Source organism: Mytilus trossulus, chromosome 2, assembly GCF_036588685.1.
Source record: "Mytilus trossulus isolate FHL-02 chromosome 2, PNRI_Mtr1.1.1.hap1, whole genome shotgun sequence".
Classification (NCBI taxonomy): Eukaryota; Metazoa; Mollusca; class Bivalvia; order Mytilida; family Mytilidae; genus Mytilus; species Mytilus trossulus.
This window is the reverse complement of record NC_086374.1, coordinates 25,745,933-25,865,947: the sequence shown is the minus strand read 5'-3', so window position 1 is coordinate 25,865,947 and position 120,015 is coordinate 25,745,933. Positions and strand designations below refer to the sequence as shown.

The 120,015-nt window shown below is 31.4% G+C and overlaps 4 protein-coding genes across 9 annotated transcripts; 1 reads left to right on the top strand and 3 right to left on the bottom strand.

Moving 5' to 3' along the window:
- Window positions 1-19,753: 19,753 nt before the first annotated feature.
- Window positions 19,754-39,894, bottom strand: LOC134706844 (transmembrane protein 98-like). Of its 3 annotated transcripts, none has more exons than XM_063566158.1 (6): window positions 39,797-39,894; window positions 25,524-25,722; window positions 23,111-23,239; window positions 21,704-21,913; window positions 20,807-20,927; window positions 19,754-20,293 (listed from the first exon to the last, which is right to left on the bottom strand). In XM_063566158.1, the coding sequence occupies exons 2-6, from the start codon at window positions 25,658-25,660 to the stop codon at window positions 20,171-20,173; spliced, it is 720 nt and encodes a 239-aa protein (XP_063422228.1). In that variant the 5' UTR covers window positions 25,661-25,722; window positions 39,797-39,894; the 3' UTR covers window positions 19,754-20,170. The 3 variants fall into 3 exon arrangements, with proteins under 3 accessions (XP_063422228.1, XP_063422229.1, XP_063422227.1); XM_063566159.1 differs by having other exon boundaries at window positions 39,810-39,845; XM_063566157.1 differs by having other exon boundaries at window positions 39,754-39,812.
- Window positions 38,193-80,525, top strand: LOC134706843 (uncharacterized). Of its 4 annotated transcripts, none has more exons than XM_063566154.1 (17): window positions 38,193-38,265; window positions 41,828-41,874; window positions 42,438-42,592; window positions 45,990-46,252; window positions 49,799-49,834; window positions 50,558-50,729; window positions 51,166-51,355; window positions 52,871-53,264; window positions 53,905-54,085; window positions 65,829-66,006; window positions 69,154-69,323; window positions 69,853-70,008; window positions 71,448-71,539; window positions 71,971-72,134; window positions 72,579-72,650; window positions 74,416-74,544; window positions 80,379-80,525. In XM_063566154.1, exons 2-17 carry the CDS (start codon window positions 41,832-41,834, stop codon window positions 80,495-80,497), a joined length of 2,514 nt encoding a protein of 837 aa, XP_063422224.1. In that variant the 5' UTR covers window positions 38,193-38,265; window positions 41,828-41,831; the 3' UTR covers window positions 80,498-80,525. The 4 variants fall into 4 exon arrangements, with proteins under 4 accessions (XP_063422224.1, XP_063422225.1, XP_063422223.1 ...); XM_063566155.1 differs by lacking the exon at window positions 38,193-38,265 and adding an exon at window positions 40,084-40,150; XM_063566153.1 differs by lacking the exon at window positions 38,193-38,265 and adding an exon at window positions 40,094-40,142.
- On the bottom strand, window positions 66,689-68,065 carry LOC134708611 (uncharacterized). Its single transcript, XM_063569258.1, has one exon. The coding sequence runs from the start codon at window positions 68,036-68,038 to the stop codon at window positions 66,689-66,691; it is 1,350 nt and encodes a 449-aa protein (XP_063425328.1). The 5' UTR covers window positions 68,039-68,065.
- A 7,687-nt stretch (window positions 80,526-88,212) lies between the features above and the next one.
- LOC134706842 (sterol regulatory element-binding protein cleavage-activating protein-like) lies at window positions 88,213-119,589 on the bottom strand. Its single transcript, XM_063566152.1, has 25 exons — window positions 119,430-119,589; window positions 114,519-114,687; window positions 113,734-113,869; window positions 110,070-110,230; window positions 109,139-109,279; window positions 108,305-108,381; window positions 107,970-108,084; window positions 107,200-107,381; window positions 106,470-106,596; window positions 106,076-106,188; window positions 105,674-105,768; window positions 104,311-104,409; window positions 103,621-103,884; window positions 102,720-102,991; window positions 100,987-101,419; window positions 100,610-100,725; window positions 99,958-100,385; window positions 98,596-98,732; window positions 96,859-96,944; window positions 95,829-95,935; window positions 95,267-95,445; window positions 94,389-94,469; window positions 93,684-93,896; window positions 91,970-92,032; window positions 88,213-91,761 (listed from the first exon to the last, which is right to left on the bottom strand). The coding sequence occupies exons 2-25, from the start codon at window positions 114,629-114,631 to the stop codon at window positions 91,576-91,578; spliced, it is 3,924 nt and encodes a 1,307-aa protein (XP_063422222.1). The 5' UTR covers window positions 114,632-114,687; window positions 119,430-119,589; the 3' UTR covers window positions 88,213-91,575.
- Window positions 119,590-120,015: the final 426 nt, after the last annotated feature.

The following is a 120,015-nucleotide window of genomic DNA, read 5'->3' as shown; positions in this document are numbered from 1 at the left end:
TAGAACCCGTAGTAATAAGAATCCATGATAGAACTTTTAAAATGACTAAAGCTCAGAGTAATGGTGCTACATGATAGGACGTAATAACTAGTGCCCAGAGTAATGATACTACAAGTTATGTGGTAATAAGTAGAGCTCAGAATAATGGTTCGGCATTATAAGACGTTATAGGTGAGAACCTAGAGTAATGATACTACATGCTAGGATGTAATGAATAGATCCTAGAGTAATGATACTACATGCTAGGATGTTGTGACTAGATCCTAGAGTAATGATACTACATAGGTTTTTATTACTAGATCCTAGAGTAATGATACAACATGATAGGTTTTTATGACTAGATCCTAGAGTAATGATACTACATGATAGGATGTTGTGACTAGATCCTAGAGTAATGATACTACATGATAGGATGTTATGACTAGATCCTAGAGTAATGATACTACATGATAGGATGTTGTGACTAGATCCTAGAGTAATGTCATTATGATACTACATGATAGGATGTTGTGACTAGATCCTAGAGTAATGATACTACATGATAGGATGTTGTGACTAGATCCTAGAGTAATGATACTACATGATAGGATGTTGTGACTAGATCCTAGAGTAATGATACTAAATGATAGGATGTTGTGACTAGATCCTAGAGTAATGATACTACATGATAGGATGTTATGACTAGATCCTAGAGTAATGATACTACATGATAAGATGTTATGACTAGATCCTAGAGTAATGATACTACATGGTAGGATGTATAAATGAATAGATCCAAGAGTAATGATACTACATGGTAGGATGTATAAATGAATAGATCCTAGAGTAATGATACTACATGATAGGATGTAATGAATAGATCCTAGAGTAATGATACTACATGCTAGGATGTAATGAATAGATCCTAGAGTAATGATACTACATGATAGGATGTTGTGACTAGATCCTAGAGTAATGATACTACATAGGTTTTTATGACTAGATCCTAGAGTAATGATACTACATAGGTTTTTATGACTAGATCCTAGAGTAATGATACTACATAGGTTTTTATGACTAGATCCTAGAGTAATGATACTACATGATAGGTTTTTATGACTAGATCCTAGATTTATGATTTAATTTTTGGTGTTTTAACGCCACTTTTAAGCACCGAATTTATGCTATTTTGTGGCGGTCATTTTTTATTGGTGGAGGAAGCCGGAGAAAACCACCGACCTTTGATAGGAAAACTGACAATTCTAGTCAATTAAGATTGGAGTCGAATGCACCCGCATGAGCTGGGTTTGAACTCGCAACCTCAGTGTTGATTGGCTAGTGATTACAGTAGTAACAACTTAGACTTACCCCGTCTAGATTATGATACTACATGCTAGGATGTTGTGACTAGATCCTAGAGTAATGATACTACATGATAGGATGCAATGACTAGTTACTGATGATTCATTTACATCAAGTTTAGTTAACTCATCAAATAGCTCATTTATTTTTATTGGTGGTATGGTAAATTTCTCATGTTTTTGTTGTTTTAATTGATTTTTAATGAATGTTCTAAGATTATTAAAGTCTGCCTTGTCAACAGATGTAATGTCCATTTGCTCTCTTAGTTCTTCAGCACAGAAAGTAAAAAAGTTATCAAAACTATCTGCTATAGTTTTTTTTATCATTTGTTGTTGTATTGTTCGCATCTGTAGCTAACTCATGTTGGGATTTTTTAAACTTAGAGTTCAGGCTATGAAGGCATTTCCATAAAGATTTTGAATCATTAGAGTCTTAAACCATGTTTTTATAATAGTTCTTTTTTGAATTCTCTATTATTAGATCTTTCCACTTTTTCGTGGCCTCGGGCCTTCCGATTTGAGTTCACTGTCCTGTGACCTTGAATTTGAGTTCAAGGTCAAAGGTCAAGGTCATGTTGTAAATTTTGAATTTTACTTGTTATCATTATTCCAAAGAAACTGTTACAGTTAATGATATAATGTGTTTGCCAAATTACTGTTTACAATAAGGCGCAATTTCAACGTATTTCAGTCGAAGTATTTCGGTTAACCCTTATAGGAGTTTTCTCCCCTTATGTATTTGAAATCATTATTTCTCCACAACCATACAATTGATTGACCTCGAGCCTTTTGAGTTCACTGACCTATGACCTTGAAGTTGAGGTCAAGGTTTAAGGTCAAGATCATATTCTAAACTTTGGATTTTGCTTGTTATCTATATTCAAAAGAAACTGTAACAGTTAATGATATGATGTGTTGTTTACGATAAGGCGCAACTTCAACCCATTTAAGTCGAAGTGTTTTGGTTAACCTTTATAGGAGTTTTCTCCCCTTTTGTATTTGAAATCGGTATTTCTCCACAACCTTACAAGTGATTGACCTGCGGTCTTTTGATTTGAGAGCACTGACCTATGACCTTGAAATTGAGGTCAAGGTCAAAGGTAAACTTGACGTTCTAGATTTTGACCTTTGTTAAAAATTCTTTCTTGTTTATTATAAAACAATTAAAAGTCTTCTGCATATACCTATTAATCTTATTTTTTTTCATATCAGTTTGTGGTACCAAATTACATCAACAAGGAGTGACCTTTTCTAACATCTTTTTTTAAATTTCATTCTTATTATTGAGATGGAAAGACCTTCAATTGTTCTCTGAAGAATTGGTTTTTATTTGGTTTAGTTTTCTTTCTCCAAAATCTATTTTCACTCCACAATCCAAATGCATTATATTTATCCCTTATGTCCCTAGCATATATAATTTCACTATTATACCAATCAGGTTGGCTATCCTTTTTAACTCTCTTTTCAACAACAGGAGCATGTTTATCTCAAACTTTGTTCGATTAACATATTATAAAATAATTGGTGACAAACAGAAGGATTGTCTTCATATTCAATTTTATAAAAGGTGTACTTTGTAGGTCTAATAGAAATTCGTTTTGATCAAATGTCTTGAAATTCCTGTATGTGATTGTACTGTGTGAATTCTTTCTGCCTTTATTAACTTCTTTCCTTGTTAAACAAATAGGATAATGGTCACTAATTGCAAATTTACAGACATGTGATTCCTGTACCTTATCTAGATTACTGACATAAATATGATCAATCAATGTACTAGTTTCCTTTGTGACCCTTGTAGCATCTACAATCAATTGTTGAAGATTGAATGATTCTAAAACATTCAACCATTTTTGAGGAGGTTTGCTTGGTGCTTTAAAATTCATATTAAAAATCCCCCAATAATATAATATCTGAATTAATGGTCACTGTCATTCCTAGTTCTTTTTCAAACTCATCAAACCATTATATTGTTAACTTTGGAGGTCTGTACACAAAACATAGTAAAAATGATTTTTTTTATAATCTGGTTTTACTTCAAACCACATTGTTTGAATACCTCCTATTTCAATGTTGTTTTGTCTTATATTTTTTTTTCTCAGAAAAATAAACAATTAAACCACCCCCATCCTGAAAATTATTATCTTTTTATTCAGATAAGTAACCAGGTATTTGTAATTCATTATCTGTAGTATATATTCATGAAATTAAATGGGGGTATATATGATTAACAGATTCTTAAATAAACAAGTCACATATCCTGCGCCCTATACATAGCAGCTTACAGTAAGTAGCTGGAACTATTTTCTATGTACTTTTTGGCATGATTCTTTTAATGCTATGATCTTATACAGTTATTGTGTTAACAAAAATGTGCTTTTAGTAATTTGACAAATTTCATGAAATGAATCAAGAAACCTACTAGTAGCAGAAAAATAACTATTCTTCGTTAGAAACTGCCCCATATATATTAATCAAATTGTATGTAAGGAAAGCAGAATCAATGATACCACAAATTGATTTTTCGAATCTTGCCGAACATAGATAACTGCTTTTTATGAAGAAAAAAATCATTCTGGATGTCAAAAAACAACATAATTATATTTGTACAAACAAACAAACAAAATATCTGGAGTCCATCGTTATGTATCTACTCACAACAATTATAAGAAAATGATTCCCGAATTCTCTGTTTTTATTATATATACAAAGGACAGCGATCTAATGATTAGATACAAAACCTTTCAATTAGAAGAAAGACATAAAATGGTCATTTATTAAAGTATCACATATAAATAAAATTCGGATTACTGACTTTCATTAATAATATCCTTTGAGTCCAGTGTTTTAGAAAGGAATATGATAAAGCTAAATTAGAAAATCTATTTCATTAAATCACGACTGTGAAATATAAAAGCATAAATATATGTGAGACAAAGCAAACTGTGTTCTTAAAATAACCAATAAAGTTGAATATACCAGGATTAGAACCGCCACCTAAACAAAACAAATACGTTCTTGGAATAGAGATAAAGAATAAAAACATTGTTCTCTAAATGTATAACAAGATCATGATGACAAAAGCTCAGAATTATAACACTACCTGGAAGACCATAGGAACAAGATCTCCAAAAAATAATCATATAATCTAATGGCCTTAATAAATAGGAAATTACACAATGACTATAAGCTGTTTGATAAATTTCAGCAACATTACATCAAATGATTAAGAAGACAAATCAAGATACGCCAAAAAAAAAGGAATATTACATAATGACTAAACTCAGAGTATAAAAAAACCGTATAGCATTTCATTAGTTCAGTGAGCCTTCAAAATTAAGGGTATATTTAACAAGAAAAACACGGATGAAGATAGACAATACTAGATAGTGTCGTATTAAAAAATGTTTGCAGTACTGAGTATGAATAAAGGCAATAGTAGTAAACCGCTATTTAATGATCAAAAATCGATTTAACTGAAACAAATCCGAGTCAAACCACTATTTAATGATCAAAAATCGATTTAACTGAAACAAATCTTAGTCACAAACCAAAACCGAAAGAAACAATATGAGATAAACAGGATTTTTTTTACAAGATTTTTTTTCTAGATACTGATCATCAACAAGCTTCTCCCAAGTATGATAGAAGTCCAGTATAGTTTAAGAAAGTAATTAAAATTTCAAAATCTTTAACCACATAGTGAATATTTGTGGACACCGCTAACGACGACGACGCCGACGACGGAATGTAGGATAGCTATGTCTCGCTTTTGCGTTTGGTATTTAAATCATGTTTTATGCCGAGGAAAATTTACAGATCAAGGATCCTTTTCCATTAAAAAAAAGAAAAAAAAGACTGGTTTGAAATTCATGTTTCAAACAGTAAATAAGAAAATAATTAATCAAATAAAATTGGATGCAAGAATTTAACATGCGTTTGGTGTGAAATAACAATTTCATTCCCAAAACGTGTAATTCATTTTTTTTCATTATCTTTGTAATTTGCTTCACCAAGGCTACGTCTATTTTTGGAAAGCAGCTAGAGATAATTTGCAACAGCAACACAAACACTTTGCTTTTTGGTTCATTGGTACTCTCATCTGAGCAAAATAGTCTTTTATTTAGTTTGGTGCAGAAATGCAAGCGGGGCATTAGCTTTGTCCCTGGACACATTCACGATTTATTTGTTATCATCTTTAATATAATTTTAGATAGAGATAAACTGTAATCAGAAATAGTGTTCAGCAGAGTAAGATGTACCAATAAATTAACATTACCAAAATAGTCCAAGAGTAAAAGTTTTAACCCTTGGTGTTTATGCTTCATCATTCAATAGGAACTCAAGCATTTCACTCTGTTTACATTACAATTGTTCATGTTCATGTTTATTTTTATTTTATTATTTTTTTCTTTTTTTTCCTTCTTTTTCCACCTTTTTTCATATCCATACATTTATTACAGAGCATGCCAGTATTTATATTTTTGTATTGTTCAATAAGTGTATTATTTTTGAAAAAGGAGGCAGATTTGTAAAAGCAAATTGATTGATCTGAATCCTTACTATTATTTCATTTGTATTATATCGTTTAATGTTGATTTATCTGAATAAATATTGTTTAAACTAACAGCAGATTTATCTTAGACTTGGAACATTAAATCAAACGCAAAAATTGGTTGGTTGCAATTGAAAGCGCGACACAGATTAATTTTGCGCTAATATGAGGCAGGCATAACCTGTAAATGGGGACGAAGTCTGTATGAATTATTTTTTAGTAACTTTGAAAAATATTTGTTAAAAAAAGAAACGGAAATACCGTAACGTTTCCGATGTTGGTTCTGTTGTTAGGGATTTTAGTTGTGACGTTATTTAAGTTATGACGTCATATGCAATGTAAACAAAGAAACGCTTTCATCAGGTAACGTTTTTTCATATCAAGAAATTATTAAAAATGAAATTGGTATTGCGTTCCTTCCTATTTATATATATTTTACTCAAAGATTCATACAAAAGAGACCGGGAAAAGGAAGTACATTGTAGATTTCTGCGCAGGTCCGGGATTTCAAAACATGACATAAAAAAAATTGAACGATTTTGAGTTCATTAGTACAATGAAAAATTCGGGAAATTTTCCCGAATTTTTTATTTTATTGAATTTTCTACTGTTATTGGGGACTTCGTCCCCATAATATGAGGCAGGCATAACCTGTGAATGGGGACGAAGTCTGTATGTATTATTTTCTTAATTCAATCATGTTGATAAAAGAAACCGAAATACCGTACGTAACGTTCCCGATTTTGGTTCTGTTGTTAGGGAATTAGCTGTGACGTTCTTTAAGTTATGACGTCATATTCGATGTAAACAAAAGAAACGCTTTCATCAGGTAACGTAACGTTTTTTTTTCATATCAAACAATTATTAAAATTGAATTTGTATTGAGATTCAATCTTATGTTTTACTAGACTGATAAATATAAAAAAAAATCAAAGTCTCATGCAAACAAGACAGATTTCTGCGCAAATGCGGGAAAACCGGAACAGGAACTAGATCTGAAAAAAAACGTTAACGATTTTGAGTTCATTAGTACAATGAAAAATTCGGGAAATTTTCCCAGATTTTTTTTTTTTTTTTTTTTCATTGATTTTTCTATTTTTTAGCTTGCAATTTCATGGTCATCGATTTTGTTCTCTTATTTCAGTTCTCACATACCAAAATAATATATACAAGTTACAAAAAGTCAATAAGAAGCAATTATCAATGCATGGCGCCGTTATAATGTATAAACATCTGGTGCGTATTTCAATCTTATCGCTTTTTAATCATCCATAATGATGGCCTCCGAAGAGTGCCGATGATAATTCGACACGGTATAAACATGGTTTTGTAGAAAAGAAACAAACGGTCAAGCACGTGAAGCCGTATAATTCCGATTGTTCTAGGTCTGATAAGAAACTCATCATAGATACCAGGATTAAAATTTACGCAAGACGCGCGTTTCGTCTACATAAGACTCATCAGTGACGCTCGAACAAAAAAATGTTTACAAGGCCAAATTAATTGATTTCAAATCCCGATAATGATGTTTTGTTCACTTGTGGTTGTGTTTAATCGTTGTTTATATAGTTCATGTGTTTCACTCAGTGTTTGTTTGTAACCCGGATTTGTGTTTGTCTCAATGGAAATATGAGTTTCCAAAAGTGGTATACTACTGTTGTCTTTATTTGGGTCGCTACGTCCAAAGTCAAGGTTTTGGCTACTAAAAATAGACCGAAATTAGTGCAGGAGAGTAATGTATAGATGCTACTTCAAATATCTTATATCTGATTGAAACCGACCATGAAGATATGGACATATAAGAGAACCACACTGATTTTGAGGTCACAATATCTAAGGTAAAGGTCATAGCTGAAAACGTAAAAGGAATTAAAGGGGCATCCAGATACTAAAACAACACTTGATATCTACTTACACCCTTACTAGAACGTGTAGTGAAACATAATGAGAGCAAGATTCCTATTTATCTCAAGGTCACTACATCTAAGGTCAAAGTCATGACCATTATCATAGAAACTGAATATACCAAAATTTGTACATTTGTACATATAAATTAACATTTGACGTCTGGATTCTAACCTTGGACAGATGGTCACAATAAAACAATAAACTAGAGGCTCTAAAGAGCCTGTGTCGCTCACCTTGGTCTATGTGAATATTAAACAAAGGAAGCAGATGGATTCATGACAAAATTGTGTTTTGGTGATGGTGATGTGTTTGTACATCTTACTTTACTGAACATTCTTGCTGCTTACAATTATCTCTATCTATAATGAACTTGGGCCAGTAGTTTCAGTGGAAAATGTTAGTAAAAATTTACAAATTTTATGAAAATTGTTAAAAATTGACTATCATGACAATAAAGGGCAATAACTCCTTAGGGGGTCAATTGACCATTTTGGTCACGTTGACTTATTTGTTAATCTTACTTTGCTGAACATTATTGCTGTTTACAGTTTATCTTTATCTATAATAATATTCAAGATGATAACGAAAAACAGTAAAATTTCCTTAAAATTACCAATTTAGGGGCAGCAACCCAACAATGGGTTGTCTGATTCATCTGAAAATTTCAGGGCAGATAGATCTTGACATGATTAACAATTTTATCCTGTCAGATTTGCTCTAAATGCTTTGATTTTGAGTTGTAAGCCAAAAACTGCATTTTACCCCTATGTTCTATTTTTAGCCATGGCGGCCATCTTAGTAAAATGGCCGGGTCACCAGACACATGTTTTAAACAAGATACCCAAAAGATGATTGTGGCCAAGTTTGGTTCAATTTGGCCCAGTAGTTTTTGAGGAGAAGATTTTTGTAAAAGATTACTAAGATTTACGAAAAATGGTAAAAAATTGGCTATAAAGGGCAATAACTCCTAAAGGGATCAACTGACTATTTCGGTCATGTTGACTTATTTGTAAATCTTAATTTGCTGAACATTATTGCTGTGTACAGTTTATCTCTATCTATAATAATATTCAAGATTAAAACCAAAAAAAGTAAAATTTTCTTAAATTTACCAATTTAGCGGCAGCAACCCAACAACCGGTTGACCGATTCATCTGAAAATTTCAGGGCAGATAGATCTTGACATGATTAACAATTTTATCCTGTCAGATTTGCTCTAAATGCTTTGATTTTGAGTTATAAGCCAAAAACTGCATTTTACCCCTATGTTCTATTTTTAGCCATGGCGGCCATCTTAGTAAAATGGCCGGGTCACCAGACACATGTTTTAAACAAGATACCCAAAAGATGATTGTGGCCAAGTTTGGTTCAATTTGGCCCAGTAGTTTTTGAGGAGAAGATTTTTGTAAAAGATTACTAAGATTTACGAAAAATGGTTAAAAATATTGGCTATAAAGGGCAATAACTCCTAAAGGGATCAACTGACTATTTCGGTCATGTTGACTTATTTGTAAATCTTAATTTGCTGAACATTATTGCTGTGTACAGTTTATCTCTATCTATAATAATATTCAAGATTAAAACCAAAAATAGTAAAATTTTCTTAAATTTACCAATTTAGCGGCAGCAACCCAACAACCGGTTGACCGATTCATCTGAAAATTTCAGGGCAGATAGATCTTGACATGATTAACAATTTTATCCTGTCAGATTTGCTCTAAATGCTTTGATTTTGAGTTGTAAGCCAAAAACTGCATTTTACCCCTATGTTCTATTTTTAGCCATGGCGGCCATCTTGGTTGGTTTACCAGGTCACCAAACACATTTTTTCAGAAGGTAAATATTTCATAAGAAAAAAGGTACCTTATATACGAAAATCCAAATGATAATGGAAACATGATTGCTCTAGATACCCCAATGATGATTGTGGCCAAGTTTGGTTTAATTTGCCCCAGTAGTTTCAGAGGAGAAGATTTTTGTCAAAGTTAACGACGCTGGACGACAACAGATGCCGACAGCACCGGACGCAAAGTGATGGGAAAAGCTCACTTGGCCCTTTGAGTCAGGTGAGCTAAAAAGAGGAATCAATAAAAAATGATGTCTGCAAATCACTGTGTAGATGTTCCTTTTTATGGGGAAGTGGGAATTGTGAGTTTGGTCCCTAATGGTTCTTACATTTAGTTATACACACATGCATCTTCTTCTTATCATATAAGGACATATTGCTAAGCAATGTTCCAAGCTGATATAAGGTTTTTGTGTAAGCTTCTGGAAACAAAAATAACTGACAGGATAAAATAGCATGGGGTTTAACTGAACCATTATTTGTTCAAAAGAAAATGTATTAAAGGATTTGATTGGAGCTGCCTTTCAAATATCACTGGTACTAAAGATGTGATTAGACATATAAATAAGGTAATATGCAAATCTTCAAGAAAATAAGAACTATTTTATAGGATTTGTATCTAGAAACTCAAAATGTAATAATATCCACTTCATGTCAAAATGAACATACCCTTTTTTTAACCGTTGCGGTCAACGTTTCTCGCCCTCAATCCTTGTTAACCCAGTTTGCAGTTTTTACTATTTTATTTTCCTTCAGAATATGCATTATGAGCCACTCCCTGTCAATCAAAATGAAAAATAAAACCAGGATAAATTAAAGAACCTTAGTGAGCACGCTCACATACCCCACGTCCCCACATTGTCATTGGAGAAATTAAATAAGTGTAAGGAAAAAAATTGTATAAGAAAAAATATTGAATAACAATTTCCTGTCAATATGCACATCTACATGCATAGTATGTCCTTATTATCTACAAAATTTCATGAAATTCTGTTGTGTGGTTTCAGAGGAGTTGAGATGACAATCTGTTGCAGAAGTACATTGCAGCAAATAAGTTCAAAGGAGCGTAACTCCTAGAAAAAAAATGAATCAAAATTTCTTGTCGAAATGCACATCTACGTAGTATGTCCTTATTATAAACAAAGTTTCATGAAATTCTGTTGTGTGGTTTGAGAGGAGTTGAGATGACAAACTGTTGAAGTAGTACCTTAAAGCAAATAAGTTCAAAGAGGTGTAACTCCTAGAAAAAAATTGAATCGCAATTTCCCGTCGATATGCACAACTACATAGTATGTCCTTATTAACTGAAAAGGTTTCGTGAAATTCTGTTGTGTGGCTTGAGAGGAGTTGCGATGACAAACTGTTACAGTAGTACACTAAAGTAAATAAGTTCAAAGGGGCGTAACTCCTAGAAAAAAAATTGAATCTCAATTTCCCGTCGATATGCACAACTACATAGTATGTCCTTATTATCTGAAAAGGTTTCGTGAAATTCTGTTGAGTGGTTTGAGAGGAGTTGCGATGACAAGAAACAGGACTGACGGACGGACTGACGGACGGACGGGTCAAAAACATTCTACCCTTCGTAACTCCTTGCTTGGGGTATAATTTATCATAAAGGAACTCATAGGAAACGCTCAAAATAGATGAACATAACAACATTGAGACTATTTTCGTATTTCGTTGCTAGGCCATACAAAACATTAAACAAATAAGACAATGCATGTTTTATTAACAGATTTGAAGCATAACCAATGCTTATATTGAGTATCATGGAAAATATAATAAAATGACTCAAGTTGTAAAACAGTAATACAACTTACATTTATCAGCAATTCAGACAATATTAGTATCGTTTTAAACCAATTAACATACATGTACATAGTAATTAGTAAAATTGAAAATTATTAAGTCCGATAATTCTAATTTCATTTGATGAGAATGCCATTTATATAGTATTAGTAGATTGTAGGTGGGATAGTAATTGACATATAGTGAGCGTCACATATATCAAGCATGATAGAACTAGTGCATGTGTAAACTACTATAAATCAATCACTTTTATTTTAAACTGTTCAAACTTATAATATGTATAGAAAAATAAATTGATCTCAATTATAAAAGAAAGCATTCATTTTTTAAAATAAATTTTGAAAGAGAGAACACTCCATGGTTTGATATTTAAATAACTTATTTAATGTCCAGTTTCAGGTGACGTCATTTTACTGAATCTTGAATTTCTATTTCCATGATGTTGTCTGTTCTTTGTTCACTAATAATTTTATTGCCACTTAAGTGTTTTCTTATTGTTAAAAATATAGTGGTGTATAATACATAAAAAGGTATAGGCACTTTGATGACTTATGGAATGTTATGATAAAAAAAATATAATAAAAAAATTCCTACAAATATTTTCACTTAGAGATAAACAATCTCATTCAAAATAACACAATAATAAAACATAAAATAAACATCTTTCAACTTGCTCAAAGCTATCCTTTTTTGTTTGTAAGCTAATCTTTGGCATTTATCAAGTGTAACTGTGTCCTTATTGCTATTTTTTGCATTTACAAAATTAAAAGTTAAAGCATTTTTTCTAATTTCAATTGCTCAAAAAGACAAAATGCATATTTTTGTTGTTGGAAATTCAAGGTTTTGACTTTGGTACACACATTTAAATGGTCAGTTCATATGTAGCTTTGACGTCTTGAAATATTACATTACAGTTGACAATATTCTACAGAAATACATCAATATCTTCATTAAACAAAACATGAATTAAAAAAACATTCATATTGCTATTGAAAATGGCAATGTGTAACTCTAGTTATGGAATGTAAAATTTAAGAAAGGCTTTACGTATTTTTTTCAGAATCAATATATACATATAAACCTAACAATTAGATGGTTTTATTTTGTAATTCAACAAATCTTATTCCCTCTTTATCATATTGTGAAATATTCTACCTGTCAATATAAGTCATGATATGAATATCAACAGTCTTTTATCTTTTTAATGCTTCCTAGAAAAAAAGTAAAGAAAATCAATATTGCCTTTAAAAAAAAAAGATGTGGTATGATTACCAAAGAGAAATTTATCTAATAGAATTCAAATGACACAAATTTAAGCACGATAGTTCACTTTGTTAACTACCTGTTGCATTAGTAATAACTAGGTACATTGTCATAGCTTAACATGTATAATTTTTATTTTAATGCACAATATAATTGCCTAGTACGTGTATATATGTTTAACTTTTATATTTTGTACACAATAACAAAACAAATATATATTGAACCTTTCTGAAATATTATCTCAGGATCAAAACTTAGATATACAAAAGCACAAGACTGTTTGAGAACGACTTGCTATTGCATAAAAATCTCATTAAAAAAACTCTGATAAGCTCTGCTTTTAAACACTATCATACATTCTTGTATCATATTACTATTGTTTCTTCCATTAGTTTAAATCTTAAATTAGATTTTTTAGAGAACTTTAAAATTTTACTTTTCACATTATCAAAGTTCTTTCAAATGATAAATAGATATTTTTGTTAATGTTATAAAAGATTTCCTTAAAACCATGCATATTAAAAAGATTAATTACAAGTTCATAATATTATATCAATCATCTACATTAACTTTAGTAATCATCAAATGCATCACAATTTCTACTGTTAAAAAATGTTTATAATGATAATTTCATACTTTTTATAAAACTTAATAAATACTTAATCTATACATAGAACTATCTGATTTGATCACAGTTATCTCAATGTTGTTCTCTCCATACATTATGCTAAAAATATATACATATATCTTTGTTAGTAACAAAAACTCAACATTGTATAACCAAGTCTATAAACTAACCAATAATTCTTCATTTCTTTGACATGATCAGATGTAATACTAGTTATAAAAAAATAAAAGCAAAACTTTGTCCTTTTCGGGACCAAACCAAACAATCTATATTCAAATAATTGTCACGCTAAATGAAAAATGAACACATTTAACCCTTTAGATTTTTTAATTCTATTTTCTTAACTCAAGTGGGATGAATGTTTTCTCATTAGAAATAAACAAATCATTATTGATTTATGAAACTCAATACAATTTACATATCCTCATTACATCTAAAGGAATGTTGCCTTTGATGAGATGAAGAAGAAGAAGATGTATTGAATTTAAACAAAATAACATACATAATCAAGACATATCATGGAAACAATATCCCTTCTATTTCTAGTTTCTCAGCACTCAATCAATAACTTCAAAACATATTACATTTAATGATCTTATTAAAGTTTCAGGAGTGGTATTTCAAGCAATTCAAACAAAAGTTCATTTTAGTCAAAAGAAAACATAAAAGGTTCAGTTCTATATAGAAGTTTGATAGAACTAGAATGTCAACCTCTGAAAGTGTCAAGTTCAATTCCTGACTGATCAAAATAGTCCCACCTTACTTCCCTTTAATTAGGTTGGCAATCTGGTTTAAAATGTCATCAGGTGAGTGTCCTTGGATAATAATTAATTGTTTTTTTATAAGCACAAGATTTGTTTTTATACAATCTTCTTGTAGAATTTCTAGGTTCACTGAAGCATGAATAAAGGGTATGGTTTGCATATTACTGGGGTTCATGAATGTTATAGAAAAATTCTTATAACCACTTACTATTCTAACTTCCTTATTAGTAATACACTAAAGCAGAGTACTTGATGCTGAAGCAAGTGTAAAATAACCCTTTTTGCTTTTTATTTCCACTCAATATTCTCAACTTTACATTAAATTTACAGGAACACTAAGGAAAAATTTAGGAAAAATTAGTACAATTATGGTTTATAAATATCAACATACATTTGACAATTTTAGATATATTTAAAGCTTATAACTTTGAGAAATCCCCCATCCTTATGTTCTATATTCCTGTTTCTAACTTCTGATTATAGCTGCCTGTGTGTGAAGTCTGGTTAGTTAGTTTCATGCGGTAGTTTGAATTTAAAATATAGATCTAGAAACGGAAAACACATGAGTGTAATGACTAAAGGCTACCTGTAATGAAGTCTTGCAAATGAATAAAAAAATGTTTTCAATCTTTAAAATACTTAATCTTTAATGGTTGCAAATGTAATGTTGCTAAGCATGATGTTCATGACTGAAATAATGAATCTAAAAATCTTTTTTTATAAACCAGCATACTATTTATCAAGTGTCTATTGATATTTATTTTTCCTTTATACATATACTTTATGAAAACTAAGCAATGAAAAGAATCAAAACTGAAATATATTGCAGCTAAAGCAAAGTTCATCAAATATTAATGATAAACAATAAATACCACTTTTTTAATCTTAACATGTTGATCAACAAGCTGAAGAGAAAACCCTATTTTTTACCTCTAAGGATACTTTAGTAATGCTGTTGGACAAACAACAATACAATGTAAAGTTATAGCGAACCCTATTGAACCTTTCTATAGATTCACCTGCAAGTTACCTGTCCATTTAAACTTTTGGCAGTTCTATTGTCCCATCTAACAAATACAACAGGTATTGTTCTCTGTATAGTTTATTCACCAGGACCTTTAAATTTCTTCTAAGAGAAATATATCACTCATTGATTAATTTACCTGAGTAAAAAATTTATCTGCTAAATTAGATGGAAATAACATGTGTACTATTTTTAAAAAACTGTATATGAGTTTGAATGTATTATATTTTCAATCTGTTGAATGTAAACACTGATTCAGACATTAATAAAAGTTGATTCCTAAAAATAATTAACATTATTCCTATTTCCCAAAAAAAATTGATAAAAAAACCCTAAAAATGTTGATGTTTACATATTAAGGCCTTCTTAAAAGTATTCTATAACTAAACAAAAACTAAAAAATGCAAATTTTCATACGAACAATACTTTTCATTTTAAAAACAAACTGTTTATGATTAAGTTATTATTTATTTTGAACATATTGAAAAAAGTATTATAAATGTTTAATAAACACGAAATCACAGGCATTTTTTTATATGTAAAACATGTAATTTCTATCAATTTAGGAGATAAATTTTCTACTGAGGTAGATTAATCAATGAGTGATATATTTCTCTTAGAAGAAATTTAAAGGTCTGAGTGAATAAACTATACAGAGAACAATACCTGTTGTATTTGTTAGATGGGACAATAGAACTGCCAAAAGTTTAAATGGACAGGTAACTTGCAGGTGAATCTATAGAAAGGTTCAATAGGGTTCGCTATAATACAAAGGAAAAATGTATGGCACACAAATTAAATTTTGCATACAGTTGGAGCTTCTCATGTGTCTGGTACTGTCTTTTGATTACTTGGTTTACAAATATAAACTAGAAATTTGAGTGAACAAATAAAAGAATACCTCCTGCAACATTATGATTATATTGAAGTTAATTAATTTGATTATCTCCCCTTTAACAAATTGAACTAGATTTATTTTTCTTTGTGCACATAAACAGGAAGTGTTATACATCTGTGAAAAGTCTAATAATATGTGTCCATCCTGTTAATGAGTAGTTGCCCTGACAAGTCACATGGACAAACCAATTGATGGACAGACCTACAGACACTGATTCCTTTAAACCCTACCAAAAACTCTGTTTTTGGGGGTATTAATATGTATATCATACAATGAAACAAAGACAAATATAAAATGAAATATAAAATAACATTGATTAAACATTTAACAAACAAAACATAAATATTAGGATGATCAATCATTAATACAAATATATACACACTTTTCTTAACATGAATTAAATGTAGTCTTTGTCTTCAGACTAAGCCAAAATGGCAAACTTTCCTTTCCAGGGCATGGACAAAGGCCATAAATAGTAATGCATTTTTATATATGATAAGCTTGGAGCTATACTTTCTGATTTGCAATGTGTAAATATCTTATTATAAAACATTTAAATTTAAACTTTCAGTTTGCATTCTAATTTTGTTCAGTACATATACCTAAGCAAGTTCTAAAACAAAATCAATATGTGGATGAAAACAAACTATCAGCTACTCATTAAAAATATACAATACAAACAATCCTTAATGCATATTTTTGTTTTTTTATTAATAAGGAATCTTGATGCATATAGAAGAGCCGATTAGATTAAGACCTTATAGTATTGCTTTATGTATGAATTTCTAGTCTGTATCTTATGGTAATATACATATCTATCAAAATATCATTAGAGCATATGATGCAAAGAGCATATCCCGGAAAACCCCAAACATTTCAATATATGAACTCTTTTGACTTATAATCAATTATAAAAAAGTTTGTTTTTTTGGAAATATATAACTGATAATAGTAAAAAAAATAACGTTTCCTTTGAGATAGACTTTTTTAAATGATTGGTATCTCAAATTCATTGACTATTTCATAGTCTGTATGGTATTTCTTCTACATTTATTTTGATTTATTATTTAGTTTGATTATTTTACAGAAACAATTTGATTTTTACTGTGAATAAATATTAAGAATCATAAGAACAATCGATTTTCTTCTGAGTAAATGCATATAAATTTAAATTCTAAAATATCAAATATAATTCAATAGGAATGAAATACTTCCTTATATTCTTCATTTTGATTGGTTTTACAAACTCAACAATATAAAGGTTACCCCCTGGTAGATTTTTTCACAAACATTATACAGAAAAATTGCATTAACTTCAGTATAATTGTTGTAATTTCAAATTAACACAACAACCCAAGGCAAATCCCAAAAGACAGACAAGGAGTTCCAAATTGTATTTGACAACTAAGGTAAAATTGAGTTGTTCACAAAAATCAAACATATTACATTTCAAAATAATAAATAACACACTTCAACTATGAGACAGTTTAACATTGTTTTTTTTTTTTTTTAATATGTTGGTATGTTATACAAGAATGTTTAAAAATTTCCAGAAACCAGAGTTCCAACTCAGCAGCAATTCAATCAAGTTTAATCCTTAAAATAATTGATTCCTTGGAATATTTTAAAACACTTTTATGATTTATCAGATGTTATTTATTGTGAATTAACTTAAGTTATGGTGTTTTGCAGCTTGAAATGACCTATGAGTATTTTTCTATCTGTACATTAACAAATTTTCAAACTATTTTGTTTTGAACATTTTGATTACAAAAAAAACACAAGTGTAATGTGACAATTTCTTAGTGTTTTCAATCTCTATTAGCTATCTGTGCAAGGGCTGCATACAGGGTTGGCAAAAACCCGGGTTTTATGAGTATTGCCCAGCCCAGTGGGAAATACTGGGAAAACCAGGGTTTTACTGGGTTTTAGTGGGTAATACTGGGCAATACTGGGTAATATGAAATACTTGTTTGAATTTTTAAGAGGATTCAGTGATAAATACAAATGTTAAACATAAATAAGATATTTATACCCTATTTTGTTTTCTAGCATTTGTCTAGATTGGCAAACTGTAAACATGGTAAATATAGAGCAAAAAAAATATTTTTTTCTCCAAATAAATATAACTCCTAATTTAACATTGTTTAAGAATTAACAATTGTACTTGTAAGAAAAATTACATTTAAATAATGTCACTAATTGATTAGTAATTATTTAGATTTGAACACATTTGTTTATGTAACAATAATCAGCCCTTATAATTCTATAAGTTTTATTGGCATGACCCCTTAGGGTGTTTATTTAGCAATATGAATGTATAACAAATAAAATTAACAAGTCACTTAAACACTGCAATAAAATGCATGTTTCAAAGTTTGGTTTATTAAAACAATGCTTGGTAATTAAAAAGGTATCTTTAAATGTACAAATCTTCTGTTCTGCCTACATATATAGAATTAATAGAAAATGCATGTTTCAAAGTTTGGTTTATTAAAACAATGCTTGGTAATTAAAAAGGTATCTTTAAATGTACAAATCTTCTGTTCTGCCTACATATATAGAATTAATAGAGAAGAGAATGAAATTTACATTTCAATCTTCTAGAAATGACTGTCAATGGTTACAAATGTATCTGTATAAATAGTATATATTTAGCTGTTATACTATGAAACTGTACCAAGTCTTTACTATTTAGTGTTAAAATAAGCATAGAAAATCATATTGCCCAGTATTGCCCACTATTACCAATTTCTGGGAGTATTGCCCAGCCCGGGAAAACCCGGGTTTTCCCACCCGGGAATTCCCGGGCGGGTAATACTTTGCCAACCCTGGCTGCATAGCCAATCAAGGTTGTTAAAATCTTCCATGGTCGAATCTTTATTTTTCTGTCTAGTGTTTTTGTTTGAATGTTGTTATAATGTGTCCTTATCCCATGTTGCTGTCCTTCTTTTATCAATTTGTTTTTTGTCTACTCCTTTTTAAAATATGATCTATCAAATCTGACCCATTTAATAAAAGAAACATAGTTGCTGTAAATCCTAATTCCTAGTTTCTCTGCCTATTAATAGAATTAATTTCATTTAAAAAGTTGAAAATCATTTTCAAAAAGTTTCAACAAAAGTTTTCAACAACATGCATACTATGAAGCTATTTACAACTCAACATTCTGATGTTATTGCTTATGAAATGAAATGCGGCCATTTCATTCTGCATAACTCTAATGCAATGGTTATGTTGAATTCTCATTAAAATATGTAACACCATAAAAAGCACCATATACAAAAACTTATTTTGTGTTATTAGCCAATGACAAATTCTGTATAGTCTAAAACATTTTAGAACTGACAGAAGAAACATAAAAAATGAAATTTAAACTCTCTACATATAAAGCACATTGATAAGCAACCTATTTTACCAATGGTATATATAATAGCAAAATAACAGTTTTATATGAACTAATTAGAAGTGTTGTACACACATTTAAACCTTGTTCTCTAATTCTCGATTTGAATTTCAATTCTATGACAATACATACAGAGATCTTGTCATTTTATACATAATGTCAAAAAAAAACCTGACATTATACAAAATGCCATAGCAAACAAAATTTGAATATGAGCTACTACTTACAAATTCAAATCATGTCAATGATTGTTATCATAATCCTATGACTTAAACATCAGGTTTATAGAAAGCAGGATAACATATATTTGGCTGTCTTAACTGAATATCTTTTTTTTATATTGTATTCAGTGGTATCTTATGACCTGCATAATATGTCATACAACAACCATGTATATTTTAATATGTCAATTATATTCAAATATGAGTGGAAAACCTCCTAAACAATTGCAATTATGATCTTCCCCAATTTCACAACCTGTATAGCTATAATAACATTAATGGTACCAATTTTCCTGCACCAGATGCGCATTTATAACCCATTATTAGAATTTGCTCAATTTGGTTTTAGAAAATCTGAAATTGTAATTAAACAACTTCTATCCTATATCATTAACAAATTTTCAACCTACACATTCTATAAGGTAATATTCATAACAAAAAAAAAAATAACCACTTGGGGAAAAGACTATTGTATGGAGTACAGGCTCTTCAAGTCTGTAGCACTGATTTAGACTTTTGATTGTTCACTGGGTGGTTGATTAGGCTCAATAACTTCAATATTACTGTCATCTGATGCTGATGATGAGGAAGTTCTAGTTAATTCTTCTTCTGAACTTGCCTCTCTTAGTACCTATGAATATAAAATATACACATTATACATAGCAATTTTTTTTTCTTTTTCAAAATAACAAGCTACTTTTTTTTTCTAAAAAAGATTCATCTTTGTAAAAATGCTTTTATGCCATAGTAAGTATAATGCTATTGTCTAAGATACCAATCATCATCTACTCTAGATCTTGACCTTGAATCAAATACATCATCCTAAAATGTATACTCACATATCAGATTGGCCTCAATATCATAATTTCTGGTTAAGTCAGTTTAAGGAACACTCCACTCTTGTTGCTTTCATTTAACTTAATTTATTGGATTGCTTAGAATATGCTATCACATTGTCAATATCATGTCAATACATTTTATTTTCAATAATCAAATAAGTTAAATTATGCATTAAACTGTTGAAATGTTGGTTGCTTTCCCTTATCTCCCAGTATTTGTGGGCTAACAAACAAAAAATACACATGTACATTTTTGATAGTTTGATGCTTTATCTAAAGACTAGATCAAACTGGTTTATATTTACCCTCAAATGCTCTTCAATATCAGCTAATGATTGGTCAATCCAATCCATACTACCAGAGAACTGACAAGCATGCTTTGTGACTAAAACAAGATGGCTGACAGACAGAACCAATGCTGTACACCTAAAATATATAAACAATGACATCACTAATTGATATTGATTGTCTAGCTGCTTGTCTGAAATATCTTTCCTTTTCCATGAGTATTTTTTTTCAACATTTGACAGTAAGAGAATGTTTGTAAATCTTCTAGTTAGTACTTCTAAATAAATTGACTGAAAAACAGTGAAACAAACATTTTCAGTAATTGATAGAGTTTCAGATTTTCTCTAAATAAGTGCATGGATCATTCCTTGAAACTATCAAAAGCTTTTATCAACATGATAAGGGAAAATTATGAATGTGTAATTAGAAAACCAGTGTTGCTTAGACGCAATTTGTGTAATGTCTAAGGATGATGAGAGCCATACTTTATACTATACAATTACAGCCTTCATCAAAAGTAATTATCCAAAATTATTAAATCAAGAAAAGGATTATTTTCCTTGAGGTATGGAAGACCTAGGGAAAATAATTTTATTAAAGATCTAATAATTTTGGATATTATATTTCATGAAGGCCATGACTGTATTATTTCACTGAACTGAACGTGAAGTTGTTATTTGAAAGATGTCATGCAAACTGCTGCCAAAGGAGTTTTTTTTCCTACACGCTCATTCTCACACAGTTATTTTGCTTACACACATTTGCCCGCAGAAAATATGTTTTTTTTCTTCAACATGCATATTCCCATACAATTATTGTCTACAAGCAGTCAGCCGCAGGAAAAAGGGGTTATTTGTGACGCTTATTTTATTAGTGGTTACTAAATTTAAGTATAATAATAGCACTCATCTTACCTGGCTTCTAGTAATCTTGGGTCAAGTGGTGGGTACATGGAATTGACAACTTCATCAACTCTAGGACTTATTCTTTTAGCCACAGCAATAATATCTGTCAGTAATTCTTGGGTACGTATCATCTGGGCATTTCCCATAGTCATACCAACTAGTCGTTCAGTCAAAATATGACAGGTTTTTAAAATGGCAATACAATGAGGAACTAAACCACTGAAATGTATCAAGCAAAAACAGTTTATGAATACATAATGCCAATGTTACTATCATTATCATTTAATTGAGTTTGAATTTTTAAAAACTTAAATATGCTATGGCAATACAGTCCCCTACCAATTAAAATTTATTTTATTGGAACAAATTTCGAACTTGATCACTAACTTGTCAAGGTGTGAACTACTGTAAATTCAGAAATTATTGCGTGCATTTATTATTGCGATTTTGTCATTTTACACATGAATGCGATTCTAATTTTTACGATTTTGAGAAAAGTCATGCTTAATTCAGTTAAAATATTACAAAATGCGAGTTTTAATTTTTGCGTTTACAACTCAGTCGCATTATTCGCAATAATAAAAACCTCGCAATAATTTCTGAATTTACAGTATATAACAAATATCATTTCAATTATCTTTAAGCATGACAAAATGAAGTGTTGAGAAAACTGATTATTTAGGTGAATTTTGTAAGTCCAAAGACCATAACTCTGCACAAAATCATTAGACCAGAACAAAATCCTAACTTGATCTGTAACTTGTCATGATAAAAGTACATGTATATACAATTTTCAAATCAACATCTTTAATCATAACAATTTTTTTTTTTTGCATCTAGTGATCATCGATATATTATCTATTCTCTAAGATCAAGGTAAATGAAGACACGAACAAGCACTTCAACTCCAAATGGTGAATTTGAATTCCAACGTATTTTGACTAGAAGTTGGGAAATCTGCCATGAAAAATTCCAATATGAATAAAGGTGGTACCAAACACCTTGACTTAAATTAATTTTGCTAGTTTAATTTTCATAAAAATTTGAGAAAATATTAACCTCAACCCTTTGACAAAAATATAAAAATTAAAAAAAAATTGAACCACACACTTTCTCGAAAATTTCATTAGATATATAACACTTTGACAAACACTTATTTTGATCATTGAGAAGCTTAATTTTTTCATAACAATACAGTGTAATAAAAACTTTAAGCTGATTCTACAGTGTATCTCCCTGTAGTTTTGGGAATCACGAAAAAAAAAAAGAAGAGCACATTCTTTCATCCTTTTACAAGAGGAACCAAAAAGAATGCATAAAAGTTGTACAGTAGTAAATAGCATTATTCAAAACTACTGTCTAAACCTATAAATTTATAATAATATTAAGATTGTTTTTATCAATTAGATTACTTACGTTGCATCATCAACCCAATGTTCATCTTGTAATAACTGATCTAGCCTGGGATTAGATATTCTAACCTCATCTAACTCAACATCAGCTGGGTTAGACTGTGCATCATCTTCTATTAACTGTACATCTGGCCTGAAATTAGAAATTAACAGATCTGAGCTAATTTTGTCTAGATTGTGTCCTCTTGTATCTGTTTGGCTGTAATCAAATTAATTATATATATCAATGATTAAATTTGAGGTTTATATATTTTATCCAACTTATTCATAGGTTAAAACGTTGTTTTTAATTAATACTTGTTTATATTTTTTTTTTGGCTTGTATTTTATTTTCACTTTGGTTGATATCATCCATTCATCCTATAAATTCGACTCTTTAAAATTCAAGAGTCTATCCTAAATTGACGTAAATTATATGTCTTCCTAAATACTGTTTCAATCTCTAATATCACTGATGAAGAGACATTAAGTTAATTGTCAAAATCCTGATGTGGTGTACAAATTTTAGCACCTCATGTTTGTGGTCAGGAATGGGGTAATCGTAATCAGCTGTAATCGGTTACATTTTGCAGTGTAATCCTATGTAATCAGTTATCATGCCATTTCTGATTACAACTAATCATAATGTAATCTATTACATTGCAAACCAGATGCTCTGCAGGGCGCAGCTTTATACGACCGCAGAGTTCGAACCCTGAACATTGGGGCAAGTATGGACACAACATTCAAGCTTGATACAGCACTGAATTTGGATTGTGATTAAATAATTGATACATTTCAGGTTTTTGACACATAATGAATGTTGTCTAAGAACTTAAACTTAAAAACTTTAAATTCTAAATTGGACATTACCTATTATGGTCCAAGATCCAAAATCTAAATGGTTAGATTCAGCATATCAAAGAACCCCAAGAATTTAATTTTGATGAAATTAAATAAAGTTCAATTTTGGACACTTTGGACACTTTAGATCTCAATGTGGACCAATTTAAAAACCAAGCCCAAACATCAAAAATCTAAATACAGGGTTAAATTAACCATATATCAAAGGATCCCATATATACAATTTTTGTTGAAATCAAACAAAGTTTAATTTGAACCCCAATTTGGACCAACTTGAAAACTGGGCCTATAATAAAAAATTTAAATACATGTTTAGATTTAGCATAGAACCTTAAGGATTCAATTTTTGTTGAAATCAAACAAAGTTTAATTTTGGACCCTTTGGACCTTGATGTAGACCATTTTGAAAAAGGGACCAAAATCAAGAATCTACATACACAGTTAGATTCCGCATAACAAAGAACCCCAAAATTATTCAATTTTTGATAAAATCAAACAAAGTTTAATTTTTGACCCTTTGGTCCCCTTATTCCTAAACTGTTGGGACCACAACTCCCCAAATCAATCCCAACCCTCCTTTTATGGTCATAAACCTTGTGTTAAAATTTCATACATTTCTATTTACTTATACACATATGTACTAAAGTTATTGTGCGAAAAAAAGAAAAATGCTTATTTGGGCCCCTTTTTGGCCCCTAATTCCTAAAACTGTTGGGACCTCAACTCCCAAAATCAATCCCAACCTTCCATTGTGGTCATAAACCTTGTGTCAAAATTTCATAGATTTCTATTTACTTATACTAAAGTTATAATTTTGAAAACTAAATGTCTTCGGACGACGATGACGACAATGAAAGACCACAATGCCAACGTGATACCAATATAAGACCAAACATTTTTCATTTTTTGCGTTTGTAAGATTAAATTAAGATTACATTCTTATGATTACTTGCTGATTACAAATCTTGTATATATGAAAATAGATTTTTATAACCACGTGTTTTATTTTGTTAACAGTTTACTAAAAAAAAATTGTCTCTACAATATTTCATTGTGAGATTGAGCTCTTATGATACAAGAATATGCCTTGAAAGCAAATTTATTGTTTTCTGTTTGGTATTAAATTAATATATATAATAAAGATTCATTTTGTAACATCTTGTGATCAATTTTTTGGACAATCATGATGTTATTGTAGCTAATCTCATCACAGGTTGGATATACCACCTCTTCTTTTTTAATTTATCCACGTCTTAATTATCTAATGTTTAATCTAGGACAAGAAATCATGTTACTAAAACATAAGCCAGTAGGAATATTCCCCTATTCAATCTTTCAGCAAACATATCAAAAAGTACTCACATAAACATACATATATTCATATTTAATATGGTTTGATATAATTTTATTTCATCCTAGTAGAATAAAATGAGAATGTCCAAGTTACATATATAGTTAATGAATGAATAATTCTGTTTTCTCAAGACCTTTGAAATACAGTTGATGGTGACTAAATGATTGTTTGTGCTCAAGTAACCATATCCATCCTATTTCCATTGATACTTAAAGCTTACCTTGTGTCCTTCAGTTGTGATGTTATGAGGTCTACTTTCTTACACTTCACCTTACAGACATACATCAGTCCAACAAGAGAGGCAATAAATATGGTAGCCAATACACCAATGGCTACGGCCACTACTGTTTCCATCATGGTCAGGCAATGACTAGGAATAATAATCCAACTTCACCAAACTTATCAAGGCCCTATTCATACTGAAAAAGACACATATTCATTTATATCTTCTTTCTTCAAAATCCTTTCACAAAAAATTATGATCATATCATGGATATAAAATCCAAATCATTACTATAAAACCAAAACATGTGATTGTGAAATTAACTGAACCTTATAATATGTAAGAAAAATATATTAAGTTTGCATTTTAAAAACTTTTTAAAGAATTAAATGTTCCATTTAAATGATAATTAATGCTCTTGTCTTGCACTTTGCCACAGTTTTTAATATGATACATGTACATGTATATCATTTTCATGTTTTACTTGAATTGATCATTTCTGAAGATGAATTTATCAAAGTATTCAAATCCCTAAAATCCAGTTCTCATTTTAAACTTTAGTCTTTAATGAAATAAATCGTATGAAGATTTTAAGAAATAATAACGATGAATATAATATAAAAAATAACTTAAACTTTATTAAATATGACCTTCTAGCTTGTAACGCCTATTAAACCTAAATATAGTGTACTCTGTAATATGAGCAACTGCACTTTTATGTCTGCAGTTAGTCATGCATGACTTCCATACAAAACAAACCAGTGATTTATTTATTAGTAAAATTGACATTTAAATCATTAACTTGCATGATAAAATCATATCTTGTTATAATAGTAAAGTGTTCTAGGTGCATACTAATAATATCTTTTTCAGAAATTTGTAAAAATCGATGGAAATTACATTATGTCCAAATGAATGCACAGAAACATTGAAAAGAGATTTATTTAGTTTAATAATAAGGACAATGAATGCATTGTAGAGTTTTTGTAAAACGCCCTTGATGTTTAAGTGGTTGGGTTTTTTTGGTATGAAAGAATTTTTTTATTTTGAACATGTTATCCTAACTCCCCACTATTATTTTCAATTGTTATTTATCAACAAATTAATTAATTGTTGTGTTTAGAATGAACTTGAAGACTTAGATGTAATTTTGTATTAAATAAGCTTTACAGTGAATTTCTTATTATTTTCTTAACTGAAAAATCTACTGCAATACTGAAAGATTATGTTACACTTTAACAGACATGAAAGTGTAACATTATCAGATTACATTTAATTTGTAATCAAAACATTTTGACAATAATTTTAATCAATTACAATACATAAAATCTCAATTAGCTTCAGTAGCTCAAATAAACACATAGGTTCAACAAGAATGTGTCCCCAGTACACGGATGCCCCAATAGCACTATCATTTTCTATGTTCAGTGGACTGTGAAATTTGGGTAAAAACTCTAATTTGGCATTAAAATTAGAAAGATCATATCATTGGAAACATGTGAAGGTAATAAGTTTGAAGTTGATTGGACTTAAACTTCATCAAAAACTATCTTGACTAAAAACCTGAAGCAGGACAGACGGATGGCTGAACAAACGAATGAAAGGACAAACAAATGGATGCACACACCAGAAATCATAATGCCCCTCTTCTATCGTAGGTGGGACATTAAAATGTGTAACAAGTTTTATTTAATCATTAAATAAAATTGAGAATGGAAATGGGGAATGTGTCAAAGAGACAACAACCCGACCAAAATAAAAAAACACAACAGCAGAAGGTCACCAACAGGTCTTCAATGTAGCGAGAAATTCCCGCAACCGGAGGCGTCCTTCAGCTTGCCCCTAAACAAATATATACTAGTTCAGTGATAATGAACGCCATACTAATTTCCAAATTGTACACAAGAAACTAAAATTTAAATAATACAAGACTAACAAAGGCCAGAGGCTCCTGACTTGGGACAGGCGCAAAAATGCGGCGGGGTTAAACATGTTTGTGAGATCTCAACCGTCCCCCTATACCTCTAACCAGTGTAGAAAAGTAAAAGCATAATAATACGCACATTAAAATTCAGTTCAAGAGAAGTCCGAGTCTGATGTCAGAAGATGTAACCAAAGAAAATAAACAAAATGACAATAATACATAAATAACAACAGACTACTAGCAGTTAACTGACATGCCAGCTCCCGACTTCAATTAAACTGACTGAAAGATTATGATTTCATCATATGAACATCAGGCACAATCCTTCCCGTAAGGGGTTTAGTATCATACCATCATAACATATATGAGAAGAACATAACCCGTGTCATGCCAACAACTGTTTTTAGAATAAATGTGTTTAGTTCCGACGCAAAGACCTTATCAGTGACTCAATATTAATGCCAAAATATGCAATCTTTAATGACTTGACAACAGTATCGTAATTATATCCCTTCTTAATAAGTCTATTCAAAGGTTTTGTAAGTTTATGAGGTGAATACTGACACCTTTGTGCTTTATAAAGAATATTTCCATAAAAAATTGGATGTGAAATACCTGAACGTATAAAAAGTCTGCATGTTGAGCTATATTTACGAATGATGTCTTTATACCGATGATAAAATTTAGTAAATGTTTTGACTAGTTTGTGATATCGAAAACCCTGGTGTAATAATTTTTCAGTAATACATAAATTTCTCTCGTTAAAATCTAGAACATTGTTACATACACGAGCGAATCGTACAAGTTGAGATATATAAACACCGTAAGATGGTGACAAGGGAACGTCACCATCTAAAAACGGATAATTAACGATAGGAAATGAAAAATCATCCCTTTTATCATAAATTTTAGTATTCAGCTTTCCGTTAGTGATATAGATATCAAGATCGAGGAAAGGGCAGTGGTCATTGTTAGTATTAGCTTTATTTAAAGTAAGTTCACCAGGATAAATTTCATTAATATACATACTGAAGTCGTCATTATTGAGAGCCAAAATATCATCCAAATATCTAAAAGTATTATTAAATTTGTTTATCAGATGTTGTTTTGATGGGTCTTTGCTTATTTTTGTCATAAATTGTAACTCGTAACAATACAAAAAGAGGTCCGCAATAAGTGGTGCACAGTTAGTCCCCATTGGAATTCCGATAATCTGACGATATACGGAATCCCCAAAGCGAACAAAAATGTTATCTAGTAAAAATTCCAGGGCATATATAGTATCAAAGCATGTCCAATTAACATAGTTTTTTTGTTTATTGCTACTAAAAAATGACCTAAAAGAGTTTGAACATATATATTCACATTCTGATTTTTTGAATGCCCATTTAATTAGGTGTGTGAATTTTTTCTTAATGAGAATGTGAGGCAATGTGGTATACAGGGTAGAAAAATCAAAACTTTGAACAGATTCAAAATCACCAATATATGCATGCAATTTATCAAGTACTTCCAACGAGTTCTTGACACTCCAAAAGTAATTTATTCCACTATTTTCGAAGGCCTTATTTGAACAATTTATTATAAGGTTTTTAATTGTACCAAGTGTGCTGGTGAGCATAATAGACAATTTAGTAGTTGAACAATGGCTTGAAGACGAAATAAATCTATATTTGTAAGGGGTTTTGTGTAGCTTCGGAAGCCAATACATAGTTGGGACTTTCATTGTATTTGGCTCTGCTTGTAAAGCGGTGGCTAAAAGTTTATGTTTGTTACAGATTTCGTTTTCTGAAAATGGAGTCAGTTGGAATGTTGGTGAATTGGTGATTTCCTTTTTCAGAACCTCAATGTAAAATTTACGTCAAACAATAATAATATTATTAGCAGCTTTATCGGCCGGGACAAAAACAAATTCCTTGGTTAGTTCTTTTAGTTTATGTTTAAAACGAGAAATAGGTTTATTGTGGTTATTGTTAATAGTAAAATGTTCTTTAAAATGTTGAATACGTATATCAACTATCTTCATTACTGAATTAAAAAAAGAGTCCAAAGATTTTTTGTCAGCTTTTTCCCGTTTTATCCATTTCATACAGTAAGTATGGAGTGAGTCGTGGATGATATTACGACACTCATTCCAATTAATAATTGACGGGGGACGATATTTAGGTCCTTTACTGAGAAATGATTTTAACTCTCGGTCTTGAACGATGTTAAGATCTCCTGTTATAACATGGGAAATGGGTCCATAAATATATTCGGAATTACTGCAATTACATGAAGTAGGTGTATTTTCACTGATATGAACATCTTTACACAATTGACTATAATTAAACACAAATTTCCGGGTAGATTTCTTGTAAATATAACAAATAAGAGGTAGTTCAGTATTGTCAAAATATCCAGGAATTTGTTCTTTAACAGAATGGTCGTTAACCAGGGATAGGAGAGAAAATAAAAAAGAAATTCCTCTGCCACATTGGCTTTGTCAGTGTGGAACATGGTCAGTGGTTGTCTTATTTCATTACTTAAATATGGTAATGGTAGAATTGTTTGTTAATGGCAAATCTTTGATAGTTTCTGTTTTATTTATACCCCACTATTTTACATTCATCTGATAATTCAGACCTTGTTTTAATGTAAAGACACCAGTCTATTTTGACTTTTAGATGTCATTTGGTTATTTCTGTTTTGTTGCAATCTTCTCATCATATTCCTTGTATCTCCTTTTAAGTGTGCAATAATTTGTTTAGATAATACAACATATGAGACATGGATTAATGGATAACAATTTAATTTTGTTTTATGACTAATTTCGTTGAACATTTAAATTTGTGGTTTCACAACTATACCCAAGAATTCATCAAAAATTGGTATACAACTAATAATAGCAAATGCTTATAATTGTGCAAACGAGTATAAGGAAAACAAAAAATTGAAATCCCACTTTTTCACAATTATTTTCACTCAAAAGAAGTACAACATCCTACTATATAGATCTATGAAATGAGTTCAAGGTCAGGTGAACTATGTCTGACAGAGTGTTATATGTATCATTGCCAGGTATACATATCTCCATGTATAGACTGTATACCTTGCAATGATACATATAACACATATAGGTGGCCTTTTACCTATATAATAAGGGAGAAATTCACACCATAAAAAATAAATAAATGGGGAATGTATTCATGGGACACAATGATATTCCTGCTTGCATATATATGTATATCATATAACGTTATAAAAGGACATAACTGAAGAAACAGTAAAGTTGATGCTACCCAAATTTGTACTGGAATTTAGTTTTGTTCCCCTTGAAATGACCTAATCACAAACTAATACATGTACATGATAACTAAGAAAAATTATCAAAGTCAATAGACCATGACTAAGGGGGGGGATTATCTCCATGGAAATAAGATATGCCAATGCTTATACAACTGCATACCAAATATCATTGACCTACCGCTTATGGTTCACCATAAACTAGACCTAATCAACTAATACATAGTTGACGCCGTTGACGCCGCCGGAAACAGCATACCTATGTCTCGCTTTTTGACTCCGTCAAGGCGAGATGAAAATGCTTGAAAACACAAATTTAATAGCAACTCTCAAACTGGTCCAAACAACAAAATTTGTCTCTATTGAAGGCTAAAATAAAAGTCAGATTCAGTCTACAATTCAAATTTAAAAAAATAATAATAAAATATCTTACCTGCTTTAAATATATATCTATTAACAATGAATACAGGTCAGTGAATCAATACTATAAGGAGATGTCAATCAATGGTTCACTACTTAGCAGCAACTTTACTTAACTCAAAACAATCCACTAATGCATTAACTTGTACATTAATCCAACATCCTTATATTAATGGTAAAAATATTGAATATAACACAAAACTGAGAAGAGCAAAAACCTTTTAAACCATATATTCCAGGTTAAATTAATAAACTGCTCCTTGGATTTAGGGGCAATTGTGATAGATGACAACTTTCCCATAATATGATATAACCACAATTTGTATAAACATTGTTATCTTTAAAATCATGATTTATACATGTACATGTACAAGGCAATACATGTACTTGTAAAGAACTTACATTTTTCTGGACAATATTTAAGCAACTATTGCATCCAATTGTGTTGACACCTAAATAAGTCATTTATAAATTTATGTCATTTATTATTCATCCTAGAAGATTGAACATATAAATGATAATATGGAAATAACTTAAGGGAATCCATTCATCTTTCATTTACATCATAGGGTGCATGTACTTGCAACATACCTTCATATATATATTTACAAAGGAGTAGGTTCTGTAAGAAAATTGACCCTCAAATTTCAGCTTCATCTAATTAACGAAAGATTTTGAACACTTTTTAAACTAAAGTTTCTACTTCAGTTGATTCCATTAGTTTATGTGAACATTTCTAACTGATTAAATCATAAAAAAAACGCTACGATTCAAGCTTAAATATGAAAAATTTAACAAATAAGCCCAAAAATGTCACTTTTAAGATGGTTTTGTCAAAAATGAAACCTTTAAACATGTATATGTTATGTGTTATCATTAAATAAAACTTACATTTCAATATTAAGAATGAACACGAATGCAGCCACTTTCATTTAAGACAGAAACCATCTAAAATTTAACTAAAATGCTAAAATTGTGAAGATTTCAGTAATTTAGCATGACTTCATGATGCTAGTACCCAATATACATGTATGTGCATTGTATTGTCAAAAACAGAACATATTTATGTGTTATTTACCCTTATCTGTTTACAGTCGTCGGGTAAACTATTTTTATAATATTTATAATTGGAAATTTCCTGTCGTTCTAAAAATAGATCCCTCCATCAAGTAGCTGAAATGGGTCCCTGTTTGAGTTTTCAGTTGCTTAATGGGTACACATGTTTTTGTAAACATTTCGATCTTCTCAGTGTTTATCCAATTAGCTTGTGTCATGAAGTCATATTTTTTTCGCATTGCTCGGGATTTTTCATAACATACATTGAATTAAAACGAAAGTGAATGTCCTGTAAAAATATTGAATAGAAGCATGTTTTCGGCTTCTTTTGGAAAACTGAGGGAAAGTTATGATTATAACAAGACTCAGCCAGTGTTTTTAGGAAGCGTCCATTGAACATGCACGGGCGTGTGTGCATACCATAACAAGAACATTGCTAATAAACAAGGGATTTCATCAAAAACGAATTCAGTTGGAAAAAGTGAAAGGCCAAATCAATTATGAAATGATTTATAAGCATCAGAAACCAAAAAGTTCTAGTCAGACACAACTAAACCCAGATTTATGTAAATTGAATAAAACAAAATCATTCAAGTATAATTAGAGTTTATATACTATTTTCTATTCACTTTACGGTTAATTTAAACGAATACACACACTATGCACACAGGCACTGATCAGGCACTGGTCTCAGAATTTATTATATAAAGGTATAAGACGAGTGCCTGTGAATACACATATCCGTTTTTGTGAGAAAATACAAAACTGACCAAAGGTTTGAAACAGTACACAAATTAAACCTACAATTGTTCCTCAGTGAATAAACCAAATAAAACAGCTAGCAAATAACCCTAACCATAACCCTTATCCAAATAAAACAGCTAAACAAAGAAAGAAACATATTCAAGATGGAAAAAAATTGGGGTTGATATTGCCTTAATATTCAATATTGTGTCGATGAAAAAACCCAATACATTAAGGAGCTTGGTGGTGAAAAACCCAATTTGATATTAACCTGAGGGGTGAATTGGAATTGATAATGCAATTAAAAAACTTTATCACCCAATTAAATAAGAAAATGGTGGGTAAAAACCCCAATTTGTGAATTCTTATCTGGAGCTCTGTTACATTGAACGAGTAACTAAAGTATTTTGACAGTAAACGTACATGTACTTCAAATAAAACCCAAAGAGGATACATAGAACACCTAAACAATTAACATCATGGGTTTTCCTACCAAATTTTTGTTAAATTCTGTTTAGTAGTTTCAAAGATGATCAAAGGTAATTAGTCTGACTCCAAACAATGGAAATACTAATCATGATAATGGTGAACATTGCCCAAATGGCCAAGTGAGTACTTGAGTAAAATATTTTACAGTATAGTATTTACATCTCAATTTTGGGCTCTCCCTTGACACCATTTTCAAGTATGGTCTTAAGGAAACAATGATAGTCCGCCAGAAGGGGATGATAAATGGCTGACCCGAGTTGAGAGAGAGCCATATATCTCTTGCACGTTAAAGACACCATTGTAGATTTCGAAAAAAAAAGTAGGTTAATGCCGCTACAAGGCAGCACTCGCACCCGCAAAGTGGAAAGGGATTAATATAAGTTGCAAAACTTGTTTCCCAATCCACTCTAAATAAATCTGTTTAAACTAACGCATTTGGATATGCATTAGGAAAACTTTTATTTTGTGATCAAAATAATTTCTGTGCATACAATTTTAAATAGCATGATAATTTGAAAAAGTACAGAACAGAGGATGCTTATTTAGTGAATTTTTTTATCGATAACTTTTATAAATGACTTATATGTAAAAGAAGAAGTCACAATACTAAAAGTAGAAAGCTATTTATTGAGGCTTTATTAATTGCAGGTACAAATGCAACTGTACAGTTATTTGATTTCCGTTATTCTGGAACAGATTTTGTTTGAAGATTTCATTCACTAAATGATGTGTTCATGCATATGCTGTTAAAGAATAATATGTAATATGCCGAGGCATTCATCTTCCCTAGACTTCCCAGATTATTTATTTCATTCTAATAAAACGCTTTTTGTCTTTTTTATTAAAACAACCATATGCATTCACAACAAAAATAACAACTTTGTATTTGTCTGATATTGAAAATATCATATGACAATGTTTGAGGGGATAAATTTCACTATAAATATATCAAACTAAATAGATATTGATTTTCCTTTTCAACACTTTTTATAATTCTTTTATGCAAGTTCTTAATGGAATTTACAAGAGCTTCACTTATACATGTAGATAAAAAATGAATAATGGTACATAACAGTTACCTCAAACCATATCTATTTAGGTATATCATGTATATATGTACAATGTATGATCATTTTAAAATGCTTTTAAAAAATATATATCAAATATAACAGAATGAAAGACTTTTTGTCGATAACTAAGATGTGTGAGCTACTGCTCACTAATCATTCATACTCCTTTACTTATTTTTGAGATAAAGGAAAAAGTTTCAGTTATAACAATTGTTTATATGATACAGGTTGTTTTTCTGTCAATTATCCCTGTTAATTGCATATTTTTGTAACTTGATAGTGATATTTATGTTTCAGTAGATAAAATGTGTTAACTTTGTGTCAATGTCAGAATGTCATTAATTTACATAAAAGTTACTTTCAAATCATGATCAGAGTTTTTAAGTTTAAGTTTACATTATATTTGTCTTATGCTTGTTGTAGTTCCTGTATAACACATGTATATAGATATATATATATATAAAAAAAATATCTTGTAACTTTTTTTTATATATATGTATATCCCGCTGCAAATGTTTGCACCTGTCCTAAGTCAGGAATCTGATGTACAGTAGTTGTCGTTTGTTTATGTAATATATACGTGTTTCTCGTTTCTCGTTTTGTTTATTGTCGAGCCTTCGACTTTAGTTGAAAAAGCGAGACTAAGCGATCCTACTTTCCGTCGGCGTCGGCGTCGGCAGCGTCCACAAATATTCACTCTGTGGTTAAAGTTTTTGAAATTTTAATAACTTTCTTAAACTGTACTGGATTTCTACCAAACTTGGACAGAAGCTTGTTTATGATTATAAGATAGTATCCAGAAGTAAATTTTGTGAAAATAAAATTCCATTTTTTCTGTATTTTACTTATAAATGGACTTAGTTTTTTCTGCGGGGAAACATTATATTCAGTCTGTGGTTTAAGTTTTTAAAATTTTAATAACTTTCTCAAACTATCCTGGGTTTGTACCAAACTTAGGCAGAAGCTTATTTATGATCATAAGATAGTATCCAGAAGTAAATTTTGTAAAAAAATAAATCCATTTTTTCCGTATTTTATTTTTAAATGGACTTAGTTTTTCTGCAGGGAAACATTACATTCACTCTGTGGTTAAAATTTTTAAAATTTTAATAACTTTCTTTAACTATCCTGGGTTTGTACCAAACTTGGACAGAAGCTTATTGATGATCATAAGATAGTATCCAGAAGTAAATTTTGTAAAAAAAATAATCCATTTTTTCCGTATTTTACTTTTAAATGGACTGTTTTTCTTCCAGTTAACATTACATACAGTCTGCAGTTAAAGTTTCCAAAACATTTATTAGATTCATTAACTATCCTAGATTTTTACCAAACATGGACAGAAGCTTCTTACAATCAAAAGATAGTATCAAGAGGAATATTTTTATTGATTTTTTTCCTCAAATTTTGTTGAGCCTGCGATTTACAGCAAAAGTAGGCGAGACACTGGGTTCCGCGGAACCCTTACAAATTTTATAGATTAGACCATTGGTTTTCCCGTTTTAATGGTTTTACACTAGTAATTTTGGGGCCCTTTATAGCTTGTTGTTCGGTGTGAGCCAAGGCTCCGTGTTGAAGGCCGTACTTTAACCTATAATGGTTTAATTTTTAAATTGTTATTTGGATGGAGAGTTGTCTCATTGGCACTCACACCACATCTTCCTATATCTATATATATACATGTATATATAATCTGTCACATAAAACATCAGCATCCAGGTCAGAGGCAGATTCAGGGGGGGTAGGGGGCCCAGGCTCTCCCTTTTTGGAAACAAATTTGGTTGCTTATATGGGGAATCACTGAAGCGTAACTGGAGCTGGCCCCTTCTTAGGCAGTCAGTGGGCCCCCACTTATGAAATTTCTAGATCTGCCAGTGCAGGTCATTAGGAACAATTAGCTCCTTCCCATTTTCCATGGACCAAATCAATTAAAATTATCTGCAATGTAAATGACTTCCTTCATTCCTTTTTGTCGAGCCTTTGACTTTAGTCGAAAAAGCGAGACAAAGCAATCCTAAATTCCGTCGGCGGCGGCGGCGTCCACAAATATTCACTCTGTGGTTAATGTTTTTGAAAATTTAATAACTTTCTTAAACTATACTGGATTTCTACCAAACTTGGACAGACGCTTGTTTATGATCATAAGATAGTATCCAGAAGTAAATTTTGTAAAAATAAAATTCCATTTTTTTCTGTATTTTATTTATAAATGGACTTAGTTTTTCTGCGTGGAAACATTACATTCACTCTGTGGTTATAGGTTTTAAAATTTGAATATCTTTCTTAAACTATACTGGATTTCTTCCAAACTTGGACAGAAGCTTGATTATGATCATAAGATAATATCCACAAGTAAAGTTTGCAAAAATAAAATTCCATTTCTTCGTTTTTTTACTTATAAATGGACTTAGTTTTTCTGTGGGGAAACATAACATTCCCTCTGTGGTTAAAGTTTTTAAAATTTTAATAACTTTCTTTAACTATCCTGGGTTTGTACCAAACTTGGACAGAAGCTTGTTTATGATCATAAGATAGTATCCAGAAGTAAATTTTGTAAAAAAATAAATTTATTTTTTCCGTATTATACTTTTAAATGGACTTAGGTTTTCTGCCAGGAAACTTCACATTCACTCTGGTTAAATTTTCTAAAATTTAATGTCTTTCTTATACTATTTTAAATTTGTACCTAACTTGAACAGAAGCTTGTTTATGATCAAAAGCTAGTATCTAGAAAGGAAATTTTGTAAATATTTGGTACCTGTGTATCTGTATTTTACTGATAAATGGACTTAGTTTTTCTTTCAGTTTACATTACATACATGTACATGTACTGTCTGCAGTTAAAGTTTATAAAACATTTATTCGATTCATAAACTATTCTGAAATTTTTACCATACTTGGACAGAAGCTTATTACAATCAAAAGATAGTATCAAGAGGAATATTTTTATTGATTGTTTTCCTCATTTTTGTTGAGCCTGGGAGTTACAGCAAAAGTACTCGAGACACTGGGTTCCGCGGAACCCTTACAATTTTTTTTAATTTAAGTGCATTATTTTTTAGTAAAATATTGCTAACAGTAAAACTATTGTATTTTGACACATGATGAAATTAAAAATTGCATTTTGCAACATTAAAGAAGCCCCGGAAGGATCCTTGATTTTAATGTAACAAGATCAGAGCTGTTTGTTTTTTTGTTTAAATGAGATTGGCATAATACAAATAAAAGTATCAAATTGAAACTTAACCTTTGCTTTGTCTTTAATAAAAGACTTTAAAATTAGTGCAATGTTACAATACTCTGTTAAAGTAAAAAATCATTTTCCATGACACCATTTGCACCAAGTGACCGAGCAGGGTTTTCAAATATGAATAATGAGTCACTTTTAAAAACATTCCTCCTTCAAGAATAGTACATGTAAGTACTACTGCTATCAATAACAATATAAAATCACAACAGGCAGATTTCCTGCTTATATAAAAAAGATGTGGTATGATTGCCAATGAGGCAATACATCATAAGAGACCAATGAAGCAGAAAAAAAAATTATAGGTCACTATACAGCCTTCAACAATGAGCAATGGCAGTTTGTCATTAGTCTGTGATAAGTGGATATTTGGGCTTGTGGTATCTTATACATTATACTTTTATATTTGAGTGTTATAAAGATATGGAAAGTTACAAACTTGTATTATTTGTAGCTTTACAAGGTTGTACTATATCGGATTTCACAAGCATTACAGCTTGTAGGGTAGCTACATTCAAAATTTTACCTTAAGGGCAGTTTGGTTCCTTAATTAGAACAAATTGTTAATTCTAAATAATTTGTACAAATGTACGATGAACAATGCTAAAAAAAAATTGAGAAAAATAATGAAATACTTACTTTTTACAATCAGACAATGTTTAAAAGTATAGCAGTTCAAAATAAAATAACTCAAGTTCTTTTGCTTCCTTAAAGTTTGTGTATAATTCATATAACGTGACGGTACCCAAATTGCACCTATTTAAACAGTTTTTTCACCTACGTTTTTTTATGATCAAGAAAAAAATGTCCATACTGTGTTTATTTTGTAGCCCTATCCTTCTTTATTGTATAGGTAAACCAATTTAATTTTTAATTCATATTGAGTCATAAAAAAATGGGTTTGAATCAACCTCCAAACTATCAATGAATCTGTACCCAAATTGCATCCATGCTTAAATTCACATCGTCAAAAGTCTAATAACCAAGCTTTTGTTTAATTTCTTCAAATATTTTGAACAATTGGATATTAGTCCATGCTTACTCTTCATATTTTACGAAATGGATACTCGTAATATATTGTATCTGCTAATTTTAAACTGTTAAAAAGATGACGTTTTGATGACGTCGCATGGTGACGTTTTCGTACATTTTGCTTTTTCAGTAAACAGTCCATCTGTTGATAAATACTGTGAACGTTTTGAGTAAATCTAAATATGTTTACCTATGTTGAAAGACGTGCAAAGTATCAAATCATAAAAAGACAAATTGTTTAGTCTCTAGGAAATCTTGTAAGATTATCTTTGCTATTTTTCTAAATAGGTGCAATTTGGGTAATCGGTGCAATTTGGGTACCCTTATGTTAGATATTGGATGCTTCAGCATGTTCAGTATGCAAATTTAGTGGCAAACCAGGCATTTAATCCAAGTGTTTGGAGTCATGTTTCTAATAAGAAAAGAATGTTTTAACAAGGATATATATTTAACAAAATACATGCAGTTACCTATACAAATCCTTGGTTTTAATCTTTCAAAACATTGGTATTAAAATAGCATTTTAAAAGGCAAATCATTGTAAGTAAACGCATTTATTAAGTAATGTGCTACTGATATTCAAGTGATTTACCCTTTAGTAAGTTGGTTTTAAAAGTTAAGACTTTCGAACAAGGTAAACAGATAAAGCTAATGCATTTTCATATGTCCAACGATAATGTGGTTTTGAAAGTCCAATTGCAATTATGGATGAGGCTCTTTGGTCATAAAGCAGGGTATTCATTATATTGAGGTCATTGAATTCTTATACCAGTTATAACCCAAACGGGAATATTAAATTACACTGTGATGGTTTACTGATAATGATTGTTAATTTGAATGATTTGATGTCTTGTCTTAGACTCATTCTGTCTGAACAACTGAATCAACAACGATACTGAAATGTTTTCGTAATGTTTTATACATTTTTCTTGATTGACTGATGTAAATTGAGTCTTATACCTGCCAACAGTGCATGACATTGACATCAATAAACTAGATTTACCTTAATTTTTTACCTGTTTTTTTTTGACAAAAACAATTGTTTTCTGAACTTTGGAAACTTGTTAAAAACTATAAATATCCGTTTCTTTAAACGTAAATAAGATATAGACTTTACATAAAATCTCTAATTACATTACAGTATGCAATAAAATATAAGCATCATTCAATATGTAAGAAATAAAAACGATTTAACATATATAACTATTATGATATTGATTATTATACAGTAAAAGATAATTTTATCTTATTATCTTATAATATGTATATTGATTTGTTTTGGTTTAGAGATTTTTAAAAGGTGGCTGGCGGTAAAATTCGTAAAATTTGTGCCCAGAAATATTGCAACAGTGTATTGGTTATTATTATAATTCAAACAAAACAACATTATTTTAGAAATGCAAATTCTATTCAAACTGATAAATGAAGCACCAATATAATTATATATTAACCTAGGACAGTAGCTAGGTTGCCCTTCTGACATGCCAAAAAAATATGCAATAAGATAAAGAGCGGTGAGAACCAATTTTAATGCACAAAGCTTGAGAACACACTAATTAGTCACTTTCACAACAAGTTAAATCGGCACCTGATCACATGAGAACCCGTAAAAGAAAAAATAAAGTCAATTCAGCACCTAGTCAAATTGGATCAGGCTATTTATCTATTTCATGTCAACGGGATCTATACACATTAATTATTACTAGTTATAAAACATGGGCTCCAACTAATAAAAGATGCACCTTATAGTTACTCAGTCCTTTTGGGGGGAAAAGCTGTCACTTTTATGACTTCATGTTTGGGTCAAGTGTCGCAAAAACAAAAGTCATCTGTAAATTATAATGAGGTGAAGTCACTGAAGATGGAAAACCTGTAGAAAGTGAACTTTGAATAGTTTAGAATCCATCTTGTTATTACTAATCTGATAACCAAAAACTAGTGCTTTTATGACAAGGAGGATAAAGCACAGAGGTGGATTTAGGGGAGGGGGGCCGGGCGAATCCCGGTCCGTTCGCACCCATTCATTTTCGCACCCACTCATGTTCGCCCCCTTTCACTTTGCACCCAAAGTCCATTCGCACCCTACATGTTCACGCCAAATTTAATTGGTTTTGGGTTTAATAACTTTGTAATCAAGTTTTGGCAAGTAGTATTCTTATAAGTATAATTGTTTTCGTTGTCTCAAAATAAAGTGAGACAGCATTTTTCATTGTGTTGAATAAATCTTTATTATGTTTTGGATAGTGTATTGCTTTCACTTTGGTTCATTGACTTGTTTCAAAATGGAGTGAGATTCTGACTATGTTTTTTTTTGTGTGTTGAATAAATTTTAGGCCTTGTAAAAATAATTGATGGTTTCCCCTAACACGACCGGGTCATTTTTTCAATTAATTTTCCATGGCCTTATCATGTTTGATCATGTTTTGGTTATAATAGTGTATTGCTATATTTTATTTGTATTGTTTCAGATCAAAGGGACCAAGCTGTTAAAAATAATTATCTTTTGTGTTTTTCATTTAAATCTTCAATCTTTTACTCATACCAAGCTATAAATACATTCAGTATTTACACGGAAGCAATTAAAAACAACAATCAGGATTTTCCATTTATTCAACTGGAATTTGAATTAAAATTGGGCGCGAACGTGTAGAGTGCGAACGGACCTTGGGTGCGAACGTGTAGGGTGCGAAAGTATATTGGGCGCGAACGGACCTGATACCGGCCCAGGCCCCCCCCTTTCTGGGAAAAAATTTGGTTGCTTATATAGGGAATCACTGAAGCCTGCCTGGAGCGGGCCCCCTCTTAGGTCAGTCAGTGGGCCCCCACAAATAAAAAAATTCTGGATCCGCCACTGAAGCCCACTGGGAAATACACAAAAGATACTTATCATTGATAGTGACAGTTATCTCTGTAAGACATACTACCATGGGACATTTATTTCAAGTTAGGCGATTTGCCTCAAAATTTTTAATCATTTTTGTAAACAAAATGACATCACATTATGGCCTGGTTTCTTATTACTTTTTTCTTTCAGAAGTATGGCATCAACAGGAAGACAAACAAGGTCAAGGAAGAGAAAAGGTAAGAATTCTAAGATAAAAAGAATTATTTTACTTTGATTAGGAACATATATTTTGATTTATACAGTCACAACTCGAACACAAACAAGTCATCAGACTCTTACAAGTCAAAAAAGATTTAGCACAAGAGTTACCTTTTATTAAATCAGTTGATAGCAGACAAACCTCAAACATGATTGTCAAAAAATGGGTCATTTTCGAAGACCATGAAAACCAATTTATAAGTCAAACCTCCAGATGGTAATGATATTTTTTTCCCTCATAAATACATATATTGGTAAAAAATTTAGAACGATTCAGCACTATGTAAGCCAAAAAGTGCCACATGAAATTGTGTATTCTTGAACTATATTTCACAGTTCATCCGTGACATTTCGTTCATGGGACAGAATATCACATTTGTAAACTATACACCAGATCTGATCCACAATGATAAGGTTATATATGAGCCTTATTAACAAACCTTATAATTAATCTTTTTTTATATACATTGTATATATGCTAATAAAAATTCAAAAATTGATGCTAAGCTTGAAAAGATATTTTCTATTTGAACATGTGTAGCCAGTAATAGTGCCAGTGATACATCTGAAGAAATCACTGATAAGTACATCAAAGACATTCTGAAGAATAAACAGATATTAGAAAATATTTGTGGACAGTCAAGCTGTACAGATGATTCCAGCAAAGGTTCACAGTATGAAAAACTTTCAAAGAAGGTTGGTAGAAAAATGCATTTGATAGTAGCAAGAGAAAATATACTATTTGCGAAAAACATCAAAATAAAAGTGAAAAAACATTTTTTTATAATAAATTTGTTTATACAATAGCAATGACACTTATATAGAAATATTCACTTGACTAGAAAAATGTCCAAGAAAAATATATAAGATATTCATGATATTGGTATTAATGGAATTTATTATCATGATTATATTTCTTATTCACAATGTCTTAGTTGAGGAAAAACATATTTGTTGAACAAAACACATAAACAAATTTTTTTTAGTTGAAAATAGTTTATCAAGTACGTCTTATGTGAAATCAAACTTTTGCACACCATACAATTGACCTTATAATCAATATAATTACATTTATACATACATGTTTATGTTTCATTATAATGCAATCTGTCTCAAACTGTTTAAGAGTTTGTCAAACCGAAAAAGAAATCTGACCTTTACTATGTGTACTACATTTTCAACTAAAAAATCTTGACACCTTTCAACATACTGCTTTAACCGACACCTTTTCATTGTCCTAAAACATGACTGTCTTTGCAGAAAAAAATGAGTATTTGGACACCCTGCTTAATCATTGTTGTGATTGTGAGTTTGTCTTCATGTCCGTAATGTCGCAAAACAGTGTTAACGTTGTTTCCCGTATTTTTGACGTTGGTGATAGTGACGTGAGAGAGAGAGATGTGTTGCCGGATGGACAAGATGGCTGAATGTTGGTACTGTCGGAGTGTATGCCGTGTATTTTGTATTTTATGTAACGTCTGTATAGAACATGTCATACATGTAATGTGAATAAATCATCAGGACTGATATTTTCTACAAATATGGTGTTTACTTATAAATTATGAACGCTCGGAATTTTACGTTTACAACATTGGTGGCAGCGAACAGAAACGGATCTACGCAAACAGATGATTTACAGTTTTATACAGACGGAATGCTTTTAAAGAGGGGAGGAAATATGAAATTAAACAATGAAGGTACTGTAAACAAGTTGATTCGACAATACGATTGTGACCAAATGTATCCATTACAACAGAAGGACGATACGGCACTGGAATAAGAAGATTCACCATTTAAAACTGATATTGGAATTAAAACAGATTCGACCACATAATTCACAGAGAAGTATTTAATCGGCAAAAGTGGACGGAAATTAATTAAACATTTGTGTTCGGTGCTAGCATCAAGGATAAAATGATAATCTAAGGTGCAAATTTGAAAGAAATCAACATTGTCACCCTTATCTATAAATAATTGTTGTTTTATGTATGTCTATAACTTATATTTGTCAGCATTTTGATATATATTAACCATGAGCTGGTGTGACTTACCAGAGTTTGACGGTACTGAACCTTTTGAAGGTTTCTGGATGAAATTTTCTATCTTTGCTGAACGTTTTAAATGGTCATCTAGTGATATGGCTTTTTATTTGGTTACTTCACTGAGAGGTAAAGCTTTAGAATATGTGTCGTATTTACCACACCGAGATCTTTATAATGTATCTGTTTTGTATTCTGCATTGAAAAGTCGATTTGGTGATATTGAGACTGCTCAGATTTGTAGAATGAAATTGAGAAATATAACTATGCTTACAAGTGAAAGCGTTCAAGAGTACGTATGTAGAACTGAGATAAATGTTCGGAAATCGTTCCCTGGTGTGAACGAAGATTTATTAGTGAAGCTGGTTACTGAGTATGCTATATATGGGTACCCTAATGGTGACATTGGATATAGAGTTCTGATTAAAGAACCGTCAACAGTTAGTGAACTTATCAAAGAAATATTGTGGCAGGAACATTGTAGACGATCTTTAAAGTCCGTAGAAAAATCGCGTTGCACTGAAGACAGTAACTTTGAGAAACATTTTGATATAGGTAATAAGCGTAATATGAATTTCACAGAGAATGATGTTCGGAGGAATAAAGTTTCTGAAAATACTGACGTTGATATGCAAAATGACATTAGTTTATATTCTAGTAACCAGAAATTGGAAAAAGACAATTATACTGTTGGTAAATTAAATGTACCTAATAATTTTGTTTATCCGAGTGAACAGTATGTTTATTACGTCGGTGAATCATATGAATTGAAAAATGAGGAACTTTGTGACGTTATTGAGGCAACTGAGGTTGAAGTTGCGAAAGTTTTGGACGGAGAGATAGCTATCTTGGAGCTTCCGTGCGTTGAAAAGCAGACAATGGTTACCGGTGGAACAGATGTTGTTAGTGTTAGAAAGGTAGAATTGAAATATGATGAACTTAATGAAATTGTTGAGGCAACTGAGGCTGCAGTTGCAAAAGTTTTTAAGTTTGGAAGTCCGAACGTTGAACAAAAGACCCTTGGTGAGGTAGAAGTAGTTAGCGTTCGAAAATGCAGGACACACTTTGAGCAAAGTGACGTACAGTTTGATACTTCTAAAAACAATGATGAAAACAATTATGACAAACCTAGAGTTTCAACCGATACTGGATTATCGAGACCAGTATACGGAAAGAACTTCACACATAAAGAACTCATACGCGGAAATGTGTTGACCCAATTCAGAAATAGTAACTTCTATGAGAACAGTTATGCACGTGATGTATGCATCTGTGGATCGTCAATGTTACCCGAGATGAAATGGAAAACAAGAAAACGCAATTCGTCTTGATTAACTTTTATTTCGAGGACGAAATATTCTTGAAAAGAGGGAGTAGTGTTGTGATTGTGAGTTTGTCTTCATGTCCGTAATGTCGCAAAACAGTGTTAACGTTGTTTCCCGTATTTTTGACGTTGGTGATAGTGACGTGAGAGAGAGAGATGTGTTGCCGGATGGACAAGATGGCTGAATGTTGGTACTGTCGGAGTGTATGCCGTGTATTTTGTATTTTATGTAACGTCTGTATAGTACATGTCATACATGTAATGTGAATAAATCATCAGGACTGATATTTTCTACAAATATGGTGTTTACTTATAAATTATGAACGCTCGGAATTTTACGTTTACAACATTCATACATTTTTTTCTGTTCCCCCAGTGTGTCAGTTGACACAGGTTGCACTGCAATTATATAATTATTGAATGTTTTTTTTGGTAATTTAGAGGGTTGTAAAAGCATTGACCATACTGCACACATTTAAAGAATTTCCCGCTTTATAAAAAATGTATTTTGGGCAATGCTGTGAGTGACCTCAAGAAATTTGCAAAAAACAGCATTCAATTCTTAATTGAAACATGACAGATGCAATCATGTAGTAATTACTAATCAGATATTGTACATTTCAATATTCAGTAAATCTTGCATATATATGTAATAAACTTGTATTATTGATGACCTTTAACACTCATGAAAAAGTTTTAAAAGCTGATACATTTTTCTTTGACCATGCAGATAGAGGATTACACTTGGGTTCAGTGTGATAATGTAGACTGTCAGAAATGGAGACAGATTGCTAACAGTGTAGCCCAGGAGTTAAGTGACGAGAGCCAGTGGTATTGTTACATGAACAGCGACACACCCTACAATAGCTGTAGTAAACCAGAGGAGGACTACACAGCATATGATAAACTTGCTAAGAAACTAGGCTTTAAATATGTCATGTCACAGCTTACTGAAGGAGTCCTGGTTTGGGCTAAAATGCATGGTTATTGCAGGTGAGAATATTTTATATGTACACATATAGTTTTCATATTAGGGTAACAAATATGTTCAGTTTTACATTGTTAGTTATACATATATGATTTGTGTTGATATTAGATTCTAGATATAGATAAATACATCTGTTGTTTGACAATGCTGACACACACTTGACAACATACTATGTGTTTTTTATTAAGATTTTAGAGGCAGTCCTTTCAAACACAACAAACCTTCATGATTGATGTAAATAAGCTAAAGCTTAAAATTGTAACTGATGTATCATCAGAGTCGGCTTAGAACTTATATAGGAATATAACAGGCATTCTCAAAAATAGTTTTTATGACTATTAATTTTGTTAAATATTTAACATTTTTCTCTTGCCTTTTAAAACTTCCATTAAAATTCACTCTGATGTTTAGTATGTTTTCTTCTATAAAAAAAAATTCAGAGGGTTATGATTTTAGATATTGTGTTGCCATGACATCATTATGATGTATATCATAATTTTTTGCACATTTTATATTTGAGAAAGCAGTTTTTTTTTATCAATGTGAATTTTCTCAGAAAATATTATTATATTTTATTCTTAACATTTCAGAAGCAAGACTACAGCATGAAACTAGACAATTTCCTATATTAGTCCAATCAATCTAGCATAAATTTTATCCTAACCTTAAAGTAATTGCAACAGAAGATTTTAAAGTTTTAATCTTTAGCATTATATCCCAAATATACACAGAAAAAAGTCCAACAATTTTAACTTGAGGAAAACTAAAAAATCGTGATTTTAAAATTTCTACAAAGATTTGCATTGAATTGGGAGATAACTCTGCAAAAAAGGCAGACATATTAATGAAAATTGATTAAAAATTATAACTTTACCACTTCTATTGAACAGAATGTATTAATTCTTGATATCTTTGCCGTCATCAGAGAATAACAAACAGCTCTAAGTGTTAACATATCTTTTTGTTCAAGCTACAACCTAGATTTTATAATTCATTAGCTGACCATATATTAGATTTTTCAGAATGTCCAGGTAAAGAATCTCAAATTTAATATAACTCATTAAACGTATATTCTTCTTTCTGTGGTTTAAAATTTCTTTAAACAAGGGAAATGCTGAACAAATATAATTTACAGATATAACCAATACCAAAGATTCACAATATAGTCAAATACAAACTTAACAACCCACCAATGTATAATACATAAATTTAAGAAAATCAATCAAAAACTGAACAAAAAAAAACTCAGTTTTGCACAATTATCTCCCTTTGCAATGTTAATTTCCATAAGAAATTTAAAAATGCTGATTTTGAGTTTTCCTCAAGTTAGATTTTATGAGACTATTTTCTGTGTATGTTTGGGGCTTAATGCTATTTATTTGAATTAAAAAAAATATGTTGCAATTAGTTTGAGGTTTGATTGGACTTATAATAAATTAGTAAAATAATTTGAAAATATGATGTTATGGTTACATGTTTATAAAAAGAAGAATATTATCATATAATAAGCCATGTACATTTTTGTCGAGCCTTCAACTTTAGTCGAAAAAGCGAGACTAAGCGATCCTACTTTCCGTCGTTGTTGTCGGCGGCGGCGGCGTCCACAAATATTCACTCTGTGGTTAAAGTTTTTGAAATTTCAATTACTTTCTTAAACTTTAATGGATTTCTACCAAACTTGGACAGAAGCTTGTTTATGATCATAAGATAGTATCCAGTAGTAAATTTTGTGAAAATAAAAATCCATTTTTTCCGTATTTTACTTATAAATGGACTCCCTTTTTTCTGTGGGGAAACATTATATTCAGTCTGTGGTTTAATTTTTTTTAGATTTTAGTAACTTTCTTAAATTATCCTGGGTTTGTACCAAACTTAGACAGAAGCTTATTTATGATCAGAAGATAGTATCCAGAAGTAAATTTTAAAAAAAAATAAATCTATTTTTTCCATATTTAATTTTTAAATGGACTTAGTTTTTCTGTGGGAAACATTACATTCACTCTGTGGTTAAAAAATTTAAAATTTTAGTAACTTTCTTAAATTATCCTGGGTTTGTACCAAACTTGGACAGAAGCTTATTTATGATCATAAGATAGTATCCAGATGTAAATTTTGTAAAAAAATAAATCCATTTGTTCCGTATTTTACTTTGAAATGCCTTTAATGGACTTAGTTTTTTCAAAAGTTAACATTACATACAGTCTGCAGTTAAAGTTTTCAAAACATTTATTAGAATCATCAACTATCCTAGATTTTTACCAAACATGGACAGAAGCTTCTTACAATCAAAAGATAGTATCAAGAGGAATATTTTTATTGATTTATTTCCTTAAATTTTGTTGAGCCTGCGATTTACACCAAAAGTAGGCGAGACTCTGGGTTCCGCGGAACCCTTACAAATTTTTTTTCAATATCTATTTGTATCTGGATCTTAAAATTGCATCCACAGCTTCTACAAAAAGCTTGAATATTATACATCTCATTCCAAATCATAATGCAATTCAAGGGAAGGTAATTAAATCTTCCTATACTTATAAAAAATATAATCAAAGAAAGAAAATATTGAAGTAATATTTATTAGATCCTCACATAGTAATGTCTTGAACTAAGTGATATGAAATTATGTATCTATTTTTATCCCTGCCTATAGGAGAATAGTCATTATGTTTTCTTTTATTTGGTTAAAAGTTTTGGTTTAAGGTAGATTCACATGAAGCTGTGGTCACATCAATATGTTACTTTGTACCTTTAAAAAATACACTTAATTGTGGCTTTGACCCAGATTTTATAGTTCATTGATCCGGTTAAAATTTGGTTTACCACGACACATCAACTGGAAACTTAGTACACATGCTTATTATGATGTGAACTTTTTTGGCATATTGAGGTTTTTGACAATATTTTCTCAGTTCCCTAAACTTAAACAGCATGTATACATCCTGATGGTCATAGTAATGAGAACAACTTTTTTTTTTATCAAAACAAGAGTAGCAACATGTCAAACTGACATCACAAACCAATGTTCTTATACCAAAAAGATGGATCTATGGACACCGAATAAACATACAATTTTAAAAAGTTTAAATAAAAAGCAAGTGACATTAATGGAATGTATGGTAATGCCATGAGGCTTCTTGTATTCTTTTTTTTTACTTCTCTATTACCTACTTGAGCCAGTGCCAATTTGATACACAATCTTCTGTGGATTTATTATTATTCGATTTCCTTAATTCACGTAAATTGGAAACCACTTAAATAAATGAATCCACAGCATCTTGTGGCCAGATAATTTTCCTACTCTACCATTTAAACAAAGGGACTCTTTTCCCCCTTTTTGACATTTAATCTGTCATTGTAGATCTAGTGTATGTACCCACAACTTTTGTAATTTAATATTACTGAAGACACGAAAGTCCCCTAAAACAATTAGTGGCAATAAAGCTATTTTACTGACTTATTTAAGATTGGGTCAGTAGGTAATTGCCTAACAAAGGAAGTTTTAAACTTTTGGCCATGAAGTGACAAGTTGATATTATTTATTTTAACAACAGACAATTTCCTGCAAGTTATTTTGAAAGACTGGTAATGTAAGTATCAGTTATGGGAACAACATAATATTAGTGGAACAGACATATAGGAACAAGTTAAGGTGAACTTTTTATTTTTTCTCCTATCATGGCATGTCTATAATATATAACTTGATGTTTTGTAACCTCTATAGTATGTTTTATAATCCTCATCTAACATATATGTCACAATTGCTAGTTTTAGATTATCTTTACTGAAGCATGTATGTTAACCTAATATGCTTTATCAGTCCTACTCATATTCACCTTCCCAACAGTCTGAAAAAAGACACATTTTTGTTGTTCCCATTCTTGCTTTTGCCATGCTTTGAAACTTAAAGCTAAATCAGCTATATAGTTGTAAATTAAAAAAAAGTATTTAGGTTGTAAACTATTACATGTATTAGTGTTTGTTCTAGGTCAGCACAGGGACCAGGTTTTTAAAATTTACATGTCTGGAAATGAACTTTTAAGAATACTTAGATTTACATATAATTATAATGCCAGATTTTCAGGACACACACTTCAGATGTATAACATATGTTTAGTACAAATCTCTTACAAGATAATTTTATAATATAATTTCAGATATATCTGATGTTAGCTCATACTTTTTGTTGTTTGATATATTCAATGATAATAAGTCATCTCTAGCTTAGTAAGCTGTTTAAAGAACCTTGCACTAATTTTTGAATCATCTTATGATATTACACTGCCATTAGATAACAGTAGACATTTTTTTAGGTGGCCAGGTATTGTAACGAAGGATCCCATCACAGAGTATTGTATGGATGTGGACTTTGAAGGCAATCCTACCCACTATCACATTGAGTACCTAGGTAAAAACCATAGTCATGCCTGGATAGCAGCTGCTAATATCACATTGTATGGTCACAAGGAGGAGAAAAGTCCTGAGGTATGATTAAAAAGTTCCTAGGCAGTTTCAATCACTTGCTTAAGAATAAGAAAAATTTAGTTTCCTTTTTACAGTGTTTTTAACAGCATGCAGACAAGGTGGTTTTTCAGAACTGGGCCTTTTTGATGCAATAATATGAGTTACCGTAAAATGAAAATAATGCAATGATAGAAGCAGTTTCTGTAAGATTTGGGGTTTCTTAAGTTTTTATCATTTTAAAATTCAACATTAATGTAAGTAAAAGTGTCCAGATGTTTATAAATTGGCATGAAGGTTGCTGCTGCTGCTGCTTCTAGCTTAAAGATAAAAAAAAAGAAAGCCGTTTAAAAATAATTTTATTAGAAAAATGGTGTTTTGAAGATATATATATATACTCTTTAACATGAGTAAAAGGTTACTGGCAGTTATTATATTTTTTTTTTACATATCTTTTAAGAAGTCAAAAATAAAAAAAAAGAAAAGAGGAAGGAAAAAGAAAACCTTGACAAGTCAAAGCAGTGGGTTGTATAAAAAGAAATACAAACAAACACTAGTTGATGATGCTATACAAGAGGCTGAAAGAATGATGGATCAAGGTGTTGACGATCGACTAAAACATATCACATTCTTACCAAAAAAGTCATTAGGTTTGTATAGTATATAAAAAAGAAGATGTGGTATGATTGCCAATGAGACAACTATCCACAAAAGACCAAAATGAGACAAACATTAACAACTATAGGTCACCCAAAAAAGTCATTAGGTTTGTATAGTATGTAAAGGATTGACTGAAACAAATCAAATTCATACCAAAAAGTCAACAGGTTTGTATAGAAATGTAAAGGATAGGCTTAAAAAAATCTAATTCATACCTAAAAAGTCATTATATTTGTACATGTTGTATAGTCAAGTTTAAGATTGACTGAAACATCAAATTCATACCAAATAGTCTATAGGTTTTGTATACTTTAAGTTATGTATAGGATTGGCCCAGCATAGAGTTCATTGTGATCATAACATGTCTTCAGGTTTATGTTGATTTATAAAAGATGGTGAAGAAGATGACTGACCTTCAATGTATAATTATCATTTATCTCTAGTTTAATCTGTCTTAATATGTTAAATTGTTTAAGCATGTCACTTATCTGGGTTTTTTTTGTCTTTTATGTCGATATTAATAGGATGAAGAACTTCAGAAACAGCAAAATTTGCCTTATGTTTTAGATCTCATCGATCCAAAAGTCCTATAAAAATAGAAATATTTTCAAATATTTTACCAAGAGACCCATTTCTTTACTATGTTTTGATTTCATTTGATGCCCTTTTAGACCTGTGCAAAATGTGGTATCAACATTGAATAGCAGTCTTAGTAAAGTAGGCCCAACATTCAGTTAATTTGTTATGTTTATTTATTATGCCCCACCTACAATAGTAAAGGGGCATTATGTTTTCTGGTCTGTGCGTCCGTTCGTCCGTCTATTTTCGTTGATCCGTTCGTTCGTCCGTCTGTCCGTCCCACTTCATGTTAAGGTTTTTGGTCAAGGAATTTTTTGATGAAGTTGAAGTCCAATCAACTTGAAACTTAGTACACATGTTCCTTATGATATGATCTTTCTAATTATACCCCCGCTTTAAAAAAGGGGGGGTATACTGTTTTACCTCTGTCTGTCCTTCCGTCAGTCCGTCAATCAGTCCGTCCGGCCCATGAATATTTTTTCTTCGCATTTTTCTCAGGAACTACAATACTACTTGACAACTTTCTGTTTACCGATCACTTGTATGATTTTACACATGATAGCCAAGTTGAAAATTTGCGTCACATTTTTCTCAGGAACTACAATACAAGGATTTCTGAAATTTGGTTTCAGGATTTATATAAGTCAGCTATACCGTGTGATGCGTTTTCAGATTCATCACTCGACAACTTCCTGTTTACCGAACACTTGCATATTTTTACACTATTAATATTATCCACTTGCGGCGGGGTATCATCAGTGAGCAGTAGCTCGCAGTTTCACTTGTTTTAATTCCTAATTAGAGTTTTTATCCAAATTTCATTGTCCACTGAACATAGAAAATGATAGTGCGAGTGGGGCATTCGTGTACTGGGGACACATTCTTATTTTTTAAACAATTTCTGCATAATACAGTTTTATTTTTAGGAGAATCAACTGTGGAAATAAAAACTGAACCACCAGATGAATTTAGTTTATTGGATGAAAATAAAAATAAATTGTATTTGACTAAAACTCCAGAGGCCGATAAAAAGAAGTCATCTGGAAGAAGAAAATCTACCAAGACACCATTACAGAAGGAATTGAAAACATCAAAGGTCAAGCAAAGAGTTCAAAAATCAGTACAGGTACAAGATTTTGCTAGCAGGTCAAATGTTCAGGTATCTTTTGAGTCATCTTGTATAACAAGCACTAACCTTCAACAGATCAAGGGCACTAACTCTCAGAAGAAATGTAGACAGAAGGTTGTTGTAAAAAAAGAAACAGATGATATATTATCAGAGGGCACACTTGTTCTGGCTAAACTGGATGGATATGACAAGTAAGTTGGCTTACATAGAAATGAACGGTAGTTGTTAAATATATAGAACGAATTAATTAAAAATGTATGATGGTAAAATATATAGTTATTGACTATAAACAATTTCTGGAAAAATATTTGGTAATTATCTTTTTTACTCCATTTACCAAAAATATGAATGGATAGTAGTAAACCAAACTACCACAAGAATTAAAAAGTCAAACAATAAGAAATTTCAAAGATAATTTTATTTGATAGAACCATATAAATGTTAACCATTGCAATATTATGGTATACTATTGTACCTCTAACCATCTGGTTGACCTAAGCATGTCATGCATTAACTCAAGTATGTGATGATAGATTGATAAATCAAAATTAATATAATTGGTGTTTTTAGGGTCTGTACTATATTAAACATTTTTTATATTTGTGGTTCCATTTTGATTCTACAAAAATGCACATTTTTCGTATGTGAGTAAAGATGAGTAATGTACTTTAAACTTGTATTGTCATCTGAGAATTAATCTACTTTTGACACATTTTGCTTCTGTAGATTTACTGAATTAAGGGACATTTAATCTATCGAAAAACACTAAATTTTAAGAGAGGAATTCCCTCTCAGAGTTCTAAATACTAGATTAAAGTGATATCTCAATAGATGGCCAGCAGTGATGACAAGAGATCCACATTCAGGACTACAGTTTGAATTGGATAGCAACAATCAGCTGTCTACATACCATGTTGAATTCCTAGGACTATCACATACTCATGCATGGATTAAAGCTGATAGAGTTCGTCTATATTCTAAAGATAACATGGATGATAGCCAGTCCCAGTCTGTAAGTTATATGTAAATGCCTAGAATAAAACAAAATGAAGGTATACACCTAAAAAAGCAATTAAACTTTTAAATGCCTGTTGATAAAGAACATATTTCCTATGGCTTCTTTGTGTGCCATTGTAATAATGTTCAGTTTTTATGCCCCACCTAGGATGGTAGAGGGGCATTATGTTTTCTGGTCTGTGCCTCCGTTCCTCCGTTCGCTTCAGGTTAAAGTTTTTGGTCAAGGTAGTTTTTAAAGAAGTTAAAGTCCAATCAACTTGAAACTTAGTACACATGTTTCCTATGATATGATCTTTCTAATTTTAAAGCCAAATTATAGTTTTGACCCCAATGTTATGGTCCACTGAACATAGAAAATGATAGTGCGAGTGGGGCATCTGTGTACTATGGACACATTCTTGTTTTGTGATCAATTCATTTTCCATAGTTTTAGTACGCACATTTAATACGTGATTTAATATTAAACTTTAGTGAATTGTTTATATCTATTGACACAAGCTCCCTTAAGATTTTTATAGATTTAAGATATTATGTTTCTGAGATATTGGATTTATTTCATCAAAAAGGGGGATTTTCTAGATTTCGGACAACTCAAAAATGCTTTGAGCAGTGTTGATGAACTTTAAAAGGGAATTGTTTATATCTGTTGACACACTTTTGATTTTTATAGATTTTAGATATTAAGTTTCTGAGTTTATATGGAGTTTTATTTATTAATAAAAGAATTTAGTGACTGGTTTGTATCTTTGAAAATAACATCCCTTATGCTTTTCTGATAAACTTCTGATATGACATTGAGGAGTTATGGAACCTTATTGTTTGAAAAAAGCAACAGGTGTATCATGCCCTGATGGTGCAGCTTTCTCATTAAATAAAAGGTAATGTTTGAATATACTGTTTCAAAATTTTAAACAAAGATTTTAGGCCAAAAATAAATAATTGTTTGTTTCCCCAAACCCGACCCTATCAAGTCAGGAGAGGGTAGGTAGGTAGGTAAATTATTTTATTTTTTTGGTAATTTTTTTTTTTTTTGTACTTTTAAATAGGAAATTACAAACCATCATTATAGGGCTGTATTTTAAATTCTAGGGTGTATTAAGCTATCAGTTTCCTCATGTCAGATTTATTAAATAAAACTCTATGTATAATTTGTAATAGTTTATTTAATTGGGTTTCTTTTGGGTGGTAATTTTCCATTAATGACACAGTCTTTGTTGCCCCCACAGCTGCACAGAAGGCACATATATCAGGCTGTGCCACAGTAGAGTCATAATACATGAATTCAACATGTGTTTGTCACAGTCTATCTGTAGGTGCACATTCAACACGCCTTCAACAGCATCACCTGAAATAAAGAACAACAGAGATCATTAATAAATAAAAAAAATAATATCCTAGAGTACTTTGTATATATGTTCCGGACCATATGAGTATTTTGACCATACGCGTATGGTCATGACCATATGGGTATATACTCATATGGTCTGACCATACGCGTATGGTCGGGGTAATTAACACTCTGTTATAGTTAACTTTTAATACTTCTAAACTCTTCATATGGTATGACCGTTCATTCAAAATACGCTATCATATAGGTAATTTTATCATTATATTATAATAAAAAGATAAGCTAAAGAAAAATAAGAAGTTTTACATAGTCAATTTTACTTAAAGGGATAATTCGCGATTTTTCACTTTTCATCTTATTATGTTCATAATACCATAAAAAACATATTCACCAAGTTTTATTTTGATATGAAATCTAATAAAGGAGAAAATTGGGAATTATTAATTTTATTTCTTGAAACTTCCTGACTTATGTGACGTAGTTTAAGTCTTTGATGCATGCCGGGAGTGAAAATATCTCATTTAAGTCTTGTTCGTTAACCACCTAATAACGCGATTTAAAGCACATCGACGACTTTTGGTATAGCTATAAATAAGTGATAGCCATGCAACTTTTAAAATTAGATCGTGTGGATATTTTAAAACGAATTTTAATAAAAAAATTAATTCATACAATAGAACATTTTTATGATTTTTTTCTACAAATACTTTAAACAAACATATGAAATTGACATGATCAAAAGTGCAATAAAAATACACGTTTGAATTCTGACCTTTTTGCTTCATTCCAGCAAACATTTTCACTTGCTTGTACGGTGGAAATAAAATGTGTATTGTTTTGTGACACCTAAAGAATGTTGAGTGCGTCGGTTAACTCAAGGTAATTTAAGGATTAGCATTATGTAATTCTAAATCCTTCGATCCTCATTCAGTGAAATCTAGATGTCACGGTTTACTAGCTTGAAGGTGTGAACAACATTTCGTATGAATTGAAAACGGGAGTCAGTCAAAGTTTTAGACACAGAAATCAAGGACTTATAGACGTCCCTGCAGAAATGTAAAAAATAAATAAATTAATTAACAGGAATAATAAGGTCGCACAACAACTGGATAGCTGTTGTATATTTTTATATTTTGCATAAGCATGATAAGATCACTTTTAAATGAATTATGACTTTTGATTAATTCAGTAACGATAAAATACTTAATTATTTTAATTGAAGTATAAATTCATAAATAAAAATAGCCTTCTAATCACGAGTGTATGAACTAAAAATTGTACTATCTTAGATTAGGATCGGCAGCCTTAAATATTTCAAACAGATCATTAACAATTGCAATTATATAATTTAGTCCATCCAAAGTTATCTTTAATTACCTATTTAGGAATTAATGTTTTCATCAAAATATTTCAAATCTCACAACGCACGAATACTTCAGATATTTGATAAAAAAAATTAAAAATTGACAGAAAATTTAAGAATCTTTTTGGAATGGAATCAAAATTTACGAACATAAGTGTGAAAAACATCAACAAAATTTATACATAATCGGGAATGTCCTTAACAAAATAGTCATCGTCTCACACCGTAACTATATCAGTCCCAACTATATATAATACTTAAGCTATTTGACCAACAATGTATAAAAAAACCAGAACGAATTTAATGTCATTTTTCCCTATTGTTTAATGTTATTATAAGTCTGTTTCAACTGGCAAGAATACCCATAAAGCGGACAAGCAGTTTGTTCTTTAAATTGCTGTCATTGAATATCAAGAAAGAAAATAAATCCCGAAATTGATTTAAAACTTTGATACTCTAAAGTTTTCCTGGAAAATATTCACATCCCTTAGGGATTATTAGTGTACGTCCAGTTGCGTACATATATAATAACATGTATGTCGGAACAATTGTGATGATGACGAATTTCTTCCTTTATTCGAGAACAATCTAATTGATATATAAATGTCCATAACTTCGATGAGCCAAAGAAAGTTATATATTGACCTGTATTATTCGGAGTTTAGTATGACGTTCATTATCACTGTACTATTATGCATATTTTTAGGGGCCAGCTGAAGGACAACTATGGGTGCGGGAATTCTCGCTACATTGAAGACCCATTGGTTGCCTTCGGCTGTTGTCTGCTCTATGGTCGGGTGGTTGTCGCTTTTACATATTCACCATTTCCTTTCTCAATTTTATTAAATCTCTCCTTCTTCTTCTTTTGGTATACAATAGTCTTTCGACATTTGATGATTACATACTCATGATACTGTTGGCATACGTGGACTAGTCTACTAACAAAACTTTTACCCCAATTTACACAAAATGTATGTTTCTTTCTTATGTAAAATGTATACATGTATATATTTGAATTTGCGCTATAGTTCCGTAACTTTTTATCCTGGCGTATATACGAATGGTCGACAAGTGCGTACATTTTTTTAAATCAAAATTTCTGGTATTGTCCGATCTGTCCTTCACCATTGACAAAAAATATGTATATAGATTTTTATTTCTTCAAATCTGTTGTTTATTTTTAAGTATTATCTGTATTTTTATAAATAATTTTCTTTACATCAGAAATGTTATTCATAAACAAGCGTATGAGTTTAGTAATGACTAGTATATAATATCACTTTCGGACACGCAAGATAGAGATGCATATTATACACCTAATAGTTCAAAATGGAAAGTTATAAGTTATCGGCCGTGAACACTGATCAATACCCTAAGAAGTGAAACGATGCATGAATTTGCAAGCTCGACAGGAAATCGCTTGAATACCTGGACGTGTCACCCCCCCTGCAATACCTTTGGGAGTAATACCTTTAGCCATGCAGGTGATCAGTGGAGCGAAGATCCTAATTTATTTGAATAAAGTTTATTACATAAAAGAATTATGAACTAATTAGATTTCCGAAAACAATAGACCACTTTCGAGTTCATCCGTCACCGGAAAAAACTCGTCAATTATACGCGCCTTTATCACCGTCATTTGTGCATTTAGGGGCGTCGTCACTTCCTTACAATGTTGAGCGAGTGGTTGGAAAATTATAATTCTATATTGTACGAATTATTCGGCAAATTGAATTCTGAAAATAGACAATCAACACTGCTGTCATTAGGGAATTGTCATTAAGTACCTACAGAGCAACCATTATTTCTAGTTTATCCTGCACAAAAACGATCACTAAGACGCTTGATGAACGTAAATAGTGCAGGGATACAGGCGAGCCCCTCGATCTGGTAAATGACGTCATAAAGGCGTGCATAATTGACGAGTTTTTGCCGGTGACGGATGAACTGGAAAGTGGTCTATTCAAGTTTCACGGAACACTTATTTATGATTTTAAATTTTTACTTTTTAACTAATTCCAATATTATCATAATTGTTAAAAATAACAGATCATGGTTATTAAAAAAAAAAGATAAGAAAATTTTCCGTATCAACTTAGTTATAGTTAACTAGTCGGATAAAACAACCGTACGATTGACAAGATATCGACACGCAATTACAACTTCATCGGGTTACTGTAGTTTTGGTCCTTAGACATATCTTGGGTGCAAATCGGAGAAGGTAACAAAATGGCCGACCGGAGAAAATTGATACTCTTAATTTAAAATCGATGGTGATCTCTTATCTAGCAGAATAAAACTTTAATATTCATGAATTTGAGCATTTTTATACAGAATGAACATAATATCAATTTTTGATTTTTTTGCGAAGTTTCCCTTTAATTGTCAAATTTAAAGTAAACACATTTTATACCAATGGTCATTACCGATTTGTTATTTCGAGTAAATGGCAATATGTCGACTAAAAAATTAAATTCCAAAAATTTCTTAATGAACTGTTACATAAGAAATCACTGGAAAGTAGTATACTATTAGTTTATTTAAGTTGTGTTGTGAAGATGGTGTATTGCAGTCATTTTACGATATTTGAGATCTAGAGCTTCTTAAAAACACCGTAGACATCAGAATTGCCAAAGACCTCGGTATCACTGTACGCAGCTGCAAAAAAGGCTTGTTTTTCACTCGCAAACAAAATGTGTAAATGAAAAAGATCTAAAAAAAAACTATGATACCGTGTGGAAGTGAGTGTCATCCAAACCTATATGCACGAATGTAACAAGCGATGAAAACTAACTATGGCATCAATATTAAATTTTTACGTAGTTTTTTGGATTATAAAATTAAAAAAATTGTCATGTTTTAAACCATCACTGTTTTTAGCTCACCTGGCCCAAAGGGCCAAGTGAGCTTTTCTCATCACTTTGCGTCCGGCGTCCGGCGTCCGGCGTTAGCTTTTACAAAAATCTTCTCCTCTGAAACTACTGGGCCAAATCAAACCAAACTTGGCCACAATCATCAGTGGGGTATCTAGTTTAAAAAATGTGTGGCTTGACCCGGTCAACCAACCAAGATGGCCGCCACGGCTAAAAATAGAACATAGGGGTAAAATGCAGTTTTTGGCTTATAACTCAAAAACCAAAGCATTTAGAGCAAATCTGACTGGGGTTAAAATGTTTATCAGGTCAAGATCTATCTGCCCTGAAATTTTCAGATGAATCGGTCAATAGGTTGTTGGGTTGCTGCCCCTGAATTGGTAATTTTGAGGAAATTTTGCTGTTTTTGGTTATTATCTTGAATATTATTATAGATAGAGATAAACTGTAAACACCAATAATGTTCAGCAAAGTAAGATCTACAAATAATTCAACATGACCAAAATGGTCAGTTGACCCGTTTAGGAGTTATTACCCTTTATAGTCAATTTTTAACCATTTTTCGTAAATTAAAGTAATCTTTTACAAAAATCTTCTTCTCTGAAACTACTGGGCCAAGTTAATCCAAACTTGGCCACAATCATCTTTGGGGTATCTAGTTTAAAAAATGTGTGGCGTGACCTGGTCAACCAACCAAGATGGCCGCCACATCTAAAAATAGAACATAGGGGTAAAATGCAAGTTTTGGCTTATAACTCAAAAACCAAAGCATTTTGAGGAAATCTGACATGGGGATAAAAATGTTTATCAGGTCAAGATCTATCTGCCCTGAAATTTTCAGATGAATCGGTCAATAGGTTGTTGGGTTGCTGCCCCTGAATTGGTAATTTTGAGGAAATTTTGCTGTTTTTGGTTATTATCTGGAATATTATTATACATAGAGATTAACTGTAAACATCAATAATGTTCAGCAAAGTTAGATTTACAAATAAATCAACATGACCGAAATGTCAGTTGACCCCTTTAGGAGTTATTGCCCTTTATAGTCAATTTTTAACCATTTTTAGCTCACCTGGCCCGAAGGGCCAAGTGAGCTTTTCTCATCACTTGGCGTCCGTCGTCCGTCGTCGTCCGTCGTCGTCCGTCGTCCGTCGTCGTCGTCGTCCGTCGTCGTTAACTTTTACAAAAATCTTCTCCTCTGAAACTACTGGGCCAAATCAAACCAAACTTGGCCACAATCATCATTGGGGTATCTAGTTTAAAAAATGTGTGGCGTGACCCGGTCAACCAACCAAGATGGCCGCCACGGCTAAAAATAGAACATAGGGGTAAAATGCAGTTTTTGGCTTATAACTCAAAAACCAAAGCATTTAGAGCAAATCTGACATGGGGTAAAAATGTTTATCAGGTCAAGATCTATCTGCCCTGAAATTTTCAGATGAATCGGTCAATCGGTTGTTGGGTTGCTGCCCCTGAATTGGTAATTTTGAAGAAATTTTGCTGTTTTTGGTTATTATCTTGAATATTATTATAGTTAGAGATAAACTGTAAACAGCAATAATGTTCAGCAAAGTAAGATCTACAAATAAGTCAACATGACCAAAATGGTCAGTTGACCCGTTTAGGAGTTATTGCCCTTTATAGTCAATTTTTAACCACTTTTCGTTAATTAAAGTAATCTTTTACAAAAATCTTCTCCTCTGAAACTACTTGGCCAAATTAATCCAAACTTGGCCACAATCATCATTGGGGTATCTAGTTTAAAAAATGTGTGGCGTGACCTGGTCAACCAACCAAGATGGCCGCCACGGCTAAAAATAGAACAAAGGGGTAAAATGCAGTTTTTGGCTTATAACTCAAAAACCAAAGCATTTTGAGGAAATCTGACATTTGATAAAAATGTTTATCAGGTCAAGATCTATCTGCTCTAAAATTTTCAGATGAATCGGTCAATCGGTTGTTGGGTTGCTGCCCCTGAATTGGTAATTTTGAGGAAATTTTGCTGTTTTTGGTTATTATCTTGAATATTATTATAGATAGAGATAAACTGTAAACAGCAATAATGTTCAGCAAAGTAAGATCTACAAATAAGTCAACATGACCAAAATGGTCAGTTGACCCGTTTAGGAGTTATTGCCCTTTATAGTCAATTTTTAACCATTTTTTGTAAATTTAATTCATCTTTTACAAAAATCTTCTCCTCTGAAACTACTTGGCCAAATTAATCCAAACTTGGCCACAATCATCTTTGGGGTATCTAGTTTAAAAAATGTGTGGCGTGACCTGGTCAACCAACCAAGATGGCCGCCACGGCTAAAAATAGAACATAGGGGTAAAATGCAGTTTTTGGCTTATAACTCAAAAACCAAAGCATTTTGAGGAAATCTGACATGGGATAAAAATGTTTATCAGGTCAAGAACTATCTGCCCTAAAATTTTCAGATGAATCGGTCAATCGGTTGTTGGGTTGCTGCCCCTGAATTGGTAATTTTGAGGAAATTTTGCTGTTTTTGGTTATTATCTTGAATATTATTATAGATAGAGATAAATTGTAAACAGCAATAATGTTCAGCAAAGTAAGATCTACAAATAAGTCAACATTACCAAAATGGTCAGTTGACCCCTTTAGGAGTTATTGCCCTTTATAGTCAATCTTTAACCATTTTTTATAAATCTAAGTAATCTTTTACAAAATCTCCACTGAAACTACTAGTCCACAATCATCTTTGGGGTATCTAGTTTGAAAAATGTGTCTGATGACCTGGCCATTCAACCAAGATGGCCGCCATGGCTAAAAATAGAACATAGGGGTAAAATGCAGTTTTTTGCTTATAACTATGAAACCAAAGCATCTAGAGCAAATCTGACAAGAAGTTAAATTGTTAATCAAGTCAATATCTATCTGCCCTGAATTTTTCAGATGAATTGGACAACTGGTTGTTGGGTTGCTGCCCTCCAATTGGTAATTTTTAAAGAAATTTTGCCATTTTTGGTTATCTTGAATACTATTATAGATAGCAATAAACTGTAAACAGCAATAATGTTCAGCAAAGTAAGATCTACAAATAAGTCAACATGACCTAAATGGTCAATTGACCCCTTAAGGAGTTATTGCCCTTTATAGTCAATTTTTAACAATTTTCATTAATTTGGTAAATTTATGTAAATTTTTACCAAATATAGTTCTCTGTTACTAATGGGCAAAGTTCATGATAGATATAATTGTAAGAAGCAAAATCGTTCAGTAAAGTAAGAACTTCAAACACATCACCATCACCAAAATACAATTTTGTCATGAATCCATTTGTGTCCTTTGTTTAATATGCACATAGACCAAGGTGAGCGACACAGGCTCTTTAGAGCCTCTAGTTCGTAAATCTAAGTAATCTTTTACAAAAATCTCCACTGAAACTACTAGGCCACAATCATCTTTGGGTTATCTAGGTTGAAAAATGTGTCCGATGACCTGGCCATTCAACCAAGATGGCTGCCACGGCTAAAAATAGAACATAGGGGTAAAATGCAGTTTTGGGTTTATAACTATGAAACCAAAGCATTTAGAGCAAATCTGACAAGAAGTTAAATTGTTAATCAAGTCAATATCTATCTGTCCTTTTTCAGATGAATTGGACAACTGGTTGTTGGGTTGCTGCCCTCCAATTGGTAATTTTTAAAGAAATTTTGCTGTTTTTGGTATTCTTGAATACTATTATAGATAGCGATAAACTGTAAACAGCAATAATGTTCAGCAAAGTAAGATCTACAAATAAGTCAACATGACCTAAATGGTCAATTGACCCCTTAAGGAGTTATTGCCCTTTATAGTCAATTTTTAACAATTTTCATTAATTTGGTAAATTTATGTAAATTTTTACCAAATATAGTTCTCTGTTACTAATGGGCAAAGTTCATTATAGATATAATTGTAAGAAGCAAAATCGTTCAGTAAAGTAAGAACTTCAAACACATCACCATCACCAAAATACAATTTTGTCATGAATCCATTTGTGTCCTTTGTTTAATATGAACATAGACCAAGGTGAGCGACACAGGCTCTTTAGAGCCTCTAGTTTAGATAAAGTTTTTGTATTATTGAAACGTTTATAATGTAATTGGAAAAAAATATATATACCTATATGGTCCAAATACTCATATGGTCCGGCCCGTTAATAACTAAACGAGTATTATACTCATATGGTCATGACCAAACGCGTATGGTCCAAATACTCATATGGTCCGGAACATATATATATATTGGGAATTTTCAATGAAGAAAATGTCTAAAATACTGAGCCTTCTGTTTATTATATTAAGCAGTATAATCTGTCAGAAATCTGTCCAAGTTCAACATCAGAGTGTACTAGTAGAATGAAGTTTATACCGTTCATTGAAGTATGCAATTTTCCACTGAAAAAGGATTTGAACATTGAACCCATATCAAACACTGAATAACTCAATGGAACAGAGTGTATGTTAGATGTGGAAATTTCATTCAATGTTGGGTAACAAAATCATGCTATGCAAGACCATGTTATTATATATTAAAAATGATAAGAAAATCTTTTGGGAATACTATTAAAGCATTCCTTCAGGTGTGATAACATATCAACAACAGTAGTCATACTTGGTTAGCAGTCTGTCAAATGCTCTGGATTCTCCAACAGTTACCATTGTGGCAGCCTTCTAGTTAGTTAAGTATGCATGTGCTGTCTGCTTTAACAAGACTAGTGTGGAGTGATCTGCTTTTATTAGGGACCAAATGATTAATTTAAATCAATTGTTTTCAGGCCTCAGGTTAAATTAGTAAGGAAATCATTAGGGAATTTAGGTAAAGGGTTTGAAAATTAGCAAGAAAAAGAATGCAAACAAAGGTGGGGAGACTCTCCTTATCCTAAAAAAGTCTACCTTTGCTTGCAAGAAATAGATGTTGGGACGGTCACTTATTATGCATACCTGTTAACTTGTTAATAACTTCTTCTTTTCCCTTAAAAAGTTTGTTGACAGCTTGACTGGCTCCCATCATTTTGTCAAAGGTGTTGACAACATTTGAGGAGGAGGCTTCTTTTTCTTTAGAGGTCCCATCAATATTAATGTCAATGCAAAATTTCAAAAACTTAAATATGTATAGGAAGATGTGGTATGAGTGCCAATGAGGCAACTCTCTATCCAAATAAAAATTTATAAAGGTAAATAATTATAGGTCAAGGTACGGCCTTCAACACGGAGCCTTGGCTCACACCTAGCAAGCTATATATATATAAAGGCTTGTATAAAAAGTAAAAACACAAAAATACTGAACTCCGAGGAAAATTCAAAAAGGAAAATCCAAAAACAAAAGGCAAAATCAAAAGTCCAAACACATCAAACAAATGTTGAATTGTTGAAATAAAGGGCCCCAAAATTAGAAGTGTAAACCCATTCAAAGGGTAAACCAACGGTCTAATCTATATAAAAAAAAACGAGAAACGAGAAACATGTATAAATTACATAAACAAAAAGTCTTTATTAAAGTCTAGTGCCAGTTTCATGTCATCATCGTAGTGTGGACAAAATATTTCTGTAGAACCACTTTTTTAGATACACGGATGTGTTTTTTGTCACGAGCATCCTCCTTCTCTTCAGTCAATTTCAAATCGGCTATCACGTCCTCACATATGTCTTCGAACATTTCCTTCTTCGTAAATTTGCGCAATACATTTGTTACCAAGTCTTTCTTAAAGTTTCCAGCCGAATAAACGGCAACAAAAACTGACAGGACGGCGTCCATGTAAATATATGAACAGTCTAGAGAATATTGTTCTGAATATCGTAAAGACCCGAGACCACGTGGTAGAAGAAAGCCAAGTCGCGTCATCAAGGCGTTTTCAACAATGCCGATTTCAAAGGCGCTTTGAAGAACAGCGTCTCCTTCTTATGTCTTATGTTTTGAATTTTTCCATTTCATAGGAGCACCGCACCACCACATGAATTTCGATAAAAAAAAAATTCTACACAAAATCGGCAATAAAATTATTCCGGTCGCGGCGATTTTTCCGGGTCGGTCGGGATTGGGGAAACAAACAATATTTTATTTTAGGCCTTATATTAAGTTAATTTTACTACCAGATGTACAAATTGTAACATTAAGTATGTTAGTTTTACTGCTTGTTAACAGAGTGAAAAAAGTCAGAAGAACAAATTTAAAAAGAAATTGACATCACCAAAGAATAAGCCTTCTAAAGTGATTCTACAGAAGTTAGAGAAATCTAAAAAGGAAGCAGATTGTATGATGAACCTATCAAGAGAACAAAGATTGACGTTATGTAAATTCAGATTTTTCCAAGACAATCATGGTAAAATAATATTTTCTACATTCTTTATGATTAGGCTTCTTTTTCTCAGTTTATGAACCTTTCTTTGCAACATAAAAAATTAGGTATATTTTATTTGACAATATTTTTTTTGTAATTTATTTTTATTTCATCTGAAAATACACCAAGTATATATTGTGATATATAATTATATAGTTATTTCATAATACATATATTGATATTAAATTTTCCAATAACAGTCTAAAATTAAAAAGTTAGTTATGCTAATGAGTCTAAATTTTCTACCAGATCATACACATCTTTTATCACTCTGGATTAGAATACCGGAATATGCTGATAAGGTTAATGATGGCATCAGCCTTCTCCTCTAGCCACATGCATCACTCCCTATACAATGATGTTGAACATGAGAGGTACCAGGAGAGGCCACCAGGGATCATTAACAGATAACATATTGGACAACATGTTGGACAGAGTCACATAAATAAATGTCAACCTAAGTCAAGGGGAGATAATTCATATACAATCAAACAAAAACTAGTATATCAATATATATAACATGTATAACAATAGCAATAAACATAGATAGTACTTTTAAGATGCACGCAAATCACTGTCCAGTTGTGATGTGCATCAACATATAATTAATTCTACATGAACTATTATAAAGCCTTAAGTAAGTACAAAATAGAAAGATCTCTATTCACATGTGAACTATGTTTTTAATTAATTCCCATTTACAATCAAATTTCTCTCTTGCTCTTATATGGGATCTGTAAAAGGAGGTAGATATTTTTTCTATTTGGTAGGAATTTTTAATCATAGCTATGACACCCGTAAGAGTCAGTAATGAAGTATTAAAGCGACATGTATAAATGTAATATTTAACCAGAATAGTGAATAAGTTTAGGGAAATATCCCAAGACTCTGACCCAAGAACAATGTTTTCCACATTAAGAATTAAAGTTAAATTATTTTCAACTTGAAAAAGTGCTGCAATTTCTAACCACAAATTTCTAACTAGGTTACATTCCAAGAATAGGTGAATTATAGTTTCTTTAGTTTCATTACAGAAACTACATAAATTAGTTTCTTTTAACCCATATTTCTGCAATAATGCATTTGTAGCGAGAGTTCTATGTAAAATCTTAAACTGGAACATACTAAATTTGTTGTTTTTAGTGCAACAAAAGGGTAAACTATAGATGAAATCCCAATTTTCTATATGAGTGCCTAGTTCCTCACACATTTTGTCTTCTTGTTTTGTAGGACGTTCTGTATACATTGACAAGAATTTTCTATAAAAGAACTGACATGACTTTTTATTGTTTGTTATAAATTCAAATTTATCGTTAGATATGTGCGTAAATTTCTCTGAAGTAGTGATTAAATTTTTCCAGTCTTTTGGTATCATATGCAGCAAAGAGTGGTATTCCAAGAAATTAATATTAAGATTATATTTTTCGCAGAATTCCTTTAAAGTAAAAAAATTGCTGTTTTTATCAAGTAAATCACCTATAAAGAAAACTCCTGATTCAACCCACCTCTGGTAAAAGATAGTTTTATTATTAATTTTCAAACTTTTGTTTAGCAATATAGATTGTTTCATGATCCCTTCAGCAGTGTCATTAGTGACAGTGTTTAGGATATTCCAGTTTAGTAAAATATCTTTCCAGAAATTATTAAAATTTGAAGAAATCTCTTGGATACCATCAGGGGTCATCAACCATATTTTGTCTGCTCCTAATCTGTTGTATTGATCTATTAACAATGTTTTCCATGGGGATATACTCAAGGGGTCTAAAAGTTTATTTATCCATGTCATCTTTAATGAATAACAAAAGGATCTTATATCTGGCATTTTCAACCCCCCATTTTCAAATAATCCTATCATAACTTTTCTTTTAATCTTGTCTGGTTTTCCTGACCACAAGAAACTAAAAAAAATATTTTGGATTTCTTTTATTTTATCATCCGGCGGGTTTGGCAAAACTGTCAATGATTGAATTAGAATAGGTAGAGCAAGTGATTTAATGACAGTGATCTTTCCCATATATGTTAAATCTCTATAAACCCAGGAATTTAGCAGGCTCTGTATTTTTTCTTCAAAATTTACAAGCATTTTATTTTCACTGAACAGATATTTGACAATATTTAATCATCAGACATACTAGTATTGTTACCTCATGTTTAACATTTTTAACTGATTTTTTTAAATAATAGCACTATAGAAGAAAATTTTTCTTACAAGTTGCATGTATTTTAAGGGTTTGAGATTGAGGTTTACCCCCAATCTATTTACTAAAACCCCAACATCAAAGAATGGGGTTTTGATTTCAATAGTTTGACAATTATGGTTCAAAAATGTATGCTCCTTGGTATAAATCTTAAAAATTGAGGTTTACTCCTGTTTCTGTATAGTTAATAAAGAAAAACTTTTGAAATTTATAAACATGTCAAGGACCATGAAAGACTAAATCACTTCTTGCTGATGTATACTCATATTCTAGGTGAAGGGCTATATTGCAGTCACAATGTCTATAAGTCTAAAATTGAGAATGGAAATGGGGAATGTGTCAAAGAGACAACAACCCGACCAAATAAAAAACAACAGCAGAAGGTCACCAACCGGTCTTCAATGTAGCGAGAAATTCCCGTACCCAGAGGCGTCCTTCAGCTGGCCCCTAAACAAATATATACTAGTTATATATACTGTCTGTTCTTTGACCAGCAAATATTTACCGACACACTTTTCTCATTAACCAACATATGTCACACATCATATTTGGTCAGCTGGTTCACAGTAATAAGTTGTAACAGGCAAGCCCTTTGCAGATCAGGCTACTTCCTGATTGATGATACCTTGAAATATGAGCTGTGTATGCTTAGCACTAGACCATTTGTCTTCTTGGTTTTAAAAAGTGTGTTATACCTATGATCAATCTTCAGATATGCACATGAAATCAAAGTTTACATGATAAGGACAATTATGTTTCAGAAACTAAATTGTTTCCATGGATTGTCCATTTGCATGACAGCTGAATGACCCTTGTATTTTCTGTAGTTAGGTTATCAGTTTTATGATTTATTTGTATTTTATGTTATCAGTTTTATGATTTATTTGTATTTTATGTTATTAGTTTATTTACATCATGTTTGTATTTTTAGAAACAGAAGATTTTCAGTGTAAAGATAGTGGTTTTGAGAGCTGGAATTACCCAGCATCATCCGGTAGTTCAGCCATTAGTTCTGCTGAAAACTTTGCTTGTTCTAGACTGCAGTATAACACATCATTAGTAGACAGATCTAAAGAAGAGAGGTTTAAACTTGATGTAGAGGTATGGATCTATTAAATGTCTGTCAATATATGCAAACTTTAATATCTGGGGGAATAGTATTCATTCTATTTATGGCAATTTGTATATGCCATATTCCTTATAGTGAAAGTTCAAAGTTTTTTTACAAGAAAGATAGAAGATAGTTCCTTTTGGAAGTTTCAGATGGTATAGTGTCACTTACTGTTTTGGAGTTGAGTTATGTCCCTTTATAGATGGAACTAAATGCTGAATTTTCTGTCTTTGAACTCTTTACTTTTCTTTGCAACCAAATATTCTGAGACTTGTACACAATGATCTTTTTCACTATATAAACACATAAGTTGGAATTCAGGATTTAGGACCTTTATTGAGTTATGTCTGTTTATCAATGGAAAAATTGTAGTATTTGCCATTTTCACACTCTTACTTCACTTTGCCTCAACCATATTATATAAAACTTATACACAATGCTTATTACCAACAATTGTCATTGTCCATATCTAGTTTTTAATTAAATTGAATACAGCCATATGAAAAATTTATGTTTTAGATGTACAAGAAAAATGAGAAAGCATTTCTTCATGACCTGTCAAGATTTATGAAGAGGAACAACCTTAGTGTAAATCTGACTGCTCATTGGCACCATATACCTGTAGGAGCTTTTCAGCTTTTCCTTGCTGTACATGAACGTGGAGGATACCAGGAGGTAAAGATTTTAAAAAGAATTGGAGAAGTTGTAATAACATCAATGTTTTAGTGTATTTGTGTCACGCTTAGACCCCAATGAGACCCACTTTAAACCTACAGCAAATACATGTAGATGTGAATTAAAAGTGATAAATCTCTTAATTTATTAATAATTTAATTTTAAATGGTAACATAGATTGCTAAGTATTTTCTTAAATATACCTTTTTCTTTTTCTTTGTTCACAGATTATTATGAAGGTTATTAAACCCCACAGAACGATTTTGCGGAGGGTATAATGTTTTTGACCCGTCAGTCTGTCTGTCAGTCCTGTTTCTTGTCATCGCAATTCCTCTCAATCCACACAACAGAATTTCACAAAACCTCTTTAGATAATAAGTACATAATATGTAGATATGCATATCGACAGGAAATTACGATTCAATTTTTTTTTTAGGAGTTACACCCCTTTGAACATATTTACTTTAATGTACTACTGCAACAGTTTTTTATTGCAAATCCTCTAAAACTACACAACAGAATTTCATAAAACTTTTTTAGATAATAAGGACATAATATGTAGATGTGCGTATCGACAGGAAATTACGATTCAATTTTTTTTCTAGGAGTTATGTCACTTTGAACTTATTTACTTTAATATTCTTTTTAAACAGTTTTTCATCTCACTTCCTCTGAAACCACACAACAGAATTTCATGAAATTTTGTAGATAATAAGGACATATTATGTAGAAGTGCATATTGACAGAAAATTACGATTCAATTTTTGTTCTAGGAGTTACGCCCCTTTGAACTTATTTACTTTATACCACTTCAACAGTTCGTCATCTCAACTCCTCTGAAACCACACAACAGGATTTCATGAAATTTTGTAGATAATAAGGACATACTACAAAGATGTGTATATTGACAGGAAATTCTGATTCAATTTTTTTCTAGGAGTTATTCCCCTTTGAATTTATTTGTTTCAATGTACTTCTGCAACAGTTTATCATCTCAACTCCTCTGAAACCACACACAATAATTTCATGAAATTTGTAGATAATAAGGACATACTATGTAGATGTGCAAAAATTTAACGTGTTGAATTGACCAGTAATCTTTTCGATATGACCAGGAAATATTTATGAAAATTTACCTGAAGTGAACAGGTATTTCTATTAACCAATCAAATGCATATAAATTACGAACGATAAATTTTTGTACAAACAGGTAACAAGTAATGTCGAAAGCATCCGAGATGGAATTAAGTATTTTTAATTAATTAAAAATTTACCTATTGACAGGAAATTATTATTCAATATTATTTCTTATACAATTTTTTGTTCTAAAGCTTATTTAATTTCTCCAATGACAATGTGGGTACGTGGGGTATGTGAGCTTGCTCACTAAGGTTCTTTAATTTAATCACTTATTTACATTTCATGAAATTTGAATTTAGATTTGCAGAAAGAAGCAATGGACTGCAGTATTCAGAGAACTAACAGAAACACAGCTAGCTGCTGGTCCTGCTCCAAAGAAATTTTACCTCAGGTTTGTTGCATCAGTGTTTTATTGCTTCATTAAATTTGAATTTGGAAGACAATACTTGAATCTCAAGTTTGTCAAATATGAACATAAACATTTATTTGAATTGTTTTTGATTAGCAAAATAATTCATAAACTGTTATTAGAGACCATTTTGATTGATGTCAGGTAACCTGCATTACATTTTCAGAGGTATTAAAACTGTTGTATTTTTCTCAAATTTAATAAAACCACTTGCATTACCAGTCAATTTTCTTAATTGAAAAATTAAAAAAAATTACTATAAAATAGCAAATAAGACAAAGTGATTGGTCGACTGAATTTTCGGTTCTTTTTAAATTATGAATTATCATTTAAAAGATCAAGTTGACAAATCTGATTGAATTGAAATCCTGATTATCAAATAACTATCACTGCATCAATCATTTAATTTTCAGGAATATTTATGCATATGAATTGTATGTAACCAATGGTGATTTTGAGGCTGAGTTAAAGCGACTACAGAGCAAAAGAAAGAAGAAATCTGTTGGAGATGTGATGATTGAAGATGATACAGGGAGTTATACTAATGTTGATGTTGATCCTGATGAGGATGGTGATGGTAAGTATTGTATGTTGTGGTGTCCCTATAAGGAAATGATACAGGAAGTTATACTAATGTTGATGTTGATCCTGATGAGGATGGTGATGGTAAGTATTGTATGTTGTGGTGTTCCTATAAGGAAATGATACAGGAAGTTATACTAATGTTGATGTTGATCCTGATGAGGATGGTGATGGTAAGTCTTGTATGTTGTGGTGTCCCTATAAGGAGATGATACAGGAAGTTATACTAATGTTGATGTTGATCCTGACGAGGATGGTGATGGTAAGTCTTGTATGTTGTGGTGTCCCTAAAAGGAAAACTATAAAAGCCCCCAATCAAAAACTTTTAAGAAACAAATCCATTTGTGTTGCCTCTGCTCCTACCTCTGATTAGAATTCCCAATGTGATGTAAGAGCTGATGTTAGTTTATAGATTTTCACATTTATATTTCTTTTATAGCTGACTCAGATGGTTTAGCAGCAATGTTAGCAGATCTGGAAGAATACAGTTCACTTTGTCAGTTAGAAGAAGGTAAACATTATTGATATTTACTGACTAATTTAACTCTAGACCTGTTAATTAATCAAGTCCTTCTTTCCTACCTTTGTATCTGCAACTGCTAAGTATACATTTGACAGAATTTTGTGAACCTTTTACACAAGAGTGCACACACTGAAATGTCTCGCCTTCTTTACTAATCATTGATATTATGTTGATTATAGTCCTAAGTATAAAACTTTATTACAACTGTCACATAAACTTAACATTAACAAAGACAGCTAAACAAAGACTAATGAACCATGAAAATGAGATCAAGGTCAGATGAACCATGCCAGGCAGACATGAACAGCTAACAATGCTTCCATACATTAAATATAGTTGACCTATTACTTATAGTTTTAAAAAAATAGACAGAAACACAAAAACTTGACACTGCAATGAACCGTAAAATTAAGGTCATGGTCAAATAAAACGTGCAGGACTGACATACAGATCATAAAATATTTCCATACACCAAATATAGTTGACCTTTAGCATATAATATTAGATAAAAAGACCAAAACTCAAAAACTTAACTATAACCACTGAACCATGAAAATGAAGTCAAGGTCAAATGACATCTGCCCGCTAGACATATACACCTTACAATCATTCCATACAACAAATATAGTTGACCTATTGCATAAAGTATAAGAAAAACAGACCAAAACACAAAAACTTAACTATAACCACTGAACCATGAAAATAAGGTCAAGGTCAAATGACATCTGCCCGCTAGACATGTACACCTTACAATCATTCCATACAACAAATATAGTAGACCTATTGCATAAAATATAGGAAAAACAGACCAAAACACAAAAACTTAACTATAACCACTGAACCATGAAAATGAGGTCAAGGTCAGATGACACCTGCTAGTTGGACATGTACACCTTACAGTCCTACCATACACCGAATATACTAGCCCTATTGCTTATAGTATCTGAGATATGGACTTGACCACCAAAACTTAACCTTGTTCACCGATCCATGAAATGAGGTCGAGGTCAAGTGAAAACTGTCTGATGGGCATGAGGACCTTGCAAGGTACGCACATACCAAATATAGTAATCCTATTACTTATAATAAGGGAGAATTCAACATTACAAAAAATCTGAACTTTTTTTTCAAGTGGTCACTGAACCATGAAAATGAGGTCAAGGACATTGGACATGTGACTGATGGAAACTTCGTAACATGAGGCATCTATATACAAAGTATGAAGCATCCAGGTCTTCCAGCTCCTAAAATATAAAGCTTTTAAGAAGTTAGCTGACGCCGCCGTAGCCGCCGCTGCTGGATCACTATCCCTATGTCGAGCTTTCTGCAACAAAAGTTGCAGGCTCGACAAAAATCACATGATAAACTTTTGTTCCACCTATTTCTGCATCCATATGATTTTTGGGGTTGGCTTTTGTCTGACACAGACATTGTCATATCTGCTCACCACAGTACACATTTGTAGCAGCTATTTCTCATATAACTTTTTGAAACCTTTCAAGAAACATATTGACATGGGCACCTATTTTGATTTTTTTTCTATCTGAATTTTTTTATCTGATTTTTTTGTGGGGGTTTCTCTTTAAAACAAATCATGAACTTTTTCCATTGCTTTTTATGGACACACCTACTATATATATGCATTTCTCTTAAACCTCTGATAAAATTGTGGTGAAGTAAAGATGTCCATAAAGTCATATAAAGTGTGTGATATTTGTCAAACCTCTTCCTTAAACTTTTTAATATATTTCAGATATTGAAGCTGAGAAAAAGAGAATGGGAATCAATATATCTTATCATGAGGATTCTCCTTATACCAAAGCTTCTCCAGGAGTCAAATATGTTAGCACTCCATCGGAATTTGACTGTCCTACATCACATGGTAAGATGTAACTACTAATCATCTTTAGAATTATTTGATTTGTGAATAACTAAATATGCAATCATCATAATCTAAGTCTGATAAATGATATAAACATAAAAAAGAAACAAGGACTTTCTTACTATTGAGTTATCTCATCAGTCTGAACTTTATGATGATATGCACTGAACCTACAATTTTTTTCTAAATATTAGATGGCCCAAGACCACAATTAATGACCCCGCTTTTCGTTATCCAGGAATATAGTTCCTTTTAATTAGAGTGTATTTTTCCTTAATTTTTTTTCTTTCCTTTCCTCACTCATTCCTTAAATCTTTTTGGGTGGAAATGAAAGAAGAGAGGTCAAATAAATTTTTGGAGGTTGTATTTTAACTGATTTTGATATGGAATGAGTGATTAGGTCAAGTGCAAAAAGGTGATATTTACAGTTTTTGGAACATCTCTTGACTTGTCAATAGGGGTATGGATGTGTATTGGCTAAATTTGTAAAAGTGATTGCTTCAATCTTTCTGAATTTTGGATATATATTTGGACTAGGACAATACATTACACACACAAAAAATTTGACAAAAGTGCATGGTGCAATTTTTTTAATGATGCAAAAGGTTATAAAGAACTGATAGAGGAATTAATTGTGGTCTGTGGCCTAAGAGGTGCATTTCAGCAAATTTTGAATTTTTACTTTGGCATCTTTTCTGAATGATCTATTGGTATTGATTTGTCAAACTATATGAGAAGAAATGATTTTCACTTTCATTTGATAGAAATTTTGTGAAAAAGTCACTTTTCAGGTTAAATGCCTAAAATGTAGCTTTTTCACTTTTTTCACAATTTTTTCAAAAACAGCATGCTTAATTTCTCTCTGACAGTTTTTTTCTGATATCTATTTGTGTTTGTGGTATTTATTTCAGTTGTTTAACTTATTTGTGAACTCTGAACACAAAAAAAAGTAGATAAAAACATAAAATGAGTGCAAAATGTGCTGTTTTAATAGTCTAAGGCTAACGGTCAGTATACGCAGCAGGTGAAATGTGAAGTTCTATGCACTTAAAAGTTGTATTCCAAAACAGATTGCACTGAACCTACATCAAAAACACTTATTACTGGTTGCTTAACCATTTCTGTTTCACAGACTACCTTTACTTTCTTCTGTTGGATAGCTAGTGGTTTAAATATTTGCCTTTTGAGGCTGAAATTTCATTCAGTTTTTAAACAGTAAAGTTAATAAACTTTGCATCAGACCATACTGTCTGCATATATAGTTGAAAGTGACAGTCTTGTTACATCCAGGCTCCATGTTTTATCATATCTGAGCACAGATTTTAGCAAAAAGAAGTATATCTCCATCTCCCATATCATTTATATGCTTTTAAATATGCAAATGTGGGGAACGGCCTAAACTGGCAATCTGTTTTTTAGCTCACCTGGCCCGAAGGGCCAAGTGAGCTTTTCTCATCACTTGGCGTCCGGCGTCTGTCGTCGTCGTCCGTCGTCATTAACTTTTACAAAAATCTTCTCCTCTGAAACTACTGGGCCAAATCGAACCAAACTTGGCCACAATCATCATTGGGGTATCTAGTTTAAAAAATGTGTGGCGTGACCCGGTCAACCAACCAAGATGGCCGCCACGGCTAAAAATAGAACATAGGGGTAAAATGCAGTTTTTGGCTTATAACTCAAAAACCAAAGCATTTAGAGCAAATCTGACATGGGGGTAAAAATGATTATCAGGTCAAGATCTATCTGCCCTGAAATTTTCAGATGAATCGGTCAATCGGTTGTTGGGTTGCTGCCCCTGAATTGGTAATTTTGAGGAAATTTTGCTGTTTTTGGTTATTATCTTGAATATTATTATAGATAGAGATAAACTGTAAACAGCAATAATGTTCAGCAAAGTAAGATCTACAAATAAGTCAACATGACCAAAATGGTCAGTTGACCCGTTTAGGAGTTATTGCCCTTTATAGTCAATTTTTAATCATTTTTCGTTAATTAAAGTAATCTTTTACAAAAATCTTCTCCTCTGAAACTACTGGGCCAAATTAATCCAAACTTGGCCACAATCATCTTTGGGGTATCTAGTTTAAAAAATGTGTGGCGTGACCTGGTCAACCAACCAAGATGGCCGCCACGGCTAAAAATAGAACAAAGGGGTAAAATGCAGTTTTTGGCTTATAACTCAAAAACCAAAGCATTTTGAGGAAATCTGACATGGGATAAAAATGTTTATCAGGTCAAAATCTATTTGCTCTAAAATTTTCAGATGAATCGGTCAATCGGTTGTTGGGTTGCTGCCCCTGAATTGGTAATTTTGAGGAAATTTTGCTGTTTTTGGTTATTATCTTGAATATTATTATAGATAGAGATAAACTGTAAACAGCAATAATGTTCAGCAAAGTAAGATCTACAAATAAGTCAACATGACCGAAATGGTCAGTTGACCCCTTTAGGAGTTATTGCCCTTTATAGTCAATTTTTAACCATTTTTCGTAAATTAAAGTAATCTTTTACAAAAATCTTCTCCTCTGTAACTACTTGGCCAAATTAATCCAAACTTGGCCACAATCATCTTTGGGGTATCTAGTTTAAAAAATGTGTGGCGTGACCTGGTCAACCAACCAAGATGGCCTCCACCGCTAAAAATAGAACATAGGGGTAAAATGCAGTTTTTGGCTTATAACTCAAAAACCAAAGCATTTTGAGGAAATATGACATGAGATAAAAATGTTTATCAGGTCAAGAACTATCTGCCCTGAAATTTTCAGATGAATCGGTCAATCGGTTGTTGGGTTGCTGCCCCTGAATTGGTAATTTTGAGGAAATTTTGCTGTTTTTGGTTATTATCTTGAATATTATTATAGATAGAGATAAATTGTAAACAGCAATAATGTTCAGCAAAGTAAGATCTACAAATAAGTCAACATGACCAAAATGGTCAGTTGACCCGTTTAGGAGTTATTGCCCTTTATAGTCAATTTTTAACCATTTTTCGTTAAAGTAATCTTTTACAAAAATCTTCTCCTCTGAAACTACTGGGCCAAATTAATCCAAACTTGGCCACAATCATCTTTGGGGTATCTAGTTTAAAAAATGTGTGGCGTGACCTGGTCAACCAACCAAGATGGCCGCCACAGCTAAAAATAGAACAAAGGGGTAAAATGCAGTTTTTGGCTTATAACTCAAAAACCAAAGCATTTTGAGGAAATCTGACAAGGGATAAAAATGTTTATCAGGTCAAAATCTATCTGCTCTAAAATTTTCAGATGAATCGGTCAATCGGTTGTTGGGTTGCTGCCCCTGAATTGGTAATTTTGAGGAAATTTTGCTGTTTTTGGTTATTATCTTGAATATTATTATAGATAGAGATAAACTGTAAACAGCAATAATGTTCAGCAAAGTAAGATCTACAAATAAGTCAACATGACCGAAATGGTCAGTTGACCCCTTTAGGAGTTATTGCCCTTTATAGTCAATTTTTAACCATTTTTCGTAAATTAAAGTAATCTTTTACAAAAATCTTCTCCTCTGAAACTACTTGGCCAAATTAATCCAAACTTGGCCACAATCATCTTTGGGGTATCTAGTTTAAAAAATGTGTGGCGTGACCTGGTCAACCAACCAAGATGGCCTCCACCGCTTAAAATAGAACATAGGGGTAAAATGCAGTTTTTGGCTTATAACTCAAAAACCAAAGCATTTTGAGGAAATCTGACATGGGATAAAAATGTTTATCAGGTCAAGAACTATCTGCCCTGAAATTTTCAGATGAATCGGTCAATCGGTTGTTGGGTTGCTGCCCCTGAATTGGTAATTTTGAGGAAATTTTGCTGTTTTTGGTTATTATCTTGAATATTATTATAGATAGAGATAAATTGTAAACAGCAATAATGTTCAGCAAAGTAAGATCTACAAATAAGTCAACATGACCGAAATGGTCAGTTGACCCCTTTAGGAGTTATTGCCCTTTATAGTCAATTTTTAACCATTTTTCATATTTTACAAAATCTCCACTGAAACTACTAGGCCACAATCATCTTTGGGGTATCTAGTTTGAAAAATGTGTCCGATGACCTGGCCATTCAACCAAGATGGCCGCCACGGCTAAAAATAGAACATGGTAAAATGCAGTTTTTTGCTTATAACTATGAAACCAAAGCATCTAGAGCAAATCTGACAAGAAGTTAAATTGTTAATCAAGTCAATACCTATCTGCCCTGAATTTTTCAGATGAATTGGACAACTGGTTGTTGGGTTGCTGCCCTCCAATTGGTAATTTTTAAAGAAATTTTGCCGTTTTTGGTTATCTTGAATACTATTATAGATAGCGATAAACTGTAAACAGCAATAATGTTCAGCAAAGTAAGATCTACAAATAAGTCAACATGACCTAAATGGTCAATTGACCCCTTAAGGAGTTATTGCCCTTTATAGTCAATTTTTAACAATTTTCATTAATTTGGTAAATTTATGTAAATTTTTACCAAATATAGTTCTCTGTTACTAATGGGCAAAGTTCATGATAGATATAATTGTAAGAAGCAAAATCATTCAGTAAAGTAAGAACTTCAAACACATCATCATCACCAAAATACAATTTTGTCATGAATCCATTTGTGTCCTTTGTTTAATATGCACATAGACCAAGGTGAGCGACACAGGCTCTTTAGAGCCTCTAGTTTAAGCATAACATTGCTAAAGACCATTTTATTCACATGTGTTATGCTATTTGAAACTTATATTTCCATCAAAAGTACATTTATAACCTGTTAAAGTTTGTTTGATAACTTAACAACTTCAGAAAATTGTGGTAAGTGAAAAATATTACATTTGATATAAGGCCTCACCCTAATTGAAAACCTCTATTTTTTGGCACAGGCTCATATAAAATTAACTTCTGGCCATTTTTCATAAGTCTGATACATGAAGTATGCTTTCTGTTGCTTTAAATAGATGTTAACTTATACATAGAGACATTAAAAAGTGTTAGTTTTGGTATCTTTTGGTTTTTAGAAGCTCAAATTTGATAGTTTTAATTGTTCTAATTCAACGCCACAATTCAGCACCCAAAATTCAGATATAAAAAATGCCACATTTTTTTTATTTGGTATCATATGGCTTTGAAAGTTTGTAACCTGTTTTATAATATACTAAGCTTGAATCATGCCAAGTTTTATTAGAATTGGTCAAGTTTTAGGCCCCTTATAGGCCCAAGACCACAATTAATGACCCCGCTTTTCGTTGTCCACGAATATAGTTCCTTTTAATTAGAGTGTATTTTTCCTTAATTTTTTTTCTTTCCTTTCCTCACTCATTCCTTAAATCTTTTTGGTAGGAAATGAAAGAAGAGAGGTCAAATAAATTTTTGGAGGTTGTATTTTAACTGATTTTGATATGGAATGAGTGATTAGGTTAAGTGCAAAAAGGTGATATTTACAGTTTTCGGAACATCTCTTGACTTGTCAATAGGGGTATGGATGTGTATTGGCTAAATTTGTAAAAGTGATTGCTTCAATCTTTCTGAATTTTGGATATATATTTGGACTAGGACAATACATTACACACACAAAAAATTTGACAAAAGTGCATGGTGCAATTTTTTTAATGATGCAAAAGGTTATAAAGAACTGATAGAGGAATTAATTGTGGTCTGTGGCCAGATATGTCATCCATTATTTTTTCATGAAAAAATTGGCAAAGTTGTTATTTATTAAACAGTTACCCCCCTTTGTGTTCAACACACACATTTTGCCATAATATCTGTTTCTTTTGAAAAAAATGTACAACATTTTATTATATATTCTATCATTGTTAATTTATTTATTTGTAATTATTAGGAAATCACAAGAAGCAGCAAGAAGTACCTGAGACAATGTTTTCTGTTTCAAGTGAAGATTCACAGAATGACTTGGTATTTCACCAGATGGAGAGAATTGTTAATGAGGATTTATTATAGTATCTATCTTGATACTTGAGAAAAAACAGCAAAATGGACTCCAATTTAGATTGCTCTTAGAAATGTATACAAAAATCACTTAAATCATGTACAAATTATAGGGTGTCTTATATATTAGAGACCTTAAAGGGAAACTTCGCAAAAAAATCAAAAATTGATATTATGTCCATTCTGTATAAAAAGTCTCAAATTTATAGATATTAAAGTTTTATTCCGCTAGAAAAGAGATCAACATCGATTTTAAATTTTGAGTATCAATTTTCTACGCTCCGCCATTTTGTAATCTTCTACGATTATAATCACGATATGTCTATAAAACACAAAGGACCAAAACTACAGTAACCGATGTAGTCGTAATTGCGTGTCGATATCTTGTCAATCGTACGATTGTTTTATCTGACTAACTGTAAACTTGATACGGAAAATGTTCTTATTTTTTTTTTAAATGACCATTATTATATATCTGTTATTTTTAAACTGTTAATATTGGAATTAGTTAAAAAATCAAAGTTCAAATAATAAATAAGTGTTCCGTGAAAATTGTTTTCAAAAATCTAATTCGTTCATAATTCTTTAAAGTAATAAACTTTATTCAAATAAATTCGGATCTCTCCTCATCTGATCACCAGCATCGCTAAAGGTATTACTCCCAAAGGTATTGTGAGGGGTGTGAGGACTCAGGTGACACATCAAGGTATTCAAGCGATTTCCTGTCGGGCTTGCAAGTTCATGCATCGTTTCACTTCTGTAGGTATTGATCAGTGTACACGGCAGACTTATAACTTTCCATTTTGAACTATCAGGTGTATAATACACATCAGATCTGTCTTGTGTGTCCGAAAGTGATATGATGCCAATAACTTAACTCGTACGCTTGTTTATAAATAACATTTCTGGTGTAAAGAATATAATTTATGAAAATATAAAAAATACCAGAAAAAAAAAGATTTGAAGAAATAAAAATCTATATACATATTTTTTCCGAGGGTTAATTTGGGAAAATGTAATTTGTCAATAGTGAAGGACAGACTGGAACATACCAAAAATATTGATTTAAAAAATGTACGCACTTGTCGATGTTGGCTTATACGCGCCTGGATAGAAAGTTACGGAACTATAGTGCAATTTAACATATATACATGTATCAGACTATATTGTATACCAAAAGAAGAAGAAGAAGAGAACCAGTTTGATTACAATACAGGTCGATATATATCTTGCTTTGGTTCATCGAAGTTATGAACATAGTAAAATCCCAGTTTTATATATCAATTAAATTGTTCTCGAATAAAGGAATAAATTCGTCATCATCACAATTGTTCCGACATTCATGTAAAATATATGCAACTGGACGTACACTAATAATCCCAAAGGGGTGTGAGTATTTTCTAGGAAAACTATTGAGTATTAAAGTTACAAATCAATTTCGGGATTTATTTTCTTTCTTGCCGTGATATGATAGCAATTTAAAGAATAAACTGCTTGTCCGCTTTAGCGGTATTCTTGCCAGTTGAACAGCCTTATAAGTTACATTTAAAAATAGGGAAGGATGACATAAAATTCGTTGTCTTTTGTTTTTGAACATCGTTGGTCAAATAGATAAGTATTATACGTTGTGAGACGAGGACTATTTCAACAAATACTATAAATACAAGTGGAAGTTTTCTTTTTTTGCAATTTGAGAGTAAATGATGTATCAAACGTTCAAGACTACACATGTAATATGTGTCACTGGATATTAAAAAAAATCAATCTCAAAACCTACTTCCGTATGAAACTTCCCCTTTCAGTGACCTGCAAATTTAACAGATGATACACTTTATAAGATTTACATGTCCAACAACGACCCACTGCTCTACATGTGTTACTGACAGCCTAAGATAGTAATTCTTCTGTTAGGTCAATTCTCTTTCGAACAATACCAGAAAACATGGAAAATAAGTTCTTTAAATTTTGACTCTGGAATTAACACCATTTTTTCGTGCGACAAATTTTTTTCTGGCGATGAGCAGACATGGGCGGAAAACAATAAACAGATAGGTTTAATATTTGTTCATTCATTTAAAATGTATAATATGAATACGATTGTACTTAAAAAAAACTTATATATTTAGTTTCAAGAACAACCGGGTTCAAACAAACTGTTCTGAAATCGATGCTGTTACTAATGCATTCACCCAATTCAAAATTACCATCAAAGAGAGTAAATTCGTGGCAACAAAGACATTCCGTTAATAACGGCATAAGTATGCATTTAGTACACGAACACCAATCTGTGTTTTAAAAACTAGCGATGGTTGCTAAGGATATCTTGATTTCGGGAACTTTCTGCAGCTTCCATTTCATGGAGCTCTTCTTCGGTATACTCTGGCTCTAGTGCGTACGCAAAATGACCATACTCGTCAAAATCTGACTCTTTTGACTGACTGGAACCATTGTTATAGTACTATCATTCTCCGAACAAGACATTTTTAGTTATGATTTTATGATAAATTTTTGGACCATATATAAACTGTTCTATAAAAACAAGCACGCAAAAATCATAAGATAGAAATATAAGTAATATGTGAGTAAAGTTAATTGAATCATTTAAGTTAATATCCTTTGGTCTCGAATGTAGTTAACTAATAAATGTGTTTTATAGAATAGGTCAAATCCTCATCCTCATCTTTAACCGAAAATTGTTTATTACTTAGTAAATTAATTTATTTGAATTGAAATAAATGATACAGCAAATATAATTTAATAATTCCACGGCAATCTATTTTTATTTGTCACAAACTTGAATTAGTATTATAGATGTGTATATTGAATGCTCCCTTGTTTTATAATCCACTGCTCCGAATAGACAGTCACACCTGGCAAGGTGTGCCCTAGAGGCGTGGTTAAATACCGAAGTGCAAATAACAATTTACCTTTCAACAAGCCATCTACGAGTATTCAATTTGCCACAGAACCGTGAATACACACATCGTATAAATCTAGTCATAGCAGAGATAGTAAAAGGTCAATAAGAGTACACCAACATATTGTCTTTACAGATTATTGTACTTTAATTTGTTCATCTCATATATCAGTCCGAAAATGCATTAATTAATAAATTTATAACTTTTTTGGTTGTCTACAAAAATAATTCGAATATATACGTTTAACATAGAAAATTTATCTCATGAATGTGTACAATTGCACGTCTGTGCGTCTTATCTTCTTATTATCTGATGTTTATTAGATAAACCATAAGTCATCTGCGCGCTTACGCTTAAGTTTAAATATCATTAAAAACAAAGACTTTTACTGATTGTATTTTAAATCCCGGCATGCAAAAACCAGGAGAAAACGTCACGACCTACAGGAAGTAGTTAATAATTTTTAATTAATTGTTGAATTTCTCCTTTATTACTGGACATATAGCGATAAAACTTTGTGAATATATATATTTTGTCATAATGAACATATTTAAACCATAAGTAAAAAATCGCGAATTTTCCCTTTAATGTTGTTAGAAGTCCAGGTTTACTAGGGTACACTCAAAAGATGTGAATGTATTTGATATCCTGCAGCCCAAACAAAGATGCTTGGTTATTTTAAGTATCTTTTTTTTTTAAAAAGGTTTCTCTGACGTGATTCTTTAGTTACACATTTAAAAAAAATGAGCTGTCAAATAGTTTAATATTATGCAATAAAACATTTCAAATAATATAAGTAGAACCTTGAAGTCACATAATATTACAGTCTTATTTCAGAACAGAAAAATAGAATTATTAATCTGAATGCTATATACAATCAAAGTCATTTTCTGGGGAAGAAATATATTATAATGAACAGAAAATTGCAGAGGTATTTATTAAGAAAAAATAATACTGTGGGTTAAAAAACCTAGAATTATAGAATATACCAATCATATAAAGTGTAATCGTTTGGTGTACGATTTCAGTGAGGATTTTATTTATAAGCCCTTGCCACTAGGCAAAGGACCCTTGTCAATATGTACATCCTGCAATTTGTTTCTGTTTTTTAAACTTTAGTTTGCTTAAAAGTTATAAAACTTATACACAATGCATATATTACCACCAAACACTGATCAAAGGTCAAAGGAGTAGGTTCAGTAAGACCCCTTTTAGGCCCCAAAATATAGCAGTTTTACAAAATTGAGAAAATGTAACCTTTTAGCTATTTATTGGAAAGTGGAATACTTCTGCTACACAAATTTGGGTTGTTTTTGACAATACAATGCACATATATCAGGTACTAACATCATTAAGTCATGCTAAATTACTGAAATCTTCACAATTTTAGCATTTCTGTCTTAAATGAAAGTGGCCGCATTCGTTTTCATTCATAATATTGAAATGTAAGTTGTATTTGATGATGATACATAACATATATAAAGGTTGAGGATGAACGTGGATGCGGCCACTTTCATTTTTGACAAAAACCATCTGAATAGTGACAATTTGATAGATTTTTCATATTTAAGCTTGATTCGGAGTGTTTTTAATGACTTAATCAGATAAAATCTTTCACATAAAGTAATTGAATCAATTGAAATAGACACTTAAGTGTTTAAAAACGGTCCAACATATTTTGTTTGTTGAACCTTAAATTTGGGGCCAAAATCGGCCCTTACCGGACCTACTCCTTTGGATGGCGTCACGTCACCGTCACCATTCTAGAGTAACCTCATTATTTAACAATGAGTGCACTCAAACCCTAGAGCAATCTCGAATGACAACATATAGAAAGAAACCAATGTCATGAAATACAAACTTCAATAATACATCTATTGAAGTCCAGCATATTTACAAGCTGGGGCATTTGTGTGTCATGAACACATTGTTAACTTATTTTGCTAAGAATCTAGTCTATTGTTCTATTTATATTTTGTTCAGTTTATTTGTTTTAAGATTCTAGTGCATTGTTCTGTTAATATTATTAAATTGAACAGTATTGTTTATATTCTAGTCCATCGATTTGTTTTGTTGTTTATATTCTAGTCTGATGTGTATATTCTGCTGCAATGTTTATTTTTAAGTTTTCAGTCTGTTGTTTTGTTTAATTTTACTCTGTTTTCTTTGTTGAAATTTTAATAAATTTTTATGTTTATATTTTACCGATTTTTATTGTTAGAATTTAAGTTCATTGTTTTGTGTATATAAATATATATATATATGTATGTAGGACTCTAAAGTGCGATGGGGACACTAAAGTATGATGGTCACGCTAAAGTGCGATGGCTACACACGCTACAGTGTGATGGTCCGCCAAAGTATATACGTACGAATCGCTAAAGTGCAATGGCTACACACGCTAAAGTGTGATGGTCCGCGAAAGTATATACGTACGAAACGTAGTTGGATTATGACGGTAACAGTCGTTTATACAAACCAAAAATGAACATGCCACAAGATGAAATAAATATTGGAAGCAAACAGATGCATATTAATGTTAACGTTTACATTAAAATGTTGTCATTTTTATTGAAGAATATAAACATCGGTAAAATAAAGGTATGCGTGTTCAAGCGTAAATCATAAATTGTCCATCAGTGTGTACATTGTAGTAAAATATAACATCAGGGTTCTCGCTAAAGCGAATCCTCCACGAGTCCTGGACCCATCAAAATCTGTCTGGACTCACCATTTTCAAAACTGGTGAGTCCACAGATGCATTAAGATTGAAATATTTTGTATAAACTGAACACTGTTAAACACAAATATCATCATTTTATAGCAAAAGTTTAAAAGTAATCTGAATTTAATGTCATTTCATTGCTCTGTTAGGCCATGGAGACTAAAATATTTCATTATATTGCAACAAAATATATTCTTCTTGTTGTTGGACTCACCACAGCCAAAAGAGACGAGTCCCTGGACTCGCCTTCAAAAATTCCTAGCAAGAACCCTGAACATGTATTAATACTAGATACTAAAAAAGATGAAACAACCCCTTTCTCTAGCATTTAGCTTGTCCAAATAAATTTTATTTATTCCAACAATGACAGAATTTTTTATTTGCAACTGACAACTTTAAGGGAATGTGTTTACATTAATAGGCTGTGTAAACGGCAAGCTACATCAATTACCCAATACGCCCCTCGTCCTGAACATGCATGAATATTTGCCACTGAACGTTAAGCAACCAAAAATCAATCCAATACGCCTGAATTGTTAAACATTCATTTTAAAGGATATATGGTATTTTGTGACACCTAAATAACTTTTTTAGCAGTTATTTCTAGGTCAGTCTTCTAAATTTCTTCATAGAAGACCTTTAATGTAAAAGCCTATCGCATTATATGTTATATCATAGCAAACTAGATTTTGCAAGAAGGCTTGTTTTTAACATTAGTGCCCTTGAATCTTTCTCTTTTGTTCCATCATACTTTAGCGTGTTATACCATCGCACTTTAGCTTGAGACACCATCATACTTTAGCGTAGACCATTGCACTTTAGAGTCCTACATATATATATATATATATATATATGTGTAGTTTTCATATTCTTGTATGTTGTTTTGTTTGTTTTCTTACATATTCTAACCTGGTTTTTTCAGGTAAAATTATGGTATACCATTGTCTATCCTTCCCTTGTTAATATGTATGCATTGATAAATGTATTTCAAACAATATCAAATTAATAAGATTGTATCCGATAAAACACATTGAATAGTCTGAATTTATTTAAATATTCATGTATTTTGATATGATTTATTGTTTTTATTTAATGTGGTACAAAATTTTTAATAAGCTTTCAGACAGTCTCAAAAAAACACCTTTTTGAAAGTTTTGAAACTCTATACAGATATGATCACTGTCCAATTGTGATTAAAATTCTTATGTACCAAACCTGCATATATATGACTAAAACCTGTTCTGTTGGTTTTTATTGTAATATAAACTGGTAATTAATTTTTCTTTATCAATAAAATATCTTTCATTTAAATCTTTTTCATTATTTGTTTGAGATATATACAAAAAAGAGCTGAATACTATCAGTTTAAATTTCTTGCACATGCTATGTTTCAAATACAAAGATACTTGATTCTTGGATCTTTAAAAAAATCATTGAATACTATAGGGATATTGCATGAATATTGGGGAATATTGTTTCAGAGTAGAATTTTATATTGCACGGGCTTGTGAGTGCAATATATGTTCTATGAGGGACAATATTCCCCAATATTTATGCAATAACCCTTTTATTGTAGAGCAACATAATATTTGAAGGTAAAAATGGGTTTAAACTAAGACTTTGTGGTTGATGACGTCATAAATTTTGAATATTTATTGCACGCTAACTTTTGGTTACTTTCTTTGGGAAATATTATATTGCTATGCAATAAAATAAGTTATTCAATAGTTATGCCTATCCTTTTTGAATATTTGATATTAGTGCTATTTACCTTGTGATAAATTCTTCAGAGTGCTTACAATGCAAAGTTTATATTTCAAAGGGACATAACTGCTTTAAAAAGATGATCAGCACTTATTTTGGAACAACTTCAGATATAGCTTAAAGGGGTATACAAAAACAAATTCAAAATTACAGGAGTAAAACAAGTGTTTGAACTTCTACAAACAAAAATCAATACCACAGTAAGTATTAGTTCATTAAATTGTTTGTGAACCAAGTTCATAGACCATTGTCTACTAACTCACTCTTTAATTGCAATGGGCTGAAGACCAACAATGATTCAAAAACAAGATACAGTACTCCAAGATATTTTTATTTTTTCCATTTTTTCAACACTTCATACATAAATTATAAAAATTGCATTTATTGCATTTACAATAAAAAAAAATTAAAAACAAACAAACATTTTACATACAAAATTGAAAGAATGAAAATAGATTGCTATAAACTGAAACATGTTTCTATCTAATACATCAAGTGATCCATTGTATCTTGCAGTTTAATTGTATACACTTCAGAAAAATATCTATTAACATTTTTAAGTAGAATGACCTTTAAAAATAATGTTCTTGAAAAAATTAACAGAGATATGCACATACAATTTTGTTTACAATCTGACAAAAACAAAAACTTGTATTTTACTGTAATTACTTGGAGCCAGATGGTTTTCAAGTTATTTATTAGATCAACATTACTATGGTAAAAGTTGGTTTAAATTGACTATTTTCTTATAATACCAACTTTTGATTCCAGAGTATATAATATTTGACAGTTAACTTTTCTGGTATGTCATTATGGTACTTGTTCAAGTAAGAGCAAATACAAATAAAAAGAGGTCAAATCAAACATTGAATTTGCACAATTTGAGGGGGAACTCCATTTTTATCTATACACAAACAAAAATCATTGGAAAACAATTAATTTGTTCCCAAAAATTGGACCAATTGTAAGCTCAAATTTACCTTTTCTAATTGCTCTTCCTGGACTATTAAGGTGGTACCCAACACTTTAACTAAAATTAATTTGGCTCGTTTAATTTTCTTGAAATTTTGACAAAGTATTTACTTTGATCCTTTGACAAAAATATAAAATTTAAAAAAAATTTGAACCAACCGTTTTATCAGAAAAAATACACTGCTTATATAGCAGTTTGGCAAACTCTAATTTTGATCATTGAGAAGCTTAATTTCCCCTTAACAACACAACGTAATTAAAACGTTTAGCTGATTTTACAGAGTTGTCTCCCTGTAGTGTTAGGTACCACCTTAAGTAGTCAATTGAAAAGTTATATACTATGTAGTCAAAATTAGGTAATTAGTAGTCTTATTTGCCGCATGATTTATTCAACATTTTAGATAACATTTATAAGACAATATTGACATGAAGCTAGGCAAATAAATTCTTTAATTCTCAGAAGAAATGTGTTCACCAAATGTCATTGTGTTTTGTGATGGACGGATACACAGACAAGCTGATTACTATAGGTCTTCTGCAGATTGAACAATTTGCTAGGTCCTATTAAAAAAAAAAAGGGAAATTGATGAAGGCCCATAGAACTCAAAAGTATGATCATTCAAAACTAAAACTGAAAGCAAGGTAAACAACAATTTCATACCTATATTATCCTGTCAAAACCATGAGAGGCAGGCCCATTAGTACTAAAAACTTCCTAAGGGTTCCAGGGAACCCAGTGTCTCGCTTCTTTTGCTGTTAGTTACAGACTCAACAAAAATGGTAAAAACATTATTGAAAATTTTTCTCTAGATACTAAGAATTCATTTATTTTCATGGGTACCAATTTTTGTGGATTGCGTAAACCTTGCATTCTTGTGGATATGTGATTTCATGGTTCTGCCAAAGTCTAGATACAACTTTATAGAAATTTGGATTTTTTTTAACATTCAAATTTGTGTTTCACCTGTACCCACGAAATCCATGAATATTGGTATCCAACGAATAACATTGAATCCACAGTACAATCTTTTGATTGTAAGAAGCTTCATTCAAAGTTTGGTAAAAATCCAGGATGGTTTATGAGTCTAACAAATGTTTTAAAAATATAACAGCAGACTATATAATGTTAACTGGAAGTAAAACTATGTCTGTTTATAAGTTAAATACAGATAAACAGGATTCTTTTTTAACAAAATTTACTTCTGGATACTCTTATGAACATAAACAAGCTTCTGTTCAAGTTTGGTAGAAATTCAGGATAGTTGACGAAAGTTATAATAAAATTTCAATACCAATTTGGTTGAGAAAAGCTCTGAATGTACAATGTATCACAAACATTAAAATGAATACACTTTTACTGCAAATAATGAAGACATTCATTCATATACCGATTGCTGCACTCATGCTTATAAATAAATACAAACTCAAAATTCACCGGAATATTACTCCAGTACAATAAGGTTAAATGATCTAGATGACATATTTGTTCCTTTGTTCCAACACTAGTTTTCAAAATATTAAAGACAATAGACCATAAATTAGAGAAATAAAAATTTATCATATTTTCTGTCAGAGGTTAAATAAAAACATTTTATATGAATTAAATAAATTTGGCATTAACATTTGTATACAATACAATATTCCATATCACATGATAAGATTTCTCAAATAAATTCAAACATTGTCTTCTTTATTCCATTATGACCATGCTAGTATAAAAGTAGAAAATAGAAACAATAAATAGTTTGATTATAAGAAAAATACAGTTAACATAAATTACAAGCTCTTTTCAATCTTATGCAAAACAACTTTAACTTTATCACATGTATGAAAACAATTTATAATCATGAGATCATAACAAATATTGATACTATGCAAATAAGTCATAATTTTTTCATCATATGATCATGGCAGTGCTTCTTCATATCATAATTAAATCTGAAATTAAGTCTTTCTCAATAAATAAATGTATGACTTTGATGAAGGTTATTTTACATGATCATGAATTAAAATTTATGATAATGGCCTATATTTGTTGCATCCTAGCATTCATCTTTTATACTGCAATGCCCTCTAATATCATTCATAATGATTTATGAAATAATCCTTTCTCAAACATTTTTTAAATATTTCTTCAATGACCGGATCAAAACCATATAAAATCTTGATTAAGTCACTGGGTCATTGTCTATCTAGGTAATTCCATTAAAACATAAAGGCTAGTTGATTTTACTTTTGAATATTTAATTCATTGGTTGGTGGATTCATGACAAAATGCCTTCCTACCTATTTCCTCTTTATTTTTTTCTGGTATAACCCTCTAATAAAGTGTTTACATCATATCACAATTGAACCATAATTTAATTGCTGCCTAAAACAGTATGCTTTAAATGTTAGTGTGTATAAATGATTTTCTCAATGTTGTGTGATTCAGTCCTATATGTATTAAATGAATTAAATGAAATATGTATACACAATTTTTAAAACAAAAGTTAACTAACAGAACAATACACAATAAATGGTCTTTGTTTCTTAACCACTCAAGTCATCCATGTTTTTTTAATATTCTTTCAATGCATCGTATTATAATTATCTATTCCCTTTTTCTGTAACCAACCTGTTCATACATTTTTTCTTAAGTTCTATAATTAATATCCTGTAGACAGCATGGTCTCAAATAAATCAAGAGCTTTTTCAGCCCTATCTCCGAACTACTCTACTTTTTCAAGCACAGTTGGGAAATGGATAACTTTCATATCACTAGCGTAATCACAAACTATCACTGTACTCTCGACCACTTTTATCTGATGGACAAAGGCCAATTTGTCTGTATTGTCACCTAAATTGATTGTCTTTATAATCTGTCCTTTAACTATATCTAATAAGTGGATACACCCCTGAAATATAGTAACTCTGTTTAATAATACATTATACAATACATTCAAGTGCAAATGAAAAAAGAAATACAACTGATTATCTAATTATTATGTAGGATTTTTTTTTTTAATTCTGAATTATAATGAGATTTACAGATTTCATCAAAACACATTTAAAAAGCAGATGGTCTCTAGTATGTAGGAAATCTGTATCAATAAATATACTGACCTGTCCACCAGTAACCAGTAAATCTTTGGACAGCAATGACAAACAATTATTACCACAAGGGTCCTGTAAACAGCAGTAACTAAGTTAAAATTAAAATATCATACATTATATAATAAAGCAGAAATATCAAACATTATTCATTCTAAACACCCACAATGTAGTGTTCATTAAACAATATCATAACTTTAAAATTATTCATCAAATAATAAATGTTTACAGCTACAAAAGAAACTCAAATTCATTACTTTCTTTATTAATCTTTTATATTTACTTTACAAAATACCTATTTGTACAGGGTCTGATCTTTATAGTCTTTAGCTTTTCAAATAAATATGCTTCTCGAAAAACATGTTTAACCCTGCTGCATTTTTGTGCTGTTCCCATGTCAGGAGCCTCTGGCTTTTTTTTAGTCTTTTATGATTATTAATTTTAGTTTCTTCCGTATAATTAAGAAATAATTCATGGAAGCCATAGATTGTTGGAAATTTACACATGGCCTGGGCCGTGATATTCAAATTTTATCCTGAGTGTTAGCAAGGGATAAAATCAACAAATATCACGGCCCAGGCCATGTGTAAATTTCCAACAATCTATGGCTTCCATGAATTATTACGATTCTAATAGGACAAATACAATCACAAAAAAAACGAAGCCAGGGTGGGTATGCTGTGTATGTGGCTGTTCTTTTTTACTCCCTGTTAGATAAAGCTCAAATATCTTTATAAATATGTAGCTTGCGAATGTTATTTCGTGAATATATAACTAGTAGAAAAAAACTTTTTAATTCTTAAAATTCTTAAACCTAACATTTGCCATTTTTAATTTAAATGTTTTTCTCGTAAGCTTCCGTCAAATTCTAAGTTGACATTTTGTAACTAAGGAGCCGCCATGTTGAAATGAGTAAATATGTGAATAAAGCAATAGAATAGAAAATAAAACAAAACCTACCTCAAACATCAGTTCGTTTAATACAATATCATACGAATTCTGATAGTTCACATAACAGAAAACTTTTTACTTTAGCGGTTTCATTTGTATGACGTCATGTTTTGAAATGACTTAAATGCGCAAAAAAGTTTAATAGACTTTTGCGGAATTTTATTTAATTCTTATTTTGTTGATTCCGAAGCTCTTGTGCATTACTTCTTTTTATTATGCATACGAATATAAATAAAAGTTATTTTGTCTTTTTTAATAGCACTTTTTAAAACAATAAAATCGGCAAAGGGTCTACAAATAGGTTCCAATACATGTAGATTTACGTGGGAAGTAAATTGTAACAGCCATTATTATGTATATCTATGAATCTGAGCTAAGTATATTTTATTAAGAACTTTATCACAGTGTTGTTTACAAAGCTTAAGAAGCATGTCATATTAGAATTCAGAGTTTAGTATGACGTCCATTATCACTGAACTAGTATAGTAAACATATTTGTTTAAGGGCCAGCTGAAGGATGCCTTCGAGCACGGGAGTTACTCACTGCATTGAAGACCCATTGGTGGCCTTTGGCTGGTGTCTGCTCTACGGATGGATTGTTTTTCTTAGACTCATTCCCTATTTTCGATTCTCAATTTTTTTTATACACAATTTAATACAGCAATCAATTATTAAATCTGACTTGTAATTCATATAATGTTTTTTATTAGGTATGATTCAAGATCAGAACTGTTAACTCTACAAAAGCATGCAGCCTGAAAGCTGCAATACTTACAAGGTCTAGAGAATGTAATATGCAGCCCTTTTTCCTGTCCCAGATACATAGTTTATCATCCAATCCTGAACTAACTACACATTTATCTGTACTATTAATGGACACAACAGCTCCATCATGACCCTTAACCTTATGCAGACAGGTGCCGGCCTGAAGGTCCCATAGTCTGACTATTCCATCAGCATCACCACTGGCAGCATAAAATGGTGGCACCTATACAAACAACGCAAATGTAATCATTTTTTTTATTATTTGATTATACAATTTAAGTTTTGATTGAAAAACTGAAAGATTGATTGATACAGTTATTAAATGATGAATACTTATAATATTGGCAAACTATAATATTTGTTGAAAAAAACTGCAAAGTAATTTCTAATAAGAAAGTTACATTTGGCTTGCTAGGAGAGCTGTTCAAAATGAAGACCTTAGTCACCCAGGTTGTTGCTGGATCAATATAATGCATGTATATATTTCTAAATTTAATGTCAATTGACGATAACTGTTTAAAAACCTGCACCTTCTATATAGGAGTTAATACTTTCGAAATATATGTTGAATAAAAAAAAACAACAGATGACTATTGTACTAGAAAAACTCTTAGTACTCAAATAATTGTGTCAGGTTTTAAAATTCCTCAATCCTAAAGACTAAAACAGGAATGCAAATATGAAAGATCAACATAAATAAGAAAGACAAGCTTACCTTATCAATATACAATACTGTAATTTTAGCAGAATGTCCATGTAGTGTATACAAACAGAAAGCATCATCTATCTGGAAAACCTGCAAATTAAATACAAATTGGTTAATTCAAATATCTCAACAACAGTCAACACACTGAAATGAATAGCTTTTATCTTATTTAAATGTTTGAAGTTTGAGATAAAAGCTTAACTATATATGTCTGATTTAGAGACTAACACTTGATCAAATTATAATCAAAAAGGGGTTCCAGATCAAACAAGTGAAACTGCGAGCTACTGCTCAGTGATGATACCCCCGCCGCAAGTGGATAATATAAATAGTGTAAAAATATGCAAGTGTTTGAAAACAGGAAGTTGTTGAGTGATGAATCTGAAAACGCATCACACTGTATAGCTGACTTATATAAATCCTAAAACCAAATTTCAGAAATCCTTGTATTGTAGTTCCTGAGAAAAATGTGACGAAAATTTTCAACTTGGCTATCATGTGTAAAATCATACAAGTGTTCGGTAAACAGGAAGTTGTCAAGTGATCAATCTGAAAACGCATCACACGGTATAGCTGACTTAGATAAATCCTGAAACCAAATTTCAGAAATCCTTGTATTGTAGTTCCTGAGAAAAATGCGACGAAAAGGACAGACAGAGGTAAAACAGTATACCCCCCTTTTTTTAAAGCGGGGGTATAATGAATAATGTTAGACTGACCTGTATACTAAACAATATTCTACAAATATAATATAGCTGCCTTGGCTGTTCACTTTTATAAAAATTGGGAGATACAATAAAATATTTAATGCTGGCATCTTTTTTGCCACTTTTAATTTTTTTAGTATTGACTAGTAAATACTATTTTGATGAAATCTTTCGACTCACCTTAAGGGTATGATCTTGGCTAGCTGATATAATTTTTCTACATGTCCCTGCATACTGTAATGATACAATTTGTTGTTGATGAGCCTTAGTACTCTTCATTAATGTCATATGAATGATTTCATCTCGTCGCTGTAAACTTTCTACTTTCACTTTGGCTTGACTATACTGCCTACTATGACCTATCAAGCAAATCATTTTATGAAGGTATATGTGAAATGAATTAATTATTTATCCATACATTATAAAGATACAATCTTCTTATGCTTTTTTTTATGAGCACTGTTCAAATTTCATTTTCAAATAATACTTACAGCCACCCTAAACACAGTAGCTTGATTTTAATGGCATGAAAAAAATAGGTTTTACCAATATTTTAATATTTTAAATTTGACTGTATCTACTTATACAAAAAGGTGTAAGTCCAGTCAAGATAGTATTATCAATTTCTACGTTTTTTTTTTGGGGGGGGGGGGATGACAAAAATGTACATTTTGCAAAACGGATGTTTTTTGTTTGTCTTTTACGTCTTCATCAATGAAGTAATGATTCTAGTTATATATACCTTTGGTAAAAGTTGTGTTAGGTGTAGATGTAGAAGTGAAAGCAGGATTGTGGAATGTCTCTAAGTCTATAAAATCTATTGTTCCATTTAATCTGGCAGCAACAACCCTGAAATCAATATTTGTATATTCAGTCAAAATGTACAAGAAGTTATATGCAACAGCAGTATAAGATTGTAGGAACAGCTTCAGTCCAACTGTAATACTGTGAAAGTACTTTAATTTTTGGGTATCAATTTTCGTGGTTTGAGCAATATTTACATGTTCGTGGGTTTTTAAATTCATGGATTTTAGTTTTCTAAAAAAAAAAATGGAAAAATTAAAGCCTTCAGAAATGAAATTTACAAATAGTCTGGATTGAAGGAAATTGCAAAGTAAACATTGACCTGTGTAAATTGTAGTGATAACACTAATTAACCCATTATAAAGTGATCAACAGATTAAAGATCAGATTACTTACTTATCGATCAAAAATATTTTTATGAGAATTAAAAGATCAAAAGTTGTACAGTTTAGGTTATAAAAAATTAAATGGGTATAACCACATCTCCTTTATTTATATAATCCTGCATGCGGTTGTAGTTCTGTGACTGTTATTAAAATATTCTCAGATTTGGAGTTATTCTATATTCTCTTGATCATATCAGTAGTCAAACCTAGCGATGGGGATCTTTGCATGTCTTGATTTGGACAATGGTTGTTTTATTTCGTTGGACACTTAAATTTGTGGATAAAGTCATCCACAAAAACCACCAAAATTGATACCCCACGAATAAAAGTACTTTCACAGTAACTAATAAAAGACAATATTAGTTCTACTGGTACTTATCATAGTTACTGTGAATGAATACACTAGTGTCTCAAATTTTTTTTTAACATCAAGTTTATTTATCAATAATAATTCAATTTTATAGATTGTTTGATGTTACACTGCAATTATATTTTATTTTGTCCCCTTGTCTCATAAAGAAATTTTTCATTTTAATTTAGAAAACTGTTTATCATTTTCCACTAAAGTTAAGACATACTGACCTGTTACCCACCAGACAAACAGATGTTACACCTACTCTACTGTCTCCAAACATATTCTTAAGGGTTCCAGATGCTCCATCCCACAGCTAAAATACAAATGTCAGTTAAATTATTTTATTTATATATATTCTTATTTATAATCTAAAGTTTCTTTAAATTCTATATAGAACATGTAAGAGAAAATGATACTCTTGTTCTGACAATTCAAAGGGGTCCATATCAAAATGGATGTCTCTGTTCAAAATTTATATATCTCATACTTTTAAATATCATCTAATCCTTTTGTCTAGTTCTAGTATTATAATTATCTGTACACAACATAATTTGAATCTGTAGTTTGAAACTATATTCATACATGAATGATACGTTAAAACACCTTCTGGTTTATTTTATATTAACCAACATGAATTTTTATTTGACCTACCAGTCGGAAACCAGGTTGAAATAGAACAAAAGAATCGAAGCTCTTTATTAGAGAAGGCGATAAATGATTACTGTATTGTTTACTATAGTGACAAATTTTTTTAAATTTAATAGAAACAAACAAAATTGTAGTTTTCTTCTCAATTACGAGGCGTTTTATTTTAAAAACACCATTTGCATAAGTTTTCAATTTATCTAGTTCTAAGTTAAGCAGAACAATTAGATATCAAGTCGACGACATGGGTATCTTTCAAGTTGGATGACAAAAATGCATAACCTCCAATTTTTTTGAAAAAAATTACCACGGACGGAAAACATATCGATCTATTAGTTCAGTAATTTTCGTGTCTGCCTTTCGATTATGTGACTGAAGAAAAAAATCCAAAAATTGGGTATGAATTGTATCAAAAAGGGAAAATCGAGTGCACCTTTTTATGTATGGGCGTGTTTGAGTTGAGTATTTTGTCTTGATATCGTACAAAGTAAGAATATTTCATACATCGTCTCGCTTCAGATTCTATCATTTTTATATATTAAAGCTGCAGGTTGAAGTTATAACACAAAAAAAGTCACAGTACTAAAAGATGGAATATATGGGTCAAGTGAAATACCTATATAATGAGTCACAAAAACAGAGAAGGTGTGTTCGTATAGGTATTTTTTTACTGAAAGTACTTGACGACAGTCTTTCAAGTTGGATGATGAAAATGCATATCTTCGAAAAATTCTATTTTTTGTGTGTGTGATAACTAGAGTTTACAGTCTTTATACACTAAAAAAATCTAGTCTGCCCTTCCACGAAATATTTAATTTGAATTTTTTAAAATGTTTATGAATTTTCAAAAATTCCACCTGACAACCGATCAGACAATACTTTTAAGCTGAATCAATGCAGACAAGATTATTAACTGATGCTCATTAGCTAGTTGATACATTTGTCTTTGAAAATACAACTGACATATAAGGATCGTAATGGTGCAATGTGGATAAATTTCTCAGTTTCCAAGAGCAAAATTGGTTGCGCGTCATCCCTACAATGGCTTCAGTTTCTACGATTGTGAAAATGAACTGGCGTAATGGGGAGATAATTTTGATGAAGTAGGATCCTGACTGCTACAGTGTTTTGTTTGTTCTAATACCTTTGACATAACTTTGCCACACAATTTTTTTTATATAAAAAGATTTGTTTGCCTGGGAAATTAAGTATCTACAAAATTATTTATATTCACTAACAACAAAAACACTACCTGCACCTTGGATCTTAAAACAATTAGGAAAAAGATTTCTGTTAGAAAAAAAACCTCAGTAAATCACCTCAATTCTTCCATTTCCACAGCCAGCTGCTACAAGACCATCTGAGAATGACAGACACCAGATGGGAGGAGCTTGATTGTCTTGGAAACCAGTATCAAACAGGGAAGCATCATGCTGCAGTGTTGCTGGATGGTCACCTGTTTAACAAACAATGGCTATTGCTTAGACATTTAATTTATAATCTATGTATGCTCTACTGTTAAGGTCAAATTGAAATAAATTTGAAACAATCATAAAAATACTCTTAGGACTTTAGTCTTAATCTATATATATTCAAGTTTTACTTTTTAAGAGAACATTGTTGTCATACATTCGTGCTGTCAAAAAGTATCGTGGAAGCACAAATAATTCATTATAAAATTGAGAATGGAAATTGGGAATGTGTCAAAGAGACAACAACCCGACCAAATCAAAAAACAACAGCAGAAGGTCACCAACAGGTCTTCAATGTAGCGAGAAATTCCCGCACCCGGAGGCGTCCTTCAGCTGGCCCCTAAACAAATATATACTAGTTCAGTGATAATGAACGCCATACTAATTTCCAAATTGTACACAAGAAACTAAAATTAAAATAATACAAGACTAACAAAGGCCAGAGGCTCCTGACTTGGGACAGGCGCAAAAATGCGGCGGGGTTAAACATGTTTGTGAGATCTCAACCCTCCCCCTATACCTCTAACCAATGTAGAAAAGTAAACGCATAACAATATGCACATTAAAATTCAGTTCAAGAGAAGTCGGAGTCTGATGTCAGAAGATGTAACCAAAGAAAATAAACAAAATGACAATAATACATAAATAACAACAGACTACTAGCAGTTAACTGACATGCCAGCTCCAGACTTCAATTAAACTGACTGAAAGATTATGATTTCATCATATGAACATCAGGCACAATCCTTCCCGTTAGGGGTTTAGTATCATACCATCATAACATATATGAGAAGAACATAACCCTTGTCATGCCAACAACTGTTTTTAGAATAAATGTGTTTAGTTCTGACGCAAAGACCTTATCAGTGACTCAATATTAACACCAAAATATGCAATCTTTAATGACTTGACAACAGTATCGTAATTATATCCCTTCTTAATAAGTCTATTCAAAGGTTTTGTAAGTTTCTGAGGTGAATACTGACACCTTTGTGCTTTATAAAGAATATTTCCATAAAAAATTGGATGTGAAATACCTGAACGTATAAGAAGTCTGCATGTTGAGCTATATTTACGAATGATGTCTTTATACCGATGATTAAATTTAGTAAATGTTTTGACTAGTTTGTGATATCGAAAACCCTGGTGTAATAATTTTTCAGTAATACATAAATTTCTTCTTTGTTAATAATGTCTATATAGACTTACCAGCACTCCAGCTCCTTGACCGCCATTCATCATTTTGGCTTGTCTGAGCTCCATCCCCAAGGTTACCACTCTCACCACTTTCTTCTAAGAATCGTTGGTGGTTGGTATAAATACTATTAAATTGTCCTCTAAAATCAAACCCTGCATTTTTTGGTTGAGGAGATGGTGTCAGAGACAAGTGGTCATCATTTGACAGTGATGAAAAGTTTGTGTTAACTGAACCTGATAAATCAGGCTGATTTGTAAATAGTTTCTTGTGAGGTTCGGTACTTTGACGTTTGCTGGAACTTCTCTGTCTTGGACCAACAGTATTTAAATCCTCAGGAAATACTGATCCTACATCACCATGGTACTCTGCATACAGATCTGCATCACTGTCTTCAATATTACGTCCAACACATGGTTTACGTTTCATCGGTGGTGTTACACTAAAAAACATACATCAAATATACCTTGGTTTATATAATAACTAAATGTTGTATACTTTTAACTTAAAAATAAAAGTATCAAAATTATGTAACAGTCTTACTTATTTATATGACTTTTACATATTTTAATATAAGATCATCTTCGATGAAATATTAGAAAACAGCTATTTTTATTTGTATGAGTAATTTGCTGTCATATGTCATATATATCCAACTAATATTACCTTTTCCTGAGTATAACAGTGACACATTCTCCAGTTACAGAATCCCATACACGTAACTCTCCTCCCAGACAAGTACTAACAATGAAATGGCCATCTGTAGCTAGGCATTCTATCTCCTATGGACATAAAATAAACACTTTATAAATAATAAAGTTACGAAAAATGAACTGAAAAAATAAAATCTATCAACTCTAGTAAAAATATTAATCAACTATATAATTGTTGACAGGACCTTCTTTAAATCTATACCATCAAACATTGAACTCAGATCTTATCATCTTACTGATTAAAATGAATTGATTCTAAACAGTGTGGAACAGCTTATCACAATTTGTTTTTTGTTAGATATTCTTTACAACAACAGATTCAAAATTTACCTGAGCATGTCCTTTAAGAATCTTTGGTACAGATGCTTTAACCTGTCTTATGTATCCACTATGACGGCTTTTTCTCCCATTACGGCTCCATTTTTGTCGCCATTTGGCATAGTTTCGTGGACAAATACAGTTATATAATGCTACAACAAAATATGAAATGCAAACAACGCTAAGAATTCCAAAACACAAAGTTATCACATATTCCCTCCGTGACTTTGGATAAAACTGTTTGAAATGTTCTGAATCATACATATAATGTGGTGGAAAGTCTCCCCCTTCTACTGTGACGTCCTCTGTCATGTCATTACTTGCTGAAAACTCTCCTCTAGCACTCTGTTGTTCTGGTGTACCATCTAATGACTGTCTGAACTGTATGGCCTCTTGTGGATTAATGAGCATAGATATATGGATTGATGGAATAATGCTGATGTATCTGGAATATAATAACAAAAATATGAATGTTAAAACCTAATGTCATGGGGTTCTGATAAGAAGTTTTAAAATATGTAAGTATTGTGTAAACATTATAGGAAGATTTGATTTTGATTTTGGTGTTTTAACGCCACAATTCAGCTCTGCTTTTGGGCTATTTCTTGGCGGCCAGTTTTTATTGGTGAAGGAAGCCAGAGTGCCCAGAGAAAACCACTGATCTTTGGTAGGAAAACTGATAATCCTAGTCAATTAAGATTGGAGTCGAGTGCATCTGATGAGCAGGGTTGCACTCACACTCATTGGGTGCACTCACAACCTCAGTGTTGACTGGTTAGTGGTTACAGTAGTAACTACTTGGACCAATCAGCCACCAAGACCCCTTAGAACAGGAAGGTGATAAGCCATCAGTATGAAAATGCTTCCTACAAAATAACATGATAATTTGAAGCCTAGTCACAAATTGCAGGAAGGTCTAATTTGTAGTTCCTCCAAAAAATGTAACAAAAGTTTCACACATCCATTCTATGTCTTAAGGAATAATTAAGTATTTGGAAACAGGAAGATGATCAGTGTGAAAAAATATTAAAAAAAAAAGAACAGCATGCCTATATCAGTTTCTATTTTACTAATGTAAAATGATCAAATTAAATTTATCATGACATGTTGATAAGTTTGATATGAGTTACTTTTTTCTATTTAATTTTTCAGATACTGTGGATTCATTTATTTTTGTGGGTACCAATTTTTGTGGATTAAGGAAAACTTACATATTCGTGGATATTTAATTTCATGGTAGCGCTGAAATCTGTATACAAACCTATAGAAAAGTGTCATTCTTTGAACATTTTATTTCATAGTTTATCTGTATGTATCTCCACCAAATTGGTATCCAATGAATAATAACGAATCCACAGTAGGTAGGCAAAAATCTTTTTTGATCCAATGTTTTTATTTAGCCACCGGAGCCACCTTTATGGCTAAGAAGACAACCAGACACAACTTGTTCCCATCACCTTTTGTCCAATGAATGCATGGAATCACTAGAGGTTAACCAAGTAACAATCCATCACTTAAGCTAAAGTGAACTTATAAAAGGATTGTAGTGTTGAAGTTAGTATCACAGATACATATTTCATATTAGTTTAATCAAACAGAACAGACTTTTAACATATTTAAGTTTTTAGCTTATCAAGAGTAAATTTTTGTGTAATTCTACTGTGTGGCAAGCTTTCCCCTTTGGAAGTGAAATATTTCTACTTGTTTTATGCAGACAACCAATTTCTTTCTAACTTAGTAATTACCTGCCATAAAGGCTTATATTGTAATAACCAAACATAGTTAGCCAATGTTTATGATTCAAGTCCTTCCACAATTCTGCTTCAGTATGATTGACTGGTGATATCTCTTCTGACTCTAGGAATCCCCATGGAAACGACATCCCATAATACTCCTCTTTACCGCCATCTTGTTTTGCTTGGTTGATAGAATAATTAATGGCTATTGTAGAATTAGTTAAATGTTCTACCAGACCTGATTTATAGACAATCAATCCTATCCAGATTACTGTACAAACCTGGCAAAATAATATACATATAAAATATAGTGTCTGTCTCTAACAAAACCAAAACCCAAATTAAAATCAGTTATTTGCTCGAATTTTTTATGCGTAAAATATAAATGCATATATGCGTGTTTAAATTTTCAATCTCTTTTGTAAATACAGCATTTTCAATAGTAAAATCCCTGACAGTTCTCAATAGCAAAGGTATGAATGAACTAACTTAGTAACTATCACACAAAAGTTCTCACTTAATATTCTATCGAAGTCAGAGTGCATATATCTATGACATAGTGATATAATTATTAAACAATTCAAATCAGTCTCAATTTCATAAAATCAGAGATGAACATGAGTCGTTCTAAGAATTATTTAAGTACAGTGAAACCTCTTTTAATAGACCACTCAAGTGAGACCAAAAAGTGGTCTTATAACACAGGTTGTCTTTAAATACTATAAATTCAGAAATTATTGCATCTAATATGACAAAAAAGCAATAATAAATGCACGCAATAATTTCTGAATTTACAAGTTAAATCTATATGAAATGCAATTACAAACGCCTTAAAATTAATGGTTCTTGAACACAGGGTTTTGCTCAATACAAGTGGTCTCTTAAACAGGTTTGACTGTATTTGCCTTACCATCATACACTTCTGTAAAGCTCTAGTTCTTCCTATAAAATCTATCAATCTGAGTCTCCTGGAAGATTGAAGAGCCTGTGGGTTAGATAAGAACCCATCTTTCTTCACTGGTTGTGAGGGTACTACAGGAGATGTAGGACCTGTCTCAGCTGTTCCCAATAACGTCATCACAGGACATCGGACTAATGGCTCCATCTTTTCCTTCTTTCTTAGAACAGAATCTGATGTACTTCTTCTAATGGTTCTCTTGTGTAAATCTGATAGCTATGTATGAAAGAGTAAAATATTAATATTTAGTGTTCACAATAAATATGATGCATTTATTAGAATAAAGAAAGTATTTTAAGTATAGCTAAAGTGTTCATGTAATATAAAAGACTCTCCCCTCAATTTGGATATTTTTTTTATCTAATTATCATTTATCATTAGCTACAGTAACGACAGCATACCAGCTCTTGGTAAACTGTGTAAAATACTCACAAAATGTATATGTCACCAACATACACATATTGTTTGTGATATCATATTTAATAATTAAATTATTTAATTTCAAGAAAATGAACTGATAAAAAGAAGTGATGTCAATATAACATAATGCAAACATCATGATGATTATTTAACAAAACTATAATGGCTACTATAGAAAGACAGAGTTGATTGTAATAAAAGAATGAAATATAAATCTCTTACTTCCATTCTTCTGATATCAACAGATAAAACTGTGACAAAGAACACAACTTGTAGGAAGAAATCAGTCAGTAAACCAACCAATGCAAATACAGCAAACTCCTGGAAGAAATCATTAAAAAGAGATACTTTTCAAAAATTGTCTTCAAAAATGTATAAATTATTACTGATCTTCATTCAGTCACAGGAAGCAACATATCTAAAGGTGAAAAGATTTTGTCAGAGTGTTTTTAAGGTTATTTCATGGACACTTTTTGTTGTTCATCAAAAAATTAATTAAGAAATAATTCATGGGGGCTTGAATATATTGTGATTTTACCACAGGTTGGCCCTTTATGACAAATATTTTAAAAATACTGACATAAAGGGGCAACCCGTGGTAAATTTAGATATATTCAAGCCCCCATGAATTATTTCGATTCTAATAGGACAAATACAGCAATTCTTTTGGATCGAAGTGCTCTAGGTGGAGGCAAATATTTGCCGTTCCCATAATTTAATGCACTTGTAGATTGGCGTAAAAGAACGGTGCAAACAGAATAAGTGACATGCTCAAACTATTTACTAAACTTATTTAGAGAGATTTGGATGAATTTTAATGATAATTTACTTATATGTCTTCTATGTATAAAAAAATGGGCTTATACCACATTTTTGCATCGTTTGTTTACGTTTCCTTGTGTTGATTTTCGGTATCAGAAGCGTGTATTTTCCCGTAAAATGCTTAAATTATTACGTCATCATTTTAAGACGTCTGGTACTTCATTCATAAAAAACATATGACGTGGGAGTACGATCAGAACAGCCAATACAATATATTCATATTTTACCACGGGTGTGTACTTAATGCGTTTGAAGGACGTCATGTTAGAATAATGGATATTTTCCCTTAGAAATCTTGTTAAAAATGGATGACAATTCAAGATTCCACAACATTTCCATAATTGCCGATGTAGATTTTCAATATTTTTATAAGCTGGTTTTACCCTTTGTGCAACCAGAAAAATAAAAGAAAAAGAATGAATTTAGAATATAAAATTCCATTAGAGTATCACAGAAGGATGAATGAGTCATACTTAAACTTGCAGATTAAGTAAGCTAGCATTTTTTAACTGTTCTATGACTTGACTGATAGCTTTTTTTTCAGGGACATTTGCTTAATAAAAGTTGTGAAAAGCTTTGAAAAAAAACTTTTTTCTCCTGGTTATTTGTTGTAATTCCTGATTTTTTTAAAAATTTTATCTAAAGAACTTCAAGAAATAATTAAGAGTCTGAAGCATGAGAAAAGAGATAGGCAAATTTTTAATCTCGATAAATGAAAAATTGGAGAAAACGACCTATGAACTACAAAGTAGGTTAACATTACCTGAATCTGTGGAACAAAAGTTACAAAACCTCCAACTACAATCATCAGTTCTGTTGCTAAGTTCTTGGTGATGTACCAACCTTCCTTACTTATACCTGGTAAATAAAAAAAATAAAATGATAACATGTTTTCTTTAATGTACTAACTCATTCGAAAAGAAGGCACAGTTAATCCAAAAAAATATGTGTTAATAAGTTTATGATAAGCTATTTATAATAAGACAGAAAAATAATTTTTTCTTTTATTTTACTGCATTTAAAAATAAGCTTTATAGCATTTATTTTGTCTTGTCTTTGAGTGTAATTTAGTCTGAGTTATACATATGTAACATCTGTTTTCCTTACAATACTTGAGAATATAAAGTATTTCTTGTATTATTATACATAAAGTTTCAATACTGACCTTGAGCTATCCTGTATTTGACCTCTAAATCTACAGGGGTTGATACAACAGACTTTGTAATCACCAGAATGTTCTCAACACCAATAAGTACAACAAGGTAAGGAAATATCTCCCTAAAAAAAAGTAAGTAAATTTTTTCATGTAATCTGTCTATAAAGTTTCGCTATAAATAACATTACATATGCAAGATTACTAAATACAAACTGATACAACTTTATTCTCAGTGCTTCAATTAAAAATACTTTTTTTAACAGAACAATGAAAAACATTAAGAGAAATAAGTTTTTAAAGTCAATATAAAAACATTTTAATGTTTTACATCTTATGATTGAAAAATCAATTAAATTTGCATTAAAAAGCAAGACATATCTTTTTAGAGCTTTTCAATACCTACCCTCCATTTAGAGTAGGTGTCAACCCAAACATAGTACAGATACTGACTGACATGAGAAGGGAAGCTACCACAGTAAACACTGCACTAAATGCTAATCCTCCTTTGGATTTCACCATATCTATTTTACCTGGAACACAAAAAAGTATTATCATTCATCTTATTATTTTACAGAACTGGTTTAATTTACTTCTTTTTTCAATGAAAGTTTTTTCCAATCTGTTAATGTTAACTCATACTTGAGACAAATTGGTTTTTTTATTCCACCAAAGTTGAAAATATGTAAAGTTTTTGATATGGGACAAAGACTTCTGATAACAACAATCAATTGATTTATCATGATGACTCTTATTATCATATAGTTAACCTTCTTCTTATAACACATAACAATATATTAACAATCATTAAAAATTAATTATAAGACCGGGGGTACAAAATAAGCCCTTTAAAATAACTTGAATTCATTGGTTTACAGATTATAACTTTGCAGGTTTCAGTAGAGTAGAACATTAAGTATTACACTCAATCCTTGTTATTCAATATCAGGAAGTGTCATCTATTTCATATGGATATTTTGACCTTTTTGCATGCTATGAGCAATCAGTGAAAGACTTATTTGACTTTAATGTCATCATAGATGGACTGCTCTTTAACTTTCAGTAGTTTTTATGATGAATTTCATAGCCTTATTCATTCATTAACAGTGACATATGAAACAAAATTAATAACTTACTGACAGAAAAATACAAGTACAAGAACAACACAATGTAGGTGACAACTAGGTATGTATACTCCGACATGAACTTAATTTCTTGGTAGTGAACATGTACAATGTTGACTGGTTCTGTCAAATTTACATTGTTTACAGTCTCTGGGTACCAGTCTATTAATTTCTTCTTTAAAGCATCTAAAAATCTGTAAAAGATGTTATTTATAATAATTAAAGTATATTATGTACAAGATTAATATACACGTTTAATACATAAAATATCTATGAATAGCACTGCCCGACTTGAACTATATCGTAACTAGTTCAAATCAGACAGAGCTATTCATTGAGGGATCTTCTAAAATATAAATAACAACTTCAAAAGGTATTGTCAATTAACTAATATGTCTCATAATTTCTATCATATTTTGACTGTATCAAATCAATCCTAAACCCATTGACTACAATTGTATGCTGTTTTTACCAAATCAGAAGTGAACAATAGATTTTAACTTTATTATAAAATTCTGACAGCAATTTTCTAAGTTTTGCAATGCCACTATAATTTCTGTAGACTGTTTTGTTTGATATACATAGGTAGTTATAGGTGCAACAAGTAAGAATCTAATTCCATCTTATCTCTCCAATTTGTATTTGTTATTATTTAGAGTTTAAACACATTAAATTTAGGAGTGACAGACATACATGTTGATTTTTTTTTAAATAAGAAAACACAACTTGTAATTTTATACCCTTTATCATAATCATAACTTGAAAGAAGCAGTATTACATACTTATGATCATATTTCTTAAGGACTAAGGTGACAGCATAAGATATTGTTCTTTGTTTGTTTCTGATAAAATATCTGGAGATTCCTGTGTTTGTCCATGGCAATCCAAACAGTATGTCTGAAACAGAAAAAAAACATTACCATAAATATTAAACCAAGTTTTGTCTACCATCAGAAGGATTTTTCAAATTTTTCCCTTATAATAACAAAATTTGGCTTCGTAATATGGCAGTCACGATGTTGTCAAGGGATTTTGAGATTTGTAAACATGTAACACATATTGAAAGATGAATGTCAAAAACTTCTACTGTTCTTTATTATAACCTGAACAACATTACCTTTAGGATAAGGAGGAGTCTCTAAAGCTTGACCATGCCTCTTAAAGATAGTCCTCAAAACTTCGTCATCTCGGAATCTGAAAAAAAATATTTAAGATAAATATAATTTTAAACATTAACCTCTTTTTACATCACAGATTATGAAAAGGTAAAACATTTCCAGTAAAGTAACTTTGAAATGAGTTTTTATTATTGTGATTCTAAGCCAGTTGCATAAATCTAATTGACAAAAGCATGGCAATAATTTCTGAATTTACAGAAGTCAGTTGATAACCTGTTTACACTAATTTTTCATTTCAAGATGATAATGTTAAAACATTTACAGTTATTGTTAGGAAAATTGACCAACTTAAATTCAAAAAAAGTATAAACTGTTATGTTTCACACTTTGTCATGTTGGCCCTTTCATAATTAACTATGCAGTATGGGGTTTGCTAATTGTTGAAGGCCAATAAGACTTATAATATAATTGCTTACATTTGTGTCATTTTGACATTGCAATCATACCTCATCTCCTTATAATTATATTCTGGCAGAATGTTTAAACTTTGTTTCAGACAGACAGACAGACAGACAGACAGACAGACAGACAGACAGACAGACAGACAGACAGACAGACAGACAGACAGACAGACAGACAGACAGACAGACAGACAGACAGACAGACAGACAGACAGACAGACAGACAGACAGACAGACAGACAGACAGACAGACAGACAGACAGACAGACAGACAGACAGAAAAAAGTCAGTTATATGCTTTCCTATAATATAGAATTTTACATGAATCAGTAAAAACTAAATGAAAAGTGTTTTGATCTTATATTAACTTACTTCTGAGGATTGGTCTGCCATAGATTAGCTGGAGATAAAACCATACAGGAATATTCTGGAAGGAGGTCCTTGATGTACCTAGCTGATGTAGCCTCTGATACACGGAAACAAATATCTGATATGGAATAACCTTCTCCATTACTGAAAAATAGAACAGAGTTATACACAGAAACAAATATCTGATAAGGAATAATATTCCCCACTACTGAAAAAATATAACAAAGTTATATACAATTCTTAGAGTTAGTTCTGTTTACAAGAAAGTTCTGTTATACAGTAACCAAAATTGTATTACATGCACACAAGATGGAGAACATTTTAATGTTATATGTATAAGAACTCTGCTTGCTACTAGATTAACAAGCTGCACTGTTTTTTTTTAATATATTAGTTAATAAAGCTAACAATCCCCATGAAGACATGTCAATCAAATAGAACACATTGTTTGATAACAATCACTTTGCTCTTACTTTTTAATGCTGCATACATATAGGAGAGAGCTAGGAAACACCAATTCTCAAGTCTTTTTAAAATTTGGAAAATCCACAACATCAGGCACCAAAGAGGAGCATGCTATAAAGATACCACAGAGATTTTTTTTTTTTTTTACAAAGGACGATAAGAGTAAAGTTCAAAATATTAGAACTATGCAACTACATCAAAAATACCGATAATGAAATACGATATAACTACTGTGGATTCATTATTATAAGTTGGATACCAATTCTGATGGGTTTCTTGGATACAATTGAACCACAAGTTGAAATGTTCAACAAATGACAAATTTCATATAGGTTTATATGCATCCTTTGTGAAAACTGTGAAATCAAATATCCAAGAAAATGCAAGTTTTCATCAATCCATGGAAATTGGTACCTACGAAAATAAATGAATCCACAGCAATAAAAAAATACTGATTATAAAACCTTACCCATCATTGTACTGAAAATGATTGATTTTATCTATCAGCTGGAACACTTTACTTAGTGGTGATCTGTAAGCATCGCTAGGTGTCATTGTATCTGGTTTCCATGGTGACACTGCCACCTTGACTACAATCTGCTGGATATATCCTAGGGGTTCACCTTTAAACTGAACAAATATAATCTGGTTTTTAATTCTTTATTCCACTGCTAATTGTTGTCAGAATAACTTTCATGATTTTTTTTAGGAAATTCCATATTACAACCATTGTTTGATATATAAAACTAAAGGCTCTAAAGAGCCTTTGTCGCTCACCTTGGTCTATGTGAATATTAAACAAAGGAAGCAGATGGATTCATGACAAAATTGTGTTTTGGTGATGGTAATGTGTTTGTACATTTTACTTTACTAAACATTCTTGCTGGCCTGCTAACAACTATCTCTATCTATAATGCAATTGCTCCAGTATTTTCAGTGAAAAATTGAGTAAAAATTTACAAATTTGATGAAAATTGTTAAAAATTGACTATGAAGGGCTCTAACTCCTAAAGGGGTCAACTGACCATTTTGGTCATTTTGACTTATTTGCAAATCTTACTTTGCTGAACATAATTGCTGTTTACAGTTTATCTCTATCTATTATAATATTCAAGATAATAACCAACCAGATGCTCCGCAGGGCATAGCTTTATACAACCGCAGAGGTTGAACCCTGAACGGTTGGGGCAAGTATGGACACAACATTCAAGCTGGATTCAACTCTAAATTTGGATTGTGATTAAATAGTTGACACGGCATAGGTTTCTGACACAGAATGAATGTGTTCTAATGAACTTAACTTTTTGTTTTCTCTTAGAGCAATTCACTATGCTGTTGAATATCAATCCTCTCAAAAAAATGTTTGAGGAAATTTTCTTTTTATTTATGAAATTTCAAATGAGAAAAATTGAACCCAATTTTTTTATCACATCCCCCTTTCCCTTATTCCAAAACTAATCTCAATTAAAATATTCTAATGGAGTTTGCAACAATAACTACTCATTTAAATACATCATACAATATTAGGATGTAAAAAAACTGCTTGTTATCACTGAATGGTAAAGATTATTTAAATTTATCAGTTGGTAGTAAAAAGTGAATATACATTGTATATAACAAAGATTTAAGTTGATTCTGGACAAAGAAAGATAACGCCAATTAAAAAAAATTCTTGCTATTGCAAAATAATGTGCAATAAGATATTTCTTGCTTACTATTCTGGACAAAGAAAGATAACTCTAATTTTAAAAAAATTTGCTATTTCACAATATTGTGAAATTAGATATCTCTTGACATTGCACAATTCTGTGCAATTGAAAAGACTTGCTATTGCACAATACTTAGTATAATAATTTTAGATCCTGATTTGGACCAACTTGAAAACTGGGCCCATAATCAAAAATCTAAGTACATGTTTAGATTCAGCATATCAAAGAGGCCCAAGAATTTAATTTTTGTTAAAATCAAACTTAGTTTAATTTTGGACCCTTTGGACCTTAATGTAGGCCAATTTGAAAACGGGACCAAAAATGAAGAATCTACATACACAGTTAGATTTGGCATATCAAAGAACCCCATTTATTCAATTTTTGATGAAATCAAATAAAGTTTAATTTTGGACCCAGATTTGGACCAACTTGAAAACTGGGCCAATAATCAAGAATCTAAGTACATTTTTAGATTCAACATATCAAAGAACCCAACCAATTCATTTTTTGTCAAAATCAAACTAAGTTTAATTTTGGACCCTTTGAACCTTAATTTAGACCAATTTGAAAACATGACCAAAAGTTAAGAATCTACATACACAGTTAGAGTCGGCATATCAAAGAACCCCAATTATTCAATTTTGATGAAATCAAACAAAGTTTAATTTTGGACCCTTTGGGCCCCTTTTTCCTAAACTGTTGGGACCAAAACTCCCAAAATCAATACCAACCTTCCTTTTATGGTCATAAACCTTGTGTTTAAATTTCATAGATTTCTATTTACTTATACTAACGTTAGGGTGCGAAAACCAAGAAAATGCTTATTTGGGTCCTTTTTTGGCCCCTAATTCCTAAACTGTTGGGACCTAAACTCCCAAAATCAATACCAATCTTCTTTTTGTGGTCATAAACATTGTGTTTAAATTTCATTGATTTCTATTTACTTAAACTAAAGTTATTGTGCGAAAACCAAGAATAATGCTTATTAATGGGCCCTTTTTTGGCCCCTAATTCCTAAACTGTTAAAACCCAAACTCCCCAAATCAATCCCAACCATTCTTTTGTGGTCATAAACCTTGTGTCAAAATTTCATAGATTTCTATTAACTTAAACTAAAGTTATAGTGCGAAAACCAAGAAAATGCTTATTTGGGCCCTTTTTGGCCCCTCATTCCTAAAATGTTGGGACCAAAACTCCCAAAATCAATACCAACCTTCCTTTTATGGTCATAAACCTTGTGTTAAAATTTCATAGATTTCTTTTCACTTTTACTAAAGTTAGGGTGCGAAAACTAAAAGTATTCGGACGACGACGACGATGCCAACGTGATAGCAATATACGACGAATTTTTTTTCAAAATTTGCGGTCGTATAAAAACAGCAAAATTTACTTAAAATTACCAATTCAGGGGCAGCAACCCAACAAAGGGTTGCCCCATTCATCTGAAAATTTGAGGGCAGATAGATCTTGACCTGATAAACAATTTTACTCCGTGTCAGATTTGCTCTAAATGCTTTGTTTTTTTAGTTATAAGCCAAAAACTGCATTTTACCTCTATGTTCTATTTTTTTAGTCGTGGCGGCCATCTTATAAGGTTGGCCAGGTCATTGGACACATTTTTAAAACTAGATACCCCAATGATGATTGTGTATAAGTTTGGTTAAATTTGGCCCAGTAGTTTCAGAGGAGAAGATGTTTGTAAAAGTTAACGACGATGGACGACAACGGAGGCTAAGTGATGAAAAAAGCTCACTTTGTCCTTCGAGCCATACGAGAACATACTAAAAAAACTTGATGACTGATATCATCCAGTTTTGTTTATTTTTGCTTTTCAAATAAAAATTGGAGTGCAATTTTCCAAGTTATAATGAGAAAAACTCTGGAATGGTACACAACTCTCTGCCCAAATTCCAATTGTCTGCTAATGTTGATTCTTACCATTATTGAGTTTCATAAAATTTGCATGATGCAATCAGAAATTAAAGTGTGGAATAAAAATGAGACAGACAGAAAGGCTGTCAAGGGCTACCCTTCATGCCCACTGAGCCTAAGAAAGGGACATAAAAACACTGCCAACTCAAATATATACATGTAGGTTCTATTAATTATTGCAAAAAGTTTGAATTTTGTTTGTTGGATGTTAGTAGATGATCAAAACCACAGTGCCAATATAAATATATATATGAAAATTGTTTGGTCATTTTTGCTGGAAGAGGTTTTTAAAAATATAGTCTTCTGTAAAGATGGGAAAAACAGCATCCAACTGTCTCCTTTATGTTTCAAATTCCTGTTTGAAATCATCTATAAGTTCATTTAGTTTAGTTATTGGTTTGTAATTAATTGGTGCCTCTTGGTGAATGTACTTTTACAACTTTGGCTTCACGGAAGACCGGTATGTACAAAATACATTTAGGAATAATTTACCCAGTGAGGCTGCATTTTCCCTTCTTCCTCTCCATTACTTCCCTTTGTTGTGCGATAAGGTTGTGTGTCAGGAGATACAGGTGTGGTATAATGTTTAGGTACTGTCCCAGGTAATGGAACATATATCAAGGGATAGCTGTAAAAAGTATACATTATAGATATATTTTCATGGTTTAAACAATTTGGATTTCACAAATTTCAACAACTTTAAATTGGTAAAAATAAATACATTTTAATATTGTGCTGCAGAAAAAAAGCATCTCACAAAGAACTTTAAGTCAAGACAGGAACAAAATTAAGAAATAAATAATGGAGGCTTGAATATATCGTGATTTTACCACGGGGTTGGCCCTTTATGACAAATATTTTAAGCCATTATTTGCCATTCCCATAAATAAACGCACTATTACATTGACGTAAAAGAAAGGAGCAAACTGAATAAGTGACATGCTCAAACTATTCACAATAACTTATTTAGATAGGTTTGGATGATTGTAATTGATAACTTTTCTAATTTGTATACAAACAATGGCATAATAACACATTTTAGCATTGTTGGTTTACGTTTCCTTTATGTGATGATTTTCAGCTTCACAAAGCGTGTATTTTCCCTTAAAATGCTTATTTTCTGACATCATCGTTCTATTGGATCAGCCCATACAATATATTCATATTTTACCACGGGTGTGTACTCAAAGCGTTTGAAGGATGTCATGTTAAAATAGATAATGGAGCATTGTATGAATTTTCCAACTGTAGTAATGGAAATGGAGCAGAATACTTACAATGTAACCAACATGAGACATACAAGGGCTGTGAGGATTGCCACAGGATGTGAGGCACAGAATAATCCATGCGTATAATAAATCTGTGCAACTCGATCTTTTAAAACTATCATCTTCACTTAACTGATCATTATGTTGTGTGTCTGTTTGTCTGGTAAATGTTACATTCCTACAAAATATATATATAAATTTTGCTTAGTTTCTTTTGTTACAAATTTTGACATTGGACTTCTTTTAAACTGAGTTTTATTGTGCATATACTGTGTGTTTGTTTTTCTACATAAGCTAAAGATATTAAAGGGGAAGGTTGAGATCTCACAAAATATGTATAATTAACCCTGTCTCATATTTTAGCCTGTCCCAAGTCAGGAGCATCTGGCCTTTATTAGTCTTGTACATTGTGTTTGTTTTAAAATTTTAGTTCATTTACTTTAATATATATATATATACATTGTATAGAGGAAAGGTAACACACGACCAGCTAAAGCTCTATTTTAGTAGAGCCCAGGTGGTCGTATGGTCTAACAGGACGGCTGCAGTGCAGGCGATTTGGTATCACAATATCACAGTAGCATGGGTTTGAATCCCGGCGAGGGAAGAACCAAAATTTGCGAAAGCAAATTTACAGATCTAACATTGTTGGGTTGATGTTTAGACGAGTTGTATATACATTATGTACACAGCCATGTATCACCATCATTGATGGCGATCCGATGAATACATCTGTTGTAGAGTTGTCACCGACTCAGACGTACTTATAAATATAATTATTTTCTGTGACTGTATCTTACATTAATTTGTAGGATCCTTTACTATAGATAATTTAGCTGATCTGTAACAATGACATCTTCATGCCTCATATATCATGTACCGAGTACGCCGCTAGATTAAAACTGACGAGGAAAGGTAACACACGACCAGTGAAAGCTCTATTTTAGTAGAGCCCAGGTGGTTGTGTGGTCTAGCGGGACGGCTGCAGTGCAGGCAATTTGGTGTCACTATATCACAGTAGCATGGGTTCGAATCCCGACAAGGTAAGAACCAAAAATTTGCGAAAGCAAATTAAGAGATCTAACATTGTTGGGTTGATGTTTAGACGAGTTGTATATACAATGTATGTTCCGGACCATATGAGTATTTGGACCATACGCATATGGTCATGACCATATGCGTATACTCATATGGTCCCACCATACGCGTATGGTCCGACCGTACGCGTATGGTCGGACCATATGAGTATAATACTCGTTTGGTTATTAACGGGCCGGGACCATATGAGTATTTGGACCATATAGGTAAATATTTTTTAAATTACATTATAAAAAAACATTTATCTAAAAAAAATGATGGTAACATGACAATGTATATTTATATAATACAAATACTACGTAAAAATTAAATATTGATGACATAGTTTGTTTTCAGCGTAACTTATATTCTCACATGTAGGCTTGGGTGACATTTATTTCCATACGGTATCATAGTTTTTTTTACATTTGCAAGTCTTGGTTGTGCACGATCCTTTTCATTTACACCTGTTGTTTGTGGGTGAAAAGCTAGCCTTTTTGTAGCTCTGTATACAGTGACACCGAGGTCTTAAGCCATTCCGATGACTACGTTTTTTTTTTTTAAAGAAGCTCTAGATCTCTAATATCGTAACATGAATAATATTCACAAACCGCTTAAATAAACTATGTTACTTTCCAGTAACTTCTTAATTGTGTAATGTTGTTCAATTCATTTTTGGAATTTATTTTTTGAAGTGGAAATGTTGCCATTCACTCGTAATAACAAATCGATGTTGACCATCGGTAATGACCATAAGTATAAAATGTATTTATTATAGTTTGGACAAGTAAAATTAACTAGGTGAAACTTCTAATTTTTATTAAGCTTATCTTTTAATTATAATTAAATTATAAAATTACCTTTATGATAGCGTCTTTTTGATGAACGGTCATACCATATGAAGAATTTTGAAGTATTAAAAGTAAACTGTAACAGAGTGTTAATTACCCCGACCATACGCGTACGGTCGGACCATATGGTCATGACCATACGCGTATGGTCCAAATACTCATATGGTCCGGAACATATATATATATGTCAAATGCGTTTTGTTGAAATATACTTTTTCACTTTTTTGGTCTTTTAGGAAAATGTTGTTTGTGCTGTTTTTAGACCCTTCTACAACGAAATTTGTTTAACATGCACACGTAACCTAAAAATAGCACAAACAACATTTTCCAAAAGACTTAAACAGTGAAAAAGTATATTTAAACAAAACGCATTTGACTTTCAGGTCGAACAACTGATGTTCTTTAACCCTGCTGACTGCCATTGGCGATTGCCAAATAAAATTGATCACAAGATGTAACAAAATGGATCTTAATATATATACATATATATATAAACGAGTCTAAATTGAAAACTACGTTCAAACCTATGATTGCGTTGGATAAAAACCGCAATTTTTATACGTGTGCATGTAAAACAAATTTCGTTGTAGAGGGGTCTAAAAACAGCACAAACAACATTTTCCAAATGACCAAAAAAGTGAAAAAGTATATTTAGGCAAAACGCATTTGACTAACAGGTCTAACAACTGATGGTTTTTAACCCTGCTGTCAGACTGCCATTGGCGATTGCCAAATAAAATTGATCACAAGATGTAACAAAATGAATTTTAATATAAATTTAATACTAAACAGAAAAAAATTAACTTGTGGCCACGATGTTATGCCACAAACATACGGTGTCAATATTTTTTTAGTACACCAGATCCGAATTCGGACAATAAATGTCATTCAGTGATGTTAGGGGTCGAAACAGTATTTGGAAGGCCATATAAAAAGTACCCTCATTTTTAGATAAACTCTTGAATTTTAAGTCATTATAGGATGAACAGATCATATAAACCGGAGGGAAAATATGATACAAGCCCAAACGAAAAAATAAAAACATGTCTTAATTGAAAACTACGTTCAAACCTATGACTGCGTTGGATAAAAACTGCAATTTTTATATGTGTGCATGTAAAACAAATTTCGTTGTAGAAGGGTCTAAAAACAGCACAAACAACATTTTCCAAATGACCAAAAAAGTGAAAAAGTATATTTAAACAAAATGCATTTTCTGACGTCATCGTTCTATTGGATCAGCTCATACAATATATTCATATTTTACCACGGGTGTGTACTCAAAGCGTTTGAAGGACGTCATGTTAAAATAGATAATTGAGCATTGTATAAATTTTCCAACTGTAGTAATGGAAATGGAGCAGAATACTTACAATGTAACCAACATGAGACATACAAGGGCTGTGATAATTATATAAATTGGAGGTTAGTATGATGTCCGTTTTACTGAACTAGTATGACTAGTACATTATACAACTTTATTTAGGGGCCAGCTAAGGCCCACCTCTGGAGTATTCGTTTCTTGCTGCACTGAAGACCCATTGGTGGCCATTGGCTAATAGCCTATTATAGATCTGCTTCTTGGTCTAGTTGTTGTCTCTTTGACATACAATGTAGTCATCATTTTCATCCTCAATTTTATGCAGATATTTAAAAACTTAATACTATATGCATATATTTATTTTAAATAAGGTGGATAATTTCTAAGGGTCAGCATGTACATTGGCATTGTAATAAGGATCATTGGACCTGTAACATTGTGTTAGCCTGATATCCTGCTATGTTGGTAAGCTGTTCACCTATGGACATTTTTTTCTTATTTTTTCTGTAGACTTAGCTTTGATTTTTTATTACCCTGTATGTCTGGTTAAGCTAGGTTACTCATCATTATTTCTCAGTCACTCAATGAACAATGTTGTTCCATACTAAAACTGCTGACACTGATTGTTTAAATTCAAATTCCAACAGCTTCAAAACCATGTGATGCATTGAAACATTCTACCCAATCAAATTGTTCTATTGTTAATTAGGGGATTTTTTTAAAGTCTTAGGCAATTATATTATTTGTTGATGTGATATTGCTTTGAAATAGTTTGTAATAATGTTGGGGTTTATTCAACAGGAAACCTTAATTTTAGCCATGATATTCTACATTCAAGTTTTGTATGAATATTTACCTACGGACATGATGGTCAAAATATTGATCTTTTTATATTGAATCAAAATAAAAATTCTATGAAAAATAAATGTAAATAGTAAATGGTATTTTCATATAGTTTTCCTTTCATTTTGGAGTTTTTTGGGGTATTTTTCGCTGGAAAATCGCTGAAAGAAATAAGCTGGTAAGGTGTTTGGCATTTTAAAATTCATTACGATTTGCTTGACCTTTTTTGTCTGCCACTAAAATTGATGGCGCTGAATGGAAATTACACAAAGCAATTGAGGGATTTTGTGAAGTTCTGAAATGTTTAAAGCATTCTGATGTCAGGTATAAAATGGCCATTAGATAAATGGTGTTTTTGTACAATATTTTTGAATAACAATGGAGACATATCTTAAGAAATGTTTTAGTATTTAGAAGAGTAGAAAAAATGTATTCTGCACTTATTTTGAACGCTGGTATTAGCGTAGTGACATCAATGCAGAGTTTTCCCATGTGATAAGTACATACACAAATACAGAACGAACTAACAAGATGACCGATTTTAGACTACAGTATGATACAGTTGTCCTTATTTTAAATTCATTATTTGAGTAAAATAATTTCTATATCAGATCCTAGTTTTATGCATGGTTTCTACAAGGAATGAAAAATTAAGAGACAGTCTTCAGTACCCCCTCACATTATGCATATTGTGATATGTAATTTTTAATGATAAAACGAAAATATAATTTTTATAAAATGTGAGACCCTTCATTGTTAAACTTCGTTCATCTAATTGTATAGGTGTGTTTTGAAATTATTGTGTATTCTACTTATTGAAATACGTACATCAGTTTTTAACCCTTTGGTAACATGTTTCAAATTGATACAACACGCTGGCAAACTAGAAGAAATACTTGTTTGATCCGCTTTCTTTACTGTGTTTTCATCAGCACCGCCTGAAGTTGACTTCCGCTGGATTTGAGTTATCTTTCCTGAAATAAATTTTCTACGCAAGGGAGTTAATAATTCCCGCTAAATTTGGACAAATATTGCGTCATTTTTATCGTACGACATGATTCATCTTTTGAATTTGGTTGAAAAACTAATACTAAACATAGAGTTGAATCTAGGCAAGTGGATACTAAACATTAAAAAGAGAAAGGGTTGTATACGTTGTGACGGATATCGTGAAATAAAATACATTTAAATTATTTAGGGGAGTTATGTTTGTTTTGTTTGACTTTTGGACGTTACTGTACAAAACACTGCTTCAAAATCTTATGTCCTCTTATGAAAAGTTTTAAAATTCAATCAAATATAGTGCTTTGAAAACTCGATCGAAAATATATTTGCAATCGTGCTATAAAAAGGCCTTTTTGAATATGATATATTTAATAAGCGAAAAAATATAACAAGTCTTAATACAAATACA

Excerpts from the sequence above, each read along its gene's own strand:
- LOC134706844 (XM_063566158.1), bottom strand. The coding sequence starts at position 25,660 with ATGATGGAAACAGTAGTGGCCGTAGCCATTGGTGTATTGGCTACCATA. Across the intron at positions 23,240-25,523 it reads TCACAACTGAAGGACACAAG|GCCAGATGTACAGTTAATAG; the intron begins GTAAGCTTTAAG and ends TTCTAATTTCAG. Across the intron at positions 20,294-20,806 it reads ATATTGAAGAGCATTTGAGG|GTACTAAGAGAGGCAAGTTC; the intron begins GTAAATATAAAC and ends TTATATTCATAG.
- LOC134706843 (XM_063566154.1), top strand. The coding sequence starts at position 41,832 with ATGGCATCAACAGGAAGACAAACAAGGTCAAGGAAGAGAAAAG. Across the intron at positions 49,835-50,557 it reads TATTTTGAAAGACTGGTAAT|GTGGCCAGGTATTGTAACGA; the intron begins GTAAGTATCAGT and ends ACATTTTTTTAG. Across the intron at positions 53,265-53,904 it reads AAACTGGATGGATATGACAA|ATGGCCAGCAGTGATGACAA; the intron begins GTAAGTTGGCTT and ends ATATCTCAATAG.
- LOC134708611 (XM_063569258.1), bottom strand. The coding sequence starts at position 68,038 with ATGGGAAAGATCACTGTCATTAAATCACTTGCTCTACCTATTCTAATT.
- LOC134706842 (XM_063566152.1), bottom strand. The coding sequence starts at position 114,631 with ATGATAGTTTTAAAAGATCGAGTTGCACAGATTTATTATACGCATGGA. Across the intron at positions 106,597-107,199 it reads GTACTTGTATTTTTCTGTCA|GTAAAATAGATATGGTGAAA; the intron begins GTAAGTTATTAA and ends TTTGTGTTCCAG. Across the intron at positions 96,945-98,595 it reads GTGGAAATGGAAGAATTGAG|CTGTGGGATGGAGCATCTGG; the intron begins GTGATTTACTGA and ends TTTGTATTTTAG.